The sequence below is a fragment of the Lates calcarifer genome, linkage group LG23, assembly GCF_001640805.2.
Source record: "Lates calcarifer isolate ASB-BC8 linkage group LG23, TLL_Latcal_v3, whole genome shotgun sequence".
Lineage (NCBI taxonomy): Eukaryota > Metazoa > Chordata > Actinopteri > Centropomidae > Lates > Lates calcarifer.
Window position 1 is genome coordinate 13,499,526 of NC_066855.1, and position 126,272 is coordinate 13,625,797.

General features: G+C 41.0%; 9 protein-coding genes, 1 non-coding gene and 1 pseudogene across 27 annotated transcripts in view; 7 read left to right on the top strand and 4 right to left on the bottom strand.

The window, feature by feature from the left end:
* LOC108882665 (lutropin-choriogonadotropic hormone receptor-like) overlaps nucleotides 1-4,624 on the top strand; it is an 11,734-nt pseudogene extending 7,110 nt beyond the window's left edge.
* fbxo11b (F-box protein 11b) overlaps nucleotides 1-19,790 on the top strand; it is a 50,081-nt gene extending 30,291 nt beyond the window's left edge. For 2 of the 18 annotated variants that reach the window (XM_051066372.1, XM_051066376.1), the window contains exons 2-20: nucleotides 8,719-8,863; nucleotides 8,975-9,104; nucleotides 10,498-10,581; nucleotides 10,741-10,873; nucleotides 11,691-11,797; nucleotides 12,620-12,731; nucleotides 13,698-13,804; nucleotides 13,914-14,051; nucleotides 14,138-14,355; nucleotides 14,574-14,754; nucleotides 14,929-15,051; nucleotides 16,261-16,346; nucleotides 16,481-16,557; nucleotides 16,648-16,791; nucleotides 17,019-17,129; nucleotides 17,291-17,398; nucleotides 17,492-17,600; nucleotides 18,059-18,157; nucleotides 18,293-19,790. In XM_051066372.1, the coding sequence (XP_050922329.1) occupies nucleotides 8,988-9,104; nucleotides 10,498-10,581; nucleotides 10,741-10,873; nucleotides 11,691-11,797; nucleotides 12,620-12,731; nucleotides 13,698-13,804; nucleotides 13,914-14,051; nucleotides 14,138-14,355; nucleotides 14,574-14,754; nucleotides 14,929-15,051; nucleotides 16,261-16,346; nucleotides 16,481-16,557; nucleotides 16,648-16,791; nucleotides 17,019-17,129; nucleotides 17,291-17,398; nucleotides 17,492-17,600; nucleotides 18,059-18,157; nucleotides 18,293-18,422 (2,184 nt within the window). In that variant the 5' untranslated portion in view covers nucleotides 8,719-8,863; nucleotides 8,975-8,987 and the 3' untranslated portion in view covers nucleotides 18,423-19,790. Of the gene's footprint in view, nucleotides 1-6,494; nucleotides 6,832-8,030; nucleotides 8,195-8,421; nucleotides 8,504-8,718; nucleotides 8,864-8,974; nucleotides 9,105-10,497; nucleotides 10,582-10,740; nucleotides 10,874-11,690; nucleotides 11,798-12,619; nucleotides 12,732-13,697; nucleotides 13,805-13,913; nucleotides 14,052-14,137; nucleotides 14,356-14,573; nucleotides 14,755-14,928; nucleotides 15,052-16,260; nucleotides 16,347-16,480; nucleotides 16,558-16,647; nucleotides 16,792-17,018; nucleotides 17,130-17,290; nucleotides 17,399-17,491; nucleotides 17,601-18,058; nucleotides 18,158-18,292 lie in introns of those variants that run through there. The other 16 variants (XM_051066370.1, XM_051066374.1, XM_018675363.2 and 13 more) reach the window with 15 other exon arrangements.
* A 2,285-nt stretch (nucleotides 19,791-22,075) lies between these two features.
* Nucleotides 22,076-30,878, bottom strand: msh2 (mutS homolog 2 (E. coli)). Its single transcript, XM_018675339.2, has 16 exons — nucleotides 30,629-30,878; nucleotides 29,939-30,087; nucleotides 29,419-29,703; nucleotides 28,678-28,824; nucleotides 28,409-28,558; nucleotides 28,004-28,137; nucleotides 27,274-27,473; nucleotides 27,029-27,138; nucleotides 26,776-26,899; nucleotides 26,025-26,175; nucleotides 25,801-25,898; nucleotides 25,222-25,467; nucleotides 24,812-25,016; nucleotides 24,467-24,714; nucleotides 23,720-23,895; nucleotides 22,076-22,724 (listed from the first exon to the last, which is right to left on the bottom strand). The coding sequence occupies exons 1-16, from the start codon at nucleotides 30,834-30,836 to the stop codon at nucleotides 22,548-22,550; spliced, it is 2,808 nt and encodes a 935-aa protein (XP_018530855.1). The 5' UTR covers nucleotides 30,837-30,878; the 3' UTR covers nucleotides 22,076-22,547.
* A 4,545-nt stretch (nucleotides 30,879-35,423) lies between these two features.
* Nucleotides 35,424-39,100, top strand: gch2 (GTP cyclohydrolase 2). Its single transcript, XM_018675377.2, is given in 7 exon segments — nucleotides 35,424-35,868; nucleotides 36,515-36,603; nucleotides 36,605-36,625; nucleotides 36,894-36,949; nucleotides 37,499-37,530; nucleotides 37,659-37,743; nucleotides 38,319-39,100. Coding segments are annotated over 7 exon segments (705 nt in total). The 5' UTR covers nucleotides 35,424-35,576; the 3' UTR covers nucleotides 38,449-39,100.
* A 1,441-nt stretch (nucleotides 39,101-40,541) lies between these two features.
* Nucleotides 40,542-43,389, bottom strand: cript (cysteine-rich PDZ-binding protein). Its single transcript, XM_018675409.2, has 5 exons — nucleotides 43,241-43,389; nucleotides 42,980-43,045; nucleotides 42,697-42,751; nucleotides 42,383-42,486; nucleotides 40,542-41,033 (listed from the first exon to the last, which is right to left on the bottom strand). The coding sequence occupies exons 1-5, from the start codon at nucleotides 43,254-43,256 to the stop codon at nucleotides 40,969-40,971; spliced, it is 306 nt and encodes a 101-aa protein (XP_018530925.1). The 5' UTR covers nucleotides 43,257-43,389; the 3' UTR covers nucleotides 40,542-40,968.
* Nucleotides 43,390-43,870: 481 nt separating this feature from the next.
* pigf (phosphatidylinositol glycan anchor biosynthesis, class F) lies at nucleotides 43,871-46,944 on the top strand. Its single transcript, XM_018675387.2, has 5 exons — nucleotides 43,871-44,230; nucleotides 44,806-44,897; nucleotides 45,206-45,322; nucleotides 45,447-45,555; nucleotides 46,615-46,944. Exons 1-5 carry the CDS (start codon nucleotides 44,003-44,005, stop codon nucleotides 46,726-46,728), a joined length of 660 nt encoding a protein of 219 aa, XP_018530903.1. The 5' UTR covers nucleotides 43,871-44,002; the 3' UTR covers nucleotides 46,729-46,944.
* A 6,794-nt stretch (nucleotides 46,945-53,738) lies between these two features.
* Nucleotides 53,739-59,703, bottom strand: LOC108882731 (cytochrome c oxidase subunit 7A-related protein, mitochondrial). Its single transcript, XM_018675396.2, has 3 exons — nucleotides 59,535-59,703; nucleotides 55,459-55,593; nucleotides 53,739-54,818 (listed from the first exon to the last, which is right to left on the bottom strand). Exons 1-3 carry the CDS (start codon nucleotides 59,604-59,606, stop codon nucleotides 54,678-54,680), a joined length of 348 nt encoding a protein of 115 aa, XP_018530912.1. The 5' UTR covers nucleotides 59,607-59,703; the 3' UTR covers nucleotides 53,739-54,677.
* A 1,868-nt stretch (nucleotides 59,704-61,571) lies between these two features.
* On the bottom strand, nucleotides 61,572-66,448 carry kcng3 (potassium voltage-gated channel, subfamily G, member 3). Its single transcript, XM_018675441.2, has 2 exons — nucleotides 65,336-66,448; nucleotides 61,572-63,829 (listed from the first exon to the last, which is right to left on the bottom strand). The coding sequence occupies exons 1-2, from the start codon at nucleotides 65,959-65,961 to the stop codon at nucleotides 63,124-63,126; spliced, it is 1,332 nt and encodes a 443-aa protein (XP_018530957.1). The 5' UTR covers nucleotides 65,962-66,448; the 3' UTR covers nucleotides 61,572-63,123.
* A 292-nt stretch (nucleotides 66,449-66,740) lies between these two features.
* Nucleotides 66,741-91,637, top strand: mta3 (metastasis associated 1 family, member 3). Its single transcript, XM_051066275.1, has 19 exons — nucleotides 66,741-67,010; nucleotides 69,065-69,132; nucleotides 70,314-70,407; nucleotides 74,264-74,390; nucleotides 74,560-74,623; nucleotides 75,252-75,369; nucleotides 75,980-76,082; nucleotides 76,697-76,796; nucleotides 76,894-77,082; nucleotides 78,494-78,568; nucleotides 79,276-79,334; nucleotides 79,497-79,615; nucleotides 80,293-80,450; nucleotides 81,871-82,093; nucleotides 83,977-84,069; nucleotides 84,243-84,404; nucleotides 85,027-85,058; nucleotides 85,151-85,269; nucleotides 89,924-91,637. The coding sequence occupies exons 1-19, from the start codon at nucleotides 66,983-66,985 to the stop codon at nucleotides 90,093-90,095; spliced, it is 2,103 nt and encodes a 700-aa protein (XP_050922232.1). The 5' UTR covers nucleotides 66,741-66,982; the 3' UTR covers nucleotides 90,096-91,637.
* Nucleotides 91,638-93,002: 1,365 nt separating this feature from the next.
* On the top strand, nucleotides 93,003-93,096 carry trnai-uau (transfer RNA isoleucine (anticodon UAU)). Its single transcript has 2 exons — nucleotides 93,003-93,040; nucleotides 93,061-93,096. It is a non-coding gene; the product is annotated as a tRNA-Ile (tRNA).
* Nucleotides 93,097-98,242: 5,146 nt separating this feature from the next.
* Nucleotides 98,243-116,579, top strand: ppm1bb (protein phosphatase, Mg2+/Mn2+ dependent, 1Bb). The gene is given in 7 exon segments (XM_018675456.2): nucleotides 98,243-98,649; nucleotides 106,828-107,099; nucleotides 107,101-107,671; nucleotides 110,021-110,138; nucleotides 110,660-110,771; nucleotides 112,043-112,100; nucleotides 113,556-116,579. Coding segments are annotated over 6 exon segments (1,458 nt in total). The 5' UTR covers nucleotides 98,243-98,649; nucleotides 106,828-106,839; the 3' UTR covers nucleotides 113,895-116,579.
* Nucleotides 116,580-126,272: the final 9,693 nt, after the last annotated feature.

Here is a 126,272-nt window from a genome sequence, read left to right on the forward strand (position 1 = left end):
ATCACTTGGCAATCAAACAGTAGCTCTTTCCATTAATTTTCAGTTTGGGAAATTTTATTTTCAGGGTTTATTCCTAGCAAAACTGGAGTTTTGCTGGCATAAATATTTATGCATCGCTTCTTAAACCCTCTGTAGTCAATGAATACACTGAGCATGTTTTATTTACAGTAACAATATATATCATGTAGAGACAGGCCAAGGAAACCAGTTGAAAATGTTGATGTTGGGCTTTGGCACAGTATCTACCATTCAACTAATTCTGAAAAATTATTTCAAACGGTAAATTATTAATATTTTCAGTGATTTGCAGGCATACATAGACACAGACATCAGTTGGAATGAAATAATTTTTCATGTAAATAGACTGTATTATACATTTTTCTGTTGTTTTTGTGTGTATAAATAGTGAAATAATATTTTTTACAATCTGAAACTGTTCTGTAATAATAACTTTGAGTGGTTATGACCAAATGTTTGTCAAGTTTTGTAGGTGCCTGTCTCCTTTTCATGTATCTGGGGCTCCTGGCAGCTTTATACTTAAAAGAACAGGATAAAAGATGTTACACAAAGACAAAAATGAATGCACACAAAGTCGTCTAAAATCTAACAAAATCAATCTGGACTCCTGAGGAATAAACCAACAGCTTTTATGAACTGACTGTATATCAAATACCTATTATATAAAGCATATCAAAGGAGACATCTGTCCAAAATGGCATGGATTCTGAAATTCCAGTTATTCCCCTGCTAAATCCACATTTGTGTTTGTTCCTGCAGGGACATCTCTCACACAGCCCTCAGCTCCCTGCCGGACTCCATCCTCGGTGGACTCCAGAGGCTGATAGCGCAGTCTGCCTTCCACCTGAAGAAACTTCCTCCCCTGCGGCTCTTCACCAAACTGCACCAGGCCAACCTGACATACCCCTCCCACTGCTGCGCCTTCCAAAACATACACAGGAATAGGTACAGATACAGTCACACAGGTTTCTGACTGTTTTAGGAGACACGTTTAGTTGCTTTCTTGTCTGTCTTTCTAAACCAGTGCTGTAGTATCGAGCACAGAGTTTAATCATAAACTTATAGACGAACATGAAAAAAACATGAGAAATAAAAAAGCCTCATCGCTTTGGTTTACGCTTTGTGTTTGTTAGATCGAGGTGGAACTCCCTGTGCTCCCACCCCGAGGCTCAGGATAACTTTCATTTCTTCAGAGACCACTGCTCCAACTCCACCTCCATCACGTGCAGCCCAATGCCCGACGAATTCAACCCCTGCGAGGACATCATGTCTGCCGTCTCCCTACGGGTCCTCATCTGGATCATCTCTATCCTTGCTCTGCTGGGGAACACAGTGGTACTCCTCGTATTATTAGGTATTGAACAGGAAAATCATTTCTAGTCTGTCGGTCATCATATTTTAGTCCCTTTTTATACTTTTTGCATTTTGACAAGCTCTTCTCTGTTTCGCCTCCAGATATCAACCTGAGAACACTTACAGTCGCTGTTAATACTTGTTTATCTTTTTACTGTTGGGTATACAAAGAGTGGCTGCTGTGTGTTTGTCGGAGTCACTTTTCTAACCTCTCTGTTTCCACCCTTGTGTCGTCAGGCAGCCGTTCCAAACTGACTGTTCCTCGTTTCCTCATGTGCCACCTGGCCTTTGCTGACCTCTGCATGGGCATCTACCTGGTAGTCATAGCAACCGTAGACATGCTCACCCGAGGCCGGTACTACAACCATGCCATAGACTGGCAGATGGGCCTGGGCTGCAGTGCTGCGGGCTTCTTTACGGTGTGTACGCACGCATGGGAGTTCTTTGCTCTTTTCTTTAGCCCTGCATCAGTGAAAATGATGACGTGTGTGTGCGTTTGTGTGTATTTTGCAGGTGTTTGCCAGCGAGTTGTCAGTGTTCACGTTAACAGCGATCACTCTGGAGCGCTGGCACACCATCACACATGCTCTGCGGCTCGACCGTAAACTCCGCCTCAGACACGCGTGTGTCATCATGACAGCAGGCTGGATTTTCTCATCTCTGGCCGCTTTTCTGCCCACAGTTGGGGTCAGCAGCTACAGCAAGGTGGGTGTATAGACCACACATTCTCCATCTGGTTTTCAGAATCAGCAGAATCGCTTCCATTTCCTTCATCCTGGTCCACAAGCTATGATATCAGATACTGTCCTGCTGCCAGTTTTATCCATTTGGTCTCTTGGACCAGAATAATCAGGAATCACAGAGTTTTCTCATTTTTTATCTCATATTTGCGTTTATCTGAGAGAGTGACATTTGCCTATAGAGAGACAGCAAACATAGAGAAGGAAAGGGTGATGACAGGCGACAAAGGTTCCCAGCTGCAACCCAGTGCCGTGGTTACACGTATTTGTTTTAAACCACTTGACCACCAGGTTGCCAGCAACACAATTGTACATTCAAGGCCTCTGAACATGTGTACATATTTGTTTACGGTACAGGTGAGTATCTGCCTCCCCATGGACGTGGAGTCTCTGGTGTCTCAGGTCTATGTTGTGTCTCTCCTCCTCCTCAACATCCTGGCCTTCTTCTGCGTGTGCGGCTGTTACCTCAGCATCTACCTGACTGTCCGCAACCCCTCGTCAGCACCGGCCCACAACGACACCCGCGTGGCCCAACGCATGGCCGTGCTCATCTTTACCGATTTCGTCTGCATGGCTCCCATCTCCTTCTTCGCCATCTCGGCCGCCCTCAAGCTCCCTCTCATCACCGTCTCAGAATCCAAACTCCTGCTAGTCCTCTTCTACCCGATCAACTCGTGCTCCAACCCCTTCCTGTACGCCTTCTTCACCCGCACCTTCAGGCGGGACTTCTTTCTCCTTGCGGCTCGCTTCGGTCTGTTTAAGACCCGGGCGCAGATTTACCGGACGGAGAGTTCATCCTGTCAGCAGCCGGCATGGACCTCCCCAAAGAACAGCCATGTGATGCTGTACTCCTTTGGCTAACGCACTGAGTCTAGATGTGAAACCAGACTGCTGACTGTCTTTCAAAAATCCACAGACCTTTTTGCTGAATTGTCAGCACAAGGGTCATATTTCTCTCCCCAGAGAGGTCCTGTTTCTCTCTAAACAAAGTTCATTCTTCTTAGCTCTGATGGAGATATTGACAGAATATAATGCATTAATACCTCTTAAAGTTAGAAAAATCTCACGTGTTATTAAGATGTAGAATCACACTGCTACATCTTGAAAATGGTCAACACTGAGTTTTATCAAGCAGCTAAAACATCAATCACTGTCTGTATAGATTCAACATGTGAACCACAACGACTCCAGGCACAACTGCTGGCGTCCTTCTATGTAATTGACATGGTTAAACTCTTCTCTATGCACAGTAGCAATCCCAAGCACAGATAGCTACAAAACAAGTACAGATACTTTGACCAAATCTAGGTCAAATTACTGTCCTAGATAATTCCTTGTGTTTGTTTTAACTTGCTTGAAGTGCCAGATGGGTGGGGTTTGCTGCATCATAACAATTTAGATCACAAGTAAAAGTAGAAAGAGTAAGAGAAGAAGTAAACTGTCTTCACTTTCATGCACAGTCTTATGTAACAAACACCATCCATCTGGTGTCCCAAGATAACGATATGAACTAAAGCACTTTGAAAGTTTAACAAAGGTTTCAACGCTCAGGATATCAGCACATGCACATCAAGAAATCAGCGTTCATTGAACATTCAACATTATGATTGAATGATATTCATTAAGAGCCACACCAGAGGGATATACTGATTAATAATCTTCTCATACACTCCATCTGCTGTAGCTTTCCAATGTCTCTGCATCCCCTTCTATACCCTCAGTTTCTCTATTTGTTTAAAAGAGGGACATGTTATTATCTATAGTGTAATTATGTTTATCATTTGTAGATGAAAATATCATTAAGTGTTTTTCTATATATATGTGTTTTGCACAAAATGTATCTTTGGTGTGTTTTTTTTCACATCACTTTATATTTTTTAAATTATATCATCTGTGCTTGAGTAGATTTTGTATGGTCAATGTGAATGTACCAACAAAAGGAACAAATCACTAACACACACAAATTAAATTGAGCTGTCTTTATCTAAAAATGCTGTCCTTCAGAGAATTCAGAGCTTTCAAGGACAAAGTGACCCCACCAACCTCTGCTCCTTGTGCCAAGGTGGGTGGATGGTTGTGGGAGGGGAGACTTCACAGCTGCTCTTGCTGCTTATTACAGGAGGAGGGATATGGCAGCTAGATAAGGCACACACACAGACACACACACACACACACATACTAAGACACCCAGAAGCAAGCCAGGGTTTCAAGGCTGCAGCTGCAAGAAGGAGTCCATCTCATTGATATGGATACACTGCCTCCTACATGCCAACACTGACTGTGTGGGTGCATTTGTGCTCTTATGCCACCAGGTGATGCTACTGATGCAGGATTTATTGTGATCCCTGTGCTGCTATGGTCTATTCAGCTGTGAATGACAATATACCAAATGAGCACACATTTACAGCAGTGCCATTACAAAAATGCATCATCATCAATGTGGAGGCTAGTTTTAACAGAACAATAACAATAAAATGTACAATTCTCTGTCCTCACATCTGGTGGCATTCTTTGCTAACATGTCCTCATAAAAAAGAGTCTTTGTAACAAATCAGTGGCATCAAACCAAATGCTATTATGTCAAAGCAAAAAAGATTAAACACTAGACAACAGTTACATCAATATATAAATGTCTACCAAAAGGAAAGATGTTTTTCTGAGGAAGACTGACTTCAAGTTTGATAATGTTGTTCAGTGTTGATCTTTAGATTATCAACACTGCATTATTTGTCTGCGAATAACAATGTAAAACTGTGCCTCCAGAAAAACTATAATATACAGATTTAAATAAGTTTCTATTTGGGAAACAACCTAGAATTACCCAGAATTTTCATTTTCCTTCCAAGCACTAAAATGATTCAAGAGATTACTCACTTCTGCATTGGACTATATTGGCCCCTAAATGTATTTGTACTGATGACTAAAAATGATTCTTTTTGTTGCATTTTGAAAGGTTTGATAAGGTTGCTACACGCAGATCATCTCCAGACAGAACACAATGTAATAAAAGAAAAGACTCCAAACCTTAGAACAATGTAACAAGGCAGTCTGTGTGTAAAGCTGTGCTATGTCCTTAAGTGCACTGAGTTCATCGCCTTATCATTACATCGTTTGCAGCCAAACAATGCCCTCTAGTGGTCCAATTACATAAAATTATACTAATTGACCAGACAAGTTTATTAAAACAAAACTCCTTTTCTGAGACTCAAACACTCACCTCATGTGGCTTGGCTGTGTACGGACTGAGGATGGAGGCTCTAGTCAGCTTTAATTCAAATGAGTCAAAGTGGACACTGGAATAGTTAAGGGACTTCTAAAATTGTGATCAATCGATAAATTGATCCAGTTTTAAAAATGCATATATAAACTGATAATTAAACAATAAGTGATGCACTTGCCTTATTGTATGTTTGAACTACAACTTAAGAAGTGACTCCAGTGACTCAAGTGACAATTTGTTTCCTACTTTAAAATTCAGTTTCTATCATCATAATTCAAAATATGTGTTAAAACGTCCATTTAAACAGGCACATTAATCCACTCCACTCATATTTTCACCAGAATATGGAAAATAATAAGTATAATCTCTCTGGGCACTACAGTACTGGGTACAGTCTCTGCATGAAGTTACAGCTAATATTTCTCATTTGAAAATCAAAAAGCTAAAAGAATCAAAATGACCACAAAGAGACACAAAATTACCACAGAAACATAACAGAACAGAACAAACAACAAAAAGATGAACAATTAATACAAAGAGACATGAAAAGACTATGTAGGGATGCAAAAGGCCTATGAAAAGACAAAATGGCTACAAAAAGACATTAAATGAATACAAAGACATAGAGAACAATTACAAAGGATGCACCATTTGCACTCATCTATGTTTCTCAGTGTCTTATGTAGGAGGAGGGTTGGGAGGCCTTTTACTTGCCTGTGCCCAAGGGCCCATTTTCTCATAATCTGTCCATGCTTATCATACAGGAAAATAATTAGACAACTGCAGTGTCATTTGCTGCTTGTCAAAAAATGTAGTAATAGAGAAATGCTTGTGGAAATGCATTAACACTTAACATCTAATTCAACTCCCAGTCACTGTGGCACACTGTTACCAATTGCACCAACATGAAGCCCTAGTCATTTTATCCGTCTATGCACCTGACACTGACCCCCGTGGCTGCAAAATGCACATTATTTTGACGACACCATTGGTGTGCTCATGTATTGATCAAATCGCCGCTTGACCGATTCCGAACCCCAACAGAAAGGTTTGTCAAGTCGTCTAATACAGAGTTCGTGATTGGCTGTCGCAGGAGGAGAGTATGAAACACCAGATGCGATTGGTCGAGCAGACACTCTGCTCTTTTTTCTCGCGATTGTTTCCCGTGTGGGTTAATGGCTCCTCCTGCTACAGACTGAGACGGAGCTGGCACCGAGCGGCGATACGGGGGGAGCTGTAACACCACGGAGGAAAAAAAAGCGATTACACCCCAAATACCAGCGGGTTTTTGGTCGCAATTGTTTTGGTGTATCTGGGAAAAAGGCCGTCCGGGTTGTAGTTTGGGTTGAGGGCTAAATTTAGAAGCGGGCGGTCGAGGATAGCATTCTATTTTTCAACAACCAACTCCCCAGATGAACTCCGTCAGAGCCACCAACAGGAGACCCAGGCGAGTGTCGAGGCCGCGCCCGGTGCAGCCCGAACGGAACAACGGGGATAGAGGTAAGCTAGGCCACGGTCAGCTAATGGTTTAGGACGAAGCCGTGTCAGGGGATAATAGTCTTCACATAACCCTCGTGTATACATTACTGGCCTGTTTGCTACCCTTAAAGGCGGTGGGTTCAGCAGGAAAAGCCGAGGCTTCTTGCTCTGTGGCTTAGGCCAGGCCGCGCTTTGTTTGGCTTGAGTGATTGGAGCTAGCTAACGCCGCTAGCTAGCTTACCAGGTTAGGTGGAGGTTGGGGGATGTCTTCGCCTAACGTAATGCGTATGTAGCTATACGGTTAACATTAATGGCTCATATTCAGGTAACCTCAGCTGGAGGCACAGGGATCGACTTCACACGCAATAACCACCCTCTCTCCTGTCTTCCCGGCCGTTGCATTCCCAGCTGTCACTAACGATTCTGAGGGTGTAAATCTGCGGTGTCTTTGGACTGCCATTTTTGGGGTGTAACGTTAACAAAAACATTAGCAGCGAAATGGGGGCAATGCTAGCTAGCTGCCCCAGCTTCAGGAGGCCACACGGATCAGCTGTGATAGATGATATGGTGTGATTTTAGATGATTTCACCGTGTCCATTTTGTGTGCGCTTAGTTCAGTGGTTTTAAAGCTAGCGCAAACAGGCAGATTGAACCCATATCCCCTTCCTTGTTCTCGGTGCCTGCTAGCCGTAGCTCGATTTGTTTACACCGCGGATTTGCCAGCTACGCAGTTCAGTTTTTAGCCATTAGCCGCACGTCTGATCGACTTCATTTATGGCCCTTAATTTGACAGCACTATAAAAGATGAGTCTGATCATCCTCGTTTAGGACCCAAAGACAAATGCACCCTTCCCGATATCAGTTGGGTATGACAAAACACGAAAGACTAGTAATGTGGCTGCAGGGGGTGCATCTGCCATTATCAATCAGTAACCTTTGTCTGCCTTACCAACTATTACCCCGTTAGCCTGCGCATTGTGCATACAGCATGTGAGCTAAATGCACACCATTGTGTCAATAATAGTAAGGAGAATAAGACTGTCGGTTGCTTAGGTATTTGCTTCAATTACTGGAGAGGTGAATGAGATTCTTGAGGAGGAAAAACCCTGATGTGATTTTTTTTTTTTTTTTTTCATTGCATAGCCTTGCCCCCTATTCCAGCTTTGTGCACTGAAGTGCCTGGAAAGTGGTGGATGAAATGTGTTTGCCTTCCTTTCCAGATGAGGAGGCTCCTGCAGCAGCTGCAGCAGAGATGGCTATTGAGGAATCCGGCCCAGGAGCTCAGAACAGTCCCTACCAGCTTCGACGCAAGACCCTGCTTCCCAAGAGAACCGCTGCTGCCTCTGCCACCGCCTCTGCCTGCCCCAGCAAGAGCCCAATGGAGGTGAGATTGGAACATCTGAGTACATTTTTTTTTTAAAGTGTTTCATTGCAGTTTACATGACTGCCGACTAGTGTGTGTTTGCGTATGTATATGTGAGTGTATTGCTGATTGATAGTGTCCTTCTCTGAAGGAACAATGATTTTGTGACAGAGCAGTAAATTTTGAGTTGATTACTTAGTGCTTGAATCTTGGCACAGAGTTAATGTCCCACTTGCACTCTTTTACAGGGAGCTTCCACTTCATCGACAGAAGCATTTGGCCATCGAGCCAAGCGGGCACGAGTGTCCGGTAAGAGCCACGACCTGCCAGGTGTGTGTTAAATCTCTGCAGCTGGGCAAGGAGAATGTTAGCCTGTTTTTAGATGAGCCTTTATTGATTTTTTTTCTCTCTGTGTTCTGGTGTTGTTATTTTGCAATCCATTAAACAGTGTGACTCCATAGTTTAATGTGCTTGGAGTGAAATATTTTTCCTTTAAGCTCACATTGGAAGTGTGTGTGTTTGTGTGTGTTTTTGTGTATTTTTAGCAGCCCCAGCAGAGCAATATCTGCAGCAGAAGCTTCCAGATGAGGTGGTTTTGAAGATCTTCTCCTACTTGCTAGAACAGGACCTCTGTCAGGCAGCTTGTGTCTGCAAGAGGTTTAGCCAGCTAGCCAACGACCCCATCCTATGGTCAGTGCTGCTGAAAAGATGGAAACTGCTCTGTTCCTGTTGTGAATATCACAGTCAACAACAAAAAGACAGGCAACTGAAATTCTGTGTATGTGGTATTTAATATTGTAGGAAACGTCTATACATGGAGGTGTTTGAGTACACGCGCCCCATGATGCACCCTGAGCCAGGCAGGTTCTACCAGGTCAGCCCAGAGGAGCATGAACACCCAAATCCATGGAAGGAGAGCTTCCAACAGCTGGTGAGTTGGTCTCCATAGAAAGTAGAAAGTGCTCTTAGAAGCACTTTGATATCTTTGCACTGATGTAGTTTATTTTATTCCCTCCTCATGTCATCTTTCTATGTATTAAAAATAAACAGTGTGCAGTTCTGCAAAGTCATATATGGCTTTGCAATAAAATCCATGCTACACACTAGAGTAATAATGTCTGACCGGAGGGAAAAGAGTGCCTGTTAAAGTTAAAACACTTAGCACACACACATCACAGCCATTTGAAAGCAAATCAATGTCCATGTATTTATTTTTGAAATATCACAGTAACAGATTCAGTCATATATGCACATACATTATAAATTGAGTCAAGTCCATAAATTCCATTATGAAAAGTGCTTTTATCTTTTCAAGTCAAATAGAATTGATTACATGTTTGTGGTAGTCATTGTTTTTTTTGAAATACAAACATGCCAGGCTCTTTTGTCTGAGGGAAATTTTGTTTTTTTTGACTGTATACAGAGTATTTGCTAGAAGTTCAGTCTCGCAGTAAATACTTTCAGTTCATCCACAGACAGATCAGTTTAATATCTGTTTGCGTGCTCTCTTGCTATGTCAACAATAGTATGTGTGAAATTCATTGCAGTGAAGTTCATCTCATTATTTAATTATGTCAATCCAGGGCTTTTCTCAGACCCAACATCCTCTAAGCTCCTCAGGCTATTGGAAGACAAACATGCTTTATTATTGTAATGCAATAGAAAAATAAATTCAAAGTGAGAACAAAACATGGATGGCTGTCACACACATTGTAGTTTTCTTTTTATAGTCACTTGATTCTTCTTCATCTCCAGTTGTCCTATTCCTTACTGCTGCTACATGTAACTCTGGGGTCTAGAAATTCATGAATGCAGTGTTTTGTTGTTACTGCAGATAACTCATCTTTAGGAAATTGTGTATCTTGTGCTGTCATGTCTTGTTTGTGGATTACATGAATTTATGTCTGGACCTCTACAAGAAGTTGTAAGCTAAATATAAGTGGATGTAAGATGGTTAATAGGAGAAACAAAAAAAGAAAAGCCACACAAAATAATATTCATTTTTTCAGACTCTTTCCTTTGAATTATTTGATGTTTTTATCTCTTCATGCCTGTAAGAATAAAACAACAGAAACAAATGATTAGGAATTGAAGTGTCCACAACCTTGGAGGACACTTTCTTAAATAGCACATTCTCCGTGTTCTGTGTTTTCTATTCAAAAACATCATGTTAGCACCTGAAGAAATCATATAATTGAATCGGCTCAACTAAGTTAGCTGTTGGAAAAAGTTGTTAGATGCTCAGGTTGTATGAGGAGGAACATGTTACTGTTTGAGGCGATCTGCAGCTACGCATATTGACCCTGGCATTTTCTATGTTGCAGTACAAAGGTGCTCATGTAAAACCAGGCTTTGCTGAGCATTTCTACAGTAACCCTGGCAGATACAAAGGCAGAGAGAACATGCTGGTAAGTTAAAACCTTGTAGTTAAAGAGAAACCCTTAGTACTGAGATTTTTTGCAAAGCACAGCTAATGTAAACACCTGCTTGCTTTTCTAAACTGCCTCCTGATAAATTGTAGGTGTGTGTATATTTTGCCTGAAAGAATTTGTGCCTTTCACCTGCAGTACTATGACACCATTGAGGATGCACTGGGTGGCGTTCAAGAGGCCCACTTCGATGGGCTAATCTTTGTTCACTCTGGCATATACACAGACGAGTGGATTTATATAGAGTCCCCCATCACCATGATTGGTGCAGGTAAGCATGTTGCCTTCACTGAAAGATACATAAGGCATTACCTTGATGTTTGTGCCTCATGTAGGCATGGGCCAATATGAGATTCTGACGGTATGATGACCTTAAGCAAAAACAGCGCTTAGAGCTCTAAAATGAGTTATTTTGAAATTCCGGCTAAGAAAAACAACTTTTTTTTTTTATTGACATTGAACAGGTCTACCTGGGTCACAAGCGCAACAGTCACACTCTCTCTTCTCTCACTCTCAGTGCAGTCACAAAACACCAGAAAGCCAGCAGGCTATATTTAAAACACTGTCGTGATTTTGAACTTTGTGAAGCAACGTTAGTGGGGAAACTAGCTGATGTTAGCTAGTTAATTGTTATCTGCTGTGGCTAGACGTGCCAGCTCTCAAAACTCTTTTTGGAGCCACTCTTTGCAAGCACGTCTTGCAAGTTAGCTGCTCTAAATCACAGCCGGCATTGTTTTTTCTTGTGTTGTTTTTTACGGAGCACCGTCCTCTGCCGTCATGGATACAGGTAGACCGTACAGAGCTGACAGCTCGTATGAACCGCAGATGGAGGGCTGCATACGACCCGAGGTGCACCTGTACTTTGTCTTTGAAAAGTCATTTAACAGAGTATGGGCGGCGGCTTATACTGTAGGAGCAGTATCACAGAAAATATTAGTGGTTTTGAAACCTTCAAACCGCGGTATACCTTGAAACCGGTAACCGGCCCATGCCTGGCCTCATGCAATCAGTATCAAGGATAAACACTCACGTGTCTTTATTTCCATATATATGCAGGTGTTAATGAGTGTTTTCCACTTTCTTTGCAGCTCCTGGTAAAGTTGCTGACAAGGTGGTGATAGAGAATACTAGAGACTCTACGTTTGTCTTCATGGAGGGCTCAGAGGATGCCTATGTGGGATACATGACCATCAAGGTAAAAACAGACCTCACCTTTCGCTTGATTTTACGTGTTTTCCAACCACACCTGAAGAATGGCTGAATATGATACGGTCCCATCATAAGACTTCACTGTTATGCTATGTAGTTATAGTGGGATGGCCTGCATAGTCAGTTATTTATCATTTAAATATAACTGAGGATAAAATCATTATTTCCTTAATGGAGACTCGGTTTTGGTGTGAAGAGAACAGGCTTTAAGTAAGCAAGAATCAGAAATGAGTCGAACAACAAACACAGGCCTTGTAATGATGCTCACAGGCTCTTGATTACAAAATCAAATTGTGTGGTCAGCTCGAAAATGTGGATTGGAAAAGGACACTTTTATGAACATACAAGAATGACTGAAAGCGGCTTCATTGCCAGATTTTATATTTTGCGATTAAGAATGTTTCAGTTTCAGATTTGTTAGGTGATCAGATGTTAATCACTTGACGTTTAAAATGCAAACCAATGGAGTATGAATTAACTGTATGCCATGTTTGAGAGCTCAGGCAGCGGACAGGTGGATGTAATCAGACTAAACGATCTGATTGGAATGTAATTCCATGTAATACAATCCCAGTAATGTGGTACACATGACAAGATTGGGATTTTTGACTGATGTGTGAAAGGTGTCATTTCAGACCAATTGTCTGTAGAAAAAAAGCTTTACAATAGTGTCATTATTGCTATTATCAGTGGTACTGATAGTCCTCAGTTGGAAGAGTCCAGTGTGTATGTGATGGGTGGACAGAAGCTTGAGGTGTTGTCAGTAAACTCAGCCTCTGTCTGACCCCTGCTGCTCTTCTCTCCTCAGTTTAATCCTGATGATAAGTCGGCACAGCACCATAACGCCCACCACTGTCTGGAGATCACAGTCAACTGCAGCCCCAACATTGACCACTGCATCATCCGCTCAACATGCACAGGTAACCCACACACAAATCACTTGCAGCTGTGGGAGGTCACAACGACACTAACACCTCTTCAGCTTCAAAAATGACTATAGATATGATTTATAGCATTAACAGTGTGGAGCTATGGTTTTCTATTATTTGAGAAGTACACAGTCCCTAATTTTGGTGTATTACCAAATGATCAGTGTGTTCCTTATTAGCTTGCGTCTTTGGATGAAAGACTAAATAAGTCATTTGGGTCTTGGACTGAACCAAGAAGCCTTGGAGCAGTAGTTTTTTTTGGCAACTACTTTTATTATGACTGATCTCTCTGAAAATTTTTGGGTTCTTGGATTTCAGAGGTGGAGAAAGCAGTGCCAATATTGTGCAGTGTAATTCTACCTCTCGTGTATTGTTTTTGTCACCTCATGTCATTTAATCAAGTGCTTTATTTTAATTAAATCATGTAGCGCAAAATGGCACATCACATAATTGATACATTGATAATAAATTGAATGTCTTGGGAGCAATTTTCAGTGTGTGAAATCTACAATTACCTAAAAAAAAAATCACAACCATTTGACATTTTCTATTGATGAGGATAGTGCTGGTGTGCAGCACTCATTGTTGCTGTTACAGAGATACCAGTATTATCTTTTATGCAAGTGTTGCCCAGCATTGTTAACTGTTAACTTTTATTCTAGACAACTTTTGTCCTTCTAGTAAGTGTGTCAATCAGTGACCACATGCTTGACTTACTGTACGAGCATGTCCGTATGGTATATGCATAGTGTTGGAAGTAGTGACTAGACAGCCAAAATGATAAATTATGCCAATCAGAAAAAAAAAACTGATCAATAAACTCTCTGATAATCATTTAAGTCCTTACAAAAAAACAAACTTGTTGGTTTGCTTGCTCTTGTCTGTTCATATCATTGTAAAAGTGATCATTACTTGCGGCCCTACTGTAGTGTGACCCTTCTGTTTTAATGTGTGTAGTGGGTTCAGCTGTATGTGTGAGTGGCCAGGGAGCGTGTCCAACCATCAAACACTGCAACATCAGCGACTGTGAGAACGTTGGACTGTACATTACAGACCACGCACAGGTAAAAATAACCATTTCCCATGGTTATGGCTTGCCACAAATGAATAAATGTAGACTCAAAAATGTTTTTGCAGGCTTTGCTTCTGACTGAAAATTTGTTTTTGTTCCAGGGGATTTATGAAGACAATGAAATCAGCAACAATGCGCTAGCAGGAATTTGGGTGAAAAACCATGGTAATCCCATCATTAGGCGTAACCACATCCACCACGGACGAGATGTTGGAGTGTTCACCTTTGATCACGGCATGGTAAATGCACATCAGCTATGTCATGTCCCACAGTGGAGAAACATCACAGACCAGCCATCTAACTTGTCCTCTTTCCTGTGTTTCAGGGTTACTTTGAGAACTGCAACATCCATAGAAACCGTATAGCAGGCTTCGAGGTCAAGGCCTATGCTAACCCCACGGTGGTGCGTTGTGAGATCCATCATGGCCAAACAGGAGGCATCTACGTCCACGAGAAGGGGCGGGGACAGTTTATAGAGAACAAAATCTACGCTAATAACTTTGCTGGTGTGTGGATCACATCCAACAGTGACCCGACGATACGGTGAGAGCACATTCCACAATGACAGCATTTCTAGTAAACCTGTAGAGGCTCATGGGCTATTTGAGTATCGGCTGGGTACTAAATTCAATTTCAGTGGAGACAGCAAAACATGTAAAGGTCAACGTGGCTGATATTCAGCATCTTTTCATCAGCTTCATTCTGTCTCTGTCTGCATATTTATTCAAAGATTGTGACTGTTCATTTTCTTTTATATTTAGGGGAAACGCTATATTCAATGGTAACCAAGGAGGTGTGTACATATTTGGAGACGGGCGGGGTTTGATAGAGAGTAACGATATCTATGGTAACGCCTTGGCGGGAATCCAGATCCGAACCAACAGCTGCCCCATTGTGCGGCACAACAAGATCCACGATGGACAGCATGGCGGCATCTATGTGGTAAATACACTCGTCAACGTAAAATGTCTGTATGGTGTTTGATTTATATACAGCTGAGAATTAAATAGGCACATTGTCCTTTACCTGAAAAATTATTGTTTGATTAGTTCAAATAAAAGCTAAAACTTCCAGTGTCAGAGAGTTTTCAACAGTTGTTCCTTTTTTGCATTTTAGCACGAGAAAGGCCAGGGGGTGATCGAGGAGAACGAGGTTTACAGCAACACACTGGCTGGAGTCTGGGTGACCACAGGCAGCACTCCTGTACTCCGCAAGAACCGCATCCACAGCGGCAAGCAGGTAAAAAAAGACACTACTCGGCATAGACAAACACTGACCATGTGAAACCCACATACACTGTGCATGTGTCACAGCCAAGTGAGCATTGTTTGAGCTGCTACATAACAATTTAGTGATAGTACAGTTGGTATCAAAAAATCTATTCAGACTTTCTAGTTCTAAAAATGATTTTTATTTGGAGTCTGCGTGCAGTTAAGTCTTAAAGCATTGCATTTATATTCTGTATTTAAAAAGTGATTTACAACAGTCTTAATTATTTTCTTTTGCCTCCTTAGGAATGAATATTGGTTAAATGTTTTGTATTCAGTCATGGGCTGTCAGGAGATGTTACACACCTATGAAGTAAAAAGAATTGATTGTTTTGGCAGCAGATTGTGTTGCTGGAGGCTGTTCAGACCTTGATTATTTTAGTGGTGTGGAAAGTCAGTACCATTAAGCAAACACTTGAACCAGCTACAGTTGCAGGCAAAGAGCTTAATCAGGCCCAGGTCATGTAAATGTAATTAATTGTTTCACTAGGAATGATTATACTATACTGCTATAATGATCATCATTCATTCAAAAGTCTGACTTTTAACTTGGTGAGCCCTGCAGAAGTCCTGTTAAGAAACCATGCTGTGGTTTGACATGTACAAACATCATAGTTGTTGTAGATAGATAATCCAGGTAAGCTTGTAATTGACTCTTGGTAAGATGCCAAGTGTTCTGAACTGACAGAGGGTGCATTGCACCATGTACATGCCATTTCACCTAAGCATTTAGTGCGTTAACAGGAATAATCTGTTAACTGGATTATTGTTGGAAACAATAGTTTGCAGGATGTCAAAAGTTAAAATAAATGACCTTTGTGAGCTCTTAGCTGGAGCATAATTAGCACCTGCGCTACTCCATTTACGGAAATGTAAATAGTCAAATGTTTTTCCACAAGTCTTGTTTCTGAATGAACCTAAGTAACGCAACAAGGATACCCTTAACAGTTCCATTCCTCTAGTAATTGGGTATGGTGCAGTAATTGATGTCTCCAGCTGTTCACCCAGCCTTTCCAATAATTTATTACTACTACTGTCAGCTTTCTTATTCTGGAAAAATTATATATTCAAGTATATATCAGTATATATCTATAGTGTTATTGCTGTGTCTTTTCTTCACCTTCAAGAAATTTGTATATTTTCTTGTGTTCAATGTTTTAATTATTTTTCCTTTTTTTAGGTTGGTGTATATTTCTATGACAACGGGCACGGTGTGTTGGAAGACAATGACATCTACAATCACATGTACTCTGGTGTACAAATAAGGTAACAGCAGTGTATCCAATGAGCATACAGTATAGGAGACAATATGAAAAAGCTTCTACACTTAACAGATTTTCTACTTTTCTTTTTCCACTCTGCTTTGAATGATTCAAATAACTGTTGTTGTATTTTGACAGGACGGGCAGCAACCCAAAGATCAGGCGCAACAAGATCTGGGGAGGCCAGAATGGAGGAATTTTAGTCTACAACTCAGGTCAGTATCTGACTCTGCCTTTTAGTTTGTCTCTCATGTAGACAGTGTTTTTATAACTTCTGTGTCTGACCCCGCTGTTTGATGTAACAGGTCTGGGCTTCATCGAGGACAATGAGATCTTCGACAATGCCATGGCCGGGGTGTGGATCAAGACGGACAGCAACCCCACACTGAGGAGAAACAAGATTCATGACGGCAGAGATGGAGGCATCTGCATTTTCAATGGAGGCAGAGGTACTGCAGTGTAATCTGTAACTTTCTCCACAGACTCCACAGACTGTCAGATAATTAAGAAATCATCAAATAGCTTCTACAATTTTCCCCGTTTGATAATACAATCAACATACCATTTAACTTGCTAGAATTATGGCATCTTTTTTTCCTGTTACCTTGGTGTTTGTTCCTTGTGATTTTGCTCCTGTATATTTATAGTTTGGGTTGTGAAATCTTTTTCTCCGTAGGTCTGCTGGAAGAGAACGATATCTTCAGGAACGCCCAGGCTGGAGTTCTGATCAGCACCAACAGCCATCCAATTCTCCGCAAGAACCGCATTTTTGATGGCTTTGCTGCCGGTCAGCTTTTTTCTTTTCTCTCTCTTTTTTATTTTTATTTTTTTTTTTTTTTTTTTATACCCCAAAATCAACATAACATCTCCCTTTATCTATTCTAATTAGTTTTTTTTTTTTAATCTCCTTTTGGTGCTGATGGCAGGCTTTTCCTTTTCTTCCACCAGGTATTGAAATCACTAACCATGCCACAGCCACACTGGAGGGAAACCAGATCTTCAACAATCGCTTCGGAGGACTGTTTCTGGCCTCTGGAGTCAACGTCACCATGAAAGGTAAGTCGCTGCTTTGTGGCATTATAGTTTAGCTCAGTGCTGTCTGCTCACTAACCGCCCTCACCTGTTCATTTTCTGTCCCTACTCTGTCAGATAATAAGATTCTAAATAACCAAGATGCCATTGAGAAAGCGGTGAGCAGAGGACAGTGTCTCTACAAGATCTCCAGCTACACCAGTTACCCCATGCATGACTTCTACAGGTAAACTGCATCAGATAAAAGGGTCAGAATAAAACTGGATAGCGCTGTAACTAGTAATCATTTTAATTATCAGTTAATCTGCAACTATTTTAATAATTGTCAGTAACATTTGTTTTCTCTTATGACTGTATATATTTTTAAATATGACGAATATTTTGGGGTTTTGGATGAAAGAAGAAGTTTGAAAATGTCACCTTGGCCTTAAGATGGAGACTTTTGAACACAATTTTTGTACATTTTGTCAACTTAAGTATCAGTCCAATTAATAGAAAACAAATCATCTGATAAAGAAAATAATCATTTGTTGCAATGCTTCATTAAAGACACTGTTAATTTAAGAAATATTTAAATGTCTATTATGGCTGAAATACACAAGTAAGGTAATGTCTCCTGTTTAATCACTTGTCTTTGTTTTTATTTTTCCTTATTTTCCTTACAAATCTGTTTTTTCTCTGCAGATGTCACACCTGTAATACAACAGATAGGAACGCCATCTGTGTTAACTGCATCAAAAAATGCCACCAAGGCCACGATGTAGAGTTTATACGGCACGATCGGTAAGTGTCTTTTACTTGCTTCCTAACATGACACCTAAGTATTTTGCTGTTGTTGTTGTTGGGGTTGTTTTGACCTTTAATTTCACTTAATTGAAGGAACTCTGGTTCTTATTCCTCGCTACCTGTCCTCCCCAGGTTTTTTTGTGACTGCGGAGCAGGAACGTTGTCCAACCCGTGCACGCTGGCTGGAGAGCCCACACACGACACAGACACTCTGTATGACTCGGCACCACCCATCGAGTCCAACACGCTGCAACATAACTGAAGGCACCCGGTCGAGTTACACTCTCTCACAAAAGCATACAAACACATTACATTGCACACAGCCATACACGCACGCACACACACACACACACACTTAGAAAACACACAGTCACATACACACATCCACTTGCAGCCATAAGGACCCAGAGAGACTCTATGATTGCGGCGCTCTCAGATGGGATCGAGGTGAAAAGAGGCTGCAGAGGAAGCGGCTTCCTGCCCGCTGCAGTCAGATTCACTGCAGCGGAGTCAGACTCCACTAGAGGGAGCAGTGGAGCTGAGGGTAGACTGACAGAACGGCCACAAGAGATTCCTCACTTGAGTGTTTCTTATTGCAGTCTGTAGACCGAAAGAAGATGGGAGGAGAAGGGCTATGCAGAGGGGCTACCAATGGCGGCCTGCGCCCCTTTGGCAGCACACAAAGACCCCAACCCCACCAACCCAACCCTTCCAGATGTTAATCCTTGGCTCCCAGCCCACTTCTTCTTCTTCACAAAAACTGCTGTCAAAGAGACTTCCTGCTTCCTCGCAGCTGCCATCCCCATTGGCTGCCCAGGCGGTTGTAACTAGGCAATGGATGGGAGGATGTTGCTCTGTTGTGTGTGGATAAAGAGCAAGATTGTGTGTGTGATGGAGCACTTGGGCTTTGTTTTTTTTTTTAAATATGTTCTGATCAATGGATTTTATTTCAATGCTTTCTCATGTAGTTTTGTATTTTCAAGCAAAAAGCTGACTGTATTTGAATGTCTTTTATTTTATTATATATTATTATAATTATTATTATTTTTCTTTGGTTAGCGTCCCTCCTCCCACCCCGACACCAAGGCAAACTGCAGAAACTCAAACATCCCAGTGGTGAAGTTCTTTCTGTGAAAGAGAATCTCATTTAAACACTAAAAACCCTCTCCAGTATATTAGCTTAAATGGCAGGTGGAAGGGCTCCACAGTTGTATAAAGGTGTGTATGCGTGTGTGTGTGTGTGTGTAAATGTGTGTTGTGTACAGTGAAAGTTCTGTGTGTGTGTGTATATGTTTATAAGTTGATGCAGTCAGTGTTCTGTGGAGAGGGTTTCAATAGGAGGCGTCAGAGCTCCTTTGAACTGGAACTGATGAGTCAATCTGCAGTGCCCCCCCCCCAAATTCCCCCCTCCCCCTCTTCTCCCCCGTGTATCGTGGTGACTGTGGCTCCTCATGCAGCCTGAATCGTATGCATGTACCATAACATCTAGACTTAATATATTGTGAAGTATTCAATAACCATTATGTAGATGCTAGTTGGAATTCAAAAAGGGGTATACTTTCTTAGAAAGACAAAAAAAGAAAACAGGAAACTGGCCATTTCTAAGAAAATAAAACTTTATTAGATCAGAGGTGTCCGTCTTGTAAATTCACTTGCTATGATGAAATCCACATCCTGAAGAATTTCCAATAAATGCCTGGGCTTCTTAAAGAAAACGCTGCATTAATATCCTGAACAATAATGTTAACAAGTGCCCCTAAAATCTTGTTCACTTAACCGCTTGAGCTGCAAGTCTGTCAGCACAGTCTGTCAGATGCTGCAGGTCCTCACAAGTGAAGAAACCTAAGAATGATTAAAAATGTACAGACACATAACAGAATCTTTTTTCATTGGAAAATTGCTATTGAGGAAAAATACCTCTGCATCATTCATCTCACAGCTGGTGATCCTTTGGGGTGATACTTCTTTCACAGCTTCCATTATAAGTTGACTTATAATACCTGTGAGAGAGGTGAACCTATTGTGCATGACTAATAATGTCAAATTGTGCGGTCATAAAGCAGCAGAGGCAACTAAGTGGTGAACAATTGCATAATCTGAAATCAGTCTTAAATCTCCAATAGCTGCCTATGAACCAACTAAAGAACCAGGTAACTTCAGTAGAAGTTCCAATAAGTCTGACTAATTCAGTGGGTCTGCAACTATTATTTTTTTTTATGGTTTGATTGTTGGGTCTATGAAATGTCTATCAGGTGGCTGCAGATAAAAGTATGTTTACAGATATTTACAAGTGTTCGAACCCACAGAAAATGTCTGGTTGAGTTTTGGAGAACTGTGCATAAGATGATGCACATCCGCAAAGTCTGCATTTAAATTTATAGTGCAGCCATATAAAATGAACTCACTATTGTGGATTTGAATATCATACTGTAGACTCCAGAGTGGTAGTGATATTTTAGAATAAGCAGATTCTGAAAATAAACACACAGCTGGTAGTTTATTAGGTACACCTAGCTAAAACTAATAATCCAACAGACCTGCAATTATTCCTACCTTCCTACTGTTGAAGCTGTTTTAGAGAGGAGACAAAGGATGAGTGTTTCTATGATTTTGTCCACCTCATTTATATATAATGACCCTGAAGGTGAAAATACAACAGTATTTCTCAGAACACAAAAACATTTCAGATTAATGATTTATCTTATGTTCGTTTATGTTCTCAGATTAAAACCCTCCTCTCTTTCCTTTAACTTTGTTCATTCTGAGTCCTGTGTGATTTGGGGGTGCAACCCAACTTTATTGCTACATTTGTTAAATTACGGTTTCTTGTTCTCTTTAGGCTGCCTTAATGATTTAAACAACATTGTGTCTGTAGATTGGGCTTCTACAGTTAACCTCAGCTATCAGAGCCCATATTGGATGCACTGTGTATGAGAGGAGAAGATGAAGTCCAGAGATGATCAAAAAGACACACAGATGGTGCAGAGGCCTTTGCTGGATCTCCATGAGTGAGTCAAGAACCCAGAGCCAGAGGACATTAGTGAGATGTTACATGAGCCGCAAGGTTAATGCTCTGTATTAATAAGTGTAGCCATCAGCCAGTATCTTAGATTATAGTTGGATGAGGCAGACATGATTCTGACAACAAATAATGTCTATAAACTTTGAATTAGGCTTACACAATAAATTCTCGGCAGTGGTTGGCATTCAGTTTACCTAAGTATAAATGGCAATACAGAAATGTACAATACAGGACTCCATTACCTATGAAAGTCCAGTATCAAAAACACTAATTTAAGTAAAAGTCAAAAGATAAATCTGAGGGGTTGTGAAGAAAAAGTTCTAATTCTCATCAAATCTGTTTCCTTTTTTTGTGATGCTGTGACTTAGTACACTTCCATTATAATAAGCATTACATCAAATAGTGTTGGCTGCTAAGACACCAGCTTGGCAAGTCAAGAGACTGCAGGTTCAATACTTAAGAGACACAATAAATTCTGAAGTTAAGTACTGAAATGCAAACACCCAAACACTCGAAGAAGTAACTATCAAACATTCAACCAAGTGGCTCAAGCTTTTAAGATTCCTGAACTTAGAGATTGCAGGTGTGATTCTTACAAGAGGCAGTGAATTTTGAAGCCCAATACCCAAAGTGAATACTGAAAAGCAGTCAGAGAGATGTTGCTAATGTGAAGGAGGCTCGGTGGCAGAGTGTAAAGCGACTTACTTTGCAGCGTCTAAGGTTCCAATCCTGCACGTTACCATGACCTGAGCAGCACAGAAGGCCCCACTCTGATTGCAGCAGTAAGAGTTAAAAGCAATGGATTATGAGACAGAAAAAAAACAAGTGGTTAAAAAATCTGAAGAGTTTAACTATATTACTTAACTATTATAATAGTCAACACAACTTTAACATTATAACCTTAATGAATGTAGTTTTTATTATAGGCATCATATTGAACTTTTCTACCCTTTGTACATTGGGACCAAATAAAATGACAGCTGGGTGCATCTGACACTGACGTTCAGTGTGGAAAAATACTTACACTTTTTACATTGAAAAGGAGAACACCACATTGGTCTGCGCACAAAACAATTAGTCCTCCTACAGACAGCAACTGTTATTTACATGCAACATTATGTTTGAAATGTATACAGCACACACATTCAGTGTTGCTGATCGGATGTTCTCGGAAAAACAGCCATTACACACCTATTGATGCAAAACATGTTGTCATGTATGTAAATAACTGGGTCAAAAAACAAACTAACAGCATATCCAGGAAAAATTCTGTATTGAAAAACTATACAAAGTAAGCATTCTAGTGTGTTTGTCTACATCATATGAAATTCATCTTTGTTGAGGACATAAATGTGAGTCTAAATATCAAGCAGTTTTCACAGGAGCACAGTGTGCAAGGATCTCAGTGATATACGTGTTATTTTTGGCGACCAGCTCCTGCTTCATCCTCCTGAGCTCTGCCTTCACCTCCTCCTCACTCATGGTGGCAACAGGAAGTGATTTTGCTTTCTCAAGGAAGTCCTGGATCAGGTTTTCCCCCACCTGAAGGAGAGAGGCAGGGCATCCGTTTTACAAAATATCCAGATTACTGGATTTGTTGAGTATAATTTTGTGTCTCTATAATGTCACACCCCTTAGGAACCTTGAATAGGAACACAGCCTTTTCAGTCTCGAGTACATTTACATTTACACCATTTTAAAGATAAGAGAGTGAGGCCAGTTGAAAAATGTTAATTTGGGTGATTTTTCCTAATTTTATTATGTTAACTTAAATGACTGACGTAATAACAGCGACAGGGACAATTCTGCAAAGTGAGTATTTTTGATCCATCTGTAACGACAGTTTGACGCTCCAGACAATATAATGTTAACCTGTGGTCAGTCAGCTTGCTTTGGGCCATACCTTAATCCATCTTCTTTTAGCCTATGTTTTGTTTACATTTTGACAAATCTGCACTGCTTAAAGTATGCCAAATTAGCTGTTAGCAGTTCCTGTATGCAGAGCATCTGCCAATGTACAGACAACTATCACTGGATTCCTCTGATACTGGCAAAGAGCTAAAAATGCAAAGATTCTAGGGCAAGTTCTGGAGTTATGGGAATGATCTTTTTTCTATGATTTCTAGAACGACTAATGGACTTTTATTCATGATGGACATAATGAGGATAGAGATTATGGAGACAGTAATATTATTACCTGTTTTATATTATTACAACTGTGTTCTGCTATATTATTATTCATTAACTGTTTATACAGTAGCCTCCACTTGTGAGTGTCCAGAGGAAGAGCTATAGTTGTCGATAATAAAATATATTGAAATATATTGATAAATACTTCAATCTGCTTACACAGGTATTGTAGTCTGTTACAAACCATTATTATGTGTGTATATGTGTGTGTATAATATATGCCTTATAAATGCTAAATAATGTTACCGATTCTACTGTTTTCCATCAAACCTGCAGACATATGATATAGGATGGTATGATGTGATTTTGCATGCAGGACACTGTGGAGGAAGGAAACTGAGCCCTACTTGTTTGTCTGTCCGTCGTCTCTTGGCCTCAGGCTCTTCGTCCTGCTCTGACTTCTCCCCTGCAGGTTCCTGGAACTCCTCCAGCTCCTCTGCCTTCTCCTTCGCCATGGCAACCACCGATGGGGGGAAACAAGCCAGCTCGGCAACGTGGATACCAAAACTCTGGTCACACACACCTGAACACACAGTTAAGACCGCGTCCGAAAATAAGACTATGATGCACTGCTTCTTCTGTTTGCAACACATGTCCACAAACTTAACTCTTAGATTCATCTGAGAGCAATTTAATATGTTAGTCATGGCTGCGATCACGGTGGGGTTAAAGACACTTCTTGGACAACCGCAGTAACAATCAGACGAGCTTTCTCACCCCTTACATTAGCTTTCATTCACACAAACTCTCTAGCTAACACTTTAAAGAGGCTCAAGCATTTGATCAGACAAGAATTAACCTTGTCTTGAACTTGATCTTATCTAATAAAAGATGAAATTGAAAATATTTGTGTGGTGAGTCACAAGAGAAGCACTTCAGCCTTCAGAGGAAAAAAAAAATTCTTAACCTCACCAATTTTCTCTGTGATATAACTTGGCTTCATGTGTAACAGTAAAATGAATGTAATATGAATATAAGAGAAAATAGTTGTTGCTTTATGTCATTTGACTGTCAGTCTGGCTAGAAAAACTGAGAAAAGTCCCTCATTGTGGAGAATAGGATTAAAAAAAAAAAGTCAATGTGTGCAGTTTGACCTGGTTTGACTCTGTACAGCATGGTGAGGGTGTTGTGAGAGGTCAGGGCTGTGACGTGCAGGTTGTGAACAGTGGGCTGCTGCGCCGCCAGCGCCGTCAGCTCGTGGAAGTGCGTGGCAAACAGGCAGAAGCAGCCGATTTTGGAGGCGACGTGTTCACTGATGGCCCAGGCCAGGCCGAAGCCGTCATACGTGGACGTGCCTCTGCCGAGCTCGTCGATTATGATGAGCGAGTTCTCCGTGGCCGAGCTGGGGAAGGCAGGACGGATGGTAATGATGAGACCGGGCTTTTAATCGCGTGTTTAGTGAGGCTGTAAACAAGCTCGGGTGCGTGTGTGTGTCCTACCGCAGAATGGAGGCCGTCTCCAGCATTTCAGACATAAAGGTGGACACGCCTTTCACCTGGCTGTCTCCTGCTCCCACCCTGGCCAGGACGCTGTCGATCACACTAAGCTCCGCCTTCTCACATGGCACAAAGCAGCCGATCTGAGCCATCAGAGCGATCACACCCACCTGCCGGATAAATGTCGACTTGCCGCCCATATTCGGTCCTGTAGATGAGAAGAGAGGAGAATCAGCAATGATGAGCAACAATGTGTATCCACAACAGACAAACTAGTGCGAGTCAAGTATGGATCCTTTATTTCCCATAATAACAAGAATTATGACTAGAAGGCACGTTTTTTACTTACTTTACTTGGCTGCTCATATTTGCTACTGAGCGATACCATCATTAAATCCAACGCCTCTTTTCACCTGTTATAATATAGAAGCTCTTCTCTCCCTGGATGAAGATGATGTCGTTGGGTATGAAGGCGGTGTCTGCGTCCGTCTCCATGCAGGGATGTCTGGCCTGCAGCAGCTCCATTCGCCTGCAGCCGTCGGCCAAGAGGCGAGGCCGCACGTACGGGACGGGGGCAGAGACGGAAGCCACGGCGAAACTTGCCACCGCGTCCATCAGCGCTATCACATCGCTCAGAGTCTGGAGGGGGTCCACGTAACCTGGTGGTTCCAAGAAGTCAACGCTTCAAATGAATGATCATGGGAGAGAGGAGACTGTAGCATGTGCAGCCTCCAAGACAATTCAAATCTGATATAAAACATTTTTAAAAAGCCATTTGACCACAATCTCACGATACTTCCATCTAAAAGTTCAAAGCACAACACAGTCTACTGACGTTTTTACAAAATGTGAATGAAATCAATTATTAAAAGGTCATATGAGACAAATTCCTTGTAACTGAGCAGCAATTTCCATGTAGCTCAGACATCATCACTTCAAATCAATGTTATGCTGACCAGACACAGTGAGCAGCATGTGACGAGATTCCTCACCTGAGGCAATGTTGATGATCTCTTTGACGATGGCGTTCTGGGCCTCCTCGTACTCCTCCCTGCTCTTGGTGTACTCCTCATTCAGAGAGCTCAGCTTACTGTAGTGAGTGCACATGCAAAGAGCGCAGACAATCAGCAGACAGAAAGAGCAGGAATATCCAGTGCTGACGTGTGTGTGTGTGTGTGTGTGTGTGTGTGTGTGTGTGTGTGAGTGAGTGACGGACCTGTTTGTGAAGCGCACTCCGTTCTTCTGAACATCCAGCGTGGTGAATTTCTTGTTGTTCCTCAGACTCTTCTCATCCTTGCAGGTGACTCTCAGGTAAAAACCCAACATGGCGTTGGACTCCAGCTTCACAGTCTTACCAGCGTCCAGGCCTGAAACACAAAGCTACTATAATGAGTTTAAACTGAAAATCAAACAACATCCAAGTACAAAAGAAAAAAATGTGTCAAATCCAATTAGTCATCCATTTTCTGCTGTAGCAGTGAGTTCCACCACACTCTCCAGATCTTTCTAAGGAATCGTAAATCAATCCCAGAGCAGAGGGGATAAATATTCCCTCCACCCCAGAGTCTACCCTGGAATCACCTCCTCCTCCCAAAGTCCGGGAGGCATCTAATCGGTCACCCAAACCACCTAATGGGCAGCAAAAAGATGATCAAGTTCCAACCCTCACCTATGGTCATGAGCTGCGATGGAACGATATCAAAATCTCACAATACACAGAGTTTATCTTTTTTTTTTTTTTTTAAATCACATGATGACTCCACAGTGTAATCGACTTGCTTTGGCATTTCTGTCACACCACATCCCCCACCTAATCAGCAGATGCAAGCATGCAGTCATCCCCTTAAAATACAGTATCAAACGGCATTTCAAGGAACTGAGAGTATATCAGTTAGATTAACAGATAATTTTGGTCTCAGTGCCTGTTGTTTATGCACATGGTTGTGTATTTGTGAGCATGGGATCACCTAATTCTCTGGCTGCACTGTTCAGCACCGCCTGCATGCTCTTTTCCAGCGCGTCCATCTTCTCTCTCAGCTCGCTCAACACTGGGTCAAAAGACGCCTTCACCAGGAATTCATGGTGGTCAATCTGCACGGTGCACACGCAATATAAGAAAAGAAAAGAGTAAACAACATGGAGAATTGATAATATGCAAACACAAAGCACAGAGCAATATTCCCGCAATTCCCAAATGGACAGAAATGTGAAAGATGAGACCTGGTTCATGTCCAGGGTGGTTTCGATCATCTCCTGATACTTGACGAAGTCAGTCTGCAGGTCTCTGAGAGGGGAGAGGAACACTGCCTCCAACAGAACCTGGTAGCTGCCTGCAATACACACACACACCCCAATCAGAAATGAATGAATATGTACTGTATGTAGTTAAGATAAATCAAGTAATCTATGCATTAAGTCAAGTGTCACAGAAAAACGTGCACATGCTGTCTCAATTGTCTCAATACCTGAGTATCTCTCCAATGCTGTGATGAGGGCGGGGATCTGGCTCACGGCCTGGTAGACGCGGTAACAGTCCTGCAGCGTCGCGCTGTGACGGTGGAACTTCTTGGCCAGGCGGTGAAGATCGGGAAACCGCCGCAGCAAGTCCTCCTGACAGGTCTGCCTGAGCTCTGAGTCACACACAAAACTCTCCACCAGGTCCAGCCTACACATACACACACACACACACACACACACCACCAATGTCAAGAGTGTCAAATTTGTCCTAAGAGTACAATTAATGTCCACAGCTGATTTCACTGCAATCTATTCAATAGTTATGAAGGTACGGTATTTAGTGTATAAGTGTTTTTCCCTGTATCTACTACTATTCAATCAAGTAAAACAATAAGCTGCAGCTGAAATGATTGGTTATATAATTAAGTCAACTGACAAAAAATTAATTGCCAATTATTTTGACAATTAATCACTAGTAATTTCTAAAGATAGTAGCCTGTTCCTCTCGCACAGTTTTTCTGTTTTATACTTCTGTAGTATACTTTATACTGTAAACTGAATATACTGTAGTTCTGGACTGCTGATTGGATGGAAGAAACTGTAGTCCAGGAAACGGTGATGGGCATTTTATAGACCAAACAACCGAACAATCAATCAAAAAAAAACTAATCGATAATGACAGTGATCATTAGTTGCAGCCTATCAACAGAAAGACACATGCTCATCATCTTTTTTTACCTCTCCTCTATTTTGGTTTTGTCCATGAGCGGTTGTTTGATCCACTGGTTGACCAGCCGCTGACCCTGCGGCGTACGGCACTTGTTCAACAGACCGGCCAATGAATGAGCTCCGCTGGTGTCGTCAGGTGAACCCTGGAGGATACAATTCAAAGAGGGTCTTTCAAAGCCCATAACAGGTTACATGATGAATGTATTCTTCTTCTCTTCTGCAACACAGACGACTGCTGAATGAAAACCAACTCAACATCATACACTAAATTAGACATTACATTTTCAATCAGTAGACACCAAATGACATCCACACCCATGTCAAGCGTATTGCGATTATACTACAGAGAGGAAACAGTCAGCAGCAGCAGCAAAAGAAGAGGCACCACTAGGAGTCTCAGTCCCTGTCACTGACCTGGAAGAGGTTAAGAGCCCTCACGGCAGCATTGTCCAGCCTCATGTACTGACCCAGGTCCAGAGTGGTCAGACTGAAGGAGTTAAAGTTGGATTCATCAGAGAGCAGCTCAAGGAAACGCACCACCGCAGCCAAGCACGACATAGCCACCTGTGAATGAAAGCACACACACAGAGATTCAGGTAATTTATAAGATTTCCTCACTATTGTCACTGTATTGTCCTTGATGGTAAATATGAGTGAGGAAGTTTTTGTTTTCTCTTGTTCACCTGTTTGTCCAGCTCAGGCAGTGTGTTGCTGGCCACGCTCTCTCCTCTCTTGGCTCTCAGCAGCCTATTGAGATCCTGGACCACGTCCTTGCTGCTGAACTCTGCCCTCTTCCTGTCAGACACCAGCATGCCACCACGCTCCACCACCTACACAGATGCAGTAGTTACAATATCTCTGTTTGTAAAGGCACTTTTGTTAACACAGTTACAAAGTGTTTTAACAAAGGAACCTGGACTCAGTAATAAAACTACACAGGGAAAGTTAAAAACAGATAAATAATATAAACTGATGTGATATTTTACCCCCCCCCCCCAGTTCTCAGGTAGAGCTATATTATGTACCTGATAGGCTTTGAATTGTCGTGTTGTTTGCTTTTGCTTTTGTCTTAGTCTTATGTACTGTGAGTAGAAATGTTTAATGTTATGTGTACTTTTTGTACTTTTTACTGTAAATATATTGTATTGTAAATATATTTATGTGGGCCCCAGGAAAACAGCCAGAGGGGATCGAAGACAAACAAACAACAGACATCCAAGTGCAGTGACAATAAGGGAAATGCATTGTTGAGTGGAGGGAGTCTCTAATATATTTATAAAGCCAGGGTGAAAAGCAAAGCTAAAACTGAGAGCAACTGTTGACCCATTAGGCCACTGTCTGAATGAATGATCTATCAGGGCAAAAACGCAGCAGCAAGAAAAAATAAATAAAAGTGTCACAGAGCTGAGCTGAATCCAGCGTACCTCTCGTAGTTTACTGCCGTCAGCGATGCCTTCACCCTGGGCTAAGAGACACTCTTTGGGGCCGAGTTGGACGAGCAGGGACTCCAGGTTGGAGAAGATCTCGTTGTCTGGAAACTCGCACACTCCCATCGTCCTCTGGGCCGCGTCCACGTAGCCGACCCCGACCACGCGCTGTCCGTCGGCTCCTGTAGCAAATCGCACGGCTACAACTCCTGCACAGCCCTCCGCTCCGGTTCCGCCGCCGAACAGAATCTCCTCAAATTGAGTCAAGTTTCCTGGAGAGGCCTGAGTGTGGAGGACGGATGACAACAACAGCAGACTCCATCATTCTGAGAGCAGTTACTGCATTGGTTTATTCAACAGTTCACTTTAATAAACATTACTGTAAGAGAACTTTCCCTTTGCAGATGTTACATAGAGAGAACTTAAAATGATTAATGATGCACAGCACACAACAGAACATCACAGCTCACCTACATTTAAAAAGGCAGATTGGTCTTTTAACAAACAGAAATCACACCTTGTATTCAATCTTCCAGTCGTGCTCCTTGCTGCTCTTGCTGTGGTTCCTGTACACTTCGACTCTGTACTGCCTCACCAGCAGCAAGTCTTTGACAAAGGCCTCAAAGTTCAGCTTGCTCAGGACCACACTCTCCAGCTTGCGGCTCCCTGATGAACAATATAATCATATTAATATCATATTTACTAATAGCGACAGTGGTGTACAAACAACAATTAAGGGGCACAGTTGTTTACTTTAAGGATTAACATCATTACTGCATCTCTTTTGCTTTACATTAAACATACAGAATGCAAAGAAGACTGTGATATCTCTGAGACCTGACACAGGGCATGAACGCAAACAGTAGTCTACTAGTTAATTCTAGACTTAAAGAAGAAACTAAAAGATAATAGCAGGTTACTGACCTCGTTTTCCAAAAGCTTGAACCAAACACTAAAGGTCCTTATGCACAACTACAAGTTAACGAGTTCAGTTTGAACTAGTAGACTCAGACTCCTGAAACTGAGAAAACTCCAGACTGAAGCTAATGTAGTGAGTGCATATGCAGCTAGCTTAGCTTAAGTTACTGCACCGACAACGTGCAGCTGCTAACAACAAACGCAACCTGTTTGTAAGCTACAGCTAGCTACCATACTACCACGGTCTATGTTAGCTACGTGCTTAGCTAGGCTGCAGATGCTAGTATACCTGAGCCCAAGTATTTGATGACCCCATTCGTCTTGAAAACTTCCTTCGCCGCGAATATGGCGTCTTTCCCGTGAACAGTGTAGTAGTCGTTACGGTCGAATATTCTGAAAGTAGTGTCCGGTTTCTCCGGCATGGAGAAAATGAAGTTTAGGAAGCCATGCTCAGCTGCACTATCCATGGACAGGTTCTGCTTCGGTTGCACCGCCATGCTGGAATCTCCCGCCACCACTGAGGAGAAACAGGAAGTTACGTCACGTCATCGTGGAGCGTTCCCATGGAAACAGTGCCGTACCAAGAAATAGTGAAGCGCATCATCTTTTTGTTTCGTTTTTACAACAGCAGATTTCATAAACGTTTCAACGAGTAAACGACTGCAACAATACACACGCCACAACAACTAAGCAACTGACTTAAAGAGAAATAAGGGAAAACAACTAATGATTAAATAAATGATAATAATTGTTATAATTTTGAAAAAATAAAAGGGGAACTATACAAAAGTAAATAGAAATTCCACCTTATAATCCAAAAACTCCCAGTCTATCAGTCCTTTTACTGAAAAAACGTTCTATCTATTTCGATCTATCGGAGGGAGTAACAGGAAATGATAGAGATATATTGTAAATGTACTGTAGCAGCAAAAAAAGCAATTACACATAAATGGTTAAAATTGGACCTATAGTAGATAATCGTCTTGAAATCATTGAAGAGACTCATGAGATGGAAAGACTGACTTTTCCTCTGAGACTAAGAAATGATGTATACATCTCAAGATGGACAAAATGGCTAAAGTACTTGTTGGAATAAGGGACATAGTTGGTGACTTTCTCCCTCACCCTCACCATTTTAAAATCTTTTAGAATGCTTAAAAGGTTTTTTTTTTTTTTTTTAATTTGTCATGCACCTTCCCTCTTTCCATATACTCTATCATGTTTACTTAGATACAAAAATTATAAAATTATATTGAAAATTATATTATATCCTGGTGTATAGTTCCAGATACTGGAGGATGGAGTGCAGGCCTAGGTTGACTCCACAGACCTGTTTGCCCAATGTGTAAAACTGTATGGGCTCCATCAGGGGGTCAGTGATTGTTTTCAGGAAGGGTAGGATGAGTCTCTCAAAAACCGTCATGACCGCAGGGGTCAGAGCTACAGACCTGTAGCCACTGAGCTCTGTAATGCTCTGCTTTTTGGGGATAAGGACTATGGTGGAGGAAGCATGAAGAGGAATGGATGTTGGGGGGAGTCCAGGCTGAGCCCTCCCTCTCCTTGTCTGCTCTAATTCCTCTCTTCAGCATGCCTGTAGTGGAACTGACACAGGATAACACAGTGTCTGTGTCATCATCCAGACCAGTCCAATAACTGATGGCAACCACAGATAGAGAAGCATAATAGGCCCAAATCTCAAAATGGACCAGTGCATGAAAAAACAATATTTTTGCCTGCCTTGTCTAGCCTTAAGGGTAAAAAGTAAAGGTAATCACATGCCTTGCATGTGAGACTAGGTGACACATCTGCTTCCCTTTTTCCAGGATTTGTGAAAACACATGCAGCTTTGGATGATTCCAAGAAAAATGCATGGCTAATGTCATCAGCTACAGTCCTTAAACTACAATTAAACATGTTGTTCTGTTGTGCTACAACAAGAGATCACACCATTGTAAGTTCTTTGTGTGAGAGAGTGTGTGTGAGCATGTGACAGGGTTAATTTATGAGTGATAACCGTATTCAATAAAAGAAAGTGGATTATTTAGTACAAGCAGGTAAAATTACAGAAGTGTATTTGCAAATGTAATATCAGGTGTTCTTTCTCAGCCATCTCATGTGATCCTATGAAAAAAAAAGAGTTTGAGCTCGGGTCAGCGCTATTGGCTGTACTCACCATTGTACTGTCCTCATTTAATTAGCAATGACCTGTTTTCTCCACACCCAAACCTGACCCATTTTAAGATTTGATACATTATTCTGGCAAACCTTGAGCTTGAAAATTCACAAGAAGTAAAATGATAAAAGTGATATCATTGACAAGCAAACAAATGCCTTGTGTTACAGTGTCTTAAATCTCTCAGGAGCAAGAGATTTTCCTAAATGAGACTGGAGCCTAATTCAGTTCAAAATGAATCACAATTTGTTAGGAAACATCATTGTTTTTATTTTAATGTATTAGCTGTAAGGAGGAAGTCCCAATTTGGGAACTGGTATAGGCTGATGGCATTAAGTACAAACAGTAGAGCTACTGTGTAAATTGTAAGTTAACAAGCTATTTAAATTAAAGTAGGTCATATTAGCAACATCCTAGTTACATTCTCAGTTTTCACAGAGGGTCTACTTGGAACTATAGTGTCTGTTTCTCTAGTAGAAAGTAGATCAAACAAAACAAATTTGAATGGACAAGCCCCCACTGCCGTCACAAAACAGGAAGATGCACACAACAGGTCCGATTAACAAATGATTTTATTTCAGAAGAATTGATAGACCTAGGAGAAAGCTTACACTAACAATGGCGTGTGTAGTCAGTAAGATCAGCAGTGTAGGTGAGCGCATGAGTGAAGAGTGAGTGTGTAATGTTTTAAGGTGCAGCAACACAAACCAAATACCAACCGAAACCAAATGGGTGTCTCAAGCAGGAGAGGAAGAGCACCAGAACTGAGCTCTGAGAGGGTTTTTATAAGGATCACTGGCACACAGGATACAGGTGTGTCAGAGTCACTATCAAGCTCAGGTGCTAATGTCCCTCTGCCATGCCCTTCTTCAGTACCTGCAAGACAAACAGCAACACCCCAAGTAACACCAGAGAGAGAGAGAGAGGGTCGTCACAATGATCACAGTGAGGTTTCATCCTGGCCAGACAATGAATCCAAGTCCCAAGTTCCATCAATTAGTAAACGACTTAACATCTGGAACAAACTGACCAATCCGGTTTTTAAAAAGGACCCCTTTGTCATGATTTAGAAGTGAAGGACTAACAACTGAAACACAGTCAAAACTATGGATAATCAATGAATGTACAGGTCAGTATTAATATAATATAAGTAGGACACATTTAACTTGGTGTCTGTAAGCCTTCCAATTGACCGCGAAGAACTGAGGATCAGCAGACAGAGTTTGGGTTGAAAATGGTTCCTTTACATCAGTTGATGAACTATAAATTAGTTCATGAACTATAAATTAGTTCATCAACAGTGGTCACACGTCACATACAGGAGGAAAGTATCTTTGAGGCATCACAGAGGTTAAGGAGCTTAGTGATCATGGGACTAACAGTGTAATTTTAATTGTTTGCTCATAGACATCATGAGTTGTGTACAGCATAGTGTACAGTGGCTGTGATTCACTGTAAAATCTAAAACGAATGTCTAATCTTCAAAAACACGGCCAAAATGGCCAAGTTTGTTCTCAGAGTCACAAGAATTAGACCAGTTAACAGGCTTTAACGGTTGTTAACACAATAAATACTGAGGTCTGACGGTTGGTCCACCATATTGCTCCACACTGAAATATCTCAAAATTGATTTGGTTGCTTAGCGGCTTTGGTGAACCCCTGACTTTTCCTCCTGTGGCACCAGCAGGTTTACATTTGTGGCACTGCCATCATGTCAGGAAAACATTGCTGAACAGTTGGATTTGCAACATCTTCTATCTGTTTACAACATGACATCAACACCTCTGCATTTCTCTAAAGCCAATAGCTACTTGCAGTGCAATTACATTCATAATGGTTTCTCACAAATTTACATCATGATTCATGTTGCCTGAAAGACTCTCGTTGATTTTTACTTGAGGTTTCAACAGCGAGAGACTCCCCACCTGTAAGCAAAAGTTACAGTTTGAGTGAGTTTTTTATTTAGAGAACCTGCTCTCTACAGAAACCATAGCCTCCACAGTGTTGTTTCTAATGGAGCGATCCTCCAGTACTTCAGACGTGTCTGTGTTTTAAATGATGAAATAATCCTATAGTTTTTTGTTTTTTTCAGGATGCAGTTGTCTCCACTGACATCTTGAGACACTCCATCAACTTGACAACCAGTCTTGGGCATTTTGTTTGCAGGTACGTGTTGTCCGTCAAATGCAGGTTTTAAATACTGAGAGCCAAAGGTGTCGCCAGCATTTGCTCAAACAGTTAAGAGTTAAAGAGCCTCTAACATCTTCACAGAGGGATGAAATGATAAGATGATTGACACAGTTCATACGAAGCAAAAGCTCAATGTAGTTCACCGCTTTTCAATGTACATTGGGTTCAGACAAAGGAAGACAATTGTCAGCTTGAGCTTTGGGAAACTGTGATGGACATTTGCCACATTTTTATCACAACATACACAATCAATCTGAAAATACATGTAAAATTAATTGCGCTGCAGTAGAGGTCTTTAGAATTGAGATAAACAATAGAAAACATTTTTGGACTTGAATGTCCTTATGGGCCCCTTAGTCTTGATTTTAAAGCAATATTGAAAATTTGTGGACTAATTATTGAATGTTTTTCTGTTTCACTTTAATGTTGTCCTCCTACACTATAGTTTTAACTTATTGTTTGTAGCAATAGGGGACACGTGGACATACGGCACAGCTATAAGACTGAACAATTAATGTTTGAGCTCTATGTGAAGTCATGAGCCTGGTCTGTGTAGTATTATGATCGGAACTAATGAATGAGGACAGATGATAATACAGGAAGTGTCAAGTGATGAGAGGTGCAGAAAAAATCGGTTGCATGCCCTGTTTGGTTTGGGAGGGGGGTGCTCCGTGTTGACATTTAACTGTGCTGACGAAACTCAGTGTTTTGACGTAGGCGGCACATTGGCAAATGAGAAACTGATGCGCACGCGGCAGCCGGTTTTAGCTTTAAAAACCCAGTGAGCACCGGCGATAGTAGTAGGCTCACAGACCTGCAGGGTAACCCAACCTCAGCACCTGTCTTCTAGAGTCAGAAAAAAAAGGGCTCCGACATGAACGGCCACTGCAACGGGAAAGTCAACGACGCCGTGGAGGAGTTCCAACACAACAACGGCTTCAGCGACCTCATCATAGACACCAAGACGTCCGCCGCTCACCGCATGCACGAGACGTCCCGCAAAGAGGCCGAGGACGAGTCCCGCTTACCTGCGCTCGAGGCCGCCTACACCAGCATCCTGCGGGAGCTCGGGGAGGACACGGACCGACAGGGGCTGCTGCGCACGCCGTTGCGCGCCGCCAAGGCCATGCAGTTCCTCACCAAGGGCTACCACGAAACCATCGACGGTGAGTCAACGGGCTCTTATCAGAGGTGCTGATTCAACTTGTAAATGCTGTAGTTTGAGGCGGTGATGTTGACTGTAAGATGTGTGCTCTCGCTCCTCCACACAGGTAAAACGCTACTGTACACGAACACCTTTATAGAAATAAATGGGTATTATTCTTGTCAGGGCTATTGTCTATGATTGGATTTTTAAATCTGTTAGATTATAACAACTATAAAAGATGTCATGAGTTTACTAGTCTATTATGAATGAATAAGGAATCAGCAACCATTTTTCTTACTGACAAATGCTGATGATTTTCTTAGTCACCTGTGACTGTAAACTGAATATCTTAGGGCTTTTGGACTGTTGGTTGGACAAAATAAGACATTTGAACATGTCATCTTGGACTTTTCACTATTTTCTAACAGTAATTATTAGCTGCGGCCCAGGAATTCATAGAAATGCTATAGTCAGCAAATATACTGGAATGTGTTACAGTTCAATCTCATGAGATATAAGAATATTCATCTGTCACAGGGAAACTTCTTGTTGATTTAACAAACTTTATATTCCCAAACTAACCAATCCTGCCTTCATTTTAGAGCACATTTCTTCATATATATATAATTCTCTAAAAGTATATATCTGTATGTTTGTGCCCCCAGATATCTTAAATAATGCCATATTTGATGAAGACCACGATGAGATGGTGATTGTTAAGGGTATAGACATGTTTTCACTGTGTGAGCATCATCCTGGTGCCCTTTTTTGGCAAGGTGAGTTTGTGTGTGTGTGTGTGTGTGTGAATTTAAGACAATACATGAGGATTGTTTGTGGTGTAAGAACAAATATGAAATTGACCTTAAAAACAAATAACTGACCCAAACCACTGTACATGTGCGAGCCTGTGCATGTGGATGTCACTGCCCGCTGTTACAGCTTGTGAGTCGATGTGTGTGTGTGTGTGTGTGTGTGTGTTTCTAAGCATTGTAAGCTCAGCATTAACAGTGACCTCTGCTCATTCTGACTGTCTTTTCTCTCCAGGTTCACATCGGCTATATCCCCAACAAAAAAGTGGTGGGACTGAGCAAGCTGGCAAGGTAACACAGCACACACAGCACACACACACACACACACATATACTCTTCTGCTGTCACTGTGGCTGTATGTTTCTGGTGTTAGTGCCGGGTGGCTGCGTTCTTCTGTTATCTCAGTGCATTGACCTGGAGGCTTAGAGTCTAAGCCCACTGGCCATAATCTAGTCCCCTCATCAAGCACACTCACAGGCACAAGTCTAAACCCTCTCTGCTCTCGAGCCATGAGAAAATCCCTTCGGACCTGTGGGAATCACCAGTTATTATCACAGCCTGTCTGTCTCCTTCTCGCCCTTCCCTAAAATATCGCACCATCTCTGAATATACAATCCCAGAAACAACAGTAACAGAGTCACTGGGTTTTTTTAGACAAACTTGCTGTATTTGAATCTTGCTGGACAGATTCAGAGAATTCAAAAGGGTGAATCATTCACAGATGAAGGGTCTGCACAGTTCAGGGACTGATGCCAGTCTGTGTTTATCAAAAGATTAATCATTATTACGGCTGATCTGTAATCAGTTCTCTCCCCTTTGCTTGTGCCTCTGTCTTCGCAGGATTGTGGAGATCTTCAGTCGGAGGCTTCAGGGTAAGCAATCAGATGAAGTGTGCAATTGAAAGCCTTTACACATAATAACAGCACCTGTCTTCTGTTTTATCAATTACCATTAGCATATATATATATTTACATATGTCTGCCCTTTTTGTGTGTTTTAGTACAAGAGCGTCTGACCAAGCAGATTGCTATGGGAATATCTGAGGCTCTGCAGCCAAAAGGTGTAGCTGTGGTTATTGAAGCAGCGTAAGTACACACAAAAGGTCATGTTTCATTAAAGTGAGACAGTGTAACTTTTAAAAGACAAATTAACACAACTGTGGATTGTTACGTGTTAGCCAACTTTAGCTAGGTATTGCCTTATAATGGACATTACTAAGCCAGTTTAGGAATGTCTGTCCACTTTTGCTACTGTTAAATATGTTTTTAGTATTTTAGCTTGATCCCATAGTCGCCAAAATTGTCTGGCTTTAAAAAACTACTGTACTGATTTAGCATTGCACTTCTATAGCTCTGTCAGACCCATGATCAACAGGATCTAAATTAATGTAGAAGAATCAAAGAATACAGAATTCCATGCATTCTGTATTTAAACCTGGTACCTACATTACCCACAATGCAACTCTGATGATGACAGTTTGCCAGAGCAACTGCCAGGACCTGTTAACACTTTGATGTGCAGACCCAGGAGTATTCCCCTTTGAAACACATGTTCATTAGTTCAGAGAGTCTCCTCAAAGAATGTTCAGGCTATGCACAGCGCGCGTCAAATGCTGCAGCTGCTAATCTGATCCATGTGTGCGCATGTGTGTGTTTTTCAGGCACATGTGTATGGTAATGCGTGGCGTCCAGAAGATGAACAGCCGCACAGTGACGAGCACCATGCTGGGAGTTTACCTAGAGGACCCCAAAACCCGGGAGGAGTTCCTGACTCTTTCACAGCACTACTAACAACAGTCACACACCGTTCACTCCCAAGCCACAGAGTAGCACACAGAAAGCTCTGGAGTAACAGAGGGTCTGTGTCTGACTTTACTTTACGAAAATGACAAACAGATAGCAGGAAAAAGTAAAGTTTCTGTTTGATGCAGGATCCAAGCCAACTCTGGGGTTTACCTCAATACACTGAAGCCTGAAAGATTTCAGTCCTGCCACTGAAATCTATCATGTAAAATCACTGTGAACAAACTAGTAAATACCAGTATAGGACTCTCGGTGCCTTTGGTAGATATTTTACAGTCCTACATGGCAATATTGTTTTTTATAAAGCGTGAAACCCGAGTGCAATGTCATAATACTTTTATTGTTGCTTTTAGAAAGAGATACTCCTCTCTTGAATCTTTCCTTCCTTTATTATTGTAGAATCCACTGATTTTAATATTTTAACAATTTTAATAATTTCACACACTATGTATGAATTCTGAATACATTGATAACGTCTTTGAATAAAAGGACATTTTTAAGATATACATCTAATTATTATTAATATCAATATCTGTTGTCCAAAGAATAAACCAAGATCTACTCATTTGTGTTTTTATCAGTGACTATTGTAGTAGATAGTTTGAAGATTCTTTGCTTGAATAAAATGAGAGAAACATTATGAGAGTTGTCAACCTTCCTTTGTCTATGTCAATAAGCTACTGTTATAGTTATGTTTGTTAATGGTGTAATGGTTAATACATTACACACAAAAAATTTGTCTCGTTTTATACTGTGTACTAATTAAAGGTTTTGAGCATGTAGTGTGTTCATGATGGTACGGTAATGATTCCTGAATGCGCCACAACTGTGGCTGTGCTTTGAGCTAACAAGCAGACATCTGTGTGCTGACATGCTGATGTTAAGCAGATTTAAAGCAACACAATGTAAATTTTGCTGAGCAACAGTGTCCTCTGCAGCCATGAGTGGTAATTTATTGTGTTGAGCTCGTCGGCGGTTAAATGGTTTTCATGTACAGAAAACAAAGCCTATGAATCACACGATGCTAACTGCGTAGTCCCACTCACTGAACTGAAACACAGCCTAACAGTATATATTCCCCCATGACTCCCAGTTTCTGGAGCAGGAAGTGTTGTCACTATAACAAACACACCAAACTCTGTTGTTGATTGAATTGTTGATATTTTTAAAGTTTCCTTGCTGGGTATTGGAGGTGAACCCTGGCTTTTAATGACTTTTAAGACCTACAATTGGGCATTTGTCTTACTGGGCCTGTTTCTGGCAATTTAAGCCAGTGACTGTCACTCAGTTAGCAGATCATACCCGCTCACTACAGTTACATAGTGCAACAAGAAGTGTGTGGGGCACGGACATTGTCCCAATTACAAGTCAGTTTACCCTCAAAATGATTTAGAAACTGTTTTTTTTAAGGTAAACCAGTTGAATAATGTTGCTAAAACTGCAAAAAAACACAAGCCGTTAATTGTGAAGACACACCTCCAGAAATTACAGTTTGTGCAAAATGTTTAAATATGTATATCAGCTGCCATGAGCAAAAGGGCAGTGATATAACAAGCAAACTAGAGGATCCAGACTTACATAACCAGTTATAGTTTTAGTCACTTGTAACCAGTAGATTTTTTTAATATTTCAGACCACAGCAGGTTACTCTGCTGAACTGGCTTAAACTTCAAACTCATTCACGTTTACTACATTAAGACGTTACTTACTGTACATTACCAGTATTAGCTGAGGCCTGATGCTGTTCTGTGCTGTTGAACAACAGCATAAATCAATAATAAGGCATAAAAACAAGTGTGCGCACATGTGGTTAATGCCCTGAGGGTGAGCAAGGCCTTTAAATATCAAAGGAGGAGCTTGTCATCAAACAGCCTGTGAACTATAACCTCCATCTCTGACAGCAAAGGGGGCGGTCAGGGCATACCTGACAGTGAAGCATGCAGTTTCCAAATATGATTATGTCAGACTAAACCGATTATTACAGGCATATGGGACAAATATGGGTATGTTGTGCGTAAGAGGCTAAAATTATATCCTTTATGGCCTCAGGCAGAGGAACAAAATAACCCTGTCAAATGATGTCCTCATACTGAATGCTTTAATTCACTCAAAAACAAAACACTTTACATATTACATACAGAAATCAATTATTTCAAAAAGAGGACTGAATCCAAATCAAAGTATTTAATTTAAAATATACAAAAGAATCAAGAAGCCTAGAAACAGGTGATAACTGGTGGTGTATTTGGAGATAACAGTGATACCCTGTTTATGGCCACAGCTTTAGTTCCAGTAGCATTATATAATATTCTATAGTGAGAGGACAAAGCCATCTCCAAATATTTCTCTTTCACTGAGGTGGAAAGAACAGTGAAGCGTTGTAGCCATCTATCACAGGCCATTGTGGAAAATACTTAAAATGTGAAAAAGATGTGACAAACATGACACCTCAGTCTTAACCTCACATCTGTTATTCACGTGTAGAACTGTTCTCTGATAAGCACGCTGTCACACAGATGTCTGTTTGTAGTTCTTGGTGTCCAAAACTTTCTTCCCACACATTGCACAGATTCCTGGAGAGGCAAAAAAGAAGGAAAGAGAAAGAAAGCAGTAAAAAACAGTATCAGTAGATAGTAGCCGTATATGCAGTATGTGGGTGCAGGTGAAACAAGCTGGGAGGTATTTTTGTTGTTTTTGGTTAGCATCAGTTCCTAAGGGAAATATCTGCCTCTTAAGCTGCTAAATGTTAATTGTTAACAGTGCCTGTCTGTTGTCTGGTGCTGGTAAGGGACCGCACAAAGGGTTTTAAGAGCTTTTCTACTGAAAACAGCCACCTGCTGCTGCTCTGGCTGAAAATAAAGCTTATGAGGGCAGTGGGACTGAACCAAAACAGTCAAGTTGCAGGCCAGGAAACCAAAATGATGAGTTACAAAAAAGCTGTAAATCTCTATGCAGCTGAGCAAAACTTTCAACTTCATAATAACTATCTGTGGATTTGTCACTACAAGCTTCTTTCACATACAAGTGATCAGTTGCTCAAACATAATAATAATAATAAAGTAATAATTTTGAGTGAAAGAGGTTGGTTGTGCTTAGTTGTGATGTAATTCTTCTTCCTTTGCATTGTATGATCTGGAGATGGTGCTTTAACATCTGTTCTGAATTAAATCAGTATCTTTGCGACTTATCTGTTTTAACTACTCTTCAGTGAAGTCCACATGTGGACAATAAAACACAGAGCTATCCGTTTAATCCAAAACACTCACCTGTAATGTGGCTATCATGCAATGCACTTGGATGTGCCCTCCAGTTGTCTATACAGTTTAATGTGTTCCCACTGCAGCTTTATTAGCTTTATCTGGCCTGATTTTCTGCAGTGGAGACCATGGGCTTCAAGGTTCATCAAGATATGCCTTTTGAGATGTGCTGTTATTTGGATTTCATCATCCACTCTAAATATTATAGAGGACTGGCACCAGCAAACACTATACAAACAGTACCAAGAGGTTCATTCAGGAGGTAAATGAAACGACATGGGTTTTTTTTAATGTTAGGTGAACCAAACCTTTATGGTCCATTTGCCAAGGAGGATGACACAGATATTTTCTGAACTCGGAACTGGTATTATCAGTGATGAAATAGTGTGAAGTGTGCCTTTGCTGCACTAGCCTTGGTCAAAAAATTGATTTTCCTACAGAAGGTTTGTTAAATCGGTGTAAAAGTCTAAAACATCATAGTGAGGTTACTTCTCAACCTTCTACATTTAACAGGTATCTTGGACAGTAACATACAAGCCTCTTATTTCAATTCCACAAGTCTTAGTCATTATGTGTTAGCGGAAGACTATCGAGAAACACTAGTGCAACACAAAACCTAAAAGGATATCAGCTCAGTATGTAGTCTGGTGTGAAGGAGTTTATACCTTTCTTGTATGCGCAGCCCTGGCAGTAGTGCGATCCAGACTGATGAACTGAGCTCTTGCAGATCCTGCAGGTAGCAAAGCCTGTCTTGCTGTAGGGATCAAACCTGTGAGGGAGATGCATAAAAAATCCATAATAAGAGATGCACCAATTTCATATGACATTGAGTCTGTCTGCAGAACAGCGTTAGGGGTTAAACAAACGACTGAGTAAATCAACACAACTATTGTGTGACTTTGTGTGGATAAAACAGGGACAACAATGGAGAAATGTTTCCTCACGAACAAAATAAGCTAGTCTTTATGGAGCTACTCACCTGGCTTTCTTAGAGGTCAGGAACTTGTTTTCATTGAGCTTACGCCCGCCACTCTCTGAGTAAAGGAAGCAGAAAGAACCCCATCAAACTTCAGCATCTAAGTTATCATTACATTAGAGTGTGTCACAATTCAAAGACTAATTGGAATTCGTATGAAAGAGTCTTATGTGTGAAAACGAGAGGAGTCAAACTTATGTTTATTATCAGTGTAGTAACTATCATTTGGTAAGCATAAATTAATGTTGATCGCAATTTTTTCAGTATAGCAGGGACCTGATCTCACCTGTTGTATTCCGTGCTCCATCCTTCCAGGTGTCAGGAGTGATGACCTTTCCAAGCTTCTTCTCGCCTGAAACAATAAGCAATACAATGTTTTAAAAAGAAAATAACAAACGTATTAAAGATATAGTCAGTGTTTATAAACCAATATGGGGGCGATTAGCAGTCACATAGCGTTAGCTTTCGAAGAATCCTCAGCCTTCGCGAACAGCAGAAATTAGGTAAAAATTAAAAATAGAGAGCGTCTGAATGATGTGATACGTACACTTTTCACAAACCATCTTTCCTCTTGGTTTGTTATAACCGAGACTTTTCGTTGGTCAAAGCAAAATAAAAATGTCAGCTAAACGTTAGCTTGCTCGATGGATGTTTGTAAACTTCCGGTGGGTTATTCCTCTTGGTCATATTGGCAGCAGATTGATTGGTTAAAGCTACGACAGCTCAAATTTCATTGGCTACCTGTACTGTCCGTCACAGAGGTCCCGTCATACGTCACTGGATTTCTGTGATTGGTTAAAGAATTGTTTTCACATCTGGAAAGTCGTTTACAAAATAATACTTCCTGTTTGCTGCAGACTAGCAATTTTTCTTCAAAACAAAAGTGCCCTGAGGTGGTAGATAGTTAAATAGAACTAGACTCACTTTAATACACTGCTGCATATTATAGGTATTATACTAATACCCACTGATTCCTGGATGGCACATGTATACCATAGAAATTTAAAACGTGTATCGAAGGAACAATCAGCATTTTACTCGACAGTGAAAATAATTTAAAATGTCTCAAAATACTATTCTCTTGAGTATTTCAGCTTAACATATCAATTCATTCTACTTTTGTAGAGGTGTTCACATTTGACGTTTATTGTGAAGGCTAAACGGAAGCTATTGTCGCTCCATGTTTACGGAAGAGGCCATTCATCCATGCATTCAACCCATTCCGTACAACCGCTGCTAAATTAACATTTTAAAAGGCTTTATTTTGGATTTGGTCTTAGTTTCGTCATAGATAGGTAAAGTAACAGTCATGTGGGACCATGAAATCAGAGCCATGGCGTCCACGCACGCCGTCATCGCCGCTTCGGTGTTCATGGCGACCGTCGTACCTGCGGTGTTCGTGCAGGGTTTCTCGGTGTATGGGACTCACCTGCTGTGGCTCTACTCCGTGTCCGGTACAGTGACCGCAGTCAGTGTCGCCGTTTTCTGGCTGCTCGGTATCACACCGCCCACCAAGAAGCACACGCTGGGATACAAGGTGACTGCTGGGTCTGTGGTGGTAGTAGTAAAAGTTGGTTAAACTGGCTAAAAACTGGTTATTTAACAAGTGTGGTTGATTATCTCAGTGAACGGGGTCAAGGTCAGATGTTTAGTCTTGTCCAAAATCCCAAGATACAGTGACTATTACAGTCTATTACAGTGTAAAACCAAGAAAAGCTGCAAAATCCCACATGGTAGAACTTGAAGCCATCAAATCTTTGGCATTTTTGCTCGGAAAGTAACGAAATAATCACTTTTTTCCGACTAATCGACGTAGCGCCATGCGATTGAAGATTTTATTTTCTAGGTAAATGGTCAAAATGAATGTGGATTTCTTCTGAAGTGAAAATAAAAGCCAGGGTACCATTTAAAAGTGGAGTGTGGTATTGGGAAAAGCCTGACTCCAATTAACCCAAATTCAGGCCTTACCATTTTTGATTTTTTTTAAAAAAATGTATTAACCACTGAACCTGAATGAACCTGCAGGTATATCCAACTACTTTCATCTAACCAAGACCATTTCTCTGTCTTGATTTTATTCTTTAACATTTGTCCACCCCTTTTTCTCTGCAGCTGTCCAGGTTGTTCCGTTCCTGTCTGTACTTCTTCCTGTCGTGCCTGTTCTTTCACACTGTGGTGGTTCTTTATGGAGCTCCACTGATTGAGTGAGTATATGGTGATGCTCATATACTGTACCTGTATGTGTAGTGAGAGAGAGAGATGTACAACAGAGGGGGGAAAAGCAGAGGGGAGTAAAAGAGGAGCTGTTGCTGTTTGGATGAAGTAACTTACTTACAAAGATTCTGAGTAGGGCACATTCAAATGCATCACCCATAACCAAATACATAAATACCAGTTCTCCGTTGTGTTGACACAGGTTTTGCCTCCACAAAATATTCTTATGTTTAAAACTCTGTGGTGCTAGATAGGGATTTGATTGGTACTATGAGCCTCTAATTTATGTGTTTTCCAGATCTGCCTTAGAGACGTTCTCCCTGGCTGTGCTGCTGACCTCTCTAACCACATTGAGGTGTCTCTGTGTCCTTGGGCCCAACGTCCAGGCCTGGATACGAGTGTTCAGTCGGCATGGGTGCGCTTAAAATCTAATTTTCTTCTGTCCCTGCACCCTGTCCTTTGGTTATGTGTTTCATGTATTCATCTTGTGTATCCAAATTGAGTATAACTGACTTTTCTTTGCTCCTTTCCATCTCCAGAGCTATGTCTGTGTGGGACACCTGCCTCCAGATTACGGTCACCTGCACAGTGGTAGGAGCCTGGGTTGGAGCCTTCCCTCTACCTCTGGACTGGGACAGGCCGTGGCAGGTCAGCACACACTGGAAATCCTCTCCTAAACAAACTGTAGACTGTGAGATCTTTGTGCATCATGCAAGAACATTTTGTACTCTGATCCTAAACTTCCTTTTTCATGAGTGCCACCTGTTCATGACGAGGGTTTTTTTTTATTATTATTAGCAGGATTGAAATCACCTGTTCTGCTCTTTTTGTGCAAAGATTTCATTCACAACTCCTGTGGCTGTGAGTCAGCAGACAAAAATAGAAGAAATTCATCAGTGTCAGTAGTGGCACTAGAGGACCTGAAACAACTAGAGAATATAAACAGTGCAGCTGTCGATAATGTGTCCTCATTATCGACAAGCAACGTGGTGTGACAGTCTGACAAATTATAGTAGAAAACACAGCCTAAAGTTATTAATATTAAATCTTCAGGCCTTTGAAATTGTACAAATTAAAAAATCCAACGAGGAAGAACCCACTCATAAACCTAACGTTACCTCTATAATACAACCATAAATACACAAAATGATTGAAGCATGTCCCTAACATTGAGTTTCTGTAATTGTGTGCAGCCTTTTCACAATAAGATGAGTATTTTTCTGTACATCAACACTAGCCTCTGCCGTACAGCATTGTTCCTCCATGGTTTTCTCCGTTAACAAGGAGCCATTGTTTCTATTCATCATTGAACTGTATTAAATACAGCTACTGTAGGGGTGAAATTATAATTCAACACAGTAACCATTAAATCTTTCTCTTTATTTAATTAATCCGATTTTTTTAAATGACAGAAAGATTAAAATTGTAATTGGGAAGGGAGTTCTGTGCAGAATGACTGGAGGAAAATGCAAATTAGAGGCAGACAGTGATAATTGGAGCATAACTCTAAATGACACCAGAGCTGTATTTTTCTTTTAGAAGTTCCTCTTTAAATTAACTGAGCATTACACAAGTGGAGGCGTGTGCTTGTGGGGAGGATTGTCTAGATCCTCTTGATCTACGAGTGCAAGGTTGGAGCATTTGACTGCACTTTATGGCTGTCATCGATCAGACTCACACGCTCTCGCTCTCTTCTTCTTATTCTAGGTTTGGCCTGTTTCCTGCAGTCTGGGCGCCATGATTGGCTTCCTGACCGGCCTTGTTGCTGCTCCCGCTTGGATCCACTATCATCGCAAACAGCTCACTTACAAGTGCAAGTGATAGAACAGACACATGTTTGTATGCCCGTGTGAGTGTTCCTGTTGAGTTCGTTTAAGTTTTTACTCATTATTTATTGGGTATGTTCAGTCTGTGCGCAGCCTGTAGGAAAGATGATTTTGTAATAACAGCAATAAGACTTAAGATTATTTTGTACATCTGAAGGCTGAATCTGCTCCTGAAGATTTTTGACATGAATAAAATATTACTTCTGCAACATTCTGCACTTTGAAATTTATGATTAAAGAGTTGGGAGTTTCTAGTTGAAATTTACTCAGTATCAGTGATTTGCTTCTAAGTAACTAAATCTAAAATGCTTTAACCTGTAGGTGGTGCTGTTGGATCACCACCTCTGTATTTGTGTGTGTTTCTGACATAAGCCACTTTTGGGGACAAATTTCAGACTCAAGATCCATTAACTGTGGACAAAAGTCACATCCCCACTAGGGAAAAAGCTGATTTTTGGGTTACTTATTTAGGCTTAAGGTTAAGGCTGGACCCCACAAGACCTGCATTTAGGTAAGAGTAAAGGACTAGAGAATGCATTATGCTAAAGGGTCCCCACAAAGATTGGTGTACAAGGATGTGTGTGTGTGTGTGTGTTATACGAAGGCAACAGAGTTTAAATGAGGAGAAGAAATTGAGCCTCACACTCATTTGCAAAGTAATCAGCATTATGGTTGGATGGTCATTTATTGAAGTAGTCATGAGGGAAAGTTAGAAAGTTAAAGACAAAGTGTAAACTTAGTGCAAAATGTACTTCCAATCTGGCACACACACAAAGGCACACGCGCGCCGCACACACACACACACACACACACACACACAGACGCCGTTCTGCACCTGAAGCTGACTGCTGATGAATACTGTTCCTTTTTAAACAACCATTAATCTTGCTCCAACTCTATTTCAACACCCTCCTCCCTCTCTCCCTCTCATTCTCATTCCACCTTTTCACGTCCTCAGGCAACCATATTGATTCACTTTCATTTTAGGGACATTAATTTTCCTCCTTTCATGCCGCCCACATCTCTTGTTCTCCTTTGCAGCCCAGTAACCACAATGAAACTTGCATTTTCTGCATCGCAGTGTCAGATTGCAAAGTAAATGGGGGATGCTGTTTGCCGACAGTGTCTTGTAAGACAATACAACTCTATTCTACACTTTAATTATGTGCAAGAAAAGAAAAATGAAACATAATTTTTGCAGTGTAAAATTTGCTGTAAAGTATTATTGGGATTGGTGGACAGTTTCAGCACACCGCCAGGGGCAGAGCTGTCCTTTCGTCCTATGTTCGAACTCTTACGTAAGGTTGTTGCCAGGGAAAGTCTGAGATAAATAGCCTGAGGGCAAAAGAGAAAAGAGGGAAAAACACAATTTCAAAAACCATGCAGGGAGAGAGAGAATTACAAAGCCTTTTAAGTAGCTCACATATAGTACACTTACAACACCAATCAGCACACCCTTTTCATGCCTCAGCCTCTCCTTCCATCTCTGTGATGAAACTCAATCTGACCTCACGCTGTTTCCTCCATTACCTTTGCTCTCTGTGCCTTTTTTTCCTATTTTCCACCTTGGTTCTCATACATCATTACTGGAGGAGCAGAGGCAGTGGCGAGCAGAGTGCGATCAAGCTGATTTTGCCCTGATCTCAGCCCAGTCTGACCCCAATTTCACCTCCAGTCTCCGTGTAGCGCAGGTGTGTATTTTTAGGAAAGTGAAGATGATTCATACACGTCACACCTCTTGTTCCTCAAGTGTCTCTTTTTGTCCCTTGACGTGTTTTCATGTCTGTAATCGATGTTCTTTGAGGACAGAAATTTAGATGGAGCTGCTTTGTTAAGGCGCTCAGTTCCACTTGTGGCTGTTTCCATCTGCGAGACAAGCAAAGGGCCCTTCGTTCAAACGCACACACACACACACACACACACACACAAGAACCCCTGCTGCACAAAATGCTCTCCTCGTTCAATCTCAGAGAACTTTATTTATTCATTATTTGTTCTCAGGCTGAGCTATTGTGGCAGGGCATTGTGAGCAGAGGTAATTTGTCACCCCCCCCTCCCCCCACAGCCGTTCCTGCGAGGCGGTTGTTTGCAGCCTTGTCTTTTCTCTGTTGTGTTTCTGCATTGTTCCTTTGCAGAGGGACAAACAGACAGAGTAATACACTCTGAATTAAGAAGCACCCTCTCTTCTTTGTGGTCGATAGCGTCACCCATTGTCTGCACAGTGTAAAAAGACTGCTCATTCTGTGGAGAATTTAGAATTAACACCCAAACTCTGCAGCTCTGTGCAGCCTTTTTAAAGCTTCTTTTACAGGTTTTACAGCCTGAAAATATAGTATAAGGTCCGGGTCTCATAGCTCTTATTAACTCTGTCTCCATCTGTAGCTATCCATTGTTTTCAGCATCATGTTCTGATTAACCGCCTGTACACTACCATGTCAGCACTAGCAGCAGACTGACACAGCTAACTAACTGGTAAGGAAGAGTCAAACATAATTGGCTGCAGAGCCAACTATTTTCCCCAGGAGTTGATGGAAACCAAACCACAGTGAAAAGCAACACGACCATAGGAGTTAGATTTTTGCAGCAGCCAGAAGCCGACGCCGAATGAATGCTAATGCTGCTTGATGTGAAAATAATTTGCTAATATGTTAGCCTGGACAGTTTTGAAACCCAGGGAAATGGTGGTGGCTGAGTGGATCCTAATGACTTTGGTGACTCCTGGACTTCTCATCTACTTATCCAGTGGAAAGCGCAAACTTTTGATCTTTTCCGTCACATGGATGATGTGACAGCCTCCTTCTCAAACTCTCATCTTCAACCCTGTGGCCATGAATCACTGAATGCAGCTTTAAAAATGATGGAGAAACAGCAAACATGTGCATCTTAGTGTACAACTGGAGAAAGTGGTGAGCCTGGAGCAACAGGGATTTACCATTTTCAATTTTAAATCCAGAAATAATTATGTTGAAAGTATGTGAATAGCTTGAAACCTTATAGTTCTACTGCCCTCAAGTGCACATGAACTGAAATTCTCAGCAGGATTGTGTCATTTTCCCACTATAAAACGCCAGAATAATTTCGATGAATGAGTCATTTTTTCAGAATAATTTGATATGTGTCATGATAATCAAATAGAAGTCTACATGTTCTGGTTTTACAACGGTCTATTTGAAGGAGGAATAAGAGTGTGAAGGTAGTATGACAGAACAGACATGTATCTCATAATGCAAGATGGAGACAGCTTCCTCAAGAGAAGGGAATCCTCCCTGTAGAGAGGTTAAATTTTCAATTTTCTCCTGAGAAGTCACACCCATCCTCCATATATAACAACCTTCTTCTCACCCTCTCACCCTCCCCCTCCTCACACCCCCACTTGCTTCCTGTGTTCTGTGTCTCCTTTTGCCCCAGTTTCCTGTCGTCCCCCCCCCCCCAGGTGTGTGCTTCATTAACAGTTGGACGTGTTGTGTTATCGAGTGGTAAACATGTTATTGCAGAGTCCTCCTGTCTCTCCTGTCGGGTAGAAGAGCGACAACAAAAGGATCCATTGTTGCTGAGGGAGGCTCAAGTGGGCTGTCATGACGCAAGAGGGATGGGGGAGACGGGGGAGAGGAATTAAGGGGATGCTGAAGGATTCCTTGATGAAAAGCAGGTACAGGGTTTATTATCAAAACAAGATATTAGATGCCTCTCTTGACAATTTAATGTGTGCACATAATGATTATGTTTTTCTAAGAAAAGCCTCAGTGGGAGGACAGTGACAGAATAACTGAGAAAAGTAGCTGAGAGGAGACAGACCAAGAGGGGACTCCTGAAACAAAATGCTTCAAAGACAGGTTTTGTTCTCCCATTTTACGCCTTAAATTTGAGGAAATTGCTTTGACTTTCCAGAGGAAAGATATGTTAGACCACTGGTTCTCAATCTGGGGGTCCAGACTCTCCACAGAATCACATGATAAAGCTTAAAGGTCAAGAAATTTTTAATCAGTGAACAAAAAACACAGACACATATTTCTTGTTGAGTCTAAAAACTGTAACTTCTAAAAGATTTACAACACTAGTAAAAGCTCCCATTGAAGGCCCTGGAAATCCTTAATCTCAGTGGGCTTTTCTTTATATAAACACAAGATTTTGGGACAATTTCACATGAAAGGTCAGTTTTTGTGTTTTTCTAACCACTCCTCTCACTGGTTTGAAGGGGCCAGGCAAATCACAGCCACACAGTCCTGACAGAAAAAGCCTGGATTTTTGAGTGATAAACTCCAAATAAATAATGCCTGAGGATTTTTTTTCCTGAGTTTTACATTTGATTTATTTTGTTATAAATGGTGAATTTACTTTCATTAAAAACAGAGCAGACACTAAAAATTCAAAACAATGTGAAAATATTGCAAAAAAGGTCTTGCACTTGGTAGTAAAAAGGTCGGTGCATTGATAAAAACAAAACATTATGCTATGCTCCATCATGTTTTCCATTCAGTTTCCCATTGTTTGAGGTCTGACCTTTAATTACATCAACTCATTGCATCCACTGCTTCTGTGATAGTTTAATAACACTGGACTGAAAATTAGCACCATTAGCTGCTAATCTTAATGTGTATCTGCTAATATTCACATAACAATAATGGATGGAAACTTGCACTAATTTGCTTTTTGGTTTGATGGTTTCCTGGATATTTGCTTGGCTAAAAAATGGATGGAAACTTAATAGCAGTGGATAGAGAAACACTTAATATTTGAAACCAATTTTTCAGGGGCTTTAAAATTTCTATTTCATTAAACTGAAAAGAGTACAAAGAGTACATTCAGTGCCCAGACTGGCTCTTCATCAGATGAATTTTTGATTTGTACCTGCTCTAAACCACTTTGGGTTCCAAAAGTTGTACTTATTCCAATGTAATGAAAAAGGCACTTTTAAAATAATTCTTTCTTAGACAGTGAAAATAGAGAAACGAGGGAGAGAAAGATGCAGCCTGCCAAGGCCTCCAGCTAGACTCGGAAATCATTCTTTTATTGAGGTGTTTGCTATTCATAGACATACACGACCTGTGACACGAAGGCCTCGAGTAAACACAGCTTTCTTTTAAATGGTCACAAGCCAAAAATGGCTGGAAACCAGTGTGATACAGTCTGTCCTACAGGGCCTTAGTTTTACAGTTAGACAGTATGCCAGTTGCACAAAAATAAAGACCGTAATTAACTCTTAAAAGTTAGCCACCCTAGTCCCTGAGCCATGTTGCCGTGGCAACAATCAATGACTTATAACACCTTAAATAGGAAAACATGCTCAATTTGTGGATGTTTGTCAGATGTGTTCAGTCTGGAGTGAATGGAGCCTCACAGGTCGAGGTGTAGTATATCTCTGGGCCAAATGTTTTTAGCTTAAAGTGTTTTTATTTACATGGCATATTTAGTGCTGTTCTACATAATCAGGACCTTCACCTTTGTGTTACATAAACATCTAGACACTATTTATCAGATGTTAGCCAGCACCAGCATTCTTTAACAGGCATGTTAATTACCTTAGATGGACCTCCAACCTTCACAGTCACACAGCTGGAACACACCTGCATACAATCACGTGAATCTGTACCTGCACACTCTTCAGATTATGCATTGTGTCTTTACTTATTAACCATACTCATTATTTCTCCCAGAAGGTCAAATTATTCATTTTTAAATCAGTGCTATCATTAATTATCCATCATAAGGTTTTCCTCAGGGTGTGAAGTATTGATGCAATGACAAAGGGAGGTCCAGAGCTGAGTCACGCTGACGAATGAAGGTGCCATATTTCAATAAATAAAACTATCCATTCATTAAAAAAAAAAAAAAAAAAAAAGAGCGCCTGGGAAGCCTTTAAAAAGAAGGACATTGCCAGAGGAATAACATGCATAAAACTAAAGCCTTCCTATTCCCTTAGTCTATAGTACAGTTAGAAAATATATGGACAGTGACACATTTTTATGTAGGTAGCTTGGTGCAAACTGAATTGGAAACGGAACAAAGACTGTAAGGGTACTGTTCTGACTCTCAGCTTTAATTTGAGGGTGTTTATGTCCATAGCAGATGGACAGTGTAGTAACTGCATTCAGCCTGAGGTAGCCTCGCAGTGTGGCTGTAGACTTGTTTCTAAACGGTCTTGTTTATACATAATCCTCTAATTTCAAGGGTGAAAAAGTGATTGGACAGATAAACATACTCAGATACATTACCAGAGATATTGTCTTTTTTTTTACCCCACACATTCTTGTTTGTTTGGCCAGAGATTGTGGTGTGTTATGTTAAAAGCAGCTTATCACTCTTATCTAACTGCACACCCCCAGATTCTCCTCATTTTCTAACTTGTAGTCTGATATCACACAGCTCTGCCTGAAGCCATAAAAGGAGTTTCTCTTTAAATAAAGTCATCATATCTAATATTTGTTGTAAATTGTTTGCAGTCCATAACTGAAGTCTGCAATCCACAGAAATCAGCAGATACTTTTTTCTCTGGTGATGCTCTGACACTGCACTGTAGCCATATTCACTTCTTTCTTATTTATTTTTATCGGCCTTCAGTCGGGTCTTTAACAATGAAATACATGATCAGACAACATTTGAGAACACTTCACTGTCTGGCCGAGGATTGTTGTTTTGCTGCACTGTCCTCATTCTGGTGGAACTTTCTGTAAAAAGCAGAGTGCCGCTGTGTACACTCCTCTCCTAATGACTGAGCGGTACGTGTGTCCCAATATGTAACATGTTCGTGCTTTGTGACACATGAGTGTGTGTACTTGATGATTACAAGTGGTAGCACTCTTCATGAGGACTGTGCCAATCAGTGAAGACCACAAGACCGCTGCTGAGCATCAGACACTATTTACAGTGGCAAGAAAAAGTATATGGTCCCCTTGGAATGATCTGATTCACTGAATGGTTATAAAATGTGATCTGATCTTCATCTAAGTCTCAAGTATACACAGACACAATATACTTAAGCTAATAACATACAAACAATTCTAGTCGTTAATGTCTATATCGAACATCTTTATTGTCATTTTAGCTGGGCACCCACTTCTGAGAACAGCCATAGAACTAAATCATATCCATTTATAGACAATGTGTCGAACTGTGGACTGATGAATCTCTAAGCTATGACACCTTTGTAACTCTCTCCAGCTGTAAGTCTGAGATCTAATTTTTCACTTACATTTTCTTGGCCCTGTATATATTATGTGTCTGTAAGATGCAACACACTAGAATTGTCACTGAAATATCTTCTTCTGGTACAGGTTTTATATCTGATATTCAAGCCCGAAATGATCATTTCAGTAGCTTAATGTGGGACTGCCAACATGTCTGTCTGAAACACCCCCCCGCCCCCCCCCCCAAACTCGACAAGGAGCATCTGACATCACACCAGGGCCCACACATATAAATACTGTATGAGACAGTATTTAAGCCAAGTGAGCAGCAGCTATGTTCCAGACGGGGTGTCTCCATCATGCTTGCTCTCTCTCTCTCTCTCTCTCTCTCTCTCTCTCTCTCTCTCTCTCTTTCTCGCACACACACATGCTTATTGCTGCACTACCACAAGCTTGTTGGGAACTCTGAGCATTAAAATTTTTTTTTTTAAATCTTTACATAAACTGCTTCTATTTCGGCATGTGTAAGTGTGTAAGAGCTGAGGGAAATGAATGATGCAGTTCCCAACCCCCATAGAGTTTCATACATGATGTCTGTGAATCTGTCGGCTGATTGGCAATAATGACACCACTTCTACTGTGACATCTTTTTTTTTTAACAAAGAAGACAGACATTATTATCACTGTGATTGGTGTGATGTTCTAAAAGAGTCCCAAGAGGTGGCATGACAAGGGCAGACGGAGGCTGTGAACACTGGGTCGATGTATAACAGCAGAGACATGTCAGAGGTGTTACAGAGAGATCATAAGTTTGCGTTGGTCACTTTCTGTTGGGCTGGGCTGCCATGTAAAGAGCAACCAAACAGTAGAGAGCGCCTCCTACAGTGAGAGCCATGGTAGTGCGGTACAGTAGCCTGTCGGGGACGCCACGCTTCAAATGAACGGGGACGCCTTCCTGTGCCTGGAAGGAGCCAAAAGGAAAATATGAAAAATTGAAAATAATGAAGTAATGAACAGAGAGTGCAGAGTATTTTCATTCAACTCTTTAACAACCTCTTTTTGCAACACATTAAAAGATACCCAGTTTCTGACCAAGTCTGTTTTTAAAATACATTTTTTCTCAATATTGTAATAAGAAATCCAATGGTTTTTTTTCTACATTAATACTATCAGATTGTAAATGTGTCCCTGAAAAGTTTGATTGGAAAAACTAAAATGATGAAAGTTTTATTGTGAAAAAATATCAACATTTTCTCTGATATGTGGAACACTAACAAATAATACTTCAATTAAAATATTCTCGAAATTATAAAATTGCAGCAGTCAATACAGTAATTTCCATTTGTTTGAGTGATTGCTCTGCCCATCTTCTGAGTCTCTTATTATTCCCCTCACTGCCTGTTGTGTGATGAATACCGAGAGGGGAAGCAGAAGGCCATTAAGAGCAGAGTGAATGAATATTCGTCATTGCTTAACGCTGATGAATCTTCACCACTTTGACTGATAAAGTTGAACCCTGAACCCTCACTCTGAGGACTTTTTTTGAATTAACAAAAGCTGACTCACTGTGAGAATAAAAAGTGTCTGCAGTTCGTCGTTACCTGGAATATTTTCTGGAACTCTTGAACCCTGTTTGGTCCCATGTACTCCACCACAGGCCCGGCCTCTGACACCACCTTGGTGGGTGTCGCAAAGATCATCGTTGGGGGCTCTACCGGCACGCTTGGCTTCAACCCCTTAAACAAAAATAACCAATCGGTCACAATGATGCACAATCTTTGTGACTGCAGTTACAGTTACAACATAAATACACAACTGTTCACTGTGTTCTGGCTTTTTCACATCTTACTGCTTTTCACTGTGTTAAACAAGTACAACACAAAATGATAACACACAACTCCAACTACCCATCTACATCTACTCATTTGGCATTGATATAATAATGGACTCCAAGCATCTAACCTGGAAATAAATGTGAGGGAGGTTGGCCAATGGAGATCTAAATGTTCTCCAAACTGTGTCCACATTCTGAGTCAGTAGGTTTCTACATATTGATCTGCTCTACACAAAGTAAAACAAAAGTCCATTTACTTGCACTCTACTGGGCTCAATCCTACTGCATAAATAGAACTGATTACATGAGTACTTTCATCTCATCTTGCAAATTATGCCTCCACTTGTGAGAGTGCTAAAGTGCCTGTTTAGATTATTAAAGAGAAGCTCAAGTAGCATTTCAACACCAACAACTACAGTGTATTAAGATCTAAACTTGTTCAATCATTGTGTATATATCTTATTGTGTATATATCATTAAGACCGACATTTTCAGACACACTTTGCCTGAGAAAAGAAAAGAAGAAAAAGGTAGACTGGCCTTTCTTTTGGCTCATGATCATTTCCCCCTAGAATTTTTTTAATTTTACAAGTTCCTTAGCAATTTAGCTGCATGAGTCTGGTGAAATTACCATTAAATTCCATTCTGCTGTTCTACTTTTAAGACAGTAAATACTGTAAGTGAATAAACCAGAGGTACACTGTGGTGTTGATGAAAGTACAAGTGTGTCACCTTAATATCCGCTCACTTGGAGGAAGCTTCTCTCCCACCTTCGTTTTTGAAAATTACTGGGAGACCCATTACCTTGTTAGAGTGTGTGGAGGCAGACAGTGTGGGAGCGGGGAAATTAAATCTGACATATGAAAACGCAGAGGCACTGAAAGCAGAATATTTTTACTTGCTATTTAAAAGAAGGCTTAAATGAAAGTGTTTGTAGCAGGAACTCGTCTTTGTGAATTACACATCAAGATTCCTCCCTGAATTTTTAGTAATCTCTCCTGAACGACTAGATATTACAGGGGGATGTGTGCTGCCTTCAGGTGTCTGGTTTCCTAACCTTTGTCCAAACATATTAGATTAGATTCAATAAACAGAACACTGAGGGTGTGACTGTTACCGTCTGTCAGCCTGGAATTTTTTTTAAACCTTTTAACAGACTAGCAGCCTCTCTCCACCAGTGTGGGCTTGTAGAGGCAACCCTGGCAGGACAGATGGAGATGAGGTCACATGACCAGCATTCAAGGTGACAATTAATGAGTAAATGGGAAAAGCTGAAGTTGCCACGATTTTTCATTATTTATTAAATATTACAATTTAAATGTTTTTTGTTTTAATATTTTTAAATTAATCTAAGAATAACACAAATTTACAAACCTCCTTTCTGGGACTGCAGACTGCAGTCTCAATGAAGGGCTAAGGATGGCTTCCAATAGCCTATTTCATTTAGATCTAGTTCCAAGTTGGGAGAATACCTGGATTAAGCTGATGTGTTTTTAATTTCAGCACCATGCACTGGTCAGGTAAAGAAAATATGTATTATCAACAAAATGTATGGAAGTATAAAAAGTTGAGGTACACATTGAGCAGAATGGCCCCTGTTATTGTTACATTATCGTAAGTAATTTCATTGGCTTGTGATGACTAATTTATTATTATGTAAGCATCATTTTAATTGTGTAGCTGGTTTGGGGGGAGGTAATAACCACAGCGCCATCTGATTCATTACTCAAGACAGCTATTGCACTCTGTGAGTTATATTAAGGTTGGATGGCCATCACTGGCATCTAGAAGGCATCAATCTATCTGTGTTTTTAATTCCAAGGCTATGTAATCTATTTCACATCTTTAGCTGATGTCAAAGTGAACAAACTGTCATACCAGATGCTTTAGTTACACTCCACTGAAGATCACAGGATCCTTTGAAAATGACAACCAACCAAAGATAGTACCACAGAGACCAGCTCTGGTACTATCCACATCACTACTCAAATGACATTCTCACTCTAATTTCTCTGAGGAGCTTTAAAGTTCTCCACTATAATTATTAAATGATATCTGTGTGCTTCTGGCTCTGAGCAGAGTGTAAACAAAATACCATAATATACCAACAGCAATACAGACGAAGAAACACATATTTCACATGACTTGTAGTGGCTGGATCCAAATGGGAGATGTACTGCAGTATCTGCCCAACACCTGTTAGCTGTAAAGACTGGTTTGAATTAAATTATATCACAGCATCTCTCCCACTTGCTGCTGTTACATTATCGGCTGATACAGATTAAACATTATACCTGACAACCTCTATGGCACCTGTGCTACATTTAACCAGTTTTCCCCTCCTTTACTGCATCCTACTGGAGAAAAATCCCTGCTCCATGTGACTTGTCCTGCTCAACAAGACTTCCTTTATAAATAAAGCACACCTAATTTACAAATCCATATACTGCCGGGTAGCTTAATCTCAACAGTACATCACATTTTAAAAACACAACCATCCATTATCTATACTGCTTATCCATTACGGGTTGCAGGGGGGCTAGAGCCAAGGCGAGAGGTGGGCTCCACCCTGGACAGATCGCCAGTCCATCACAGGATCAACACATACACACATATAGACAAACAACCATTAACACTCACATTCACATTCTGTTAACCTAACTTGCATGTGTTTGGACTGTAAGAGGAACCTGGAGTACCCAGAGAGAACCCACGCAGGCACAGGCAGAACATGCAAACTCCACACAGAAAAGCCCCGGGATGAACTGGGGCTCAAACCCAGTACCTTCTTGCTGTGAGGCTAACCACTGCAAACAGTACCGCCCTGTGTGCAGAACGTTCATCTGAAACGTAGCTGGTAACTGTAGCTATGTAACAAACGTAGTGGAGTATAAAATATTTGAACCATAGTGAAGGGGGAGTATAAAGAAGCATGAAATGTTGCATAAATTGATTAGTTGATCCTGAGAATAATAATCCACAACTACTTTGATTAATTGCTGTTGTCAGGCTCTCAACTAATTAGATTTTCTGTTTTTCTCTCTTTTCTGACATTTCATACACTGCAAGCCGCAAATTATTCAGTAATGAAAACAACTGTTGGTTGCAGCCATAGGAATATACAGTACCTCGAGGTTGGTTGGAGTAAAGTTACACTCCACTGAAGATAATTAATAACCTGACAATTTGTGAGACTCAGTTTACTTCCAACAAAGGCAGTCTAACCAACTGTTGCAGAATAATAAGTGTAAAGGACAGACTAAAGGACAGAGGAGCAATAATAAAGGTCACATCTGGCAGAAGCTCTGAGAGACCATTGAATTTTGAAATCGGCTATAAAGTCACATGAAGGCCAGATCCACAGATTGGATATAACCTTTCAGGAGAAAGGTTAAATAAAGGTTCTGTGGTGAGGCAGTATTGGAAAAAGGGAATTCATTTTACAATAGAAATAAAGAAAGAAAGGCCACAGCCTCTCTCTTTACAGTTTGTCTCAGTTTTACAACGCTACATTACCTTATGAACACTACAGGTGACGTTTTATGACATATTTGGAAAATAAGAGCTGAATTAATAACGAGGTTAAGATGAAGATAGCTTCAAGTGCCTTGTGATAGGACACATCCTACCGTAAATGCCCGTTGTTTTTCATCGCACTTGAAAATTAAAACGCTAAATCGTACATTAAATTGCTTTTTAAAGACATTTTAACATGTTCAAGAGAATTATAAGTCCCCGGTAGGTACACGAAACCTGTGGAAAGTTCGTTATCCAACACGGTGATATGAAGGTCATCCTTTTGCGGATTTACAGCTCGGTTTCTCTCCGGCTTCCCGGTCTCACCTGAGGATTGTAAGCGGCCGTGGGAGCAGATCCCGTCAGTTTTTGGGTAAAACCGCTGAACTTGTAGTACATTTTACTGCTGAAGGACGGGGAAAGGTGTTAACACAACAAAACCATCCGGTAAAGGGTCTTCCTGCTGCGACCGTCGACGGACAGTGACGTAGTCGTCAGCTGGCCCTCCCCCTGCCAGTTTAGAATTGAAGTGGCGGACTGTCGGAGATATGTATGTAAATGTTCAGTGCGGAAGAAGTGCTAAGATACACGAATGTAAAAAGTACTCACTTACAAGGAAAAGTCCTGCATGTACTTTAGCAAAAGTACAGAAGAATTATACTAGCCTATCCTCATTCTTGAAAAGTGGCCCCTGTAACTGACATATTATCATATCACACATTATTAGATTATTTCATACAGGTGCATGAATGTGTAGAGTTTTAATAACTGGCTGACGTGGTTAAAGGTGATTTAATCCAGTGGTTCTCAACCTATACAGTCTATTCACTGGATCAGGTCCCATCTAAAGGGTCAAGTTGGGTCAGTTTTATTGAATATAGCTGAATAGTGCAAATTTCAAATGTACCTTAAGGTATTTAACAATCTGTTCAGCATATGACACCCCTCTCCCTTAGACCCTAGAAACAGAGAGTGAAAATCTGGAGGAAACTTAAGGAAGAACAATTGAGGAGAGGTGGTTCTTCCAGGATGAACAGACATGCAATAGTTGTAATGTGTTTTATTTACAACATGGGCAAACAGAGTGACATTATTATATATTGTAGAGGCTGATATGATAATGTGGAGGGTTGTTATATGATTAGAGTGGTAGTAAAAAGAAGAAAATAAAATTGTGCAACCCAGATTTATGTTGATATTTTGGTCTTTAATATTTCTTTCTTTTTTTTTTAACTTTTATTTTAATTTTAACAAACAAAAGTGTAGGATAGAAACACAAGGGCTTTGATGAGGTCAGCGAACATCAGATACAGACACAGGTTGGCCTACAATTCATTACACAGGGGTTTCTGCAATATCTACTGTCTAATGTTAAAGATGAGATTTTAAAAAAAATCAGTGTTTGTTTCCTGTGAGTAACATTCCCATTTCATCCAGCATTTTTCATTCTTGTCTTTCTGCAGACAGAGGGTACAAGTCGGCGCAGATAGTTGACAGTGCCTATAAAAAGGGCCATGGTGGGAGGGTTTTTTCTGAAGCCAGCATTTAGTAACAGCTTCTATAAAAATCTTCAGGCTGTAGAAGCCACATTTACACAAACCTTCAGGAATAACTGCAAGATACAAAGAAAAACATGAAAGCCCAGGATCCTTCATGTTACACAACACACTTTCTAACAGAAAAGGATCACTGTGTCTTTGTTTTGGTGTGAAATATTCACTGAATAGTCTGATCCACCTGAACACATATTACAGATTTTGGTGAATTGTGTTGATGTTTTACATGTGTATTTCTATTAATCTTTAAGAGAGTATAATACTGAATGAGCTGACTGAGAAGAACAGATCAGTTATCTAGAAACACAGCCTGTCAGAGCTCATTGACAGATGTGCAACACACTTCAGACGTTCGGATCCTGAGAGCAGCGCAGCATCAGTTTGTGATTTAGAGTCCATTCACCGTTATAGCAGTACTTTGTGAAGTAGACTGTGCCACAATACTCTCCCCAGTGTAAATCTGGTGAGTGCACTGAATGCCCTAGCCAATGGGCTCAGGTGTTCCTCATGCTGCATCACCTACAGGAGGCCCAGAGGTGCAAATTGTGTGTCATCTCATCAAGACTTTGTGAATGATCATCTGCCCAAAATGCCTTGTGCATTTACCACATGTTTGGGTCGTGCTGTGTAATTAATTAGTTTAGTTAATCAAGAGGGTTGTTTTAGATTCAGAATAAGTGATGTGAAAACCCAAGATCAATATTACACCACTGTGAAAGCAGTTGATGGTGCTGGTAACACTGAAATTTTTAAAAATTTTATAGGACATAGGCTTGATTTGTTATAGGCAATTACACATTCACAGACATTTTGCACAGAGTCATTTTATTATAAAACCTCAAACATTGATCACATTAATTACAAGACTATATTCTATGATGATGAAAAAGTTTTGATTGATGGATTCAATCAGGTCTGGCCAAAATTCACATTCGCTACAAGCTATGCCACATGAAATGAAAAGTATGTGTTGCAAGCTAGGTAATAAAATATAGATTATTTTTCATTTTCTTGACTGCAGTAATAAAAATCACATTGATAACACAACAACAAAGATATTGAGATATGCACCTCTACAATACATTCTAAATTATTACAAGGCTGCAAAGTTTAGGATTAAATAAAGGCAGACTTTAAATTTAAGGACAGACAGATAATGAATGGACTGATTAATTGTTTAATTTCCTTTGCAACAGATGAGCAAGATCCTTACGTGTGTGTGTGTGTGTGCATGTGTGTGTAAAAAGAGGATGGTTGAAGGCAACAGGAGGAAGAGGAGAGGAGATGCAGAGAAAGACTGTTGTGTGGGAGAGGTGTTGACTTGTTTGTTTGGATCATGTGTCTCTTTAACAAATCATATCATCTTGGCAAACCACGGCCAGTGCAAACATGTCTGAATCACGAATGTCAGAACCATCATCTGTGACAGCGTCTGCTGTTCTTTTTTTTTTCTCCACTCTTTGTTTTTTTTTTCCCTCAGGAATTTGTGATGTATTTTTTTTCTGGTTGATTTGCGTTCATGCCAGTCGGTAGGGTTGCACGGATGTGGCCTATTTGTGTGCACACAACTCAACCACCATTATGATTGACACGTTGGAGGATGAGGTTGCCTTGGAGACGTAGAAATACAAAATGCCTTAGATTCACTCACAAATGGAGAAGCAATACACACTCCAGCTACTCATTCTTTGTGCTCAGACATGCTCCACATTCTGTCATTTCTGTCTTTTATCTTTCATTTCACACTCCATCTGCCCTGTCATAGCTGTCGCCCTGGTATTTGTCTGCCACCTTGTAGTCCTTGCTGACCTGTCTCCATATTTCATTATCCCTGGCTTAAGCCACTCCTACACGCTAAGCTCTCTGTGTACCCCTTCTCCATCCCCACCTTGCTCTCACTTGTTCACTACTTCACCATATTTCACAGGTTTAACAGAACGCATCTAGGTCACACATCAGTCTTGTGTAACTTGTACCATCTGGGTACAAAGCTTAGACAAAGTGAAAGGCTGATGGCCAGACAAACAAACACACACACTCAATGCAGCACGCACAAAAAAGCATCCATCTCTGCCAATGTCGTAACCATGGGAATACAGTGTAAACAGCAGCCCCTGTCAAAACTAGATTGACTGCGCCTGTGTGTATTTAATAAATAATTATTTGTGTATTCCTATTCTTCTGTTCAAACGGTGTTGTTAAGGAAACAGGCCCAGAGCGTGCTGGTAGATGACGATGATTGGAGATCATCCACATGACAAGCAGGAGCTAGACAAGCCAAATAAAAATCAGGTGTGGCTCAGGCAGGAAACAGGGCAGGGCACAGAGTTGATCATTATTTCACAATGCCATCAGCAGGCTCACTGGTTTGTTGAGTTTCTTTCAGATGTAGGCAGAGCTGTTTGGTATAAATGTATGTTTATCAGCAGTACCTCTGCCGACAGGTTGCGTGCATATCTGGCAGAGCGGAGTTTGAGTTCATGGTAGCACTGTACAAAACTGTGGTAGATGAATGTGATGGGCAGTGCCAGGAGCACAATGCCACTCACTACGCACATGCCGCCAAGCACCCGTCCTCCAACTGTCACGGGGTACACGTCCCCGTACCCCACCGTTGTCATGGAGATGATGACCCACCAGGCGGCGGCCGGGATGCTGGCGTAATCGTGGTTCTGCGTGCCCAAGTCCAGGCCGTGCTCCAGCAGCTGGGCCAGGGCGCTGTATATTGCCATGGCGACGCAGACAAACACCATCAGCATGACCATCTCCCGGTAGCAGCGCCTGAGCGTCAGCCCCAGCGTCTGCAGGCCCAGGAAGTGTCTGGCCAGCTTCATGAGCCAGAACACTCGCATCATCCTCAGCACCCGCAGTATCACCCCAGCAACCCCGAGCCCGGCGCCCGGCATCCCTGCCCGGGCCATTGCCATGGTGACATAGTAGGGGGTGATGGCAATCACATCAATGATGTTCAGCGGCCGGCGGAGGAAATCCCACTTGTCTCTGGCTACCAGAAAGCGCACTATGCACTCTGCTGTAAACCAGCCAATACACACTGCCTCCACTATCCTACAGAGGAGAGAGGAGAGGAGAAAAATGAGTGGAACTGACTGTAAACAGGAAATGGCAGGGGAGCTACAGAGAGATATGGATGATATGACACTGTTTGACAATCAGTAAATATGAGGAAGAAGGAAGTACAGCAGGGGGATGATACAAATGATGGGAAATAGGGAGGAAATCTGACGCAATTCAGGGATGGCACAAGTAAACAAAGACAAGAGGATGGATACATGGTGAGGACGGAACAGATAGAGAACCTTCAGAGAGAGAGAGTGACACAAGCAGACACATGATTACCCCATTGATTAGAACAGCAAAGGGAATCAAACTGAATTAGAGTGAGGTGGTGCTTGTATTGACATGGAAGCAGTCAGGCAAAGCAAACACCACAGAGCTTATAGGGATAACTACATCAGCAACAATTAGACCAAACTGAATTACAGAGCAGCTGAGAGAAGTGCATCATCCACTGGCATGAAACTAAATTGAAATCCTTTTTGACCCCAAGTATAAACTACACTTTTAGCTGATTACCTAACCACTGTAACCGATCCAAAACTCAAAACTATGTCCAGCCCGAGTGAACATTACCCAGCCTTTTATAGAGACGGGCCGCATCAGGCTTCCCAGAGAGGACAGGCTGGGGCCAAAATAATGTGGAACAAGAGGGATGCTCTTTTTCACCTCGAGCCCCCAAAAACTGAGGCCAAAATAACTGTCCAGAAGCTGACCTAGACAGGAGGTGATTCCTGTAAGTGGCTTAATACCTTTTTGTTTGCTTACCCTAATATATAATCCCTCTGTACACCTTCCACTTTTAACTCATTACCCACTGGGATATTATGAATGTGCCATTTATCTGATATGTTTGTCTCCTTCGTGCAATGTCAACAAACCAAGCCAATAAAGATATTCAAACTGTGATGAGGAGAGAGGGGGAGACTCTAAAAGGAAGAGGAAGCGAAGAGGGGCTTTCTGTGTAATAATTAACACTAACACTTTTTGTTGATAATATGGATTGGTTATTGATTGGCTTCCTTGGGAACTTGTCTGACATGTGAGGATCCAAATGCTCATTGTCCTGCCTGGAACTTGTCATTGTGCTGTATTGACTTAAGGGGCGTCAGTTCATTAAACACAAGGTCAAATTTCTTTCATCTAACTAATGCGCGTTTTCTGTCATGTTCGGTCAAATCATATTAGGATTCAAAAAGATGAGATATGACTAATGCCTTCATATATCAACCCTGAATAGTGCGCAATGAATCTGCCCGCTGCTTTATTAATGCATGGGCATTGTCGAGTAGTTATGAGTGTTTATGTATTTATAGAGTGTTTTTATGATGGGAACGAATTCTAGACGTGATTTAGTCTGTTCAGCTCACTTTTACGCACCAGACTTCAGAGCAACGTCTCTGTTCGCACACATTGCGCCTGCACATTTAGCAGCATCCTCGTGAAAGGGCCCCTTCTATTCCTCTAAACTTTACTGACCCTTGGCTATCAGCCTACCTGTGCTCCTCCACAGTATTTCTCTTGGCTGTATTCCAGTCCGGGAGGGTGCTAGCACACAGCATTATCATAGAAACGATCACGAAGATCACGGATACTGAAGCCAAAAGCTGCGCCGCGAGAGAAGAGTTGGGCTCCTCGAATGTTTTGCGCATCTTCTCGAGCCATCTAGCGCGACCAGTGAGCGCAATCCGTTGCACCGATCCGCCGGGGCTCTGGGACTCATCCCCCGAAACTCTGAGGTCCCCCTCTGACAGACTGTCCAGACCAATCTCGGACATCCTGTCGTCTAGGCGTTTCTGGCAGCAGGAGTCCAAGTGCGCGCTCTCCAGTCCCCAGTAGAGCATCTCTGTGTAGAAGGAGAGCTCACACACGCCGGGGACAAAGCGGAGTTTACCGGAGCGCACATACAGCATGATGAACACGAAAGCTTGCGCGTGGCGATCGAAGAAAAACTCATTCCGGTCCCGGTCGTAGTCGTCGCACAGTTCAAGGACCTCTTTCTCGGTTGCGCAGGCATGCAGGCGACTGACGCGCCGGAGAGGGAAATCCCTGATCACCTCACGGGTGAAGGCGTACCGGGTCCCCCCTACGTTGAGCACGCAGATGCTCTTCCCAAACTTCATCTCGTTTGTATGTAGCCTAACTAAAACTCCTCTTCACAGTCCATTCCCCCTTCCATAACAGGAGTTTGGATACTTGAGGGGAGGTGAATGGAGGGGTGGGGTGGGGGGGGTCACAGTCTCCCCTGTCCCCCGGGGCGTGGTTCGCTCTGAGTGGAGGTGGCTCCTGCGCTGAGCTCCGTGGCTGATGGAAACTATTGCCTCTGTCCCTCACTCTCCTCTCGTTCCCTCTCTGCAGCCTGTGGAAGAGACTCTCCACCCCAGTCAGGGCGAGCCAATCCCAGCAGTGATGTCACATGCGCACGCGGCACGCACGGCGAGGGAAAAACTCGTGCAGGGAAACTATAGAGTACTTAAAGCGGATGCTGTTTCCATAGATATATAATAATGCAAATATTTCTATGGCTGGCTCTTACACTTTTACATGCACCAAATCACCATAACAACTCTTTAGAGATTTTGCACATTGGTTGTTCTACTGAACTCAATGTTATTACATCGCCAGGACTTTAATACGAATTAATACATTTAGATTATTTTATATGCAGATTATGGGAAGTTATGAAGAACCTTTAATGTGTCCTCTCAGTATTCGTGTAATGTTCCTATAAGTTACCTGGTGACATGGAAGAATTTTATTTAAGTGTTATCTGATGTTATTAGTTGCATCTGGATAAGAAATTATGCTTTCGTCTACGTGTGTGTGTGTGTGTGTGTGTGTGTGTGTGTCTGCGCGTGCGCGGCCCCCCTCCCAACGTCAGCAGTCAGTGGTTTTTCTGGTTGATCCGACTTCTTTTGGCTGCCGTGAGTTCACTGTATTGTAAAGGGTACTGTGAATCGTATCAGGAGGGGAGGGGGGGCTGAATTGCCAAAAATCTCCCCTATTGGGTGAACATCCGGAGTCTCGACGGTCATAATTTATCGCACCTTTTTACCTTTTAAGAAATAGAGTTTTATTGTTTTTTATTAATTTATTCTATTTCTCTTAGTTTATGGTTTACGTTAACACTCCGGGAGGGCAGAAATGGCGGCCAACATGTACCGGGTCGGAGGTATGTATGTCAATGTGGATCTTTTTATCAAACAGAAACCCTTCTAGTTTTGCTTTCCCGGGGGATTATGTGGCGTTATTTGAGCTCGTTTGTGTTTAATAGTGAGGTAAGGCTGTGCTACAGCAACAGAGACGCATTAAGTTGGGGCAGGAAGGTGAGAATTTCTAAATATTTGGGATCCAAAATGGGTCAGGCCTCGCGTCTGTCGTGGCCACAGCAGCTAGCCGCCAGCTTGCTAAATGGCTAGCTTACAATGTAAACATTTTTCAGTTGTCGGCATCTTTGTTGCGCTTTGGTTTTCGGATATTTACACCGGGCATGATGGAGACTGACATGCCGTGGGACTTCTCGACTACACATGTGGTTTAAAGGTTGTTAAATGTTACCACGGACAGTATGAGGCTGCCTTTGTATTTGCCTCTTCTGGCATGCAGCCATTAGTACGAGTCCTTATTTAGCTAACGTTAGCACCAGTAATGGCTTCACTGATTACCATTATTGCGGCTCAAGCGCTCGTTTTACACTATTTTAGCATTTCATCTAACAATCATGGTAGCATCAGACGCCTGATAATGCTGCATTGTCCATCTACATTCACCACAAGTGCAGTTAATTACCAAATTGGCTTCAGTGGCTAGCTAGCTTGTTAGCAGTCTGCTGGAATTCAACATCAAATTATTGTCTCGATTCATGGCGTCGTTTCGTCGGGAGGATTAAAACCTTACACCTTTTTATTCGCACGTACTCGAGCTGCTCATCTTTATAAAGACTGTGAATTAGCTTAAATATAATCGATGCTTGAAATGTCACATAAACAATGAGCTTCTCTGCCCTGGTGGTATAACTGGCAGCGCTTTTATCTCGGGCGTATCAGTATTTGTTTCAACACATCAGTTTGTTGCCCATATGCTCACCTCAGTGCAGTACTCCTGCTGCCTTCAAGTGCTCTCTGTAAACTCCGACTTCTCAAACTTTAACTTGGTGCGTTGAAGTTTTTTTCTGCCTGAAATTTGTATAAATGTATAAATAAATATAAATGTATAAATGTGATAAAAGTAGCCTCGTCACACATATACCTAACGATCGTTTTCCTCAATGATCAATCTGCAGATTTTTCTCAACCTATAATTTAGAATAACAACTTCACAGAGTCAAAGGTGACTTTTTTTAAATGTTATGAATTGTTCAACCCGAGGTCATATCTTTAAAAAAATAAATAAATAAAAAAAATCAACAATGATATATATCAAAGCAAAGCAGGAAATCCTCTCTTATGACATAGTGGAACCCGAGAGTATTTGCTGTTGTTTGGCAGCTTCTGCTTGAAAAATGAGTGAAACAATGAATCGATTTGAAGAATTGCTGCCAGTTATATTTCTGTCAATCAACTAATCAGTAAAGCAACTGATCATTTCAGCTCTGCTGCTGTAACACTGGCAAAATAAAGAGAAGAATATATCACACGTTCATAGCTCTGATATTTTACATCCTCACTGTCCTTATGTGTTTTGAACATAGTAATTACAACATTTCAGGCAGCAATTAAAGGCAGCATTTGCCATGGACTGAAGTTTTCCAAAGTTACCCTGTATTCTGCTCATGTGAAACTAAACCAGGAGTTCTCGCTCCTCAGGCTAGGTGAAGTCATGTTTACGCAAATTTTGTTGAAGAGCAGTGGAAAGTCAACTACTCTAACTTTGCTGTGTCCCTCCTCAATTTATTTATCTTACAAAAAATCATGGCAGTGTGGCAAGTGTTTCACAGGCTGTGGAAACCTTACAGAACACATAGTATATATATGTTGACCTGTTAAACTTGAAATGTGATTCTCAGTGGTGCTTGTGTATTAAAGTGAATGTTTATTAGTGGTCTGCAGATCTGTTTTTAACCACTTTTCCAGATGTAACAATATCAGTCATATTCTACACATTTACGCCTAGTTGTCTGGTTTGGCATTTACATATATTATTTTCACCTGGATCTACCTGGATTATTTAACATTACAGTGATCTGACACGAGGAAGTAATGAGAGTGTATGTGTGTCTTGTTGCAGATTATGTATTCTTTGAGAACTCCTCCAGTAACCCTTACCTGATCCGCCGGATAGAAGAACTCAACAAGGTACTGAAGTGTTTGTGTATCGTTTTTTTGTGTGTGTTTATGCTGCTTTATGCCTGAGGGTGAATAACAAGGATTCCTCTCTGTTCCTGCACCCACCCCCTCTTTTTACAATGGTGTATGTGTCTGTAAATTTTGTGACTAAAGGTGTTTGTCATAAATATTAAAAGAGACAGGTGTTCCCCAGTCTCCTAACGGCTGCTTATATTGCAGGACACACCTGTGGGAGTGTGCTGTGTGTAGGTGGGGGAGATTATTTTAATGAACATTTCAGGAGCTCAGATAACTTTGGCTGGCTCATGACTACAGATGCAAAACATTTATTGCCAGACTGAGCATCGGCTGATACTGGCTTTAGAAAGCAACTTGGTCTGATATTTCCTCTGCCAATGTTTGATCAGTTGTAAGAACAAACCAAACTAACATACATACATTGTTCAAACACCACACAAGCATCTTTAATGCTTTTCCTGTGTTGCATTTGCACTGAGTTACTCAGATAAATGGAGGTGGTGTGGGTGGGAAAATGTCAGGTCAGGTCAGTATCAGCCTGAAAAAAAAAACATTGAGGCTGTACATTATAAAATAAAAACGAGAGGTTATCAGTGTTGATAATAAGTGATAAAGGTGGTGGGTGAAATAACAGGAACTTCTTGCAGTATCAGTTCAACAGATGCTGCCTTTATGAAGCATATAATGTTCACTTTTTGATAAGGCTGCAAGAGAGTGGTTGATTGAACATGATGGACATTGTTGCTGCTGTAGCTTGTGGTGGCATTGCATTGTGATTCTTCACATTGTTCCTGCTTTTGTTTTCACATCCCACAGGTGATAAAATACAGTCATAAAATACATCTGCTTTTACTGAACCTACCACATCCCAAAAGCAGCAGAAGTTGGAAGCAGTTTTGTACCCCCACATCCATTCACTCTCCATCAGTTACGGCATTTAATACTGGCCGAGTCTTTTAAGCCTGTCGGCCTAATTATACACCAAGACAACCAATCAATCAATCATCTGATCATAAGTGTTGTTGCTGCCCTGGTCAGCCTGTCATAGCAGCAAAAGCTTGATGGGCACACAAATTAGCCAGGTCTCTTGGGAAATTAAAGGTTTTGTGCAGGGAGGAGTTGCCACCGCTTTCAGTCAACCTGGATCTCTCTCTTCTCTCCCTCTGTTTCAGACGGCCAGTGGGAACGTGGAGGCCAAGGTAGTTTGTTTCTACAGAAGGAGAGACATCTCCCACAGCCTCATCCAGCTTGCAGACAAACATGCAAGTGAGTAATTAAATGTTCAGACTTTTTGTTTAGGTTCCACACATGAGATTCACTGTCTCACTCAGGCAGTTCAGTGTTTAAAAAGACACTCTATTTAAAATTTGTGCATGAATCTACATTAAACTCAGATGTATAGCTGAAACAAGTGGAATCATTGATTAGTCAAAGAAAAGTAATTGGCAACAATTATTTTAAAAGTAATTTTTTGTGCTAAAAGGCCGACATTTTACAGGTTCTGTCTTCACAAATGTGGTGATTTTCTGCTCTCTGTTTCACATCAATGGAAAGTGAATGTGTTTGAGTTTTGGGCTGTTGGTCAGACAACAGAAACATGTCACCTTTGGCTCTGGGAGGCACTGATGATTTTCTAACATTTTATAGACCAAACAATTCAATGATGAATTGAAAAAACAACTTGCAGATATTGCTCTGCTGATAATTAGCAGATTATTTTCTCTCTAATAGTGCTAGTCTTGAAGTGCTGTTTGGACAAAAAAAACAAAAAACAATTGTATACCATCATATTTAGTGTTTAAAAAATTGTAATGGACCAAAGGATTAATCAAGTAATCAAATAATTGGCAGATTCATCGATAAAAAAATTCTTAATTGCAGCTCTACTCAAATGTTAGTATTATAGTATGCAAAAAGCTGGAAATCCTTACATTTGAGAACTGAGAATCTATCAGTTTTTGACATATTTAATTGATAAATGACCAATGTTGAATTTATTTTTCAAATTATTAGTTATTAACTGATTTATGGACATTTCAGCAACAGTCTGAAACTGAATTGTGTTCAGCCACGGTTGTATTTTTAGCCATTGTACTGAGAGAAAATGTCATTATGGGCTTTCTGCTGCATGTCAGTCAGGCAGACATTTCCAGCAGCGTTTCCACTTAGTATGTGCACAATGTATCATTTACTATCAACACGCTTTTCTCCCTCCTCATTTCAGCCACAGCTTCAGAGTGCAACCATTTAATCACAACATTTTGGAGATGGTGCAACTGAAATATAAATAGGCGCTCCAGTGTGACTTGAAAATATGCTGCTGTTCATATGTACATATCATATTAATTTCTCAATTGCTTATTACTGAGAGAAGATGAATTGGAGTGTGAGTGTGGCTGTATGAAGATGGAAGGGAAAAGGAAGGTGTCGTTATCACAACAACACCTGTTCTGTGTGGGAAGCCATATATCTGTTTCTAGTGATGTTTCACTTGGCCCTTTGGTCACAATAACTTTGCCAAAACAGTCTCACAGTTCTTATGAGTAGGCTGTTTGAGGAGCCTGCAGCAGGAGACCCAGTGAAGAATGGTTTATAAAGTTCACATGACCAAGAGTCAGCTCTGACAGGAAAGACAGGAATATACTGGGTGGCTAAATAGGGTTCTCTGAGTGTGATCAAACCGTTTATGCAAAACCAGTTTTGCTCATTTGGCTAGACTCTGTAAACATAAAGCAACCTTAGGCACAAAAATATAAACTATACCGTATGCAGGGACATATGTATCGATCACAATGCAATGCCAAATCACCAAGCTATTTGGAGTCGGTCATCTACCAGCTGGTCAGCAGAAGCAACAGTAAAATTTAACACTGCCTACCACACTGTAAAAAAAGAATTCACACAATTTATGGCTCAGATTAGTTCAGGAGAAAAATACAAGGAGACCCAGTGAAATTGATTTACAGAAATAAAACTGAATGTTCAGAGATTTTAGGAGTCAAGACTGAAATGTTTTACCAAACTGCTGATCTACAGGTTGAGACAGGAAAATAGGAAGTTGTTGCTGTGGATATTTTATTTTGTATTTCAGAGGGAAGCACCAGTGCTCATAGTGGAGATATTCTGGAGCCATGTCAGAAAAATCTCATGCTGATTAATTATCGTAGCCCAAGCTCAAACAACAGCTGTGAGCCAAACATTAGCTCTACAGGGCGAGAGGGAAAAGGTCATATCACCAAATCTCAAAAAATATATTTTCCCACCCGGTCTCGTTGGTATCAAACCATGCAGATGGTCAAAGCATCCAAAAAGCACATTTGAAAAACTCAACAGAGCCCATGACTGCTTCCTCTTTTACCTTTCCCACCTTGCACTATGTGAGTGGATACATTTACTCATCCACTGACAGAATCCTGAAATTTGTCTGCAAAGACCTGTGAATTAGCAACCCATCACTAATGTCAGTGATAAATAAGACAGACTTCCTGTAGTTGCCTTCTAGTGGTGGAACGCTTTCAATTTGAAACAATAGCAGCAAACAAAAAACCTTTCAGTTTGCTTTGTATTTACACAGCAGTTACAACTCTGATGTGTTAAAAGAGAGCAGACCAGGCTGTTACCTGTTGGATTTAAGTAATACAGCAGCGTGATATAAAAGTGGAACTAGAAAACAGAGGGCACATGTTTTTTTCCCCACTAAAATATGAACAGACTTTGAAAAATGGTGAATCAACTAAAGACACTGGTCTGTCGAAGGGTCAGTGTGATTCAGGTGAAGTACTTGATGGTTGGTCGTTATCTGAAATCCCCTTCCCTCATACATATCCAATGTTGGCTTCTTTTGGCTGTGGGTGCAGAGGTTAGAAAGTCAACTGTAGTAGAAGGTATGAATTTCTCTCAAGCTCTCTTTTTACTTTTATGTGTGAAAATGAGTATAACACAGTGAATGCCTTAACTTTTAACTCTCTTAACATCTTCATACGTGCTCATACAAACTAGTTAATTTCAAGCATATCCCAGTCTCCAACAGAGTTATCCCCTACTGTGAGGCCGCAATGTGAATGCATATGGTCACAGCCTGTCACCGTGTAGCTAAAGGTTGGTGCATGCTTGAACAGAACTATTTCATGAAGTGTGTAAAAGTGTAGTTCCAAACCTCTACACTTGAAGGAAGGATGAGAAGCCAGTCATCAGGGAGGGTGATGCTTTGTTTTTTTTAAATATGGGAGATAACCGCGCACATTTTCAGACAGTGTCTCTTGGAAGACATTCATAGTATTATGCTTGGTTGTTCACATGAAAAGTAGCAGATATAGTGAAATATGAAAAAGGAGTTAGAGAAATTCAAACCCCTAGCTAATTTCCCACCACTGCAGAGCTGGCCAGTCACAGCATGATTGGGGTGTGAATGTCTGACTGTTGGTTATGAAAAATTAAGAATCTCCTCCATATTCAGGTGGGGGATTTACTCTGGTTTTCAACCATGTGACAAGCAACTTTGAAGAAGCACACTGGCAACTTTTAAGTGTAAAAATCAGGACAGTGGAAATGGGAAATGTTGGTTTCTGTAGGATTTTGTAACAATAGACGAGTTGCCAATAGCAGATAATCTGTATTTACTGAAGTGTATGGCTGCACTGTGTAACACTGATTTAAAGTGTTTATCGGCTGCTCGTTGTTATGTGCTGACTCAGCTGCAGTGAGGCACCTAATCCAGTATTTATGGATGAATACTGTGTTCTTAAAATTACATTTCTAGTAATAGTCCTGAGCCTAATAGGTTGGGTGTCTTGAATAGATGGCAGCAGCAGTTTATGATTGCAAAGTCCTCTGGAAACTTTTTTTTTTTTTTACCAGCCTGTCGTTTAATATCTGAAGACAGCACAGTTATGAACTGTCATTTAAGAGCCTTGTTTGAAGTCTGAGAGATAAATGGATGAATTTGTCTGAAACCATTTGTGACTTTAATCATCTGTTGTTCCGTAATTTATCTGTCACAGGTAAACTGTTGTTGTGTCTTCTGTGTCATTTTTCTTCACTTTCTGTGGCACACAGCTACCATTTAATAACATCTCTTTGAATATGTCATTTAAAGTAATTTTGCTGTGTGTGCTTTTTGCAGAGGAGTTGGAAGAGGAGAAGGAGAACCCGACAGAGACAGAGCTAACAGAAAAACAGAAACACCAGCTTCGCCACAGAGAGCTCTTCCTCTCCCGGCAGTATGAGAGTCTACCTGCGACACACATCAGGTACTGAACAGACTCACACACACATACACACTGGACTCTGCAGCTCATCATCTGCAGGCAGTGCTCATGGATACTCATCCATCCAGCCATGAACACACCTATTAAACACTGCTCACTTCCTGTGTCTGTGTTAAACATGCTGCTTGTCCCCTCTCTCTTTTTCTATTAGGGGGAAATGCAGTGTTGCGTTATTGAATGAGACTGAAGCTGTTCTTTCATACCTTGACAAAGAGGTGAGCCAGAGAATTAAACCTGGATTTGTCATCTCCTACTGGTTTGTTGTTTGTATATGCTTCTTTGTATGTTAGAAACCGCCGTACCTAATTGTTACTTTCAGTATTGATTAATCAGACTATGCATTTCTTGATTTAACATTTGGTTCATATACTGTAAGAAAAAAAGTCAAAATTATGCAGTACAATTTTTTCAAAGCCCAAGAAACTGGTGTTAGGTTACTTGTATTGTCCAGCCAACACTTCACGACTACAACTATTCTAAGTATAGTATCACATAAGAGAATGAAAGCAGCAAATCTGCATGTTTGAGAAACTGAAACCAGGTGTTTTTTCTTAAACAAGTTATCAAAATAGTTGCATGCAATTTTTCTGCCCGTTGTCTTAAGTCTAATTTTGTGGTTGTAGCTGTTATCTTCAATTATTACTAAAACTTAACCTTCTTCTAACTGCTATACAACAGCTGGGGATTACAGGTTTACCAGCAGAACTCAAATTAGATTCAGTGTTCAGGTTCTAATGTATAATGACAGGGGAGTTTGACAGTAGAGCCAATGTAAAAACCCTGCTGCTTAAAATAAGAAAGCTGATTCTTCCTTTTTGTAATTGGGTGCGTTTTTTCCTCCAGGATACCTTCTTCTACTCACTGGTGTACGACCCAACACAGAAGACCCTGCTGGCCGACAAAGGAGAGATCAGAGTGGGACCTCGCTTTCAGGCAGATGTACCTGAAATGCTCCAAGAGGGTCAGTTGGAGCTGCACAACTTGACAAATTACTTCTACAGAGTTTTGTTATTTACATCTGTATGGAAAGCTCGTTTTTCATATCTAGCCTCATTATCCATATCTCTATTGTGTGTGTGATTGGTATCAAAGGGTTATGGCAGGGAAATGTAGCTGCTGTTTGTAGGCTTTGTTCTAATCATGGAGAAAATACCAGCTTTTTTGCAGGGTGAAACTATACTGGTCAGTTGCCCACGCTTGACATTACCACTTTTTGTAAATCTACTGGACACGTAGTCCAGTAGACTTGACAATTAACCACCTCACAACTTCAGTGGGGACTCACTAACCATCTGTGTGGAGATTTACCTGTATGTTTAGATGAATATGTTTATAACCGATTAACCTTGGATCTAGTTAAAGGACATCCTCATCAGCCGTTGCTCTAAAAGAAAGACATAGTCAATCTGTACAATCAAAGATGTGATTTCTTTCAACAGTAAGTGGACAATTTCCAGGCAGTTTGACATGGTGTATAATCATGACTTCAACTTGTAGCAGATAAGAGGGGATTGTATATTGATTTTTTCACCTTCAGCCTGTGATGAAACTATTGCCGCTGTGTCCTGCAGGTGAACCAGATGACAGGGACCAGTCGAAGCTAGAAGAGAAGCTGTGGGATCCAGAGTGTCCACTCACCAACAAACAAATAGACCAATTCCTAGTGGTGGCACGGTAAATCACCTTTCACCTACGGCATCTACACTGACAACCTCCTAGTCAGTAGCATGTTATGAACCGGATTCCTCCTGTCTGCAGCCGCAAACCACTTTCTTAGTAATGACACTTTATGGCTCTTCCTGCTGTGACAGATATAATATTCAACTCCATTATATTACTGTTTGTGTATGACAGTGCAAACTATGACTGCAAAAATAGTAAATGCACATTCTCACTGTTTGAGGATGCTCATAGGGCTCTTTATTTTCACTTATATTCTTTCTTCAACGAATGTGTGAATATTTATTTCAAATATTAAAAATAGATGAAAATTGCATTAAAAATTAATAATAGAAAGATTGTGTTTAAGTCTTGTTGTTGAGCTGTTTATTGTATTTGATGCATGATCAGCTCATTTGTGTTTGCGCTCCATTTTTTAGCTCTCCATTACTGGAAGCATAATCTGAGCGTCTGTGTCTGTTTATTTATCTGTAAAAATCAGTGAAAGGAAACAATGGGCCCCACACACAAGGATGTATAATTATGGAGTTATGTCCAGGTACACAGAAATTGCTGTGATTCTTTCATAAATATATTCTACATATTTGTTTATATGCATATTTTTTCAGGGCGGTTGGGACCTTTGCTCGAGCATTGGATTGCAGCAGCTCAGTCAGACAGCCAAGCTTACACATGAGCGCGGCTGCAGCCTCACGAGATATCACACTGGTGAGTTGGACACACAGAAATGCACATTCACCCTGGCATACCTGATCGCGACTTTAATGATAGATTGTAATTCCCTCTCCATGTCCCTTGGTTGCAGTTCCATGCAATGGATACACTGCATCGTCATAACTACGACCTGTCCAGTGCGCTCAGTGTACTGGTCCCAGCGGGCGGCCCAGTGCTCTGCAGGGATGAGATGGAGGAGTGGAGTGCCTCAGAAGCTGCCATGTTCGAAGAGGCGCTAGAGAAATACGGAAAAGACTTCAACGACATCCGACAAGACTTTGTAAGTGTGTGTTTGTAACTGTGCTCATAGTCTGGCTTTTGTAAAGTCATATCAGCTGGAATTTTTGGGGTGTCAGTCATCTGCCACAGCAAACTGTTAAGACATGTTTTAATATTATTTTGTAATATTGTTAACCATGATTCTAATTACAAATTAATGGGAGGCAAGGCAAGCAAACATTTCTAAACATCCAGATTATCCTCAGAGAAAATTCAACATCTGTTGCTTGTTTAGAGTCTGTCATTTAAGCATAAACTGTTCATCCTCTGTGGACTTGAAAGGTGACCGTCTGCTACCGGAGAATACACTAAACATGTTTTATTTACAGTAGCGTAACTTCATCTATATATCATGCAGAGAAAAGCAGAGAAATCAAAGTGTTGATGTTGGGATTTCACACTCCTCATTTATGTTACACATACATAGACCTGAAAAGAATATGGCACAAAAATAAGTTGGAATATCTTACTTAACATGAAAATTGACTGTATTATAGTTTTATTTTTTAAATTTTATAATGCGTGTGTGTGAATAGTGAAAGAATATTTTTCACAAACTAGAACTGTTAGATGATAATAATTTGCAGGATGTCTTGTAGGTGCCTGTATCATTTTTCCATGTGTTTTGGGGTCCTGGCTTTGGTAGCTTTATACTTGACTAAATGAGGAGTCAGAGTTTGTGCTTATACAATATATGTGGGCAAAGGACAATTTGAAATGCTTAACAAAGAAAAAATGAATGCTCAGGAGGTCTGCAAAAATTAACCAAAATCTTCCTGGACTTTGGAGAGTTTGTTGGTAGTTAAATTAAGGACCAATATACATTTGTGAAATATGCAACTTTTTGAAGCTCACTTAGCATACTGTTGGACAGTGGAGACATTTGATTATGCTGCAGGAGTGCTTTGAGAAGTTTCTGCAGACTTTTGCTACTTGGTTCCCTCAGTGAAAACTTGTCACAATGAGAATCCATTGTAATTGGTATGAATTCAAACTGACCACAGCCGCTGCTCCGTGAAGGACGGAATTACCAATTTTAACAGCCACCTTTCAAGCCTACAGGGCAGCGACTATTTGATTCTATTGAACCTTCCCTCCCACAGTCTACCTATACTGTACAATAAAGGCGGGATATGGGTGTATGCAGTGGCACCAGGTGCTCATGAATACTTATTAAATGTGTGAATCACTGTGTGTGTCTGTGTGAGAGTGTGTGTGTTTTCGTCTGAGGGTCAGAACCAAGCAAAGCTGGTAGCTTTCAGCCTCTGTGGTCACGATGCCTCTCAGTCATGAATATACATGAAGGCTTTCGCACCCAGATGGCAAGAACATGAGATATTAATATCATTAATTTACTCTCTGTCTGTCTCCTCCCCACCCCGGACACTTTCTCATTCTATTCTGTTGTGAAGCTGCCATGGAAGTCTCTGACCAGTATCATAGAGTACTACTACATGTGGAAGACCACAGACAGATATGTGCAACAGGTGAGACTAATTCAGTATTTTCATAACAATAAAGTTGTATTTCTTGAAATGGTTTTCTCCTGTGATGTGGACTGACGGTCTTCAACAAAAGAGAGTTTTACTTCTTATTTTGGTGGGACAAGAACGACTCATAAAAAGCACTGAATTCAGTTCCCTCAAAAACCCTCAGAAGGTATAAAAAAAATCTTGAATTGTAATTACAAGTGTCTTGAATATTCTTTCTTGCCTGCTGTAGACAGTCACATTAGTTAGAACTTCTTTTTCCTGCAGTAGCTAAGAGGCTCATCAGCTTCATAATGAGAAAGTGTCGATTTTAGCAAACACTGAAATTAACTTTAAATGAATTCATTATTTTTAATGGGTTAATGCTCCATCAGTTTTCTCCCATTTATCTGAGTCCAGGTGATGTTAATTAATTATATTACTAGGAATTGTTATTTACAGCTGGGAAATACTGACAAAAAACTGTTCATATACTTAATAAGTAACAAGTAGTCTCAGTGGAAGATGACTGCAGACTATCACATGTCAAGAAGAAAGGAAACAAAACCTATGAAATAAGTTCAATGATTATCTACCTATTTTCAGGCTGCCTATTAGCACTGGTTTTTAAGGTGTCAAACTATCAAGATTGTGTCAAACAAGTTATTTTCTCTTGTCGTTAATGAATATAATCACCCATTGTGTTTGTGTCTTTCTTTGAGCAGAAACGACTGAAGGCAGCAGAGGCAGAGAGCAAACTGAAGCAGGTTTATATCCCCACATAGTAAGTCACTTCATTTCACACTTCAGAATTCAGATGTAGATATCGACCTCGTGGCTGTGCCTGTGGCTGCAAGATGATAATTAATTTGTTTGAATTTAAAGCACTGCAGAGGGCAGTTGTAGTGTTGGTGTGTTTCCTTAACTTCTTCTTTTTATCTGACAGTAATAAACCAAACCCCAACCAGATCTCAATGACCAATGGCAAGATGGCAACAGTGAATGGGGCAGGCCCTGGAGCCTACCACACAGCAGGCGGAGGCAGAGCCTGCGAGAGCTGCTATAGTGAGTTTTGTGTGCGTGTGTGTGTGTAACATTAAATCACAAGAGCAGTCAACATGGGTAATTGGAAATGAAAGGGAAACTAATGCAGTTAAGAGTCCAGAAGAGATGCTTTCCCTTTAATTTTCACCATCAGTGCTTATTTGTCTTGACAGCTTTTGCTAACCCAGTGATCAGTATCTTCCTGGTTCTCTGTTAGGGTTGGCTAATGAAAACTGGTTCTGAATTAAAAATGGTTTATGATACATAAGAACAAGGATTGCTTTCAAACTAACATTTGTATTCAAAGAGGCTGAACTGCAACCACTCAAGCTCAGAACAGAGTGGATGAGAATCATAAAATACCTAAGAATTTATGACAAATGACTGTTGATGACAAGTGGTCACTGATTTTTGTGGTTTCATTTCTTTCTGAAATAATTTGCTAAAAACTGGAGTCAGGATTTGGTAGGAAACAGAATTGTTGAGTCAAGATCATGTTTGTGTAGTCACCATAGGTACTAATCTCATCAGTCAATAAAAAGCATCTGCTGTGACTCCTTCATGCATATGAATATTGATAAAATAATGTAGGGAGAGGCTAGAGGCAGTAGAAAAGAGATCGATATGCTGAGTGTCTTGAAACCAGTTCTCTCCTTGTATGCCTCTAACAAGCCTTAATGCATTTCTTGTGTTAACAGCCATGCAGTCTGCCCAGTGGTACTCATGGGGGCCTCCGAACATGCAGTGCCGTCTGTGCGTTTCCTGCTGGATGTACTGGAAGAAGTACGGCGGCCTGAAGATGCCAAGCAGAGCAGAGGGCCCAGAGGAGAGGACCTCCCCGAGTCCAGCAAGCAATGTAAGCTCAGTCAGAAGGCACAGATGTGAAACACACAGGATGCAATGGGGGGTAAATGTGTCTGAATCAGGGTATATGAGCATTCAAATGTCAAGGACCATGTCAGTTCGTAAAGCATTTTAAATCTGCTTTTCATTTACAAAGGTCCCAAACTGTTGAGTTTTCTTGGTTCAATGAGAAAAGTACATTTACTCATGTCTACAAATACAGATGTACAGAAAATTGTACAGTATATAAGTGAGGTTTTGACCCATCAACGTCAATTATTCAGTGAGCTCAAAACCTCATATACAGTATCTCACATATTAGCTGCTAATTGATTCAAGCACCTTCCACTTTTACCATTGGATTTGATTTTCCAGTGAGAGAACTGACCAGCCAAGAGATTTTTTTTATGTGAACACAGCAGACAGTTAAATGCACAACTGGTCCTTTAATTTATTCCTAAGTTTATCTTTTTTTTTTCTAATAATGTTGAAGAAATTTGAACATAATTGCAATGTAAAATTCCGAGTTTATAACATATGAAAGGAAACAAGACAAATAAATATGGCAGGGTGCATGGAGACCCTTTTTTTCTGGACTAATTAACCATTTTCATAGCACACATCGAAGCACAGTTGTAACTAATAACATAACTGATGGCTCTGTTTAATTGAAGTGGCACTTTTCAAACCATGGCAGTGAGCCATAATGCACAACATCAGAGTCCTAGGAGTGGGCTAATACAAATGGAGTGCAGCCATTACTGATGTTATTAATTACACCTGTGCTTTTCCTGCCATTCAACACGCCAGTTGATCTAATGCAGTACCACTTACTCAATAGCTTTGGGATAAATCCTGCCTTCACAAAGATTATAATGTTGTGTTTTTGCTGAAGCTGTTTCAGAGATGTTCTGATTCAGTTTTTATGACAATTTTGGAAGCTGCAGTCACCCTCATTGACATGAACAGGGTCACACTCACTTCTTGCTGTAATGCCCGTAGTCTCTGAAATCACCATAAAGTCAAATCAACACCTCTCTAAAGCCTTCAATTAACCTTTCTGACAGTGAGATTTATTGCCCCTGACAACTTTATTATTCAATTCAATTTATTATTCAAATCTGACATTAAATAATCATGACTAAATAAGCAACAATAGTAGTCGAAGTATGGACTACACCCTTATTTATGGAGCTGAAGACTGTACTCATTATCAGACAAAAAGGATGAAAACCAAACCCAGATATAGAAATCTCTCATACAAAATAACTAACACTGTTCCAACTTTGGTAAAAAATGTAGTAAAAGGCTGATTAAGAAAATATGTTTGCAGGGCCTTTCTGAAAGCAGTTTAGTCTCCAAAGAACCTAAAATATTTTTCAGTACACATGTATTAAGTGGCCTTTTCTCTGTCTTTCCCTCCTTCTTCTCAGGAATCTCGTTCACGAGGTCACGCCCCTCGCCAGTCCAACCACATGGTGCCGATGCGAAACAGCGGCAGCCCCAAGTCCTCCATGAAGACCAAGCAGGCCTTCCTGCTGCAGGCCACCCGCCTCACCAAGCTGGCCCGGCACATGTGCCGTGACATCATCAGGCTGCGCCGTGCCGCACGCCGGCCCTTTGTCCCCATTAACTGTGGGGCCATAAAGGCAGAGTGTAAGAGCTCTTTCAATTCCTCCTAACTTCTGCCACATGGACACGCACACACACAAAAGCAGACAAAACACAACATATGCAGACATACAGAAACACACACACACACACACTCACCACCCCTGCTCACCCTGACTGCCCCACCATCAAACCCCATCTCTGCCCGTCTCCGCCCTCCCCCGTCTGTCTCTCTTTCTGTTTTTATTATTATTGTTATTATTATTATTTTGGTTTTTGTATTCTCCCACCCCCTGTTTCCAATAAAGACTGCCTGTCCTCATAACTATGAGTTTTGATCATCTTTTCATTCGTGTTTTTATTTTTGTTTTTATTTTTTTCATTCTTTTACCTGTTACGGCTCTTAGTCACTGTGAACTGAAAACCATTGTTGGAGTAATACACAAAGACTTACTGGTTAAACAGGGCTATTCTACACGAGCAACTTCTTTGAAAATACACGTAAAATAACTGATTTTTGCTCCTGTCATTAACAAGTAGACTGTAATAGGATCCAATAGAAGTCATACTCTAGTCTGAGCCGTATATTTGCTGAAGTTAGATGTAGAGAAAATGTATTTTACTAAGAGAAGCTCTATTTTGCACGGCACCCTTGTTAAGGCGTGCCCACTCTGTGCTGTCACGGCTGAAACGAGTTGTCTCAGCCACGAATGTTTTATTGTAAATACTGAACTTCAGCTTCAGTGTGTTTGCCATCACCGTTTTTTTAAAAGACATTTTTATTCCTTTTTTTTTTTTTTGCGCACACATTCTCCCTCATGCTGTTTAATCCTGTGTTTCTGTGAGTGTATTAGACAAAATGAATGGATTCATTATGAGCTTTGGACTGATGAAACTTGAAAGAAGGAAGGATAAAGCTAAAGTAAAGACTTATTTGTCTGGTGCAAAGAATAACTAGCTGCTCTTTTTGCTGCTCGCTGATCTCCCCCCACCCCCCCTGTAGATCAGGCTCAGGCTGTAAGAAGTCATCCACTGAACTGTGGTCTCTTTCCCATACCATCCACTCAGCTATTCTCCTGTGTTCAAATCATGCAATATTCATACGAGTCCATCCTGTTGCCTCATCTGTCTTGTAAATCCTGTAGCTGGGATTTGCCATTCAGAGCCACCCCCACCCCACCCACCTCCATCTCGCCTCCTCGTCCCTCATTTTCTAACAACTGTTGGCAATATTCTCATCTCACCTTCTACCTCTTTTTTGGCTCTTTTCTTTTCATCACTGTGTGAATGTGAGAGTAGACCTCCAATAAAGTCACACCTGAAAGCATCTCTTCCGAGTCCTTGTGCTTCATGTGTCCGTGTTATCTGTCCATCAACTCCCACCACACTCAGAGGAACCGCAATGGCACGCCTCCCTGCCCCCCCCCCTCCCACTCCCCCTCCTCTCCAGCATGGACTCAACCTTCAGTGCCTGCTCTCATCACGCCTTCATATTTTGATGTATGTGTGTTTACGGTTGTTACATGTTTTGTTTGTTTGTGTGCGCACGTAAGCATGTACTGATAATTGTATGTGCATGTGGGAGAAATTATTGTTTACTGGTCATTCCATCCCAGGAAGTGAGTCACCATTATTAATACCTCAGAGTGATTTGCTCGCATGCATCGACTCCTGTGTCTTGTGATGTTCCTCTACATTCATTTTAAACATCACATGAGGTCGTTTTCATCTACATAAGACATCCTTGTTCCAATCATAAGCAGGTTACCCCTCTGGCAACTGATTTTTGTGCAGAATTACACATATACATATACATATAAATGTTAAACAGTAATAGTAGAGGGAGTTTATGCAGTCCTGGAAACAGTGCATTGGTTTGTAAAATGTGTGTGTATGTGTGTGTGTGTGTGTGTGTGTGTTTGGTTTAGACATGTTAAGGGTGTCAGAGGGGCAGGGGACTCGCCTACCCAAAACCAGAGCCGCCCAAAGGAGCACTCTGACCAGTGTCCTGCAGTTTCTAGGTAAAACAATCCACATAATCACAAGTTGAAACAGCATTTTTTTTTACTGTACTCAGTCTAATTTTACTCCTCTGTACTGAATATCAGGCTCGAATCAATAAAATATTAATAGAAAACATTCAGGTGGTCCATAGGAGCCAGTTGATGCAGCTCCAGTCTGGTGTCTCTTCCAGAGTCCCGCCCGGCAGCCCATGCCCCTCGCTCCCACCGCACCCCGGGCCTGCAGACGCCTCCCCCACGACGCCTCCTCTCCTCCCTCCCACACGGCCCCCACGGCATGCTGGGAAAACGCAGCTACCACCACCACAGCAGGGCTGAGCCGGACAGGCGCTCAGGTAGAAGCACACAGACACACATTTCCCTTAAACAACAGCTGAACTAGTTCCGCAGAAGTGATTATGACTTGATTATGACTGATTTTTCAATAAAACTGTTATTGCTTAACTTAATCGTGCCCAGAAGTAAAAGTCATGACTTGTTCTGTTAAACTCCCACCCCCCCTTCCAAAAAGAAAAAAAAGGAATTGGAAAGTGCATCCCCTCTTGTTTCTAATTAAGTTACTTCTGATGTGAATGAACCTTGGGGACCAAACAGTGTTGATATCTGATGTTCTTGTCATCATTTTTGCTTGATAAAATCAAATTAGTGGAGATATCACCCGGAGTTGATAACCTTTTCTACCATTTCTTATCTAAACTAGCTCGTTGGAGAGAATGACAACTAATTCTAATGAAAACGAATCAGCAGATGGGGGTCATTTGGATAGTTTGGATGATTCAACTTCAGTCTGACACTTTGTTTTTTATTGGTAACTTCACTATTTTTACTGAAATTGAAATACAGTCATTTGTTGCACCACTAGGAAAAGTCACAAACTAATCAATACTATTCACAACCGACAGATCCCTCATGCATACTTTGCATCTTTCTCTCACTGCTGTGGCTCTGTTTTTGCAGAAAACCCAGGTACAACAGGTGTACCCCTCCTGGTAAGTGTCTTGTGCTCTTTTTTTTAACAGATCATGTGCCACTGAATCACTGCTTATTATAATTAAAAAAACATTGAACTGTCTTTTTGCAGCACAACGGACGCAGCAGCAGCAGTGGAAACACCCGAGGCGGAGTGATGATCCGCAAGAGACGCCCCAACTGGATCGATGCCCCCGACGACAGCTTCTTCCTCGTCACCCGGGAGACCAGGTAAGCAAAGGTGACCCCTTTCTGACCTCTGATTGGCTGACTGTGTGTGTGTGTGTGTGTATGTGCGCCTATGTGTCCATGAAGGCAAAGCAGGAGATGCCGAGAGCCAGGCGACAGCACATAAGAGGAATTGAGCTGTGACTAGAAAGGACACTGAGTTATTTTTGTCCTGTGGTGACTTCACACAGCTGTGGAGTGCACGCACACAAACACACAAACAGATACAAACAGCAGTATGTATGTGCTCAAATTCACACAGATGCACTGTTGCAAAACAGACTAGTGGCCCTGCAGAGTCATTCTGCATCATCTAGGAGCGTAATAAAAACATCAGTGCATCATTTTAAAAACATAAAATCAATAAAAATGGATTTGAATAAGTGTTTATTTGCATTAAAACATCATCTGTCAGCTGTAGAAGCACTGTAAAAGCATCACTTGTGACAGATATTTTTGAATGGAGGAAAAATACGCCATAGAAGAAAATGATCAAGATTCAAGATTCAAGAAGTTTTATTTATTGCTGTGCAACAGTTGCAATACAAAGGTGGAAAAGTAACACTGTGTGTGAGAGAGAAATAAAAAGGTAGACATCTTAGCTGCCACTGTCACAAATCGTAAAGGCTGATGTCCAGTATTTTTAGACTCAAATTTAACATTTTACAAAAAAAAAAAAAAAAAAAAAGATGTGGTGGATTCAGTTTTTTTCCCCCATGATAATTAATTTCCCTTGACTTTGTAACAGCACTTCAAACAGCCCTCTGCGTTGTGAAATAAAATGTAAACACTTCACCCTTTTTCTGCAAGGAGCTATGTAAATGACCAAGGAGAGATTTGTTTTCACAGCTTGTGCACATTATGAATCTGTAGCCAAATGGTCATAAACAGACAAATAATTTGCTTCAGACAGTAAGACATAATACATATTTACAAGAAAGGCCTTTTAAAAATCTGCTTCTCAAACAGCAGATTGGTCACATTCATTGTCTGTTTCTCTTTTTATTCTCTTTCTCTTAACACTGACCATCAGTATGCATTTTGTTGCTCAGATAATTGAATATTACCGTATGTTTTAGACATAAAAAGAATCTGTTTCATTTTATTTTCACACAGCGCATAGACACACACTCTCTCATGCACATAATGAGTCAAAGTTTGCATGTCTGTATGTGAGGGAGAAAGATGTTCTTCCATTAAGCCTGGTGTCTAAATGAGCCATGGCACCCGGCCGTCACAGCCGCCCTCGGACTGCCGGGGCTAAAATTAGAGCAGCTAACTGGTGCAGATGGGCCAGCGAGGAGCCAGGCACCACTGGGCCATGAGTGGAAATATCATTACCACATTAACCACGACTGCACTCACATGGATCACTCACTTACACCAAGACAACATGGCTGTGTGTTTGTGTGCGATGCTGTACCCTTTCTTTTATATTATACTGCCATTCTCCCTCTTGATGGTGACAATTAATGCTTTTTCTAAATAGAAGACATTAATAGATCTGCTCTGAAAAGCTGCTGCTAATGAGAGATGATCGGAAGTTTCATTTTCTCCCCCTTCTGCGTCTCTTTATGCTCCTCTTTCTCTCTCTCAGTGTGATGAAGAGCGCAGTGTGTCACAGAGGAGAGAAAAGGAGTGGGAGATCACTCCCACTTATTCAAGGAGGCAAGAGAGACAAATAGAGACAGAAACACTAAGGGAGATGGCAAATTAACACTTTTCTTAGCATAGGTTACACAGTGCATAGAAACAATTCAAACTGCTAAATGGGACCAAAATTAGAACATGAAAAGTCGGGGAATAAACAAATCAACAAATCACAAATCAATCAAACAAATCACAATTCATTCACTGGAAAATAAATGATTGTGCCAAATTTTGTGAAGATCCATCCAAATTGTTGAAATGTTCCACTCTGAGATGTGTAAAAATCTCATGGTGGCGCTGGATGATTAAACCTCATGGGACCATGAATATTTATAGAAAATCCCATTGCAGTCATCCAATAGCTGTTGGGATATTTCAGTTTGGACCAAAGTTGTGTAAGTTCAGTACTTAAGTACATTTTTAGTGCATTAGTTCTTTACTTGAGTATTTCCAGTATGTGCTTCTTTATACTTCTACTTCACTAAATTTCAATGATGAATCAAACACTAATAAAATATTGACTCCTGGTACTTAAATGAAGGTACAGCAGAAGAAAAGAAGACTTTATAAATTATATTTAGTTTATTGAGTTGCTTTATTAAGTACTAGAGTATAATTTATTTCTTCTTCCCCCAAAAACTTTGTTATTCCCTTGTTTGCCATAATTCTGTTTTTTTTTTGTGTGTGTGTGTGTCAGTGCCTGATTCATACAACAAAACTACACCACCAATCACAGACTGTATTATAAAGAGTCAACAGATTTTGCAGGAGATAACATGATAAATATATTCAATCAGTGGTTGTAAACATCAGTTTAATTTAAATAATTGTTTGTTGTTATCCAATTTTCCACAGAAATTGTCAGACTTGTGAAGCAGAGCTTTGTTTTTTCTTCTTTCTCACCCCACTAGTTATCTCGTGACACCTCATATTTATCTTTCATGATTTATCCCTCAAGTGGGAACCACTGGACTAAACTACCAAACAATATGTAAAATAGTTACAGCAGTAACTTGCTGTGTATGGATCAATGCATCTCTATTATAACAGTCACAGGAGCAGGTCTTTTACTTGTAATTTCACATTGTTGTACCAGTACTAGAAGATCTGGGTAATTCTTCTGAGTAATTCTTTCACGACTGTGCCTGGTACAGACATAGATTTGGACCGAGAAATAACAGGACAAAGCTTCAGAAATAAGAACAGAACGAGAGAAAGCAACACAGAAATGTAAATGAGACAGCTTGATATGTTCGAGAGTGGATTTACATGTTTGCTTTTCTCTTGCCGAGGGCCAGCTGAACAGACAAACAGCAGAGCTTTAGATAATGTGCCACCAGAGCTAAATCTGCTCACTTCCTCTCTGGTTCATATTCTGCTCAAAGTGACAATACGTACAGTATGTCACCCTGTGTACAAGTACAAGCACAAGTACAATGCTATGTACTCTGTATTGTCCTTGAATGATGTTTGTGTAGATGCACTGTTGCATGCACTTTCAGATAGATCCATCATGCTGGGGGATGCTCGGGCACATAATGTACCCAGAGTGTTCATTTTATCAACAGCAGGGATCTGGGGGGAATTGATGTGCCCTCTTATTCACAATATAATAAAAAAAAATCCACTGTGCTGCTGAGAGAGCAGTAAAAGAGGAAGAAAATGAGAGCTTGTGTAGAAGGCTTTGCTGTGCATTAAGTCTGAAAGTGTTTTTCTTGACCGCCTAAAGGGAACAATGAATAATCACCTATACATTGTGGTTTTGTATCTTGAGTCAGTCTCCAAATGAATTCCATTAGTGCTGTGTCCAACGTGTGTTAGTGTGCCCTGTGGTCCTGGTTATAGTGCTGTGGCTGCTAAAAGAGCCTTTCCTCTCATTGTACAAAGCCCTGCTGCAGCCTGGAAATTACCACTGAAAATCCTGCAGAGATGTTCCTTTCTTTTACTTCATGACATAAATACTGTTAGTAATTCTACTCCTGCTGCTCAATACATGTTGCACTCTGCTTTAGTGAATCCTCCTGAAATGAGAAGAAGAGGTTGTTTCTAATTATTTTCTCAGTGGCCTGGAACCTCAATTTTGTGTCCTTACACTGAACTTTTCTCCTCATATTAAATCACTTGAACCGACTTAAAGTTCACAGTCTTCTCTCTTTATTAGTTTCTCTGTCTTATGTCTCAAATATGTCAGTTATTGCTGCTGAGGCTTTACTCCTCATATAAAGCTGTTGCTTGTGAAGAAAAACAAACATTGCTCTCAGGAGATGTCGCAGAAACAGAAACGGATGTCAAGCCCAGTGTCATTGTTTCTTTGCATTGACACTTTTTTTTATTCGCCGCGGGCCGCTGCAGCCAGATTGCAGAATGGCCACAGTAATGAGAGGTGCAAGAAGCATCAAGCCTGTGGTCAGCTAACTGTAAATTATGTATTCAGGCAAACATTATCCACAGGCTTAGCCACTGTTATTTCCTGAAGCAAAAAGATGCAATCATGAATTTGAGGTTACAGCTGAATTTTGACTGTACTAGTTAAAAATCAGGCACATTCTCATTATGTAGAATGCCCCCATTTTGAGTTAATGTATAATACTGATCATAATAATTGATAAATTCATGTGGACATCACTTTAAGGTTGTAGCTGGTAAAGCTTGGGCTAATTACTTTATATTTTGCTAGGTTAGTTTACTCTATACTAATGCATTTATTTGTACTGATTATATTTTGTATAATTAACCTAAATCTGCAGCATAACTAATAATTACAGTGGTGTATAGAGTAGAATATTTGCCATTGTACTGCAGTGGACTATAAGTATAAAGTAGCAGAAAATGGACAGTACAAGTATCTCAAAACTGTACTTCAATACAGTACTTCTACTACTTCTACTACCATGACAACTAACTACTGTATTGTCAAGAATGAACTTTCAGTCATTCATATCAGCTTTGCATCAGTGTGTCTTCTCCTGCACTTACAGTATGTCCTGTCTTGTCTCCACGCCCATAGGAGGGCCAGGCGGCTGCTGTCCCGCTCCCAGCTGAGGCACGCCTGTCGGCAGCCCTGCGAGCAGATCACCCTCCGCAGGGTCTCCCAGGGCCCTCCGCAGGGGCTCGTCCTGGCCCCTCCGCACCCTCACCCCAGCCTGAGGATGAGAGGCCCCATCGTCATCCACGACTGACTGGACACAGACGCCACCCCCCACCCCCACCCCCCACCTCTCTTCTTTCCGACCTCCACACCCACACCTGCATACACACTAACTAAATTCTCACCCTCCCCATTCTCTCGTTAAATCCTCAAACCCTCCTTTTGCTTTTAGTCCTGACATGATCTTTATAATCCTCAACAACACTTAAACAAGCTGTGTAACTGTTTGGCGACAGGAGGATGTGATGAGCCGTGATGCAATAGAGACATACACCTGACCTGACTGCGAGTGCTGCCTGTCCTTAATGCCCTCGGGAGTATGTTTGGGTCCATGTGAGTGTGTGACAGAGAGAGAGAGAGAGTGAGTGAGTGTGTGAGACCATGCCAACAGCATGTGAGAGAGTGAGGGTGATGCTGACGTGTCATGTTCTTAGATTTTCTGGATGGACATAACGACAGAGCTCTGTGTGACCTTTGTGTCGATGGTGAATTGTTGTGAAGTTTTATCAGTTTGTACAAAGTTATTTTGGGAGGGTGGGGTGGGGGGTGGGGGCATGAATGTTAAGATGGGATTGGATGGGAAGGGATCAGGTTTTCATTTGTGTTGTTTGGGGGGTCGGGGGTGGGTGGGGGTTACTTTAACAATGGAGGCAAATGTCCAAGGCTGACATTAAAAAAAATGAAAATGCACTATAACTGTGACTGAACCAGCAGCCTTTTAAATAACGGCTGCTTTAAATTGCGTTGTCCCTGCGGTTTTTCACACTCATCTTGAAGTGTAAATCCAAAATAAATAAAAAAAAATGGTGGAGCTGGTGTTGAAGAATGATGACCTGCAGACATTATTTAACAAACCTTTCTGTAACTCTACCCAACAGGCTGTCAGTTATTCACTGACTGATCTGCAGGTTTGGAAATATAACAAGGCAAATGAAATAGGGCATAGAGCTAAGCCTCCCTCATGAACCAGTGTATAATATATTGTATATCTTCATTACAGCACTGTAAATCTACTCATCCTATTTCTATGGGCGACTGTACCTACCTAGCCCTAACTTGGGTACTAAAGCACTTCCTTTGCAGCAGAAAAAGGGCATGGATCTGTCATATTTTACACAAGGCTGCGATCCCCGGCAACATTTTGAGGCAAAAATAAGGAGCAACTTTGCCAGCAGCTGTTTGCCATTTGCTAACAACATCTATTTTCTCCATTGCATTGCATTTCTTTTAAGCTACCAGTCAAGTTTTTCTTGATCTCAGACCTCTCTCTCTCCTTCACTCTCCCTCTCTCTCCCTCTCTTTCCTTCTTTACTACATGACAGTTTTGCCAGAGGGCCTCAAAAAGTTGCCGTTTAACCCATCCAGCCTTCAGGTGTGTTTAGTTATGAGTTTTAAAACTGGCATCGCCGCCGCATGTCTTTTGAGGTGAGAGCCTCCCGCTGACCGACGGGTCACGTGATTTCTTCTCTTTCATTCAGAATGTTTATGTTAGTGTTTCCTGTATGTCTTGTGTTGAATTATGAATATGCTGAGAATAATGATGATAATAAAAACAACAACAACAACAACAACACAATGCCAGGTTATGGTGTCCATTCTCAGTGAGTCATTTTCCTGGTGTTATATTCTGACAGCCTGCCCTGTCTCCTAGCCTCATACTCCATCTTCTCTCTGCCTCTGTCTCTCTTTTGTGCTGCTCCTGAGGTGGGAGTGTGATAGATTGGGGCCTGATACACACACTGCGGCCTGCGCGAGGATGTCATAAAATTCCCTCACTGAAAATATGGCAGTTTGACACAGTGATGAGGAATGAGGAGTGCTCTCGGATTATAAATCATGCTCTTGGAAGCTTACACCCCGCCTAAAGGTACTTCACTATGTGTTTATGTGTTGACACAGCCTCCTATTGTTCTGTTAAGAAAGGTTTTTCATTTGCTGCTTACCCTCCCTCCATCAGCAGCTTCAAAAGTGTGACGTGAAGTCTTTGGCTTCTGCTGGAGGTGAAAACAGGAGGAGAGCGTGAATGACAATATTTAGATTGAACCTGAGGTGACATGTTGTAATTGGATCTGTCTTTCAGCTATAACCATGTGGGACCTCAGGAGGTTAGCAAAAGCTGCAGCATGCACGCAATAGCGGCCAAAAGTATGTGGACACCTCAAACACAAGTGTTTTTTTTTGAATCAATTGTATAACAGCATTCACTCTTACAGTTCTCCAAGAGATTGTGGAGCATGGTAGCAGGGATTTGTTTCCATTTAGTCCACAAGAGTCCACACTCCAGTTTATTCCAAAGGTGCTGAGTGGGGTTGTACGTTTACCCACAGGGTTAACAAATACATTGATAAACACTTCTGCTGCAACTATGAGGCCTGATCCAAATCATCATAACATATCATCCATTAATAACCCAATAGGAGTGTCCATATTCTTTTGCCCCTATAGCGTATACTGAGTTTATCAGTTTAGCACAGTCAGAGCACAGCAGCACCTGTAGAAATCTGCTGCCTTCACTTGCCGTCAGAAAAAACAGAAATTAAAACAGGGAAGCGTTCAAACAATATGTCAGTGTTACGTAACACTGGGTGAGTTTTAGTCGTTCTTGTTTTCCTTCTTAGTTGTGAGGTGCCCCAGTAAGCCATTAAAAATAAATTTCATTTTTTAAAACAGGAAATCTAAATCACATAAAAGTCGTAAATAATACTGCTAATTATCTTGGAAATCGGAGCTATGTGAGAGGTACTTGAACGCAGCACAAAGGTCGGCTGTGTAAGCTGTTGTCTGCAGGAGTTTGTGCGACCACCAGTTCCCATCCAGACTCCCAATATTTCAATCGTTACACTGACTGAAAACAGAAATCAATCAAAAGAAAAGATAATTAGTTTACATAATCTTCTGTGTTTTTCTTAAACCGATCTCCTGGCCGGTAATAGCCGAAGCTCCAGTGGCGCAATCGGTTAGCGCGCGGTACTTATATGACAGTATTCAGCAAAGCAATGCCGAGGTTGTGAGTTCGAGCCTCACCTGGAGCAGAGTTTTTAGATGAACCCTTACCTGGTGACTGACAGGTAAATCCTCACGAGCCGAAAGAAAGGCGAGCTCGTGTGTTGCGCTGCTACGACGTCACACAGTAATCCCCTCCGCAACGGATGTGATATACTCAGGTACAATTCTAAAAATACACATCAAGCAAACTGGCTTCTTCTTCTTACTTCCTGTAATCACCTGTTTTTGTCATTAATAAACTGAGGGTTTGTGCATAATTTGTTTTACAACATTAAACCGTGATTGTGTCAATGAGAGAGATGGGTTTTAGGACTCTAATTCTAAAATATCCAGTGAAACACAAGGGGGTTAAATGTCATTGTTGAGCAAATTCTTTTGTCTTTTCTGGAGTATGCTATAGAGAGACATTTTTCATTGCAAACACAGATCAAAATATATTGGAATGATGTTGAATATTTCATGAGGAGAAACACTGGCCTTTGGTTTTGCATATACAGAGATATATATACTTCCTTTATTTTGTTCTTTTTGTACAGTTAATAATAACAGGATCTCTGCACAAACAAAAGGCAAGGCAAGGTGACTTTATTTTTGTAGGTCTTTTTAAATACAAGGTGATTTACAAGTGCTTAATGTTTAAAAATGCATGAATGTGATATTTGCTGTCATATATTAATTCTTACTGTTTTTTATTTTAACTGTTGCTGTTATTCTGTTTTAACTAATTATTTTTACTTCCTTCCTTGTTTTAAATTTATCACCATTTTTACTGTTGTGAGTTGTCTGCGCTCTGCCTTATTTTGCAACTTACTTTGACTTTATTAAATTCATTTTCGGAAATGTTTTATTTTTTATTTTAATGTTTAAAAAAATGGCAATTTAAACTTTGTCAGTTGACAACTTTAACCCCCCCTTCCTCCTTCCTTTGTTGTTTAGCAGCGCCCACTGTCTGTCACTGGGTGGAACAATCCCTCTGTTGTAAGACCAGATTTTCGCCACTAGAGGGCGGTATGACTACACCAAACATGCATTTGCAACTTCCTCCAGAGAATTTTTGACAGGTGATGGCTGTGGGGCAGTTTCTAACTAGTCTCTGGTCACTCTTATCATCATTTATATTTAGAAATCAGTTTCACAACATTTTAAATGTAGCTATTCAGAGAAACTTCATCATATACACATAATTAAACTGCCTGCACAAACTGCTCAGTTTCCTCACTGTATCTTAACACCTGTGTCACTGAAGACCCTAAATGTCATTTTAATCCTTTTCAAATGTGATTTATTTTGCTGTTCATGACTGTTACATGCTGTATGTGTCTGTATCCTTGTACATGTGTGTGTGTTTTGTGTGAGCATTTGTGTGCAGGTCGGTCACTCCTAAGCCCTGTAAAGCTGGGAATGAACAAGCAGAAGATTGCAGTAATGATGTGACCCAGATGTCCCGGGTGCAGATCTCCAGGCTGAAAATGAGAGTGCAGATCAGGGCCTTGTCCCCCCGTCAACGCCCCCATCCCTCCCTCCCTCCCTCCATCCGGCCACAGACACAATCACAGAGTATTTAGCAGCAGGGAATATGTGCGTATGTCACTTGAGAGGGAATGTTGTAGTGTGTGTGTGTGTGTGTGTGTGTGTGTGTTTAAGCTCATCCAGATCCATGTAAACATGAGGGATCAGATTTTGGAGCGTGTGCCACTTGTTCTTGGTGCTCCGGATTAGATGTAACAGTTTTTTAATTTACTCTCCTCAGCTGCCTCCATAAGACGCTAAAGCCTAACTTCACTGCACCAGAGGACACCCCCCCACCCCCCACCCCCAACTCCCACCCCCCACCCCCCTCTTTACCCATCCCTTGAGGTGACCAGGTGGCTGAACAATCACACACACCACCCTGACAGTAGGGCTCAGCGGGCCACTTTCCTCAATGAGAAGCTCGGCGCAGGCATCTGTATGTGTGGAAACGTGTGTGTGTGTGTGTGTGTGTGTGTGTGTGTGAGGGATTGAGGGGAGAGGGGACAAAAGACAGGGAGTTTAATATTTGGGATAAGCTGTGATTGAACATCCTGAGATCAGAGCAGAATGATCAAATTCTGCCAGTGATAATCCCTCATCTTGGAAAATTAAATACCGCTCTGCTGCCGCTCTTGTGCTCACTCACACTCTACATCCTTCTGTAACATCCTCACACACACACACACACACACACACACACACACACACACACACACTAGTATTTAAACAGCGTCTTAATCTGACCTGTGTCTCATAACCCTGCTTGGTTCCTTGGGGAGATGTTCTGTTATCTGATGAGTTTTTCATTAATAAGACACAAGTCTAATCCTGAGGGAAAAACACAAAATGACAACGGATAAGCCCTGCTTTCCCCATCCTGCCATCACACACACACACACACGTGGATTCACTGATACACTATCTAACTAAACATCTTCATACATGCACTTATACTATACTTTATGCTTTAATCTCCCCCACCCGAGGTCTATTCACTCCAGCCTACATTTTATTTCTTTGCATGTCTTTGTCATACAAATCTTTCTTTATAATCTGATAGACCAAGAATTGTTCCAAGCTTCTCAAAAACCAGCCAACATTGAAGTCCTCGTATTTAATTTTCATGTGCATAATCTCTTTACCACATTTTTTTGTTTAAAGAAGCCCTTATACTACACAGTAAAGGCACCACTATACTTGATTAAAATTAGGGGGGCTGCATTTGACAGACAAATTGAAACCATCCTAATTTACTCACTTACCTCTTTTAGATACACTCAAGTGACAGAGGAGCCAGGGTCTGAGCTTCTCTCTCACGAGTTTTTCAGGAATGTTATCTCTATGTTTAAATGATAACGTGTCTCCCCCCTTAGCTTTTCATCCTGCCTTTGAATGTGAAGGTCTCAGTGTGCTCCAAACACACCTGCTTTATTGTATTAAAAGGCTAAAGTGCCAATACTTGTTCTGAGAGGCCACATTTGAAGGTGAGGTGAAAAAGATTGTCATTGTAGCTTCCTCCTGGCAGCATCACACTGCCTCCCCGATCTTTCTCTATGAGAGCTGTGTCTTCTGTGCAGCACTGTTGTCTCAATGCAGTGACTCATACAGATGGAGACAGGCACTCCTCTGAGATATGGTGCTGTATTCAATTGTGCAGTACAGTTTTGTGAAGAATGAACAATGAGAGCTGAGGACAAAGGTTAAACCCTGCCTTACTTTCAGATCTCCAAACACCTGGGGCTGGTTTTGCTATGAGACATTTTGACAATGTGTTGGATCAAACTAATCATCAGACCTAGACATCTAAATCATCTGTTGCACCAAACTGTCTAGTTCTTACAGGACTAATTTGAATTTTGGGTAAATTAAGACTTAATAATCATTAAACAACAAAACATGGCTGACCGAGCAACTGTGTCAAACAGCTCAGGTCCATTCATGGCTGTACTCTAACAATTTTTGAAGTTGCTGTTCTCAGTGAGAGTCGTGTCTCTCACTGTGAGACAAGGCAGAGCTCATGTACAACATGTTACTTATTACTCATGTCATGTGAGGAACCACCTGACCTACTGCTGATCTTTGACCTATTTTGGAGTTTTACATCTTTCATTTTCATGAAAACGTCTGTATTGAAAGTCTGCTGTATCAGGCCAAGGAAGAAAATAAAGGAGAACTCATTTTATTGTATTTATGAATGACTGTGTCCCGACTGCAACATGAAGATCACAGAGTTTTGTTCCTGGCAGTCCCGATGAGCAGTTGACCTCCTGTTAACCCCCAGTTCCCCCCACTCTCTGTTCAAGTGCAGTGTGCAGTTTTTTAATAATTCTCTGGCACTGGGGGAAGTTCCTCACCGTTTTCATGTGACCTTGGGCACAACATTAGTTTGTGTTTATTGCACATATGTTTTGTAAGCTTGATTAAACTTCAAGTTCCCATTTGCTCTATTGGCTTTCCACCTGACTAGATTCTGCATTGAACTGAGTGCTTGAGTTCCTTTTGAAACAGGATCCAACAGCAGCACAGTAAATGTATCTGAATCCTTTGGCAGTTAGTATAGAAGAGAGTGGGAGTAATAATTGCCATCTCCAGTCTCATTCCTATAGGTGCAAGCTGTGAAGAGATAACTGTGTAATTTCTTTTGATGTATGCAGGAAATAAGACCATGTGCTGTACAATAATGCAGTGGTCAATGTCCAAGTGTCAGATTGTCTCAGACAAGGTGTAACTGCATGCTGAAGACAAGATAAGGAGTAAAAACATTATATAATAAAGACAACATTTTTGTACAGTATAGTCAAGAGAGCAGCAAGTGATTATGTTTCAAGTCATTAACCCATCAATCAAAGTGCAGGTCAAAGAGGGTTAGAGATGCATATTTTTAGATGTTATCTAGTTTTTAGATTTGACTCATAAACAAGATTGAATATGTGATACAATCAATAACATATAGGCTACACCTAAAAAGTTGGCAGTTATCACCAAACATGATTTTAAAGTTCAAGCAAGGGCACAATTAATTGAACATTTTAAAATCTTTATTATTTGCCACCCAGTAGCTTGTACATAATAGTTCTATGTTTACTTTTATTCATCTTAATTCAGCTTGTTTTTTATGAGTGGCAATGTTGTTGCTTCTGTGTATTGTGTAAGCGCATTAAGAGCCTCCAGAAACCGGAGTCAAATTCACAAACATACTTTGTGAATAAAGCTTATCCTGAGTCTGCTAGAGACGCCCACTGGAACCCCTTTTAGCAGCCCTGCTGTACTCGAATTGGGTTGCGCTTGTTATTTACTCCAGGGCACTCGGGTCGTTTGTGGCAACTTCCAAGGAGACTGAGGACAATGATATATATCGCACTCAACTGTGCCAACACTGGTTTAAGTTATATTTTAGGTCTTGACCGTCATGTTAGGCTCAAAGGACTTCCACCACGGCGTTTAACATTTTTAAATTCAAAACAGACTCCGCCTACGCAGAGTAGGTTCGGCGACTACTAGTAACAGTTATAAGTGTATCCTACAGATACAGCACATCACAGAACTTCGGTTATAGACCAATGAAAATGTAGTTTTGGACAGGGGCAGAGCTAATTGACATAAGAAGTAGCCAATTAGCCGACGTTTCGCCTAGACATTGTAACCAATCAGCGAGCATATGCCAAAAATAACACCTCCTCTTGTTCAGCACCCAAAGTCGAAGGATAGCTCTGGCCTTTCAATGGAAGAAAGTGCTAGATTTGTCAGTGTTGTATAATTTAACCAATTCTCAGTGTCCATATTTGTTTTGGAACGATCGGAATTGTCTTCAGTTAATGTGAGAGACAGAACTGGCGTCAAACATGCGTAAAAATCAACGCTGTCCAAGCAGGGAACCACCGAGAAAGGAATTATCGCCGCTCATCTGAGGCCAATCTCGATTATTTTTGTCAAATAAGGAAACATAACATAGCTAGCCGGCTAACGTTAGCTCAGTACATAGCTAGGTTAACGACATATCTTCACACAAAAGCAGAATCCGGCAGATAATCAAGATTGGATCTACATTCGCACAGCAGCAGGAAAACGTAAGTAGCATGCTAGTATGTGCGCTAACGTCATTAGCTAGAGTTTGACAACCCGGGGAATTGCGCTGGCTCCAGCGACAGCTAACTGTTAAGTTAACATTAGCACGCCAGCTAACGTTAGCTCGTATCAACACACTAGCAAACTAGGCCTTTCCGTGGAGGGACCAGTGTTAAGAGGACTGGAGTTCAGCATGTGGTCAGTGGATTGGTATTTAACACAGAAACGCATTTCTAAAAACAGTCAGTCGATTCATGCAGCATAAACTGTGTTGTGCAATAACGTTAGGGCACAAACAGACCATTGCCAGAATAAGACCTGACCCTTCATCTGAAGTTTCAAAGTAACTCTGCTACCGCCAACGTTAGCGAGCCAGTTCTGAATGAAGCACATTAGAGTAACACCAATGTTAACAGTCAGACGACACGTTGGTATTCAGTACTTAGCCTGGTCCCAAGCGAGCTAATCTAGCATGGTGTAAGCTGCACCAGCTATAACTAGCTAATGACAGCTTAGCGGACTTTGTCATATGAGTGTCAGTGGTTTTCTTGACAATCTCATGATATTTCTAACGATATAATATTATATACAAATAGTTACACAGCCTCTAAGTGCTACAGTTCCCATTAATTTCAGCAAGTAGCCATGTCTCCGTATTAATGTGCAGAGTTAATCGTCAATATGAGTCAAACTGCATGCAGTGCCAGTTGGTTATCTCCCGTGCTCTATGTCGTGTTGTGTATGCAGCGACCATAGAGGGTAATTATAACCGCAAGGGCCCATTTTTACGTCTAGTATCTTTGTTGAAGTCAGTCAGTACACATGAAATGTAGTCTAAGCAGATAACACTTAATGTTAGTCACAAGCTGTTAAGGTCTTTATTAGAAGTCATGTTTCACTGCGGCAACAGCAATGCTCCTCCCAACACTTCACCAATTCTCATGATCTTATTTTTAGCTAAAATATTTCATTTTTACTGATTTACCTATGTATATAACTATTTCAAGCATGATATATTTCTTTGGTGAGGATCAGAAGGTATTGCTTAGCTGGAAAACTTAATTATACATGAAATGAACACTGATAACGAAATATTTTAACTCAAACTTACACAAATGATAAGCCACAATTGTTTTATTTTAAACTTTATGTATTGTTTTGCACGGTACCATTTTGTGTACTGTAGTAGTTGTACAGTTTTAAGCTTGTGCTTCATGCCTTGGTTGATTGATGTCACGGCAAAGTCAGATGCTATGTGTGTTTATTTCTTTGTAATATTGTTTTTTTTAAAATATATTGCATATATTCCAGTTGTCCACAGGCACAGGGCAGGTGTGTAAAGTGTATAGGGTTCGTCATGACCATAAACATGGGCTTGGCTGATAACACCTAGCTTTGCTATAAATATACAGTAGTATACTGTTGGTCTATATGAGTGCAGGTGATCAACCATAATCTAGGGATTATTTTAGAAAAATTTATTGCTAATGTAATGATAAAAATGGCCATTGAATTTGGGTTTGTATCAGCTTTTGTTGATGTATAGTATTATTTTGAAAGCAGCCAACAGCTAGGTGCTTGCTGTTACCGTACGCTCCTGCTATACAAAGTATAAGTGTTAGTGTGAAAATTGTGAGTTATCGGTTTTTTAAGTATCATATGTGACTCAACAACTCAGTCAGTAATCAAACTTCTTAATCATCCCTAGTAGTTTTTACCCAGTATTGCAATAGGAGTGAAGTCATACACCAGGGCTTGTTCCTGGGTTTACTCTGTCCAAACAGGAGTCTCTCCTACAATGTCAAAATGACAAGTTCTGCTCTGATTTTCCTTATTACTGAGCAGACACCCCACCAGCAATGCAAAGAGTACTCCTCCAACCCCATGCTTGTCTCCTGATTCCATGGCAGAGAAAATGTTTGCTGAGATTTTACATTTAAAGTGATGCTCTTGCCTTGTCATGTGAAGAGGGCCATGTGTGTGAGCATACCAAATATTGCTGTCTCCCTTTTATTACTCTTTGTTTAGTTAAGTTTTGGATTATTAATGATCTTAGATCATTAAGCCATTCTAAATTGTTATATTGGGGAGATTTGTCATCTATGCTCGGGCTTGTAAGTAATTCATATTTCATCATCAATTTTGTATTGTGCAGTGTTGAAATTTAGTCTGGCAGCCACGCTGCTCACCTTCTCCAGTATATCAAATTGTGATAAGGTACACAGGTGACCAGTATATGACATCACTAAGTGTTGAGCTGGTGCCCTGCATGCCAGATACGGGAGGAGTTCAACATCTGATTATCTTATCTGAGTCAGCAGTCACTGTGTAAAGACTTAGGAGCAGATGAAACACACTGTCAGTGTGAGATTGAGACAGTCATCAAGCTTGTTTTAGAGTTTGACGGGTTTGAAAAAGGCCTTGGTTGTGTACTGATGGATCTGTAGGCGTCACAAGGTGCTTTTAAAAAATGTTTCTATAGGAGCCCACACTGGTCCTCCATAGTAAGAAAGAATTTGCACTGGTTAGAAAATGTTCTCTGTAACAAGCCTGTTTCAGTTTTCAGTGGAGTAAATCAGTTTAACTGCAGTTAGGTTTGCTTAACCTAGATTATTCACTTAGAGCAAGAAGTACATATCATTAACATGTAGGCAACTGAGTAACATTTACCACGGAGCCAAACAGATGTGTTTTGTGCTTATTTAATTCATGAAATATCCTTGGAATACAAGCTGTTGGGCTCATCCAGAAGCCATTCATTTCAATTCAATTCGGATAAATACCAATTTTGCATAAAGTGCTTCTCAGAATTTATCTTGGGAGTGTGTATTTCTTAATGCTATCATTCAAAGCTACACTTGGACTGTTGGTAGCAAATGCTTCATCTAAATTCAGACATCCAGTGTCACTTTGAACACAGACTGGACAGAAACTGAAGGTCTGCTCATTAAGTCATTTGCACGGTTTGTGTTGACAAGACATCAGCCTGATATCTGCAGACAGCTGTTAGCCAGTGTTAGCTACCTGGCAGGGACAGACTGAATAAAGTAGAATCCACACACTCTTGGCCATGGCCTCACATCTCATAGCCAGAGATAATATCTGTTCGACAAACACAGCCCATGAGCTCACATAATTTTTATGTTACAGTATTTACACTTTTTTTCTTGGTAGTATCTTAAGTACCCTAAGTCACTCATGAGGGAAGGAGATCTTTTTCCACACTGTGTTGGATTGCATCTAGAGCTGCAACTATTAGTCAGTTTATCAGTTAGTTGATATGACCGAAAATGAATCTGCAACACTTTTGATAAATCAAGTAATTATAACAGTTGTTCAGTCAAACAAAAATGGCAACTATTCCTTGTTCCAGCTTCTCTTATATGAACTGTTGCCACTTTTCTGTGTTTTATATCATCTTCAGTTGGATATCTTTTGGTTTTGTCAGGCAAAACAAGACATGAGAAGATGTGAACTTAGAATCTGACATTTTTAATGGCCACTTATCACTTTTTTAGATTAAATGAATGAGCAGTTAATCAAAAAGGTAACAACATACATATTGTTATTGAAAATAATCCTTAGTTGCAGATTGCCTTCATGTGGAACCAACTTGGACTCTCATTAGCTTATATGGTGTTGTTGTGTGGACTGTTGGTTGTTGGTCTCTTTATTGTGCACCTTGATGGTTTTGTCACTGTGAAATGCACTGTGATTCTCGTTGAGTGGTATGATTCAGGAGTTGTATGGCCGACATTGGAAGCACTCTGCAGCACAAAGGGGAGATGAAGAAATGGAAGGTCAATAAAATGTAGAAGTGAAGTGCTGCATGTTGGATCTGTGCACCTTTGCTCTGTGTGTAATAAAAGTAATGTAAAAAGGGAGGAAAGGTGAGTGTTGGAGTATAGTAAAGGTTAAAAATAAGTTGAGTAGGAGCCTTTGATAAGAGTGTTGGCTAACATAAGACAGATTTAAATATGCAAGAACAGATATAATAGGGAAGGTGTGGCTTTACAAGTCATTACTGTTACTCAGGGGACCAATTACACAACATAAGCTGTGTCCCAATTCAGGGTTGCCTGCTTCAGAGTCTGTATTTCAAGACTGAATACGTCATAACCGTTCGACGGGGCTGCCTCATCCCAGAGACTTCTCCAAATGCGGCTGTGAAATATGATCCAGTGTATCCTCTGCAGTCCTCACTCACTATCCCACAATCCACTCTGGCTGGATTTGGCTAATGGTGCATTCAGGTGGCACTTCACTCCCCGAAAATATGAGAAAATATCATGTGACCATGTTGTATTTATCAGGTTTTCCTTAAGGAAGTGATTATTCTTGTAAGCTACCTGGGTAATTTGATAATCACTGGCTTTTGCAGGGAAAATGCTACGGGATCTTAAATTAACCTGGTACATTGTTTGCAAGGATATGTTGAGTTGAAATGTTGAAACAGCTATGTAACTCATGAATAGAACCTCTTTTTGCTGATCTACTGCTTTGTTGGTTGTCTTCAGGGAAACATCTTGGTGATAAATTTTTAACAATTTTGAGCTAACAAGCTGACATGAACTAACTGATTGCTTCATTCATTTGGTCTGCATGAGTCAAGACTGTCTAATCTGGAGCTGAGATGCAAGTTCAGCTACATCATCAGATCCGAGACTCATGAAGAGGTTTAGATCATTGTGTCCATTAAAGTCCATTAACTCTATTTACATTTTTTGCTAGTCTGGTATTCAGACTGAGTGACCATTTGATTACCACTCCATTATTCAGTCGACATGGCCTTGTTGTTTGCCTTTCTCTGTGGATGAAGGACTCAGTTTTACCTTAACAACTCACTAGTGACTGATGTGTCAGCTGCTTTGACATTATAGATGAATTTGGCGATCTGATTTCTGCTGCCTTTACTGTAGTAGTGGAGTGCTGGCAAGGCTGGCTTGGCTAACAGTTGCAAGCAGGCTAATTAACCTGGCTAAGTCTTATCTGCTGATAATGCATGAGAAATGGTTGTGCAAAACTTTTGTTAAGATGTCCTCATCTGGCAGCTTGGTATTGGTGCTCACTTTAGTGCCTCCTGTAAAGGCTCTTATTGGCTCAGTTGTTTATCCAGCTGGGGAAACAGTAATTTCTGAAAGCATCACTAATCCAATTTGTAACCCTCAGCAAAATTTGAGGTGTTAGTGGCAACTCTGAGGTCTGGAAGTTTCTGGAAAAAGCCTGAAATATTTCAATTGTATTACCTAAATAGAAGGTCTTAAACAATCTTTGAGAAGTTACAAACAATTGCCTAAGACACTCTGACTCTCAGACTATCAAGTAATCACCAAGCTGCTGTATCTCCAGTTATCACTTTGACAGGGAAGTTAAACATAAACCTACAATCCCAGTGATTTGCAACATATTGATGTGTACGCTTGGATAGTGCTGGAAGCTGTGTGTTAAACTTGCTTCCAGGAGTCGCAGTAACTGTTTTGTATGAGTACGCCTGCTTTCAGAGTAGCACTCAGGCTCTCTGCAGCATTATGTAATCCCCGACCTTCCACTTCCCTCTTCGTAGCCAGTGGTTTTTGGCAGACATGCGTCTTAGCATCAGGGGGTGTTGGTTTTGACCTGTGGTTATAGCACGCATGACAGCAGTTTTTAGGGGGTTAAGTGGTTGTGAGTTCCTGGTTTCAGTGTGATGTCTCAATGGAGATGTTTTCTGGGCTTTTCCTTGTGTGCACATGCGCGTACATGCGTGTGTGTTCTTGCCAGTGGTGTATTGTAGCGTTGTCAGCCAGAGAAATCTCATAGTATCTGCATGTGTTCTCGCAGTCTGCATGTCTCCTTTCAGGGTCTTGCTGCTGCTGCGACTGCTTTAATGGATGGATGATGCAACTCCCCTTTCCTCTCTCCACCAAGCGGCTGTATGTGTGTCTGTGTCTGTGTGTGTGTGTGTGTGTGTGTGTGTGTCTGTGTCTGTGTCTTTTAGAGCAAGTGAGAGAGAGACAGGGAGAGGGGGATGTCGTTGAATGAAGCTTAGCCTGGATGTTTGCACTGCAGGGTGGGTGGTTGCTAGGCAATGACTGTGTGTTTGTTTTATTTTTAGAGAGAATCACTGCTGGTGAACATAACAGATTTCTCTTTCTCTCACACACACACGTGAACACTTTTACATGCCATACATGAACCTATTGGCTACTTTTGAATCTCAGTAGCTGGTGGTAGAGGTGAGAGCCTGATAGACGTAATTCTGTTGATAAAGTTGTATAGCAGGAAAGCAGTAGAAATGTGAATGGCGTGGCCCACTGCCCCACCCTGGACATGAAATCTAAACCGGCCTGGCGTATTTATAGAGCGCCTTTTTCTCGCACATAGACTATGACACTGCACACATGCGCAGAGTAGACACAAACACACACACATGAAAACCAGCTGTAGTCACTCCATGCATGTACCAGCCTTTTTTGGGCACACGCCTGTCATGCCGTGTGTGCGCTCATGTGGGAGGTAATGTAGAGCGAGAAATCAATATGTTGAAAAAAGACGCGCTCAGGGCGCTTTCAAATTTTATCGCTTTTTATTGATTTCAAAATCTCATGAGTGCTATGATGCCAACCAAGCAATGCGTTCTGTAAGGAGCTCCATGCTGCAGCGATTGCTGACATTTAGGTCAGAATTGATCGGTGTGATGGTAAAATATAGTGCAGGTCAAGAATGTCAGAGACATGGTGTTGAGCATTTGAAAACTGTGGCCAGTGGTAGGGGCAGGAGGTGCAGCTGGTGTGTTCAGGTACATTTGCTGGTAGATTACAAACAAAAACATCAGAAATAAAGACCGAAATGACAAAATTTTGAGTGCCTTTTCATTTAGTAGAATCAGATATAATATAAGTTTACATTTTAGACTTCTTTTTCAGCTATAGCTCCACTTTTGAGGGCCAATACTAATGTGATACAAATGACTTACTATGTACATTTCCCAAACATTTCCACATTGGAGGTCCTTCAAAAGCCACTTCCTCATGTTTAATGGTATTTTCTAGTTGGATTCAATACTCCAAAGCGATTCATCACACTTTTTGCTCATTTCCTTCAACTATCAAAACTTTTGTCCCTTTCAACATTCTGGAAAGGTTTCCCTTCCCTTTTTGACTCTTTGTATTAGGAGGTGACCACCTCCATTAGCTCGTCAGCTTCGTCGCATGCTATTACAAATTGACTGTGTCTGTAAGGGACCAAGGCAGCGTTCAGATTGACTAAAACACAGGGTCGTCTAAAGCCTTGAAATTCATGGGCCATCGCTCAGACTAGACTCATTGGATGTAATTGTCTCACTAGTACCCGAACCAAGACACTTCACCTATTAACAGACCAAGCTGTCTGCCTGCTCGATTGCAGCAATCCCAATAATTAAGCCCATGATTATGATCAGCTCATGGTCAGAGAGAATGTATGGTTTTAAGAATGGACAAGTTTCACTCCCAAGTCAGATTTCAGTCCCAGTTTTGGCAGGTGAAAATTTCATACCCTGTTGATTCAGTAATGATACTCTATTCCCTGTCAGTAAGTTAACTAATAGTATTAGTTACAGTGTGTACAGAGTGAAAGAGGCTCTATGTGCTCAAAGAAGCTTTACACCTGCTGCGTAATCCTCAGCTCTGTGGTTCTTCCTCTGCTATCTTTGTCTTGTTGTCAGGATCTCTGGCTCTCACTATCCATTAAGTAATTAAAAGCACCCCATAATAACAGTATGAAGCAGCCTACTGAACCACTGACACAAAAAGCTGATGATTTACAGAGGAATTTTATAGGACCAATTTTATTATAGACAATGGAGTATTATGTAATCTTCTGATATACTGGAGGTCTTACAAAAAGGAATCAGTTTTGCTGCCCTCACATTTGTCTGAAACATCTAATTATAGACCGATACCAGATTCTGAGGCTGATACCATATCGATACTGGGCAGTTTCAGAATACTATGACGATATAGTGACTGATAGTAACCTTTACTGATAGTAACATAAGCAACAATTTTAGTATGGATCCCTCATTTGTTTTCTGAAAGAATTGTGAGTATGATACTGAGAGGGACAGTTTAAAGTTGAAGACAAATGATCTTATCTGTCCTTGCTGGTGTAATGGCTTCATTTCTATGTTTCCTTCTTCTCTTTCCTTGATGAATCTCCAGCTATAGGCAGCAATGGGTGCATTCCTGGACAAGCCGAAGACGGAGAAGCATAGTGCCCACGGTGAGGGCAATGGGCTGCGTTATGGCCTGAGCTCCATGCAGGGCTGGCGGGTGGAGATGGAGGATGCCCACACAGCTGTGGTGGGTCTCCCCCATGGACTCACCGATTGGTCCTTCTTTGCTGTCTACGATGGCCACGCAGGCTCCCGGGTGGCCAACTACTGCTCCGGTCACCTGCTGGAACACATCTTGTCAGGAGGGGCCGACTTTCGGTTCAGGGCCGGGCTCTGTGGAGGGTGTGAAGGACGGCATCCGCTCGGGCTTCCTGAACATTGATGAGTACATGCGCAGCTTCACTGACCTGCGGCAGGGCCTGGACCGCAGCGGATCAACAGCAGTGTGCGTGTTGCTCAGCCCGACCCACCTCTACTTCATTAACTGCGGCGACTCGCGGGCCGTGCTGAGTCGAGACAGCAAGGTGGGCTTCTCCACCCAGGACCACAAGCCCTGCAACCCCCGCGAAAAGGAGCGCATCCAGAACGCTGGAGGCTCGGTCATGATCCAGAGGGTAAACGGCTCCCTGGCTGTGTCCCGGGCCCTGGGGGACTACGACTACAAATGTGTGGATGGTAAGGGCCCCACGGAGCAGCTAGTGAGCCCCGAGCCCGAGGTTTGTGTGTTGGAGCGAGCGGCCGAAGGAGACGAGTTTGTGGTGCTGGCGTGTGATGGAATCTGGGATGTCATGTCCAACGAGGAGCTGTGTGAGTTTGTCCGCTCACGACTCCTGGTGTGTGACGATCTGGAGAAGGTCTGTAACTCAGTGGTGGACACCTGTCTGCATAAGGTAAGCTTTTCCCTCCCCACATTTTTTCACACATTGAAGGCGAAAGTGTATACATAGTAACCTGCTTTTCAGCATGTCAGCGTGAACATGAAACATTTAACACATTAAATAAATAGTTGAAATCCAATATTAATGGAGTATTGGACAGAGTTACGTTGCAAGTAGTAGTGGAGGATTTGAGAGATGAGAGGGTTCAAGCCGGTTTTTAACAATATCCTAATGAATGTGTAAAGTAAATCTTGACTTATGCGTTCAGAAATTTTCTTTATTCATGCATGTGTTTGAGTATTAATGAAGACACTTGATAAGGACACCCCTTTGCCTGGTTGTCCTGGTTTGTCCTGGTTATCCTTTTTATGTCTTTGCTTTGACTAAGTTTGTGATAAAGTGGCTGGTAAACAGGGGTTACTATTGTTTGCATCAGTTCTACATCCCCCCCTCTAATTCTGGGGGAAAATAAATTTCAACAAAAAAGTTGCATATATATCTCTCTGTTTTTCACAGAATATACTAAAGTAAATGATGGATAATTACATCACAATGTAAGAAAAATGATCTAATGTTATAGAACTTAACATCTCACAGTGGGAGATCAGATAAATCAGATGGTAAATAATGCATTACTGCTTTCAAATCAGTCCCTGTCCATTGGCTTTTTCTGCTATCGATCCTAGATGAAGCAAGAATCACTCTTCGCCTTAGCTGAACTCATCCAGTCCACACCTTCGACTTTTGCCTGCTGTGTATTACTTATTTTTTTGTCTATTAAGTACTCCACCAACCAACAAGTGCACAGCAGCCTGGTTATTTTAACCTCACTGGATGGATTATCTCAAGTAACAGCCACACGCTGTCATAAATCTCCTCTACTGCCTCTGCCTTTTCTGATGTATGTGACACTGAACACTTACAGAAAGTTACTCTGACCACACTGACTTTTACAAGCTAATGACAAGGTGACTGTCCACTGGATAAGGCCAAGAGCTCTTTCTTGGCTGTAGTTAACTGTGTATCCTATAAATGCCAACTAATATGCTGTCTAATGTTTAGCCAGTGGCTTCCAGCCAGAGGTTGAGTTATTCAGTTTCTATAATACACATACTGCAAGAGAGAAAGCTCAATAAAGGTGGTAGGAGGTTTATAATAAGAGATTTTTAAGCTGTAAGGATTAATTGATCAACAGAGAAGCAGTTGGCAAGTGTTCGAGTAATCGATTAATTACCTTTTTTTAATTACACTGTGATACTGTTACAGTACTACTATTGTACTGAGTCAAGCTTCTCCACTCTAAGAATTTGCTGCTTCTCTTTGTGTTACATAATTTTGAGTTAACTTTTTTGCACTGCTGGCTCAAGGAAAATGTGATGGGGCATTTCTGCGGTCTAATACCCCAAACTATCAATCCATAAATGAATTGACAATGTACAGTCATGAGTTGAAACCCTAAAAGATTAAAAAGATGCAACAGTTGTAAAAGATTAAGTTGGGAATATCTTCCAGCAAGTTGATGTATAAAAGATGAAAGTGTATGACAGCAACACGTTGAAAGGTTTATTACTGCCACTTGTTTTTCTGTACTGGAGAAAACGAAGTGTATGACATTTGAGAACATGCACATGTTAGCTTGTCTTCTGTCTTGAAGTCACTTTTCGATTTATATATATATGTGTGTGTGTGTGTGTGTGTGTGTGTATAAAGAACTGTGTCCCGTGGCAGTTTTCTTTTGAGCAAACACAAGTTAAATTTACATTGTTATTGTTATTAACCAGAATGATTGAGTGTGTTTTAAGGTCTAACAAATATGTTGAATATCTTTCCTTTCTCATTAAACGTTAGCAAAGCTGGTTTTGAGACGTGCATTGTTTTACCAGCCAAATGTAGATTAACAGAATATTAAACCTTTGGCAAAACTGTATTGCATCACCCATGTGTGTGAACATTGTGAGGCACAATAATTGAAATGCACAGAGCTACTACACACCAGAAACTACAGAGTTAAGTTTAGCTAATGTCAACGTCATCTAACGTGTTAAAAACGATGCTAACATTGTCAAAAACGACATTCTGACAAACTCAAAATCTACGGTAACCTGCCCGCAACTATCACTCACTGTTGACACCATCTGTAGTCCTGCTCACTGGAAAACTTTGACTATGAAAAGCCGTTACAGGAATTGTTGAACCATTATGACTGCTAGGTTTTCAGTGATTTTTAAGGTTGTAATACAGTCAGAGTCATATTTGTGTTGTTTAGTAAATGATTTCCCTGTACAATAAACAGTTACAGAATATATCTTATGTACTACATGCATTTCATTTTATCTTTCTCTGCCTGTCTTGATTCCACAGGGGAGCAGGGACAATATGAGTGTGGTGTTGGTGTGTTTACCTGGAGCTCCCAAGATCTCAGAGGAGGCTGTGAAGAAAGAAGAGGAGTTGGATAAATACCTGGAGACCCGTGTTGAGGGTCAGCACAATTGACACATGTACACACACACACACACACATAATAGACTGGCGGTATGCATTTATCATGGTGTTCAATAGAGCACAGCTACATTAATCTAAAATTATATATATAAGATTGTTTTTGCAGCAACACCAATCATAGTAACCATAACATCTGATATTGTGCATGTGAAACTTGGGGTGGAACTATGTTAGATACTGTTGAATCTGCAGTCTTTTGATGCCTTTTTCAAAAATGATTTTTTAAAAAGGTTAAGTGAAACAAGTGGCCACATACTGTGCTTGGTTTCTGTGTACATAACCAGGACAAAATAAACATTCTTTAGGGTAGTGTAAATATTTGAAATCAGTCTGCTACACAGTCAGTGGTGCTGCAAGCAGTGGTCTATCTGATTTTTCTACTACTATGAGTGATTTCTCACCCTCTGTAGAGAAAAGTGGTGCTTTATAATATACTTATAACCTTGTGCACAACATAACCTCTCACAAACCCCTTGTCCTCTTTGTGTTTGCATGCAGAGCTGCTGGGAAACTGCGGGGAGGCGGGAGTCCCTGACCTGGTGTCTGTCCTGAGGAGCATTGCCACAGAGAACATCCCCAACCTCCCACCTGGTGGTGGCCTGGCCAGCAAGTAAATACACAACTAGGAACAACATTGAATTGCATGTCATACACTTGAAACATACTGTTAAATAGAATCAGACTTCAATAGCTGATACATTTTTTTCTTATGGTTTAGAAACTTGATGTCACATTCTGATGAACACACAAATCGTGGTTTCATGTACTACATAGACGGTGCTTATATGATTATTTTTTAAGTTGATAGCAGATAAATGCGCTGCTACACTCACAGTGCAGACAATTAGATGATTGAATGGAGTGGTAGCTCAACAAAAAACTGATTCATTATTTAAGTTGCTTTTTAAGCAAAAACCACCAGACGGTCTGGTTACAGCTTATCAAATGTGAGAATGTCCTGCTTATTGTTGTCTTAAATGATATCAATCTGAATATCTTTGGGTCTGGGTACTCTCGGTCAGACTAGAAAAAGCGATTTCAAGACATCACCTTGGACTCTTTCCGATGTTTTATAGATGATTATACAATAAAATTATCAGTAAATTAAAAGATAATATTGTAGTTATAATTGGTAGTTGCAACATATGTTGCACACACAGTTGCATACATTCTAACGTGGTTCCAGTGTTGCCAGATTGGACTGAGAAAAAGTGGCGTGGATCAGAGCCTTTATAAAAGTAACCCTATTTCTAATGTTAATTTAGATAAGGGTTACGAAAAGCCTTTTATATAATTTTACATTAAATGTTAAAAGTTTTAACATATATCAACAGTTTTCTTTTATCACAGAGCTAAGACAGAATAATATTTGGAAGACTAAAAAACAAAAAAGCTTCATCTTAGTTGTGATAATCTGAAATGACATTTGATTTTGAAAGCCATCAGTTATCAGTCAGTTCATGTCCAGCTGAGCCCACTGAACTCAGTGCCCTGTCAATCTCAATCATTTTACTTGGAGGGGAGGAGGGGTTGATTTATTGAGACGTAGCCTCACTTTTCGCTGGTGGACAGTATCTCAAACAATTTTTACCCTCTCCAATAAGAAGTGGAAAACAGCTCAAACACATGAACACTGAAAAACTTAAAAACATGCAGGCACCACTCAACAAAACACTCTAATGTACATGTGAATCGAGAGATTCTGTAGTCTCTTTATGCATGAATAGCGGATACTCAAGTATTGACTCAGTTGCTTTCTTGGTTCCATTATAATCTCAATCAATATGCATTTACAGAGAATGAACATTGCCTGTTTATATTAAATCGGGAGTTATTCCCTTCTCTAAGCAGCAACCTGTGTGTCTCTCTGTGTGTTTGCAGACGCAGTGTGATCGAAGCAGTGTACAACAAGCTGAACCCTCACAGAGAAGAGGAAGGGGTGAGTTGATCTCTCTCTAAACTCCCCTCACCTCTTCTACCTTTCACCCTGCCCCCTTAACATGACCTCATAAACACACACCAGCCCAGTCAGGGACACTCTTTTGTGTGTGAGTGTGTATATCTTAGAGTGAGAGAAAATGAATGTGGTGAAAGTGTGATAGAGGGTGGAAGACAGACTGAACAGAATAGCCTCAGCAAGCTTAGTGAAACTTGGTTCACTACATTCCATGTTGAAAAGCACTAAAGGACTGTGCGGTCAGTTTCAATTTTCTGTTTGTCATTGAAACAGAATATATAACAAGACCTTGAAGACCTATTGAACTCCTCAGCAATGAACCCTTTAAAGAAGTAGTCTCATAGTACTTACTGCTTCACAAACTTGGATTGAAAACATCTGACTGTGATGATTGGAGGCAGTGTAAATCAGTTGAATAAATAAAATATTCCAACATTTGTGTACCATTTACACAGTTTTCAAAAGAGAATATTAAATATACAGCTCTTAATGGTGATACACTTTGAATAGCTGCAGCTCACAGAGTCAGAAACAGCAAATTAACTTCTGTGATAGACAGTGTCATTGACAGTGCAGCCAAATGAGACACTTTGATACCTTAAATATGTGCATAAGTACAAGCACTGGCATGAGAAACACAAAAAAAAGACATGCTGGCAACTACTGTTATTACGGACATGTTTGATAAGCCTTTGTTCACTGTTTTTTTTTTTTTTTTTTTGTAAGTTTATTGATTGACCCACACCAAGCAGCTAATAATATCCTTAAAAAGTCATTTACCTTTACTTATTTCTTATTTTCAGTCTTATATTTGTTTTTTCTTTTAATTCAGTCTAAACACTGGCACACTGAATTTAATTATAAGACATGGGACGAGTTCCAGTGTTATATAAAATGCTTAAAATAGAAGTAGAAGAAATAGTAAATAAAAATAACATGATTCCACATCTTAAAGAAATAGTTGTGAAGGCCACAAGGCTACAGATGTCATTATTCTGAAGAACGACTACCAGTGATGGTGGAGTTTTGTGTGTGTGTGTGTGTGCGTGTGGTGTGCGTGTGTGCGTGGTGTGCGTGCGTGCGTGCGTGCGTGCACAACAGCACATGAGTGTATTTGTTATATTACTGTCAGTGGAGTCTTGACTTGCAGGCTCTTTGCACTGGGCTGTGTGGGTGCTGACCAACCCCCTCCTTTCTGTTACACCATACAGCGAATATCACAAAGGGTTGTTGGTCACAGGGTCAGAGGTAGCGCTTGCATGGGCCTGTCCAACTGCCGCAAGAATGTCCCTGACATTGTCACGCTAGTGTGTGGTAGATATTTGTGTGACAACGATGTGAGTACTGTGCCGCTGCTTGTTAGATGTATGTGTGTGTTTGTGTGTGTTTGACCATGGAGCGTGCCTGCAGAGTCTGACCCCTGGCGTGTCACCTCAGGCCTGTGCGGGGGGAGAGGAGGAGAGTGAGGAGGGAGGTGGCAGTACGGCGGCTCATCTGCTGGAGGCTCTGCGGCAGTTCCGCCTCCACCACCGGGGGCAGTACCGCGCGGTGCTGGAGGAGTCCCTGGCCGCCTACCACGTGCGAGGGGAGAGCGCTGCCGAGGGAGCCGGGGAGAGCAGGAGGACCTCTGACGGCGACCGCGACAGTGACGACGACATCCAGGAGCAGCCTGCCTCCCCTCCCTCTCCCCCCTCGCCCCCGCCCTCACCTGCCACTGCAGAGCCGGAGGCCAGCCAAGATGCGCCTGCCCCTGTGTCCGATTCCTCCTCTGACTGAGCACCCCACCCGCATAACCCACCCACCCACCTATCTGTCCAACTCCAAAGCTCTAATCAGATCTGCTATGGCCTCTCCTCCTCTTTCCTTCATCACAGAACTTGAATGGACACATCGGCCGTTTCCGGCTCTCTCATTGTCTGCAACCCCAGCTGCTATTGCCATTCATGAATATTTTAGTAATTCTTTGGAAATAAAAATGGCCCCTCTGTCTATTCAAGTTCTGTCTCCGAGCCACATGAATACCATCTACCTAATGAGGACTGTTTCTTTTTCTGATTTGTGTCCCCTGTCCTCTGACCACCTTGGCTTGGATTCTCCAAACTTTCCCCAGCCACTTTTACTACTTAACCACACAGACTCATGTTTACAACAGCAAAGAATGAAAACAAATTATAATCAATTGCAAAAGTGGCTGATGAAGCAAATAAAATGAACATTGCACTCCATGACCCACATTTACCAGTGTTGGCTTCTGGCTGATATCCCTGAATCCCCAGCCCCCCTCAGCCTCGCCCCCACTCCTGCTTACAGTGGACGAACTGACCAAGAAAAGGAGAGGAGACACTCTGAACTGCAGCTGTGTCTCCAGGCCTTTAACTCCATCTACAGACTCAGAACACACTCTTTTGTGCATATGTATGTATGTATGTGTGTGTATGTGTGTCTGCATGAGTCTGAGAGACCAATCATCACTACATAACCTTGTGATTTTGGTAGTTGATGACACTCGAGTGTTAGCCCATTTATCAGCATGTTCAGCGATGTTGGGTTTGTTCAAATCACTGGGCAGTTTAACCACAGAGGGATGCTTGTGTGGGTGGGTTCGTGGGTGTAGTTAAAGCGACAGTTTTCATTTAAATCATTCTCTCACCACATATCCCTAATTTCACATCACCACTGTTAAAACACTGCCTCACTATCACACACAGAGGGTAAAATGTGTTTCTGTCAGGTGTTATTCAGGTGAACAAAGACATGTCAGTAACACTCAGGGAAGCAGAACATGTTGTGGTACCAGGCAACCAAAGTGGTCATAAAATTAACAGTTTAAATGCAAATAAACTAAAAGTCTGCACTGAGGCTAGTGACCCTCTAAGGCTGTAATATTCATTGCACACGAGAAAAAAAATTTGAACTTCACAAGTGAGGAAATGGTGTTGCCAGGTTAAAGTTCATTCAATCAAAAGGCTTTGTACAGTTTGTCAGCAGCTCACATCACAGCTTTTGTCGGCGTGGGAGACAGACCTGGATGTTTTCCATAGAAAGGCTCAGGGGAGTGGCTGTGTACTGCTTTTTCATGGAGATTACAGTGAGGAAACACTTGCGATATAGCATAAATCTTACTTTTGTGCTGCTTGGCAAAATTTATTTTTCAAGCGTGGAATGAGCTCAGTGTTGCCCCTTCTGGCCAATGAAAAAAAAAAAAAACACAATCTCTCCAACTAACACACACTTCTAGGTCCTTTTTTAAGATGCTATTAGACATGTTACCAGCTGAATTAGCTGAACTGCTGTCAGTACTGGTTACATGCAACTGTTAGCGTTCACCTCAAAACACAGCTAACCCTAAGTGCAGCCATTCTGACAAAGCACAGCTGTGACAGATGAAGGTTAAGCTCAGTCAAACTGTGTAGAACTGTACCTGACAGGTTTGAGATAAAAAGATCTCTGTAAACAATTAACTTGCTTACTTTAGATAACAGTATGACCTTTGACCTGACGACACCCTCAAGCTAACACATTGTTTGTCAAACATACGTACAGTTGGCATGTAAGCACACATGCTAAATGTTAAATGTTAACATGCTGACATTTAGTATTTAACTTGTTAGCACGCTAACATCCAGTATGCAATGTTTATCCTGTTGGCTTGCTAATATGATAACATTTATCATGTTAACCTGCTAGCATGCTATGTCATCATTCATGTGTATTCTGGGCATGCTGTTATAAATTTTAAAACGTATCAATCCATCCAACAATAGTTTAACACACTGCACCTCTTGACCAATATTTCATACCTAAAATCACACTGCTACAGTAGCATGGCTGAGTATATCCAGTCCAGGCCTTAAACGCCTGATTTATTTAGCACCTGTACAATCAATTACACATGGACATATTGAATGTGTTTAATGTGAGATGGTTGTGTATCTGTATTCAGTTCAAAGTATAGCTGAAGTATTAATGTACCTGTTTTATATAAATTTCCCACAACTCATACTGCCAGATACTGGTATTAGCTGTGGCTTTATGAGTTCCACAGCTTGACTAAAGCCCGCATACAGCACATTTTACTCCTCGCAGTTTATGACATCGTTCAAAATGACACAATCTCAAACTCCTACCTCATTATGGAAGTTTGACTCAAACAGACTGCTGATGCTACAGTGTTTATTCTTCCTCTTTGAAAGCAGGTAGAGAGAGTCTATATAATGCCCTGTACCCAATGACTCTGGTAATGCATGTACTGCACTTATCTTTTACAGTATCTAAGGCACTTAACTATTGGAGGGGAGGTTATGCTAAACACTGTGTGTGTGGTGTGTGCGCGTGTGAGTGTGTATATGCGTGTTTGTGTATGTCTGAGATGCATTTGTATGGGTTTACGTGGGCTAAATCAGTCCCACACAATTAAAAATTACAAATGAACAAATAAAAATGATTTGAGGTATAATGCTACGATTTTTGTGTCAAGTGTGTGAAGAATATATCTCAGTATAAACTGGCTGAACAGCTGTGTTTCCTCTCTCTCCTATTGTCCCGTACCAAATGAGTCACCTTGCAAATGTGGAAACCAGGATTGTGATGATGGATTCAAAAAGTTGGAAAAGTCATATTTCTCCATTCAGAAATGAGTTGTATGTCACATAAAGTGACATACAACTCATTTCAACTCAAAAACCCCTGACGGAGCCCAAGATGATACAGTGGCATTTTATACAAGACCATCACCTGAAACTTTCAGAGGCATTTTTCAGTGTCCTTAGACTATTTTGATGTGTTGTATGTGTGTCTGTGTAGGCTGTGATGTTTTCAGGGAACAGCTGAAGCAGAAAATAAGTCCTTACTTTCCTCACCCTCCTCTGTTAGCTTTTAGCTTTACCCTAGACTTGTAATTTCACGTCAAGGCGGTTTGAAGACATATTAATCTGTCGTCTCCTTTAAAACAATGGCAGCTCTCAGGTTTGAAATGCGTCAGACAAAATAAAACACCTGCCATTGCGTTGCTTGAGCTTGGGATGCGACGAGCGTCAGGGAAGCTGCGTAGACTTATAGGGACTCCATTCTCTTCATTTCTCCCCTGTTTTTCAGCCTGACAGTTGGCCTCGTGATTCTCCGCAAGGTGAGTCATCAGAGGTCTGGGTTCTGGTTGTGTTGACGCACAGGCTGGGCAGGGGAATCTTACTTGTCTTTCACCACTATCCATTCATTGTGAATAGATAAAAAGAGGGCAGCGAGGTTCAACATTTGCTGTTATTAAGGCAAATGGAGCTGTATCTTAACTACTGTGTGCAGCGGAAGACGCAGCAACAACAACAACAACAAAAAAAAGCTAACACACACCTCTTCATTTCTTCTCCTTTTTACTCACCCAGAGTGCCGGTGAGCTGGAGGACCCCTGGTAGCCGTGGCAATGACCCCTGTCTCCTCCCGGTGACCGGTGCCATCCACCCCCCAGAGGAGGAGTGTCTCTCCATTGCGCCATGTCTTTCTCCACTAAAAAAAACAAAAAAAACAAAAAAAAAAAAACAAAAATAAGAGGACATGTGGTGTGTGTTGGAGTGCGTGAGTGTGCGTAAGTTGGTTGTGCATGTGTGTGTGTTTGCAGCAGTGGGACAAAGACGACAAACGACGACAACTACACACACACGCATATACTGCTTTAAACCTGGAGGAAAAACAGAATCACTTTTCAGACATGTCAAGATTTTATGAACTGAAGCATTGTGATGGTAGAGATGATTTTTACCATTGAGGTGTTTTTTTTTCTTTTCTTGAATGTTGACATTGAACACCTGACTTCACAATGACATGAGGACCTATAATGTGTGTGTGTGTTTGTATGTACAAGAGATAAGTTTGTGAGTGTTTTCGAGGAGGGCCAAGAGAAGACAGACAGTGGATAAAGACTTTGTATGTAGTTCTTCTTCTCCTGGACGTTTTTTTTTTTTCTTTTTTTCCTCTCTTTTGTGCTCCTGGGTCTGATAATTGCCTAACACCCTTGTTGCTTCTTCCCTCTTAAAAGACACACTCTCTCTCTCTCTCTCTCTCTCTCTCTCTCTCTCTCTCTCTCTCTCTCTCTCTCTCTCTCTCTCTAACACACACAGACATGCACACACACACACACACACACACAGAAAAACAACCCCATAAACCCCCCCCCCCAAACCCCACTTCCACCTGTGCACGTATGTGATGTGCCACCTTTGCAGGGCACTGCATGAGGACTTTGGTTCTACATGTACAGCTACGTGGTTTTCTAGTTGATCCCCAGATGGACAGCCATTGGTTGAGACTGACTGAACCCGAAGGACCTCTGGGCTCTGATTGGCTCCTGTGAGAAGTGAGAAGTGGAAATGATTTGGAGGTTGTTTTTTTTTTTTGTTTTTTTTTCCCCCTTTCTTTGCCGATACTATTAAGATGATGACGATGATAATCATGATGGGGAAATGGGAGGTCATTTAGTTTACCGATGAGCCGAGTGCAAGTTGGGACTCATGGAGGCGGGGTGGTGGGTCGGGTGGGGAGGCTGTTGTATCACTGGTCGGACCTCTTGTTGGAGGAGGGCTTAGGGCAGGAGGGGTTAGATGGGCTCCTCCACCTCCCTCCTCACCGTCGCGGTTGGAGGTACACATGACGGCGGACTGTCCTGACAGAGGAACCTTTTCTCTTTTTTTTTTTCTTTCTTTTTTTTTTTTTTTTTTTTAAATGTTGTCCATGAGGTTACTAGCTGCTCGCTGCGTAGAGTGAGTGAACTCCCTGTTTTAACCCTGTTCCTGGTTCTCAGACTGCATTGGTGATGTTTGTATTGCTGTTGTTTGATTGCACTCACATTTGATTACAGAAAGCGTCTATATATGAAATAAAATACCTGCCAAGGACCCCATTGGTGGCTGTGTATTTTAATAAGAGGAGTCATGTCATTTCTGGATGTTTGTGTACGTCAGCGTCACGTTGTGGAAGCTGTTGACATCTGTGCAATCTGCTGATGTTTTTGTCACTTTTGGAACATATTTACAAACAAACATGCTGCTTGTTTTGTCTCATGTTTGTCACTCCTTTTTTGCAGGATGAATTGTGTTAAACTGAGGATAGTCCACCAAAATCCTACCAGCTGCAGAGACCCTGACCCCTAATTTTGTAAAACAAGTATGTAACAATTCTAAAAATGTCATCTGCTGGGCTCCTGGTGCACTCAGTGGTTAAGGTGCATAATGTTATTGTCATGTCCCTGGTTCAAATCTGGCCAGGGACCTTGGTAACATATCATTCCCCCTCCCTCAGCCCTTGTTACCTGTTGCCTCCAGCACCCCAAAATAATTTAAAAATTACAGTTATATGCAAAAGTTGGGTAAATACCATATTATGTATAAGAAGTAAATACAGCTTCTGCAGCAAACAGATAGGAGCCTTTCTGTGCTGAATTTAGGGCACCTTCCTAAGTCCGTGCTTAGTAACCCCACCTCCATCCCAGATATCACAGCTCCGTCAGTCTTTCTATTCCTGAATTAGGAGTTTTCACCCACTCTTCTTTCAGATCACTTTCAGTTTTGAGATATTTCCGTAACATTTGAAGAAAGGCTCATTGCCCGAACTTTTGCAAGACTGCATCATCACTAGAGCACAAGGGCACATAACAAGCCATGTGCACAGAACAGAATTCAAAACAGTATGTCATGAAAAGTACTGAATAGGTATAAGGTGCACAGACACACACACACAAACATGCAAAACAAAATGGCAACAAATCTTCACATATGAACCAATCTGTTGAAGCAGGGAGTTTAAACACTGGACAATGATCTTTTTTTTTTTTTTTTTTTCTTAAAAAAAAAAAGGGAGAATAAATTAATATAATTATTTTTCAAATTTGTAGTTATCATATAAGCGTTAAATTAAATCTTAGATTAAATTTAGTTTATCTTGTGACCAGAGTCTTAAAACCAACCAAACCATCTATAAAAAAACTTTATGGGTGCACCCAAAACATGAGTGCTACTAAAGCCTATTATGTGGAGAAAACGCAGTCTAAGATAAAACCACACACAGTGAGTGAGAGAGACTTTGTAAGCCTTTCAACAGGAAGTCTTAATCATCATTTTCATGATGTGTGGTAGTTAGATATGCTCTTTGCGAGGGAATAATTTTAGATTTTGGAAGTGATCCGGTCCTGCAAGTTCTGCTATTGGACATCTTATTTTCAGGAGGACAGAACTATACACTTCTCAGATGGATTTGCCTTTTTTATTTTCTGAAATGCGTCTGCTAATCTTCACTATACACTGTAGTACTATTCACTATATATAATATATATTTAACAAAACCAGAATATCTGACAAGAGAAAGATATGTTCGTAAATGATTGCATGTGGTGCATTGACACCACCTTATCTCCCCTCCACACACACACACACACACAAAGTCACACACATAACCCCTGTCTAATCTGTCACTCTGTCATAATTTGATCATAATCCCTAATCATAATCACATCGTATCTTAAAGGTGTTCTCAATCTGGAGTGGGATTATGGGATTGCAGAGCATGTGTTAGAGTGTGAATGGGCGATCCAAATTTATTAACTGTGGTGGTGTTTATGATGTTTGTGTGTGTGTTGGGGGGTGAATTTAATTTGATGATGGTGGGGTACGGAGGGCGCCCTCTCACTGATTCACCCTCTGAATCCACTTTAAGCCTGATATTACAAAACAATAGACACTGACCTGTTAAAACTGTGTTTGTGCACCCCTCATCTTTAATCTCTTTCACTTTAATTTCTTTTTACAGATCTACATGACATAAAACAGCAGATCTACTGCCTCTTGGTTTTCTGTGGAATGTACACATTTCTTTTTAGCCAAGCTGCTGCTGTGACTCTGGGTTATGCAGTGTCAGTCATTCAAATATTGGAATGAATAAGACTGGATTTCTTATAGACATTCATGGTCCCCAGATGATTAATCCCAGTGACCTCAGTGATCTCTTACTTTTTTCTGTTGCTCTACAATGAGGTTGACATTCATGATTTTGTGTCAAAAATGTATCAACTATGGAACAGACTGCCTATGAAATTTGGTTCAGATGGTCATTGTCCCCAAAGGATGAATCCTGATGACTTAGTTGATCCCTTAAGTTTTTCATTTAGCACCATCATGAGGTCAGATTTTTAATTCCAGTGTCCAGTTATTTGTTTTATGACCAAATATTTATGAACAAATGACATTCCCCTCAGCCCCAGCTATACTTTGTGTTTAGAACTGCAAATATTATGCTAACATCCATGTTAAACAATATGCATGTCATTGCTGCTCAGACCTTATGTACACCCTCACGGAGCAACTAGCATATTCTTCCCTCCTGCCTCTTTCTTATTTCCTTTGTCCTGTCTTATTTTAATTGATTGCAGCTTCTGTGAAAACCTCAGAGCTTCTCGGGCCACAACCTAGACCCTGGAACTGTTACAAAAGCAGCTACTTTAGAAACTCCATTTACAGGGCACATATGCTTGGCATACAGATCCTGCTCCATGCTACAATGTTTATATGGTACATTTCTTTTTTGTATGTGTGTTTATTCATTCCTCTCCTGAAAGGGCATTCAGGGTGTTCATTGGTGCTGTTGTACTCTGAAGGTCAGCCGACCCCTGCTGACCCCGACACGCTTAAGAACATGTACCGATAGAAAGACCCAAATGCTGAATTGCTTTGTTTGCAGGGAGGGAGATGCTAGTCATGTTTCTCTTTCTGCTCTCTGTTGGTCTCCTCCTCTTCTGTGCTTTCACTCGAGTCCTTCTTTTTCTTCCACCCACTCTTGTCCTTTCAGAGCAAAGGATTTTCCGCTTGTGGCTGTAACCTTGGGTGAGAGAAGTGGTGACTGGGTGATTCTGCACGTTTCAAACGAGGTGCCTCTCCTCTGAGTTTGATGAGAGCTCAAAGGAGCACAATTTTCATACATGGTGAAATATGTATACTGATGGCTCTCTGTGTGGATGTGTGTCTGAGCCTAAATGATGAGTGTGTCCTGTGTGTGTGTGTGTATTTGTGTGTCTCAGCATATGATTTTGAGTGGAGTAATTTAGCAGATGAGCGGGTGGCCATTGTTAGAGGGATAATCTGGCTCTTGCTGCTCAGATAGGTTAACATGCAGCAGATTAGACCAGATTACCCCCAACCACACCAGACAGGACAGGGGCCTGCCTCCCTCCCTTTTTTTTTGTCATCCTCCTCTTTTCACTCATTCTTCATTTCATTTCCTCTCTTGGCTTTTTTATTCATATATATATATATATATATATATATCCTACTTTTTTTAATGTCTCATTAGGCTTTCCCTTCTTCTACCTCCTCCAACATTTATTCTTAACATCCAACCAATCTCTTTTTTAAAATTTCAGTAGTGGAGGTACATAACACTTAACACAGCAGTTGTGGAAGGACATATAGGCTAAGTCTGCTGCCCTGTTTGTGCCTTGTACTTATTCAGTGTGCATTGGGTAATTTAAAATGCACATACAGTCTGATTTAGTTTTATGTTCCCCCTAAATGCAAGATTTGTTACCTCCTTGTTTCCTATACTTCTTCACTTGTCCGTATTGGTGCCCACTAAGTATTTCCTTGGTATCCTGTATGTACAAAATATCTGCACTGTAACTTGAGGGCTGTGATTTAAAGTGTTACCTAACATTTACATGAGTGAATGAATGAATGGAGCTTTTATAACCCTGTCAAGCAAACAGCCGCCTGGTTTGACAACACACTGATTCTGCCCTGTACAAAATATGGATATGCATTTTAAAACATTATACAAAAAGCCCAGATATAAAGAAAGCCATTATTTTCAGTGAGATTCTTAGAGCTTTTTTTTTTTTTTTTTAACAAAATAAATGAAGAATAACTTTATGATACAGGGGAGTCAGGATAAGTATAAATAGATTAGTTAGAATAATGGTAATGTATTTAAACTTATGCTTATCATATAATCTTATATTGTTTTATTGTGACCTGCAGGTACAATTATTTAAAGAGACAAGTTAATCATTTTGATATTTGGATTGAAATGTGTTTTGCTTTAATTTAAAAAGAGCAATCTATAGTTAATATTTACATTTATTGATCCTACACTTCACAGCACTTGAAAGTTGTAACAGCTAGATAACAAAACTATAGATGCATTGTTTTGATGTCCATATAAAAAAATTCTACTTGAATAGTCTGTTGAATAATCTTAAGGTACTTATGCTGCCTGAACACCTCACCACACTGCCTTGACGCTGCAAAAGCTTAATAGATTTTTCTCTCTTATTTCTCTTTCAGCTTTATTACAGACACCACAGGTCTGAAAAAACACCAAGTCAAATTTGGAGGCGAAACCTGCATCGAGTTAAGTAACAACTCCACCTCTGTTTAATCTGACTCACACTCTTCCTTTTCTTCTCTTAGACACAGTGTTTCCTTCTCTAAACCCAGTGAGTTTGCATGAATATGTGGAACTGGAGGATGTTAATATTATTAGCTGTGTGTTTCGTCACATCTGTATGATTGCGTGTCTGTCTGCCATGGAAAAAAAAACTCAACAGTCAGACGTGTGTTTGGGCTCCAGCTGTTTGTATTTTTGGCTGCTGGTGTTTGTTTGTCTCATTCAAGCTGTTAATTAAAAACACCCCAAGTGGTGCGATGACACTAACAACACACAGGATAATGATGTAATTACTGCCTTTACATCTGGTCCAGCTGGCCTAATCTATAGGTTTACAGCAGCAGTCTTGAAAGTAGTGTAACAGAGGACTCATTAGTCAAATCATCTGATTATTTTGTTTATTCATCTTTCTGTAAGGTGTTTGTGTTTTACTGTTTTGCGTCATCCATCTGTCATGTGTAGAAGCTTATTTGTGAGCATCTGTGTGTGTTTGTGTGGCTCAGACATTGTTATGTGTTTACACGTGTATGGGTGTTTGTGCGAGTGCAGTTTTTTGTTTTGTTTTTCTCTGTAAAAACTTCTCTCCAGCTGTTTCAGCACTCACATTCAGCTGGACCAACCCAGCCAATAAAAAAGAAGAAGAAGAAGCAGGAAAAACAGCAGGATTAACTTTGAGGTGTTGGATTCCAAACCAATCAGGGTGCAGGATTTAGTTGCTCAGGTACAGTTACTTGAGTACCTGTCCTCCTCAGGTTATTTTGTGACAGAGGTCAAGATGTGGTCAAATGGTGACCACACACAGACACGCACAGAGTAACACAATAGCACATCCGTCTGTCCACATGTCCAGCCAGCCTTCCTTCCTTCGGACCAGTGTTTGTGTGATGAAGAGGAAAAACTAACAATCTGTCCCGTAATCTTTCAGTTCAGTTCTACATCCACAAGATTAAATGTGTTAATTAGCTTTAACTTTTCTGGCAACTGACTACTTGATTATCCAACTATCCAAATGCTGTGATAGTTTGGGATCGGGTTAGAAAAAGCTCTGTCCTCCCACTCTCTCCACATCTTAATTTTCATCCCTCTCAGTCTGCTACAATTTACCCCCTCCTACCCTCCCTTTTTTTTTTGGGTACCATTGTGCACCAGACTCTCCTGGAGCCCTGTAAGAGCACAAAAGCACAACAAAGACTCAGGAAGTGATTAGTGGCTTAACGAGGAGGAGGCTTTCGGGAGGGAGTTAGGAGGGGGCTGTGCAGCCTCTTCCATGAGACAGGGCGACAGGGTTAAAGTTTCAGGGCTTAAGAGGTCAGTGTTAAGTTGTGGAGAGGTTAATTAGGAGCAGGGCTTTTGTTTGCGAGGGGGGATAAGAAGACGCAGAGGCGATTCACTTCCTCGCCATGTCTCTCCAGCCACCCCGGTGGTGTCATCCACCTCCTTTTAGCCAGCTCTGCTCTCCCTCCTCCTACCTGCTAATTGTCCTGTAGCTGAAAAGAAGATGTAGTTGAATCAACTTAATTGTCACCATTGCAACACACTCTGGTCACCACCCCCCACACACTCACACACCTCGAGTATGTTTCCTCAAGTGTGTTTGGTGTGTCCTTCCTGCCTCGATTGGAAGAATGTCTTTTCAACTTGGAGGAGCCCTGGCCGTGACTGCCGCTCAGAGACCGTTGTGCGAGTTTGTCCATTGTTCTGCTGTTACAACACACTGTGGACTCAAGCATCTCGAGTAGAGCGGGATGAGCTTCTCTGTGCGAATGTGTGTGTGAATGAGACAAATGGAACTGACACTGAAACATCTTTCTTGGCTCCAAAATGCATCTGCAGATCCTTTTAAATCCCCTTTTATTCCACTTTGTTTGTTGGTTTGTGCTGTAAATTTAACAGTGTAGATCCACTGAGAGAAGCACAGACGTTTGCTCCTGTGGGACGTGAATACATCAACTTCACAAGGTGTTGCTGCGACTTGCTTTAGTGGATACAGCAGCTTTTCTACCCCAGCCGAGTGTAAATGTTTTGGTTTTTTAGGTGTGTGTGTGATATTTTTTGGATATTTGACTTTTTTAGTTTTTTGGCATTGTTTTTGGCAAGCTACTCATTAGCTCGTGAGTGTTGACACACCTACCAGCAACCAGCGAGAGGTGGTGGAGGCAATGTTGCACACATTGCATATTTTTACACTCATATCCAGCAGGTTTTCATGTAAACAAGTGTTCAGGCAGAAAGTGAAAGTGCAGACGTGTGATCCAAGATATCTCTGAATTACTCTCCTTATCGACCTGCCCCACAGTCTGACGCTCTCAGGCTGTGACTTGTTCACTGTTCCCTCATCTGAGATTAAAACCAAAGGGGACAAAGCTTTTGTCAGGGCAGCTCAACAATGCAATGACTCGATTTACAAAATCAGTATCAAAACCCACTCTTATCACATGGCTTTATGGCAGTTTAATTGCAAGAATATCCATTTTAAATGAGTGCATGTGTATGCACCGTATGTTTGAGTATACAGCATATTTGTGTGAATTCGTATATCAGTATTACTTGATTTGATTTCATAAAACAAGTAGAGATTGCCTTGACAAGCATGAACCATATGCATCATCTGGGGTGAAAAACTGGCACACAGCTCCTCACACACCACCATGCAGGGACATCTGTCTCTTGGGGTAATTGGCATTAACCCTTTTAAGCTGGGTGACCCCCTTTTTCACGCCCAACACATCTGCACTG

Coding starts and splice junctions, on each gene's coding strand:
- msh2 (XM_018675339.2), bottom strand. CDS start 30,836: ATGGCGGTGCAACCGAAGCAGAACCTGTCCATGGATAGTGCAGCTGAG. Junction 27,474..28,003: donor AAAACCAAAATAGAGGAGAG/GTAAAAAAAGAT, acceptor GTGTATGTGTAG/GCTGGACCTGGTGGAGAGTT. Junction 24,715..24,811: donor GAGACGGCCTCCATTCTGCG/GTAGGACACACA, acceptor TGCCTTCCCCAG/CTCGGCCACGGAGAACTCGC.
- cript (XM_018675409.2), bottom strand. Junction 42,487..42,696: donor CTGACCTCTAAGAAAGCCAG/GTGAGTAGCTCC, acceptor TCTCCCTCACAG/GTTTGATCCCTACAGCAAGA. Junction 41,034..42,382: donor GGGCTGCGCATACAAGAAAG/GTATAAACTCCT, acceptor TTGCCTCTCCAG/GAATCTGTGCAATGTGTGGG.
- pigf (XM_018675387.2), top strand. CDS start 44,003: ATGTGGGACCATGAAATCAGAGCCATGGCGTCCACGCACGCCGTCATC. Junction 44,898..45,205: donor TATGGAGCTCCACTGATTGA/GTGAGTATATGG, acceptor TGTGTTTTCCAG/ATCTGCCTTAGAGACGTTCT. Junction 45,323..45,446: donor CGAGTGTTCAGTCGGCATGG/GTGCGCTTAAAA, acceptor TTCCATCTCCAG/AGCTATGTCTGTGTGGGACA.
- LOC108882731 (XM_018675396.2), bottom strand. CDS start 59,606: ATGTACTACAAGTTCAGCGGTTTTACCCAAAAACTGACGGGATCTGCT. Junction 55,594..59,534: donor CGGCCGCTTACAATCCTCAG/GTGAGACCGGGA, acceptor TTTTTGTTTAAG/GGGTTGAAGCCAAGCGTGCC. Junction 54,819..55,458: donor AGTTCCAGAAAATATTCCAG/GTAACGACGAAC, acceptor GGCTCCTTCCAG/GCACAGGAAGGCGTCCCCGT.
- kcng3 (XM_018675441.2), bottom strand. CDS start 65,961: ATGAAGTTTGGGAAGAGCATCTGCGTGCTCAACGTAGGGGGGACCCGG. Junction 63,830..65,335: donor AATACTGTGGAGGAGCACAG/GTAGGCTGATAG, acceptor TCTCCTCTGTAG/GATAGTGGAGGCAGTGTGTA.
- mta3 (XM_051066275.1), top strand. CDS start 66,983: ATGGCGGCCAACATGTACCGGGTCGGAG. Junction 69,133..70,313: donor GGATAGAAGAACTCAACAAG/GTACTGAAGTGT, acceptor CCTCTGTTTCAG/ACGGCCAGTGGGAACGTGGA. Junction 76,797..76,893: donor CCTCACGAGATATCACACTG/GTGAGTTGGACA, acceptor CCTTGGTTGCAG/TTCCATGCAATGGATACACT.